The sequence below is a fragment of the Siphateles boraxobius genome, unplaced genomic scaffold, assembly GCF_051911475.1.
Source record: "Siphateles boraxobius isolate OS27281-9 unplaced genomic scaffold, OSU_SipBor_1 31, whole genome shotgun sequence".
Lineage (NCBI taxonomy): Eukaryota > Metazoa > Chordata > Actinopteri > Cypriniformes > Leuciscidae > Siphateles > Siphateles boraxobius.
The window spans coordinates 11811298-11955476 of NW_027508931.1; the positions used below are offsets into that span (position 1 = coordinate 11811298).

Consider the following 144179-nt stretch of genomic DNA (forward strand, 5'->3'; position numbering starts at 1 on the left):
TTTTTTCTCTCAAACCCAAAGAGCAAAACTCCTTTTGGATAAACCAATATACAGTATATGCTGCCACTTGGTAATATTATAAGAAAACATGGAATTAATCTTCACTGTTATGCTGATGACACTCAATTATATATTTCATCACGACCAAATGAAAACACTAACTCATCTAAATTGACAGAGTGTCTCAAAGATATAAAATACTGGATGACATGTAATTTCCTGCTCTGCTATTAAATTCAGATAAAACGGAGGTATTACATATTGGTCCAAAAAACTACCCACAAAACCTTGTACAATACAATTTTAATTTAGAAGGATGTCCTGTTACTTTATCCACTACAGTAAAAGACCTGGGTGTTATACTAGACCCCAACTTGTCTTTCGAAAATCATATTTCATATGTTACAAGAACAGCCTTTTTCCACCTTAGAAACATTGCTAAGCTATACGTAACATTGCTATTTTTTAAATTTATTATTATTTATTTATTTAACAAAGCCCCTCATTACATTTATTGCTACATCAGGAGCAGTTGTTGGAGGTAATATATTACAGACCTAACAAGTTACAAAAATAATAATTGTTTATTGAGGATGCTATCTGTTTCTGATGCAGAAAAGTTAGTACATGACCTCGAGACTAGATTACTGTAATGCTTTATTAGCTGGCTGTCCTGCATCCTCAATAAACAAGTTACAGTTAGCTCAAAATGCAGCTGCTAGAGTTCTTACTAGGTCAAGTAAATATGATCATATAACACCAATTTTATCATCTCTACACTGGTACCTATTAAGTTCCGTATCAATTACAAAGTATTACTACTGACCTATAAAGCCCTAAATGGTTTAGCTCATGTGTATTTAATGGACCTTCTATCGCCCTACAATCCATCACGTTCTTTAAGATCACTAAAATCGAGGCTTCTGGTCATTCCTAGGATATCTAAGTCCACTAAAGGAGGGAGGGCGTTCTCGCATTTAGCTCCTAAACTCTGGAACAGCCTTCCTGATATTGTTTGAGGCTCAGACTCGCTGTCCCAGTTTAAATCTAGATTAAAGACGCATCTCTTTAGCCAAGCATTCACATAATGCTTAACTTTTATACCACTGTTGAATCCCATCATCGAATGCATTAATATTATGAACAGCAGCTATGCTAATTATCTCCCATCCATGGGCGGATCTACAGGGGCGCACGGGGGGGGGGGGGGGCAGGTGCCCCCGGGTGCCCCCCCACTCTAGAGCCTTGCCCCCCTAACTTTGATGATCCAAAAACTATACTTGTAAAAACAACCCGCCACTATGTCCACAAGCTTCTCAACAGTGAACTAAACAATATATTTATCAAAAGTGAACAATTTAATTTTTAATTTTAAATGTATTATTAGCCCCTCCCCCTCAAATACTTATAGGCCTACGTCCCTGATTCAAACGTGCAGAGGAGCGGCGTTCGCTCAGTCTGGCTGACTGGCTCACACACACAGCGAGTCTGCTGCGGTGCGGTGGCCCTGCAAACCGACTGGAGAGACTGAGCTGCCCCTGAGCCTCTGAAGGTGAAGTGAGTTTCCCCAGGTGTAGTTTAAACACATAACTTAAAGTTACATTTGTAATTATTGTATTGTATGCTAAAGACGATTCAGCATCAGCAAAAACAGCGAGTCACGTTAGCCAAAATCAGCGGTAAAATCGCTCCCCCGTGATTTGTAAGAGCACTCTTCCTTTTGATTAGCCTAATTTTAATTTTAGTAAAGACAACAGCTTAATAAAAAATTTAAAATATTGTTTCCACAACGTTTGATGTTCGCGGTTACGCCGACGTTACGTTACAACACAATACAGTGCCAGTTAGGAGATCGATCATTTGATTAGCTAATCAGTCCTATAAATCCAATTCCTCTCAGATATCACAGCAATAAGGCCAGGTTACAACTGGGAAAATAACAAATACAATAGGATTAAGTAGTCTAAACATAACTGGTGTGTGCATGTGATAAATCTTTCTGATTTTATATTTGTTATATTGGCTACTTATTAGCTACATGGCCCTTGCCCGATAGGCATTCTACTGACTAAATGTAACTTGTCAACTTATTCTACTAAACTGAACCCCAACACCTAACCTAACAGTCCACTAACACTCTAGTAATTCTGTAATGGAGTTAGTGATCTTAAGTGGACCATCGAAATAAAATTATGTTCTTTTGGTCTTTCTATTCATCACAGAATCCTGAAAAATATGAATCACGGTTTCAACAAAAACATTAAGTAGCACAACAATTTTCAACATTGATACTAATAAGAAATGTTTCTTTAGCACCAAAGCAGCATATTAGAATGATTTCTGAAGGATCATGTGAAACTGAAGAATGGTGTAATTTTAATATACAGTATATTTTAATTTGCAATAATACTTCACAATATTAATATATTTACTGTATTTTGATCAAATAAATGCAGGCTTGGTGAGCATTTAAAAAAATTTATCCAGATGACCGTCTGAGAAATCTTGCTGTTCTTAGTATTGAGAAACAGCGTGCAAAAGCACTAGATTTAGATACGTTTGTGAAACGTTTTGCTGCAAAGCACAACAACCATCGCCTTAAGCTCTCCTGAAAAAGATGGGTGATCATGGGTCATTTGTGGACTGTAATTATAAGTTTTTAATTATAATAAGAACTTGAGTATTGTCAAGTTATCAGGGTCTTTCTTTGCCTCAATGTCTGCCCAAACTTGAAAAAAGGCTTCAATCAACTCAGAAGGTGCATGGGATAACTCAAACCATCTGGTTCTTTGTCACAGAAGCAATTTATTGAAAATCTCTCATCAATGACTGGATCTTCTTTTTGTAGTTGTCTCAATGATAATTCCAGATGGTTAGCTTAATAACCTACACAGAAACAGATATGTGATATGAGTCACTACAAAGTACTACAAAAGTACAAACAATCACAGTTTACACAGCAACTTAACAGCAATGTAAATAAAAGCTTGTAATGCAGTTAGAAAGTAAAATGCTAAACTACTAGCATTAAACACCTTTCAAACATACACAAAATATGTAGTCATTAATGTGCTCACAACCAATAGGCTGCACTCATTTTGATCTTAAATCTCTTTACTCTATAACAATGATGAATTTATACTTTTATTCTTTTTTTTTTCTTTTCTCAAATTCAACTAACACCTCCCACTTGAGCTCCTGGTCAACTGACCCAAGGAGGTCACACACACTTCTTGGCTGAAATGTCTTTACTGTTCTTCAATGGGAATCAGAACCACCAAACATCTCACAACCTTATGCAGAATCGTAGGTGGGATCTTGTCACAATGCTTTTTTGTTGGTTTGACATTCTTGGCTGTTTCTGCTTGGTTTGGTTTAACAATCGAGACAGGATAGCTGGGGAATACTCTGACCATTACATCTCTTACGGTTCCTTTCTTGTCTGCATTTATATTGACGACTCTGGCCATCTTGTACTGACCTCTTAGCGCATTCTGGTCAGCCACCCATACCACATCTCCCACAGCAACATTCCGCTCTTTAGTATGCCACTTGTTTCTTACAAAGAGGTTAGGACCTGCCAGCTGACACCAACTTCTCCAGAATTTGTTGACTTCTTCCTGGATGATTCTTAGCCTTCTGTATGGATAGCCTTGAAACTCAACTTCCTTGATCCCCTTTTTTTCCAGTACGACCCAGGAGAAGAGAGTTTGGACTCACGTATTCCACACAGTCTTCCCGACTTTGTGTCCTGGCATCAATAGGTCTTTCATTGACCAAATTGCTTGCCGTGTAAAGAAAAGTTTGAAATTCCCCCCATGACATAACTTTATTACAGCCTAGATTCAGTAGGGCCCACTTAACTAAACGGACAGCCGCTTCTGCTGAACCATTCCGGTGAGGGGAATCTGCCGGGCAAATTTTCCAAGACCACTCCGTGCCTTTGTTGGCTGCTTCAATTCCTAACTTTACTCTGTCTTGTCGCTCTAGGAACTTGTGAAGATCCTCAAGAACAGGCTTGGCCCCGATGAAATTTGATCCTGAGTCTGACCACAGTTTCCTTGGATGTCCCCTTAAAGCTTTAAATCTTTGGTATGCCAGCAGAAATCCTTCTGTTGATTGATCACTGACAATATCAGTATGGATAGCCCTTGATGCCAGACAACTCCCCAAATATTGAGTCCTACCCTCTTCTTTACATCATCTTACACCAGATAAGGTCCAAACAAATCCAGGGTTGTGAACTCAAATGGTGCAGCTGGTTCTGACTGCTGTGGTGGAAGGTCTCCCATAATCTGTTGGCATTGCTTCGACCTTGCCTTCTTGCAGGTCACACAGCAGTCTACGGATTTCTTAGCTAGTCTGCGGCCTTTTATAATCCAAGCTTTTCTTCTCATTCTCAACAAAGTTCCAGCCACTCCTTCATGGTTTACTTGATGAGCTTCCTGAGCCAGAAGTGTAGATACATATGCATTATATGGTAAGATTGGAACTGCAGCCTTATCTTCATTGAAGATTTGAATTCTTCCTCCACAAACAAACAGTCCAGAATTTTCATCCTTGTACACTGCCAACCTACTGAGGGTAGTATCAGGAAAAATCACATTCTCTTGGGCTGCTATAAATAGATCTCCAAGAGCATCCTCCTGTTCTCTTACTGTCAAGATAGCTTCATTGACTCTTTCCTCCAAAGACTTTACCTCCCACTTTGATGAACCCAAGGTCTTAGTTCTTATCTTCAGCCACTTCTTCACAGCTCGACGCACCCAAGCAGTAACTCTGATCAGTCTGGACAATTTGCTGAATTTTTCAACATCAAGTAACTTACTTGCTACTATGCCATCAGATATCCTTCCTGATGGAGCAATCTTAGCCTTTTCCTTCTGACTTGCAGAAGTGCCTGAATCTGCAATGAGGTCATTTTCTCCTTCCTCATGAACGCCCACTTTAATTTTCTCCTGGAGGACGGAGCCTTGCTTTTTCTTAGCCAGACTTCTGGTTAGTACTGCAGAGAATGCTTTCCTCTGAAGTCTGTTAACAGCCTCTGTTGCAGCAGTTGCAATCTCAGCAGCTGACTTAATTGGCCAATCCTCCACTGGCCACTTCAAGAACACAGGCCCTCTCTGCCACGCAGAATCTTGTTTTAGGCTTTCTGGACTACCTCCCCTTGTGATAATATCCGCAATGTTTAAGTCACCTGGGATCCACCACCGATCCTTAACTAGCGTTGTTCTCTGGATCTCTCCAATCCTATTGGCAAAGAAGGACTGGTAGCCATAGCTAGCCCGTTGAATAGCTACCAACACTGTTTGGCTGTCCACCAAATGGAACCATTGGTTAATTTCATCTTGGCAATTTTTCTCAATATATATATTTTTAAGTCTTGCTGCATAAACTGCACCACACATTTCAGCCTTGACTGCTTCCCCTTTTTGATCCAAAGGAGTCAATTTGGCCTTGGACTCATTTAGACTCACTTCAATACCCTGGTCTGGTCTGTTTCTCACCTGAAATATGTTACAGCTCCATAGGTCTTATCGCTTCCATCAGAGAACGTTATTCCCAACGGTTTTCCTTTCCAGCCTCCAGGTGTTATGCCTCTGGGAAACGTTACCTTGATTAGCTGAACATACTCCTCAAACACTTCAATGGCTTCTTCTCTGAGGTTTTCTGACAGTGGTTTATCCCATGTATCTTTGGTCAACTTTCCACGTCCTGCCTCCTGAAATGCCTTTCGTACAAGGATGGCCCCTTTTTGCTTAACCGGTGTGACCAGGCCAATCGGATCATACAGTCCTGCCACCTGACTCAGTAGCATTCTTCTGGTCAGAGGATTAGGAGTCTTAGCCCTGACCTCCTCTTTGAGGAGGTTTTGTCCTATCCTCATTTTCTTCTTTCGCTTGGAAAAGTTAATTGATGTCATGATGTAAAGTGTATCCTCTTCTGCCAGATACCCAACTCCAAGGGCCTTGATGTCTTTATCCCTCAGCTGGTTTGGAAGTTTTAGAATTCTGTCTTCTTCTGTTGACTCTACTGACTCACCATAACCAGGCTTCCAACTTTCTTCTGACCGAATCCAGTGCTTCAAGAAAAACCCTCCAGCTCTTAGGATCTCCTCAATGCCTTTGGTTATTTTGTCCAGCTGTTTCCGATCATTGTGGGAAGTTAGAATATCATCTACATAACTATCCTCTTCGATGACTTTGCGCTCTTCATGTAGATGAGAAAACTTAGTCAGTTTTGCAGTTTCACGCATGGCCAACTGTGCAATGCACCCTGCTGGTCGATCACCGATGTTAACTCTGGTGATTGCATATTCTCCTATTTTTTCGCTCTGATTATCTCTCCACAGAAACCTATGTAGATGCATTTCTTTTTCCTCCAGCCATACAGAGTTATACATCTTCCTGATATCTCCAAGGACAGCGTACACTCCTCTCCTAAACCTCAGAAGTACAGCTCTGATCGGATTAAGAAAATCTGGGCCTTTCAGAAGAAGATCATTCATACTCACTCCTCTAAATTTCTGACTGCTATTCCATACCAAGCGCACTGGAGTCGTAACTGAGTGAGGATTTGGTGCAATCAGGTGACTCACATACCATACTGGTCCATTCCAGGAATTAATTGTATCTTCAGTGAGCTTGATTGCTGCCCCGCGTTCCACCATTTCATGAATTTGAGCTGTATAAGCGACTTTCCACTCTGGCTCCCTCTTGAGCTGCTTTTCTGTTCTCAAAAATGTTGCCTCTACTCCACTTCTATTATTGGGAAGGGAAGCTGGATTTTCAGTCCAGGGATATTTTGTGTGCCAATGAGGAGACTTGCTGTGAGCATCATTTTCTACATAGGTAAGACACCCTTTTATAATTTCGAGTTCTCTCTCCTCTGCCAATGTCATCTCCTTACTTGGCTGACAGTTCCCACAGCGACAAGCTCCACACATCGGTTCACAAGCTGCCCCTATGCTGTCCCACTTCCACCATTCCAAGAACTCACTGTTGCTAGCAGCTGCAATGTTTGTCTCAGCTCTGGTTTCTTGAGGTAGTTGGACTGACTTAGACATCACTTGCATTTCAATTCCTCCCACTTCCTCTTCATATTTTGCTGCGGCTGTTCTCATGGAGCGAGCAAAATGTGTTTTGGACTCATATGCAGATAGGTTAATCTCTTCAAATAAGTCTGGATGAGCTCCACCTACTGTTTTCCCCAAAGGACTGTCCCATAAGACAAGATCCCCCACAATCTTCACTCTTTGTGCGGCTAATCTCCCTTCTCGATGGCTAATAAGAAGTTCAATCTCTTTAGGTCTTCCCAACTCTTCAAGCTTGACTTCCGGAAAGAATCTCTGCAATTGCTTAGGTTTTATGACCTTGTGCACTTTAGCAATTTCATCCAAGCCGTAACAAAGAAGCTAATGTGCTCTTTGTCCTCATCAGTCTTTATTCTGACTCGAAGCAGATATCGCTTGGTTTTCACCTTGATGGCCATTCCAGCAACTCCATGCACTATGAGTGTGACATCTTCGCTCCTTAACCTCAAGCGTTCTGCAGCCTTGTGGGTTATATAGTTGGTATCTGATGCAAGATCTACCAAAGTTCCAACCCTCTGCCCCGCATTGGCGGTCACTTCCATGAGCATCATGATGACAGCTATTTCTTGTACCCCACTTTCCTTTAGAAGGCCAACTTGGGTTTTTCCAGTGCAAGTCACTGTTGCAGCTTTGTTGGTGAAGGCATTTTTGCACCGCTCAGCAAGCTCTGGGGAAAGTTCAGCTAAAAGTTCCTCCTGCTCCGCTGTAAGCACATTTACCTTCCTGCTATCCTTTAAAACCCTTTTCTCAAACGCCACTCGTGGATTCTCTTCTTGGACAGATGAAATAATGATGATCTGGGGCATTTTCTTTTCTGCAATCTCTATTTTTACAAAAGAATGTGTCTCTACAGTCTGCGTCGCCTTCATGACATCCAAGGCACTTCTTACATGCTCCAATCTTCTTCAGAGCAGCTTTCTTTTCAGCTAGCTTTAGCTCCTTAAACTTTTTACAGAAGAAAATTGTCCTTATGAGTTACAGCTCCACACACAGTACACCTACCATCAGAATCTTTCTTCGTGGATCTTGTAAATGCATACTTCCTTTCAAATCTATTTTCAGATTTATTTACCTTTTCGATGACTCTGAGCTGTTCAAGTTTCTCAAGAACATCTTCCTGTCTTCTTAAAAACTCCAACAGGAGGTCAAAGTGATTTTCTGGAGTCACACCATTGTTAGGGTCAATCATGAAGAAAAGCCAGTCTCTTTTTACAAATTCAGGCAGTTTACTCTCAATAGACTTGATTACGAGAGGATTCTTAATTGCACCAATGTTCCCCAGATCTGTCAGGTCAGATAGAGCTTTTTAAACAGTCTGGATCAAGTCTATTACTTTTCTGGGTTGATTGCCCTTCACACTCGGAATTCTTTCCAGTTCTTCAATAATTTCCATGGCAATTGTTACCTTGTTGCCAAATCGATTTTCCAGCACTCGAAACACATCCTCTCCGTTGCTGTAACCTGACAGCCTTAGGTCCTTAACGCTTCTGTCATCCAAACTGTCCAGGAGCTGGATTTTCTTGACCTCTACCAATCCAGTTGGTTCACCTTGTTTTTGCAAACTTTCCCAGTCCTTCTTCCAGCGGAAGAAATCTCTTTTCATACCACCAAATCTAGGCAAACTAGTTGGTCTTATCCTCACAACTGGTGTAATTGGCACTGTTTGGAGACCTGTGTTTGAGTCTATAGGACCTGCAAATTGAGAACTTCTTTCAGCATTACGTGCAGTAATAAACTCACTGTTTCTTGAAACAAGTCCATTATTCTGTACTTTTAACTGCTTTACTCTGCTCTCAAATTCCTTCTCTCCTGTAGGAATCCATCGCTCCCAGCTGGATAGTGTTTTGATTGCTCTACTCACAAGCTTTTCCAAGTGAATTAAATGAACTTCATATCCTTCACAATTGACACCAGCAACAGGTATTGAAGCAGAATGATCACAAGCTTTCTCAGCTTCTTGGACTGCAACAGTCAACTCCTCTTGGCCATACCTCTGCCACAAGTTAATTTGGACTATTTTTCGCACCTCTTCTAGCTTTGTCTCACAATCATCAACAGTCTTCTCAATATCTGCTACCTGCTGCATTTCAAGCTTCACTTCCTCGTCACTCTTTGCTTTAGCTTCTAGCTCTGCCAGCAATCCCATGTTATAGTCATCTTTTGCATCAAAAAGTGCTCTTGCACTAGAAGAGAGTTTCTGTAATTCCTTCCGGAGTTCAGATTCAATAATTTGGCTTGACTCTCGAATGAGAAGGTTGGCTTGCTTTGTAACACATCTTTGCAGTGGTTCTCTCTCTTTTAAGTTGGTCCACTGTTTTTCCTAAAGCTTCTTCTGCCATCTTATTTTCAAGTCACAATGATACGTCTTCTTAAACACCTCAATTTACTGAGGACTTGTTTTGACAATGTTGATTCCTTTGCACCACCTTTACTTTCTGGATCATCAGAAGCCTTTAATCTTCTTATCCACAAGCATGGTTATTAAGTGTTAAGTTATCAGGGTCTTTCTTTGCCTCAATGTCTGCCCAAACTTGAAAAAAGGCTTCAATCAACTCAGAAGGTGCATGGAATAACTCACACCATCTGGTTCTTTGTCACAGAAGCAATTTATTGAAAATCTCTCATCAATGACTAGATCTTCTTTTTGTACTTGTCTCAATTATAATTCCAGATGGTTAGCTTAATAACCTATACAGAAACAGATATGTGATATGAGTCACTACAAAGTACTACAAAAGTACAAACAATCACAGTTTACACAGCAACTTAACAGCAATGTAAATAAAAAGCTTGTAATGCAGTTAGAAGTTAAATGCTAAACTACTAGCATTAAACACCTTTCAAACATACACAAAATATGTAGTCATTAAAGAAAAATAAGTCTTTGTCCTACCAGTAGCATCTCAAAGTTGATGAAAACATTGTGGCTTTTCCCAACAGGTCTTTCTCCTTTGGTTTTTTAATCACCAAAACCCACCAACTTTGGTAGGAGAAGCACATTTACTGCAAACAAAGATCTCTCTTCCTCCTAGTAATCACACACCTGGTTATGTGTGGCATGTGGAGTTTCAATGACCAATCAGCTACCTTGCCTCTCCCAGGTTGCACCATGTGCTCACAACCAATATGCTGCACTCATTTTGATCTTAAATCTCTTTACTCTTTAACAATGATGAATTTATACTTTTATTCTTTTTTTCTTTTCTTTTTTTTCACTCAAATACAATTTAACAAGTATTGTCTGCTGTTTTATACTTGTAGTCCACTGCATCTTGGACACAATTATTGTACTTTTTGTTTTGACGCTAGTCCCGAGGTAAATAGCGTTCGTCAGCTCCAGTTTGTATCCAGCCTCTCACAGAGACTTCAGATGCCCCAACACCTGCGATGAGATGACTAAACGCCTGTGAAGAGACGACTCGACGCCTCTGAAAAGACGACTCAACGCCGGCGATATGTTATGCCCTAAATTACTACATGATTAACTAACTGTATTTTTTCTATCTACATTTCTGAAATGCACTTTCTGTAAATCTGCTTTGAAACTATATGTATTGTGAAAAGCGCTATACAAATAAATTTGAATTGAATTGAATAAACCAGAAAGAGCTTTATAGCCAAGTATGTTTGAGCAAACAAGGAATGTTTTGGTGACAGAAGAAACTGTATATATACATATATATATACGTTTATTTTTATATACTGTATATATGTATAAAAACATATATATATCAAAATAAACACACACACTGTTTGTACAGGTGTGCAGAGTGATTTTTTGAGCCCTTTTTCTCCCACTGGATGTATCATTTTTGGAAGTTGGGCAGAGGAGCATCAATGATCCTCTCACCAGTCCGAACTGTCCTCTCTAGTCTTCTGATGTCTGATTTTGTAGCGGAGGCAAAACAGACAGTTATTGAAGTGCAGAGGACAGACTCAATGACTGCCGAGTAGAAATGCATCAGTAGCACCTGGGGCAAGTTGAACTTCCCTCAGCTGGTGAAGGAAGCACTACCTCAGCTTTTTCACAGTGGAGTCGATGTGATTGTCCCACTTCAGGTCCTGAGAGATGGTAGAGTCCAGGAACCTGAATGACTCCACTGATGATGGGGAGTGGGGGAGTGCTGGCGACTTAATACAGACATTGAGTACAGAACTTCAGTTTGTCACAATCTTGCTTTATTTCAGTTTTTAAAAATGTATTTAAAAGGTACTTATTTATGAGGTAGTGATGACAGTTAAAAAATTGAATACACTTTTATGAATACGCTTCACAAAAGAGAGTTAAAGAAATGTTTCCAGCAACATTACTACAACAAATCAAGTGGTATACGAAGCAATGATCACTATATTGTCAAATTTATTAATTTATGGCACACATACTGTACATGGTAGATAATCATTCAAAGCATACAACAACATATTTGATTCAACTGAAAAGAGCGATCAAAACATACATTTGAAAAAAATATTTTTGATTCAGAACCATAAAAATCAGCAACTTTCCCTTTTCTCTTTCAGCAAATGTTTCCTTGGCACCTTATAGCAAACATATGCTCTACTCAAATCAACAGGTATAAAAGTGCACAAAAACAGCACTGTATAACAATTTAACTAGGCTGGTTTGACCCATTATAAGGTTGATATTTGCGGCTCCTCATTAGAACATAAATCTACCCTTATACAGTCGCAGAGATAATGAGTTTTCCCTTCTTCAATGTCTCTCCAACAGTACCAAGAGATTTGAGGCATATCTTGATGAAGTCTTTTCAATGTTCAAAAAGTGCTTTGCAAGAGGCAGTGGCAGCCGCAGCCGGTGGGACAGACCTCTTGAGAACGGAACCAGTCCATCATGTGGCTGGTGTGTCCTCCGTGGCCACAGCTCAGGCAGAAGTTGGAGGATCCGCGTACGGCCACGTGACAGATGGCGCACTGGAAGGTGAAGCGCTTGCAGACTGCGCACTGGGTGCCGCGGGCCTGACTGCGACAGTGGCAGCAGTAAACGCCAAACTCTATGTATGAGAGCAAAAAAAATGAGAGAAATGTGAGAGTTACACATTTGTTTAAGAGTTAAACGTTGCCTGACATCCCAGAAATTTGAGACAAAATGCTCTGGGTTTGATTATCAGAAAATAGTCTCGTCAATTTGTTTCTGGTCAGTAAGATTTTCTGATGTTTTTTAAAGAAGTTTCATGCTCATCTGAGGCTGCATTTATATGATAAAAATACAGTAACTAATACAGTGAAATATTATTATTTAAAAGTAACTATTTTCTATTCTAAAATGTAATTTATTCAGGTGATGGAAAAGCTGATTTTTCATTGTCACATGATCTTTCAGAAATCATTCATATATACTCAATAAACATTTCTTATTATTATCAACATTGAAAACAGTTGTGCTGCTCAATGTTTTTGTGGAAACTGATATTTTTTTAGGATTCTTTGATTAATTGAAAGTGGTTATAACATTATAAATGTCTTTACTGTCACTTTTGATCAATTTAATGCATCCTTGCTGAATAAAAGTATTTCTTTCTTTCAAAGAACTAAAATCTTCCTGATCACAAATACTTGAACAGTGAATGTTGTCTGTGCAAATTAATAACTAATATTTGAACTGTCATGCCTGTGCAAAACTAGTAAACATGGTAACTTGAATACCAGAAAGTATGGAAGCCTGTTTCGGCCACGGAATAAAGAATAAAAAAGGTAATTGCAATTTTTTTTATCTCACAATTCTGACTTTATAACTCACAATTTCAACTGAGAAAAAAAAACAGAATTGGGATTTTGACTTTTTATTCTTGCATTTCTGACTTCAGAGAAAAATCAGAGTTCACTTGCAATTGCAAGTCAGGCCTATATGGTTCAAAATGTGAGATATAAAGTTGCAATTCTGAGAAAAAAAGTCAGAATGGTGAGATATAACTGAGAAAAAAAAGAATTGTGAGATATAAAGTCACAATAGGCTTTATGCCAAAAGTTAGATGTCCAAACAGGAAAACGGGTCTCATTGCATCCGCTTGTTGGAGAAAATGTGTTAACGGCAGAACTGACAGTAAAATCTATGGACTTTTAAGGTAATCAGCTAAACTAGCAAGTTCTTTTTATTGTTACCATTTTAGTCGATTTAAATGTCTAAATATTGAAATATTAATCTGCATATGCGATGGATATCGGTTTATGCTCATCTTTGCTCGCTTCTTTGAAGCAATCTTGATTAAAACAGCTCTAAAATACAGAAGTTGGGTGCACTTAAACCCAATTAACTTTCTAATTTTTAAGATTTTCCTTGGTTACAGAAGTTACCAGTCTGATTACTGAAATGTTCTTTTCATGTATTCTTTAATGTCTGTATTTGTTATCTGAATGCAGCAACAGTGCTTGCTTATTTAGTCTGGCTCCCAGAAATGAAATAGGGACTTGTTTTGTGTTTGAGAAAGGTCTTCAGAGTGTTAAAACATATAGGGGTCATTGAAGTCTATATTCAATGACCATTTCTTTGTTAAAGCCTTACTTTCCAGTTAGACTAAAGTGTCCTCTCCTAGAGAGAAAGAACGCATTATCTTGATGTTTTGAGAATACTCTCCTGTTTATAGTTAGAGCCTGGCCAAATCCAACCTTGGAAAAGCTGTGTGTCGGTGTGTGTGTTAGTATTTTTGGTTACAGTTTAAGGAACCACTGGCATTATTGGAGATCGACTGAGTTGTTGTTTGGGACAGGCTGACCCAAATCTGCGACCTGAAAGGTCACGACGTGCCTAACTTCAGGGTCCGTGTGTCAGCTGCATAATCGTTGGAGATATGCTTCAGTCTATCTGTATATGTGTGGAAAATTACTATGTTTATCTATTTCTTAGCCAATGAGAATCATTCAACCTGAAGCAAGAATGTAGACCTTGGTGAAGGGTATATTTGCTGTGAGTCTTGAAGCTGACGTCTGCTGATGAAACTACCAACTATCTTCAGTGTAACTTTTCTTCAATTTATTATAATTCTGACTCCGGGTCTTCATTCATCATATCTAGTCTTTGACTGTAAAACCCCTTACAGTACTATATGACCCAGAAGCTGTTTTAAACCATTCCTTTAACTTACCTATGCCTTTGTGTGGCTCTGGAGGACAGGAAACAAATTTGAGCACCTCTGCCCTCTTGTCCTTCATGCCCCAACGGTGCAGGATCTCACCGTAACACTTCTTGAAATCGTCAAACTGCCAGGAGTTGGAGGGGTCTAATAATCTGTGGATCAGAAGGAACTCTTTAAAGTTGCATTTTGAACGTGTGAAGCCAATAATGTGAAGTGTGTCAAAGTGTCATTGGTCGAACAGGACGTTTACCTTTTGTTCATGTCGTGTTGCTCTTTTTCTCGTTCTCGGGGGTCCGTGTGTATCTGGTTTGAATAGCGATAGTCATCTGGGGACGACTCTCCCCAGGGAGGAGCATGTTCTGATTCACGTCCAACTGAAAAAATAAAACATAAAAAACTCACAATAACGATCAGAAGTATATGTACATGTTTGCTCTAAATAATTAAGATTCAGAACTAAAACATGTGATGCTGTATGATTAAATTATTTTGGTACAATTCATTTGAATTATTCAAAGTCAAAAAAATTAGTTGAAGGCACAAACGTAACTAGAGAAAAAAAAAACATAAACAACTGATCTGGATTTCGATACAATTGAAAATAGTTCAGAAATTGAGTTTTGTATGATACATATGAATGTGTAACAGACTGGACATTAATATGGCCATTAATTATGTAAGCAATATTACAGTTATTTATAGGAACTTGGTAATAAAATAGTATTAATAGATTACATAATATTATTATTATATTAAAATACTTATACTACAAATAATAATTATTATAATAATAACAATTATCATTATTATTTAAATCAGAGAACGACAACAATTCTACTACAACAACTACTACTACTAATAGTAATAATCCATCAAGTTCTTATTGTTTTTTGATGACACACCTAGTAATAATAATTATTGTTATTATTAATACTAATAATAGTCATCAAAAATGCATTATCAATTCCGTTAATTGTGCACCAGATAATTACATTTATTTTAATTATTACTGCAATTATCATTATCATGATCATCATTATAATATTAGTTAATAAGGTTGATGATAATAACAGTAATAACTAATATATATACACATACATAATATATTAATTATTACTGTTATTATCATCATCCTTATTAACTAATATATATATATATATATTAGTTAATAAGGATGATGATAATAACATTAATAATTAATATATATATATATATGATTATTTTGAATAATTACTTAATTTAATAACATTGTACATTGATAAATGTTAACCAACATTTAGTTACATGACTGAAGCGATTTTTCTTGTATCATAAACTTTTCATTCAATCAATAAGCATCAAACCAAGCAACAGCCAACTCTGAATATTTAAACGCACAGTTGTGTGACAAAACAAGAGAAAAAAATTCTGTGATATGGAACTACCCATGATCTAGATTCTGCTTCTTCCATAAACACAGAACATGTAAAAATGTAACCTCTATGAATAAACCCATGATCTCTCACCCATGTTCCACGGAGTGTTTGCAGAGTCCGAGATACTTGAACACGATCCGGAAGTCACAGAACTGGAGGTGATACTGGGCTAAAGTAGCATTAATATTACAAATTCAAAGGAATTATCAAAGATGCGCTTCACATAGGCTACATCACGCTGAAAACAACCTCTTTGTTATACAAGAATATTAAATTAAATATTTCACACATTTTAGAAAGAAATAAACAACTCATCCTAATTTTAACTGAAAGACACAATTACTGTGTAACCTTCTCTCAAAAGTCAAATTAGTACAGAATTCCTGCATTGATAAATTCGGTTTACAAACGTACATAGCGGGAGTGGTAAGCCGTGAAGATCGCTGGTCGTGGTTGCTGATGTCCGTATAGAGTGAAATATTCCTGAGGACTGCCATGACCTCTGAACACACTACACAACATGGCCAGACTCTGAACATCACTCATTTGACTGTAGTGTTCAAGCCTGTGGAGAGAGACAAAGTCAAAGCTCATGTGAAATCAAGGACACATTTATAAATTATAGCTCTATATAAGGCATAAATGCTGGTGTCACCAGTTTACAAGCTGAACCTCACAATGTCTCCAGCAGGTGTCGCCCAAATGGATGTTTGGCCCAGGGAGTTCCAGCATCAGGGTCAGGGTCAGGACTAAGGTCAACATTTGTGGCTGCTGAGGCAAGTGCCCATACCTTAAAGAAGACAGACCATGGAAATTAATCTGTAAAGATGGCCTGTACAGAAATCATGTTTACACACACTGTAGGTCAAAAGTTGGGAATAATTAAGATTTATTTTTACAACGTTTTTGAAAGCCTCTTGTTTTCATGTTTTTAAGCTTCTGTTTCATCCTGCTCATTTTCGGACACATTGCAATTATTGTTATAACACTTTATAGATATTGTTTCTTCCTTCGGTATGTTGCAACACACTTATTGTATATATATATGTATATATATATTTTTTTCGAAATAAAGAAATCGAAAGAAGTCTCTAATGCTCACCAAGGCTGCATTTATTTGATAAAAAATATTATTACTATATAAAAATATTTGTTTTCTATTTGATGTCATTTATTCCTGTGTTTTAGCATTATTCAACTAGTCTTCAGTGTCACATGATCCTTTAGAAATCATTCTAATATGCTGATTTGCTGCTGATGAAACATTTATTATTATCTGTTGTGCTGCTTAATATTTTTGTGAAAATCATGATACATTAATTTCAGGATTCATTGATGAATAGAAGATACAAAAGAACAGCATTTATTTAAATTTTTTGTAACATTATTAATGTCTTTACTGTCACTTTTAATGTCATTGCTGAATACAAATATAAAACTTTTAAATGGTAGTGTAAACAAAAATCTTACGTGTTTAACACTGGTTTTATTAAGAAATGTTTCTTGAATAGCAAATCACAGGAATAAATTACATTTTATAATTTATTTACATAGAAACCAGTTATATATTTTAAATTGCAATAATATTTGATAAAATGATTGTATCTTTTAATAAAATGTGTATGTTTATTGTATTAAAAAAAAGAGCTATGAACTTTCAGAAACATTAAAAAGCATAATTATTCTAAACATTTGACAGTTAGTGTATATCACATACCTTTGCTAAATCCCTGCGGCCCACTGCTAAGGCTGCCGCCCCATTCTTCTGGCACGTGTCCTGTATGTCATTAACATTTAGCCTAAAGGGAAAAAAATAAAAAGGCCACGGATCAAGACGACATTTGAGCAAAAGAATGTCACGGTATTGTCAGTTGATGCTGTTCCTAACAAGAGAGTTATCATCTGAATATGATTGTCCTGGAATGCTTTGCTATCTAAGAAAACAGAACATACACGTATGTCTCCCCGAGGGCTTTGTGCACAGGAAGCAGACATGAGATTTCCTGGATGATGACTTTGCCAGACAGTTTGATGGGTCTGCTGCTGTAGTCTCCTCCCTCTCGCTTGCCTTTCCAGCGGCGGGATTTCTGAACACCGATGATGACGACAAACAACACCATCAATCACTGCCTATTATTATGAAATGCTTTAGATTAACTGAAGAAATACAAAAATTTAAGTTTTAAATATGCCGGGTGGACGGGTAAGAGAAAATCCCATTGAAAAAAAATTATAAATCATTATATATATATATAAATTATTATTTATGTATGTTATGTTATAATTAGAATTAATATAATAAATTAAATATATTTTTTTATAATTATTCATGCGTTAAACATACTAAAGAAAAATATTTTAAAAAACTGTAAAGATCAACATAGCAGTTAGATTTGAAATTTGAAATATCAGTAGGGTTATTTGCCCTAGATAAATGGAGAATATATACCAGACGTAAATATTTAGTAGCAGTCATGAAATTAAATTATTTAATTACACTTTTAAGCATTAAAATAAAACATTGAGGCCCGGTTTCACATACAGGGTTTAGATTAAACCACGATTAGGCCTTAGTTCAATTAGGACATTAAAGTAGCATTTATAAATGTGCTTTTGAAAAAAACATTGTTTTTTGATGTTCATATTGAGAGAAAACAATGACATTGATGTATTTAAAGATATATCAGTACATGATACATGCTAAATAATGCATTTTAGTCTGGGACTAGGCTTAAGCCTTATCTGTGAAACCAGGTGCAAATGTGTTTATTTAGTTAGTTAGTTAGTTAGTAACTTAAAGTAATCCCTGACAATTCAATGTTTTTTTCTCCCTTTTTGGCTGTAAAATTGCTGCTGTTTTTGTTACAAACTGATTGTTTTCAGTGTCACATGCAGCATCAAAACAGGGAAAGAGTAAAAAAGGGCATGATCTTTCATTTTTATGATCTGTAACACCAAATTAGTAATGTTTTTTTTTCAAAGCAGAAAATAGAGCGCAAAATCTGTGAAGTGCCATACATGAAATGCATGACAGCAAAAAAGCCATTTTGCATTAGAGCAAGCAGTAGATGAGAGAGAGAATAAAAGTGGGAGGGAGGGGCGGTTGTCAATACCGGACAGTCATGAATAGTCTGCACAGACCAGCGGCGGGGAGTGGACAGAGGGGGCTTCTGATTGGATAAAACAGACCACAGCAACATGAGTGAGGGATACATGCCACCAAAACTCAACAAGAGAGAGACAGCACAGAAAACAACGATGACAGTGAACTGTGAAAATGGTGCTTTTAAACCGATGGATCAAGCGGGTGGAAGGAGGGGATGTGAAAAGCAAGAATACTCAGAACTTTAAAAAAGAAGAAGAAGAAAGACATGTTATGGAGTTAAATAGTCAGGTTATGGTCAGGGTTTGAAATGAACTTTTTCACTCACCAGCCAATTTGGCTACTAAATTTTCAAGTTACAGGCCATTCAGAACTTCTACTAGCCAAAAATAGAAAAGAAAAGCAAAGAAATTAACCATATTAACTATGTCACAGCTTATATATATAACAAGGTGAAAAAATATAATAAAATTTGGATTTCATACATTAATTTCTTACTCAAACAAAATACTGTCACCCTTCCATCTCCTCTTTCATCCTCATCACTAAAAATGTGTTTTAGGTGGACAGATCAATACAGTACGATGCAACATCAAAAACATGTAGAATGTTGGAAAAAAATTCTTTTCTGTTAACCAAATGCTTTTTCAATGTAAACGAACAAGCGCGCCATTATTTGTTGCGTAGTGATGGGCATGTTCAAGTAAGCCAGATATATGAGAATCATGTCATGATGACTCACGAGTTCTGCGCAGATTTGGCTACACAAACTTCCCCAGCAAAGTGAGTAAACATAGTAACACGCCAAATTGGGTAGTAGTGATTTTTTACCCGGATCTGGCGGGTTGGCGGGTGTTAATTTCAAACCCTGGTTATGGTAGTGAAAATATCCAAAGCAAAACATATTTTACAAATACTGTGTACAAATTTCTTCAGACATGCAAACATACATCCATTTCACTTTTAGTAGACTTCATGAAATGAAACAAAAATAAAATAAAATATAAAATAAATAAACTGCCATTGCTAACCATAAAAACCTTAACCACCTGATCAAAGCTGCTGAAAAAGTGAGCCTTTTTGAGCTAAAACAAAATTTACAAGACGAGCTAATTTCAGTCCTGTGAGACGGGTCTCACCCGTTCTTTGTAGTAGAAGGATGATATAGACACTTGATCTTTGTCTGTGCGTGTTGGGCTCCCGCTGTACAGCCTCAGGGTGGTCTGAGACTCCGTTCGCATTTTCATGGGCGTCAGCACCCCGCTGTGATACGCCGAGAGAGCCGACAGTGACCTGCACATAAACAAAGACTTCCTCTTATGATCATAGTCATTTACACATGCTAACCTGTCTTCCATTGCAATCAAATAATAATATAGCATCATGTTTCAGACAAAACAAGCAAACGGGATTGAATATTCACCTGGGAGTAGGTTCAGTCTGAGGGGCCATACGATGCATAGTCATTGGCCGTGTGAAATAAACCAAGGAACCTAATGGGAAAATGAAGTTGTAATTTACGTTTAATTTACATGATAATATATATATATATATATATATATATATAATAGGAAAAGGAAAAAGGAAAAGGTCTGTTGTTTTTGCAACCCACCTGTCCCACAGAAGCGAGCCCCCGAGGTCCGGGGAAAAGGGATGTTGGAGTCCTGGTATGAGCCGTAGGTGTTGCTTACTCGAGGAAAAGCAGGAAGAGCAGGAGTCACCGGGTTTGTGAGCACGTAGGGATTTGTACCATCCTCCTGAACGGATTGGAGACACAGGAGAAACAGCGATTAAAAAAATCTATCATGATCTTGCTGGTGATCACGGGAACAATTTGGAAATTATGAGTTTAGAAGTTCACTCACCATGACTCCATCTGACTCTAAGCAGGATACCAGCTGTCTAACGCACGGCTCTAAGCAGTTCTGGTTTCTCTTCACCTTCTGAAGTGAAGTATCAGTCAGGATCTATAAAAGAGTTGCTGCTTCAACATGACATTGTTCAAAACATTGACTAAAAGCTAAGACAAGCTTGATGGGTGTCAGTTTCAACCTTCTGTATCTTGGTCTTCATGGAAGACGAGATATTTGTCGGAGAGACAAATTGGAAAGAAGGAGCTGCATTGTTGGGATACTGGGCGGGGAACTTTACAACGAGACGGACTCGGTTGGCTCCACAGTCGGCCGACACAACGCAACTGCGGTTGACGGCATCCATCTACAAGAACAATAATGTTAATTTCTTATCTATTTATATATAACTGTTATGATTGCATCCTATTTATCATAATTCTGCAACATGACTAACCAAATACCAGAGAGTTACAGTGACTGACCTCCACATTGACATTGCGAATCTGTAAGTTGACTAGAGAAAACTCCTGCTGCAGAGTCTGAGGCAAACCTGGTACATCATTCTTACCACTGGATGACAGGCCGGACTGAGGGCCGTCAAACTGATCTGTCAACAGACACCAATTTACATTTTTTAAAACTAGGATCTGACTGGAACATCCACCATTTTCACATCATGCACATGTGCATCTTTTAGATTTTATTCTACACAATACCGTTTAAAAGTTCAGCGTTGATACGATTTTTTTTTCTGCTTTAGACTTTTATGCTTAGTAAGGCAGCATTTATTTGATCAAAATACAGTATAAACAGTATATTTTGTAATATTCTTTTACAATTTAAAATAACAATTTTTTTCCTGTGATGTAAATCTGAAATTTCAGCATCATTACTCCAGTCTTCAGTGTCACATGATCCTTCAGAAATCATTCTAATATGCTGATTTGCAGCTCAAGAAACATTTCTTATTATCATCAATGTTTAAAACAGTTGTGCGGTTTAACATTTTTGTGTAAAAAATCGTGATACATTTTCTTCAGGATTCTTAGATGAATAGAAAGCTCAAAAGCACTGAATTTATTTCAAATAGAAATAATGATATTATAAATGTATTTACTAATACTTTTGATAAATTTAAAAAATCAATATTTTTATTTTAAAAAACAAACGAATGGTAGTGTACATTAAGTCTATCAAGAATATAATAGATATAAGTAACCAGACCGGCAAAGAAACATTCAAATCTTATACAAAATTCAATTCTCTTCTCATTTTAGTCATAAAAATCCACAGAATCAGATCCCCAATCTACTTTCTGTGAAGATTTTTATTTGTCTATTTTATTTCTTTATTATAATTCTTGTTTATTCTATTCTATTCTATTCAATTCAGCCACATAACACAACAAAATAGAATATAATTGATGTAAATAACCAGAATAAAATGTATATGTTAAATATAAAATGGTAAAACGGCCAGACAGACCGTGTTCACAATTACATTTATGTCTTCAGGATATTTTTGAAAATAATTATGAATGGAACCAAAATAATTATATAAATGAGCCATAATGCATCAAATCAATGTCAGAGCAAATTTTTTTTTTCACCTTGTGAGTTGTCAGCTGTGAATCCTGGACTCACTGGAGGTTCGGAGTCTTGGGACCTCAGAGTTTTCTCCGTCTCTGTGGTGAGAGTCAAGCCCTCCATCAACTCGTCCATGATGTCGTTTGCACAGCACAGCTACAGAACGCATGACACCATCAGTCTCAAACATAAAGCCACCAGCCCTAGCGAAAGGATTGACTTCATGAGCATCACCTTCTGGAGTTGAGGATCTACTCTCCATATCCTCAGGGTTTGATCTCTGGACCATGTGACCAGCTGGCAGTCTTTGCAACCTAAAATACAGAATGGATAGTGCAAGACAATGATACTTGTCCATTCCTAAAGTCAAAGTCATTAGCAGAAATGTCACCATCTACTGGTTGCTCCTCTCACCTTCTTTCTGCGGCCTCCACTGAAACTCAAGCACAACATCATCATGGCCCACGAACGCGTGAACAGGACTATTCAGTTCCAACGTGCTCCACAGCAGGAGGCTGTTCTCTCGCCGGAGCTGAGGAACCATCACTGTAACCAGTCCGTTAGAGAAGGGCTGAATGGGAGGAATAAAAGAGGATGCAGTGAGTACTTTACAGCATGAAAATACATCTTTACTGGAATTATACATTACATTTCAATGGTGCGATAATAAGAGAAAAAAGTTCACTATCAATCAAAACCTTTTTTACTAAAGGTACTTTATACCATCTGCCAGAAGGAAGTAACTGAAATGCGCTATGCAGGGGATTTCCTTTTTACTGCCACCATGTAAAGATTCGTAAGCGATCTTTGTTTTTCCCTAATTATTTTACTAGCCAAATATATAATCCTTAAGAGTCTGTTTTACTCTTAACAGAGAGAGTTGAACCAGGCTATAATGTTAAAAGTGAACACAGATTCAACTAATGATTTATATACTACTATTAGAATGTCCTTTTCAATATCAAAACTCTTTTCTTAACAATGCTAGATGTTGGTAAGCCTTCTTAAAAACACTATCTGCATGCTTATCAAATGTAAACTTGTGATCAATTTCTGTACCTAAATATTTAAAAGTTTCTACTTGCTCAACTTCCTTTCCTTTATTTGATAAAGTCTCAAAAGATATACCTGCATTATTGGGGCCACAGCACATTTCTTTAGTGCTCTGGGCCCAATTTAAAAATTAAAAAGAGACTTTAAAAAGTATTTTATGGTCACCAAGGCTGCATTATTTGATAAAAAATACAGCAATATTGTGAAATATTATTACAATTTAAAATAACTGTTTTTATTTTTTATTTATTCCTGTGATGGAATAAATTATAATTACTCCAGTCTTCAGTGTCACATGTTCTTTCAGATATCATTCTAATATGCTTACTTCCTGCTCAATTATTATTGATGTTTAATTATAATTAATGGTTCTTATTATTATCAATGTTTGTTTCATTTTTTTCAGGATTCTTGAATGAATAGAAAGCTCAACAGAACAGAATTAATTTGAAATAGAAAACTTTTGTAACATTATAAATGTCTTTACTGTCACTTTTAATCAATTTAATGCATCCTTGCTGCATACATTTTTTTTATTTTTTTACTCAAACTTTTGAATGGTAGCTTATCACAGTTTCCACAAAAATAAGCAGCACAACGTTTTTCGACACAGATAATAATAAGAAATGTTTCTTGAGCAGTAAATCAGCATATTAGAATGATTTGTGAAGGATCATGTGACACTGAAGACTGGAGTAATGATGCTGAAAATTCAGCTTTGCACCACAGGAATAAATTACATATGAAAATATATATAAAAAAGCAAACAATTATTTTAAATTGTAATAAGATTTCACAATATTACTGTTTCTACCATATATTTGATCAAATAAATGCAGTCTTTGCGAGTATAAGAGACTTTTTTCAAAAACATTGCAAAATCTTAATTATTCACTAATTATAACTTTTAACCGGTACTGTAATTGTCACAACATTAACAAATTTGGTTAAAAATTGCGACAAGAAATGTTTTTACTCGACAATTTAAATAGATAAAAACATTTAAAAAAATGATTGGTAATGTACCGTGTATCTGGCCTTCCACACTGGCACCTGACATGACAAGATATCAAGGTACTTCCGGGGTTGTCTGTAATCCCAGAACTTTAGGGGTAAATCAGAATAGACACAGAATCAGCTATAAGTTAATCTGCAGCAAACACAATAGAATGTGAACAATATGATCAATAATTGTGATAATAATCACCCGAACAGAGTTGTCCTGACTGGAAGTAGCCAGGATGTACTCGTTATCAGGGTGCCAGTCCAGACCATGAATCTTTGACAGGTGTGCGGCTACGTACTCCACTGCAGTGTTGGGTTTCTGAAACACACAACAATCAGTCAAAAACAATATCTGCAACAGATAAGCTTCTTTCTTTTTTTTTAATACAGCTATTTGGGCAGGATGTAGGAACAATGAGATTAGAGTTTACCATTCAAAACTTTGGGATAGGGAATTTTTATATATTTTGAAAGAAGATTCTTATGCTCACCAAAGCTGCATTTATTTAAAAGAACAAAAAAACAAAACAGTACTATTTGAATATATTTTAAAATTTAATTTATTTGTGATGACAAAGCTGAATTTTCAGCATCATTACTCCAGTGTTTAGTCTTACATGATCCTTCAGAAATCATTCTAATATGCTGATTTACTGCTAAAGATACATTTCTCATTATTAAGTTAAAAACCGTTGTGCTTATTAATATTTTTTGGAAACTGTGATACTTTTATTTTCAGGATTCGTCTATGAATAGAAAGATCAAAACAACAGCATTTTTTTTTATATAGGAGTTTTTGGTAAACATTTGTAACAAATTCCTGTCCCCGAACTTCTAAATGGTAAGTAAACAGATTGGCAGTCAAACAAAGATCTGATTGATAAACGACACCAATAATGATGACCGAATGACATAATCACCCTCTTGTCCCAGATTCTAACATCACCATCATGACTTGATGCCAAACAATAGTGATTCCGTCTGTTCCACTTCACCTGAGAGGCTCCGGCTAAAACATAGAGAAAGAGCGAGAAAATGAAAAGTCAAAAGAACAAATAAAAGTATTGACTAATAAATTATATCTGGACCCATTGAGTCTTTGCACTTACCCACGGCAGAAAGGGCCACGGTTGGTTTTCGTGTGTCCCTAGAAATCAAGAAAGAAAAGCGTAAAACATGGAATGTTCCACAAACTCTTCATCATGTGTTCTTTCTCCTCGCTCACCTTGTGTCCCATATGTAAATGTATGTGTCCACAGAACTCGTGACAAGCAACTCCGGATCAAACCACGACCAGTCTAAATCACTGAAACAGTGCAAAAAGTCTTGGTTTAAACATAAAACCACATAAAAAAAACATATATTCATGTATTATTTGTTATTAGAATGTATTATATACATACTCAAGTGAGATCAACTCTCAATAAACACTGTTTAAAAGCAGATTTACAGATTCATGATGATTACTGTTTATAGATATAGTATAGTTTACATTTGGCAAGGATATAAAGATAAGGTATGCACTTTTTTTGATCATGCATTGTCTCGTCATTGTTTGAATAAGTAGCATTTCAGCACAACGTGATCTGTGTTACCTTATAACACGTGTATGGCCTTGCAAAGACGTATGTGCTTCACCGGATCCATCACGCCAAATGTACAGGTCAACTCGCTGATTACTCTTTGCGAAGATAAGGAAAACGTATATTTACAATATAAAAAAAAATCATTAAATAAATACTCAGTAGACATGTGAAACAATAAATATGACGAATGATCATTATGACACTGTCATTAATCGGAAATAGATAATAACTACTTTACGTACAGATGCAGCAAATAAATGGGCCTCGGTTTTGTGCGGATTCCACTGAACTGTCCCAACGTCCCATTTGCTCTGGCGGCTGATTTTGCGTGGAGCTTCGGACGGCGTCTCCAGATTTACAACATATAAGAATCGCCTCCTATTCGAAAAAATCACACGTGAAAAAGGTAAATACGGTGTGGTATAACAATGCATATAGAAAGGCATTTACAAACTTAAAAATAGATATATGAGAAGAATGGAAACTCATTTCAGCCACATAAGAAAAAAAATAGGCTTGTGTAAATTATAATTATGCCATAAAAAGTCATAATTATGAGATAAAAATATAAAATAATGACATAGGTCATAATTATGAGAAAAATTATGACATACTAAGTCACTATGAGATAAAAGTCAAAATAATGAGATTTTAGTAGAAATTGTGCATACTAAGTCATAATTAAGAGATTAAAATGTTAAAATTATGAGATAAAAAGTTGTCATAATTTTAACTTTTTGTTACAACAATTACGACTTTTTAAGTCGTAATTTTGACTTTTGATGTCATAATTTCAATTTATTATCTCATAATTATCATTTTTTAAAAGCATTGTATTTTTTCTTATGTGGTGGAAATGGGCTTCCATAGAAAATTATGTTTGCCCGTTTCTGCCACATAAGAAAAAAATGCTAGTGTAAATTATAATGATAAAATAAAGTCATAATTATGACAAAGTCATTATTATGAGATTAAAAGTCAAAATTATGACTTACATTTTATAATTATGACATAGTCATATACTTTTTGTGTAATGATTATCACTTAGAATGTCATAATTTTGACTTTTTGTCATAATTACTATTTTTTAAGTAATAATTTCTACTTTTTATGTCATCATTTTGACTTTTTATATTATAATTATGATTTATATTTTTCTTTTTTTTGAAAAAACCGGCATCCATTGAAAAGGGATGTAGATGCAGCATATAAAACTATGCTACTGCTGATGTGAAGTGTGCGTTCATAATTCCACATGACAATGTGACATTAGCCAAAGCTGTACACACCCTGATAGAACAGCATGCTGGCCGAGACAGTCCACCGACATTGCAGTAGCCTTAAAACAGAAAAGTCTGTCATTACAACACATAAACTGCAAAAAAAAAAAAAAAAAAAAAGAAAGAAAAAAAAGCTGCATAGATTTTGTATATTTTTTTCTTTTTACCCCTCTTTTTTAAATGTATTCTATTGTTATTGTCTAGTGTAATTGCAGTGTTTGTAGCAATTGTAAACATAATGAAAAAAACATGCTTACATTGCAAACTGTTTGTACTATCTTTAAAATAAATGACACTTAGTTTAATAGTTTATAACAAATGTTAATTCTAATGACATTCAGACATGTTATGTGTAATTTATTTATCCAAATACTCTGTATGACAATAATGCACTGTGTAATTCTCAATATATGTAACTTATGTTGGATCTCTATAAAATGACTAAACACCTGCTGGGAACTCATTACTACTACTAGTGAGAAATAAAGTCTTTTTTGACAAGACGTTTATTGTAAAATTGCAATTAATAATAATAATAATAATAATAATAATAACTGAAAGTACAATGTTTACCATAATAAGTTCGTAAGAGCATCACACCTTAATAAACAAAGAATGTCATTCAGAAACATTTAAATACGTCGCTCGGGATTGACATGACAGCTGTGCATGTTTATTGCTCTAATGCTTACGAAAACTACACTTCTAACGCACCTAATGCTTGCGTGCAGGTGTAGTGACTGTTTACCTGTGCATCTCGAAACTCCACCACCACATTCTCGCTACTCCAGCGGGCCGCCATCTTCACCCACCAGAACGTCAACAAATTACGTAAAACTAACGGGACAATAGTGTCTTCTCGCGAGAGTTCATGTCCGAAGCTACGCACGCTTCTCCCCCATAGTGTCAAGATGGAGGCGATCATGGTGGAGCATGTTGTGGCAGATACTGGCGCTTTTATTAAAAGGGCTTCTCTGCACGTGAGTTATTTTTGATGAAGTTGACTTCTCTTTTTAACTATTTTAATACTGCTGTCCAGAAATGTAATTTCGACACAGGATAAATGACGAAAATGATATGTGCGTGCTGGTGCAGTAACGTTTGTGTAAGTTAAGTTACTAGAATTTAGAATAAAAAAATTCTAGGCACGATTGTAACACACTAACAGTAAATATCATGGTAATGCCACGCTTCTCCACAGTGTTCCATAGTAGTAGTGTATTTTAAAATGTTTTGGTAGTACAATTTGCCATGGCGCATCAATAAATTCAATCATTCAGCACCATGGAGAATGCTGACCGTCTGACACCTCCCGGTTGGACAACTAATTCATACATAAAGTTTAAGTGATACATAAATGTATTCATATATTATGTTTATATATTACTGTGTGTGTGTGTGTGTGTGTGTGTGTGTGCGCGCGCGCGCGCGCGCTGTGTATTATGCATACCAGACTCAAAATGAAAGCAGGCATTTTATCCGTTGGCGTTGTCATATTTTTGTTTGTGTTTTATTTCGTTTTAGGAAATTGGAAGGAACATTTATACCTCGAAGGATGTTGTTGATGAAATTCGGGATAAACCAACTAAAAGGAGCTTGGCTTTTTTGCCATACAAGCTCAATTTCAAAGAACCATTTCCAGAGTACATAAGATTTGGTAATAACAACTTTTACTATTGTTGATGCATATTACTTAAAAAGTCTTAATTTGGGTGCTGGAAGTGTGTTATTGTGGTGACTTATGCATATTAGCTTTTGTTTACTTATTATATCACAGTGACAGAATTTGCTAAAAAGACAGGAGACTATCCCAGTCTTTCAGCAACAGACATCAAAGTCTTGGCTCTGACTTATCAACTGGAAACTGAGAATGTAGGAACTGACCATTTGAAGAAAGAACCTGAGAAAAAGGTACTGATGTTTAATTCAGATTTTAATTCACATTTGTTCTGGTTTAAAGGGTTAGTTCACCCAAAACTGAAAATTCTGTCAGTATTTACTCACCCTCATGTTGTTCCAACCCCGTAAGACCTTCGTTCATCTTCGGAACACGAATTAAGATATTTTTGATGAAATCTGAGAGCTGGATCACTCCGCCATAGGCTTCTTCAGGGATTGAAACTTGCTAGCCCCGAAAAGTTATTAAAGACCTTGTTAAAATAGTCAAAGTGACTACAGTGGCTCAATCTTAAGTTTATCAAGCGACGAGAATACTTTTTGTGCGCAAAAACATCACACATCACACGTAGGCTCACTATTGGCCAACGCTGATTATGTCGGTGATGCGTGTGACGTACAACAACAGAAGGTTACGCTTTTACATTAGTGAACTCACTCGAGGCCTACAGAGAAGGAAATTAATAGTTGATATAAAGTTGTCACTTTTGTTGTTTTTTTGCACACAAAAAGTATTCTCGTCGCTTGATAAACTTAAGATTGAGCCACTTTAGTCATTTGGACTATTTTAACGATGTCTTTAATAACTTTTCGGGGCCTGCAAGTTCAATCCCTGAAGAAACCTATGGAGGAGTGATCCAGCTCTCAGATTTCATCAATAATATCTTAATTCGTGTTCAGAAGATGAACGAAGGTCTTACGGGGTTGGAACAACATGAGGGTGAGTAAATACTGACAGAATTTTCATTTTTGGGTGAACTATCCCTTTAAGACACTGTTTTATTCGTGTTTCAGGTCGAAATTTGCAGTACACAAAGACATCCAGAGACTCCTGTTGGCATTGCTGGTTTTCATTTACCATCAAAAGTAAGCCATTATTTGCAAATGCAATCTATATTTGAATAATGTTATCGAAAAGAATTTCCCAGGCTTATTCCATTTTGATTTAGATACAGGGTCATAAAACCCTAAAACACATTTTTTTGAGATGTTAACATATGTACAGGTGGTTGCATATAAATGAAAACAACGATAGCACTCATTGTGTTTATTATTATGGGAAATTTTTTTATTTTTTCATCTTTCTGAGCTATTTCGTTCTTCCGGTTTAAAAAGCAAAGTTGATCCAATGTCATGAAAAGTTAGATGTGGCGTAGCTGGAGAGTACACTAGTGTCATCGGTTTCTGAACTTTTCTCTGCATTATTCATGAGAATGAACTCTTTTAATCCAATCACTGTGCTGTATTATGAATGAGATCACATTAAAGCAGAGAATTAAAATGTCATGTCATTCAAAAGATAGTTTCAGCGCTGTTCGTTCACCACTGCTCTGCCTGTTCAACTTTGCGTTGTTCAACTTTGCGGACCGGAGCGTTTGTATAGACGTTTTTCATATACTGTAGTGCTCCAAACATGAACCTGCATCGTGTATGCGCACGTACAGTTGTGGTCAGAATTTATGGCACCCATGGTAAATATGATCAAAAATGGCTGTAAAAAACAAATCTGCATCGTTTATCCTTTTGATCTTTCGTTCAAAATTTTTTCAAAAATCTAACCTTTCATTGAAGTAAAAGAATTGAAAGTGGGGGGGAAATCACATTATGAAATAAATGCTTTTCTCCAAAACACGCTGGCCATAATTATTAGCACCCTTTTATTAAATACTTTTTGCAACCTACTTTTTCCAAGATAACAGCTCTGAGTTTTCTCCTAAAATGCCTGATGAATTTGGAGAACAACTGACAAGAGATCAGAGACCATTCCTCCATACAGAATCTCTCCAGATCCTGTAGATTCCCAGATCCATGTTGATGCTTCTCTTCAGTTCACCGCACTCATCAGGTCAGGGAACTGGGACAGTTATGGCAGAAACTTTATTTTGTGCTCCGTAACAAATTTTTGTGTTGATTTTGATGTTTGTTTTAGACCTTTGTCCTGATAGAAGATCCAACCACAGCCCATTATAAGATTTCTAGCAGAGGCCGTCCGGTTTTGATTCTTTATCTGTTGGTATTTGCTAGAATCCATAATACCATGTATCTGAACAAGATCTCCAGGACCTCCAGCAAAAAAATAGGCCCACAACATATAATATCCAGCGGTATATTTAACCGTTGGCATGGGGTACTTTTTATCCCTGTTTGCACCAACACATCTGGTGGGTTTGCAATAAGCCCTTTTTTGTTTCATCTGACCATAGAATCCAGTCCCTTTTGAAGTTCCAGTCATGTCAGACAACTGAATATGCTGGAGTTTATTTTTGGAGGAGCGAGGGGGATTTTTCTTGAAAACCTCCTAAAGAACATGTGGTGATGTAGGGGTTGTTTGATATATTCTTTTAGGCTTTCTGACCCCCAAGACTCAAGTAATCTCTGCAATTCTCCATCTGTGATCCTTGAAGAGTCTTTGGTCACTCAAACTTTCCTCTTCACCGTACATTAAGATATTATAGACACAGGGCCTCATCCAAGCAGATTTGTAACATCTTTAGTTGATTGGAACTTCTTAATTATTGCCCTGATGGTCAAATGGGGATTTTCAATTCTTTAGCTATTTTCTTTGGTTTTATTCATTGTGATGGATGCTTGAGGGAATTTGGCCTTTATGTTTCCTCATATTTAAACTCCTGTGAAACAAGAAGTCATAGCTAGACAATTTTATGTTCCTAGTCACCCTTATGTGCTAAAAAGAAAGGTAAATATTAGTGGAATATACTTCAGAGATATTTTACTCGTAATAAATTCTAGGGGTGCCAATAATTGTGGCCAACGTGTTTGAGAAAAACATTTCATAATGTGCCCCCCCCCCCCCCCCCCCCCCCAGTTTCATTTCTTTTACTTTAATGAAAGGTTCGATTTTTGCTAATTTTTTAATGAAAGATCAAAAGGATTAAAAAAATGCAGATTTATATTTACAGCCATTTTTGATCATATTTACCAGGGGTGCCAATAATTCTGACCATAACTGTATTTCATCTTATGTTTTCTTTATATGAAATATACATATGTGCAAAAAAGGAAACTGATACAGTGGCATCAGCGCAATGACACAATGAATTATTCTGATACACAAAATACAATGTAAATCAAAAATTTTAAAAAGAATGGATGAAAAAGGAACTGCCTTTATTCTTTCTTTTCTAATCTGATGTGTGATTTGTAGTGCTTGTAAACTTAATGTAAATATTTATTTGAAATAAAAAACTTAATGCTCTAACTTGTTTTTCATATAGACCAGTAACTCTGTAGTTATAATGCTGATTTGTTGATATTTCTAAAAAAATATATAGTTTATCAAAACGTATTTGATTTGTTCATGATAGTTGTTTAGTAGTCTCTAATGATAATATTTTTGTGAGCTTGTTGCCATAGGGTTATATTTTTAAAATGGGTTGCCCCAATTCTTGTTTTTTTCTTTGCTCATATTTGAATATTCGTTTGTCTGTAATGTGTGTTGCAGATCTGTGCTTTATTGGTTGTTGTCTCCACTCTTCCCACCCTTTAAACTCCCGCTTTTCCACAGCTTTACGCGCCCATTTCCAAAAATATTTTCAGATATTTTTGATGAAATCTGAGAGGTTTCTGAACCAGCCATAGGCAGCAACATCATTGCAACTTTCAAGGCCCAGAAAGTTAGTTAAGACTTCGTTGAAATAGTCCATATGACTAAAGCTCTTCAAACTTAATGTTATGAAGTGACGAGAATACTTTTTGAGCGCAATAAAATCAAACAAAAATAATGACTTCATTCAACAATCTCTTCTCCTACATGGTAGTCTGCTACGTTGATCACATGGTTTAACGGCTCATCACTAAAGGTGCTCTAAGCGATGACACGTGTTTTTTAAGCCAAAACATTTTTTGTCACATACAGCAAACATCTCCTCACCATCCGCTAGCCGCCTGTCCCCTGAACACACTGTAAAAAACGCTGTCTCTGCAGACACCCCAGGCTCCAAACGGCAACAAAACCAAACTGGGCTAACCCGCACCACGAAACATAACAAACTGTTCCAGCCAATAACCGACAAGAAGGATTTAGGGGGTTAGTGCGCGGATGAGGAGTAGGGAGGGTCTAGCTAGCCTCCGTTTTGTTTGACAATACTTCAAACTTCAACAAGAAGTGACGTCACCCAACATCGCTTAGAGCACCTTTGAGAGCCGGCTCATTATTGGCCGACGCTGTTCACGTGAGCACCACAACGCATGCGTGTAATGCTGACGCAGGAGCTAACCTATAATGAGCCGGCGTTCAGACGTAGAACCCGGAAGCGATGCACTTCATAACATTAAGGTTGAACCACTGAAATGACATTGACTATTTTAACGACATCTTTACTACCTTTTCTGGGCCTTGATTGTTGCAATGACGTTGCTGCCTATGGCTGATTCAGAAACCTGAACTGACCCTTAAAGTGAACCGGTAAAATGCCTCACTGGTTGTACAATGTGTGTATTAATAATGCAGATCAACCTAAAGTTGGGGGTGCCTAGCCACCTATAAATTTAAGCTTTTTTTCCCAAAAAGTCATCAGGTAAACCAGGAACAGTTGTCCAAAGATCACCTACTACTAATGAGCCACGAGACCCTGATAGTTCACAATTCAACAGCTTTCATTTTTGGAGGAATCCTCTGCCCAGCATTGAGGCTGATCTACTGGAAATGCTGGTGAGGAAACAGACAACATCTAAACCACTGCCACAATCACATTAGACAAGTAAATATTTTGAACTTAAGTATTTTCCTCCTTTCTTTCCTTCTCCGAAGGCGGCTGACGCAATCACAGTTACAAACAAACTAGAGTCTGTTGATCTGTCCGCTGACAGTCGCGCAGCTGAATCTGAAGAACAGGATGGGACTAAAGGAGACCAACACGAGGAAGAAGGAGAACAAAGCAATGATGATGATTATGATGCGGAGGAGGAGGAAGACGACGAGGATGGTGGCGGTTGGATTACTCCCAGCAACATAAAGCGAGTTCAGATGGATGCTGGTAACTGGGTACCCTCAGCAGACGTCAAAGTGGGCTGCATGACCACTGACTTTGCCATGCAGGTACTTTTGGTCATTCATTAGACATATTGGAAATAATCATTTAAAACCTTTTCCCAACCATGGGCCTTGTTTACATCAGCTGAAAAAATTATGAATTATGAAAACAAGCATTCTTTACAAAAAGGTTCCATTTGTTAACATTAACTACTATAGTTGGAACATAATCTAACGATGAAAACACTTCTGCAGCATTTATTAATCTTAGTTTTTAATCTTAGATAATGATCATTTCAACATTTAACACTGTTAAAAGCAAAAGTTGTACCTGTTTATAATTTTTTTTAAATTAAAAAAGGGAAATTACCCCATGATTTACTCACCCTCAAGTCATCCTAGGTGTATATGACATTCTTCTTTCAGACGAATACACTCAGAGTTATATTAAAAAATGTCGTGGCTCTTCCAAGCTTTATAATAGCAGTGAATGGCTATTAATTGAATAAGTCCATCAAAGTGCATCCATCCATGATAAAAGTGCTCCATGTGTCTCTTGGGGGTTAATAAAGGCCTTCTGAAGTGAAGCGATGTGTTCGTGTGAGAAAAATATCCATATTTAAAACTTTATCAACTAAAATAACTAGCTTCCGGCAGACGGCCTTACGCAAGTCGACGTACGCCAAAAGAGTAACACTTGACGAAGTATGACGTAGGAGTAGCGTAAGCTTTGACGCCTCTCGCGGTTCAAACAAACAGAGCTAGGCAACAAATTCAAGCTCCTCTGACATTTCTCTTTAAAAATTCTAGGTTTAGACTTCTAATTCGTGACTGGTGTTTTGTTTTGCTCTATACTCTGCGCTTCCGCGTTCGTCATGACGTTGTGCGTCAAGGTCAAAGGTTACTCTTTTGCTGTAAATCGACGCGTACGCCGTCTGCTGGAAGCTAGTTATTTTAGTCATTAAAGTTTTATATATGGATATTTTTCTTACACGAACAAACAGACCGCTTCACTTTAGAAAGCCTTTATTAACACCCCTGGAGCTGTGTGGAGCACTTTCATTGTTATAAAAGGTTTAAAAGTTATTTGATGTATAGCTACATTTATTATTTAATAGTAGAAATGGTAAGATGTTATTTTACATTGTCCCTGTTACATGTAGTTACTAAAGTAATAAAAGTTATACTGCTAAACCTATACCAAACCTTAATCTTAACCCTATAGTAAGTACACATACCCCCGGTTTTGACACAGCTAGTCCCATACTAAAATGCATGTTTGAGTTATTTTAACTGAAATAAACTTGCACTGACATATTTGTCAGTGCTATTGTTTTGTCTCAAGATGCACACTAATTGAACTAAGGCCTAATCCTGAATTAATGTCCTGTCTGTGAAACCGGGCCATAGTTAATTAATATTAATTGAATGTATAATTACACTGTAATACGGACACCTTAAAAAAATTTAACAATAGAAAGTTATTCAATCTATTTTATACAAGTTATGTCTATTATTTTGTCAAAAAATCATCTTGTTTTCCTTACAGAATGTTCTGATTCAGATTGGACTGCATGTGCTGTCTGTTAATGGCATGCTCATTAAAAACACCAGGAATTACATTTTGCGCTGTCATGCCTGCTTCAAGTGAGTAATGGATTCACCTTGGAAAATAACCATTTGTACCAGCAATAATTACACATTTATAATAATATATGATGTGTGTAACATGGATACTGTAATTACATATTTAATTTAATTTTTTAGGACAACAACAAATATGAACAAATCTTTCTGTCCAAATTGTGGGCACGACACATTGAAGAAGGTTGCTGTCACAGTGAATGAGGACACCACCATGCAGATGCATTTTTCCAGGAATCCCAAAGTGCTGAATCCAAAGGGGAAGAGAGTGAGTAATGTTTTGATAATAAATTCAATGTTGTATGTAAGCTAGATGCATTAGAAATCATGTTAATTTGGTTCATCGTTTACAAACCAAAGCAAAGACATTTGTATTATTATTAGTATCATATAAATTAATGTTAGTCACATGTACGTTTGGTTTGTTTCTTCTCCGGTCCTCTGCAGCACTCTTTGCCTTTGCCTCAAGGAGGAAAACACGCCAGCAACCCACATCTGGTGGAAGACCAGCGTTTCCCCCAGCAGAGGTTGTCTAAAAAAGCTCGGCAGAAGACTGATGCGTTTGATCCAGATTACCTGGCCGGCAGCTCCCCGTTCTCTGAGCATGATGTCTACAGCAAGTCAGCAAGCTTACAACTGCGGGACACCCAGACCGGAGGAGGAAGACGACGGACAAATCCGAATGCAGCACGCAAAAAATTTGTTAAGAAGTGATTGTGTTCTCACACTACCTGCAGAATCTGGACTGAAAGCCTGAAACATCGAATTCAGAAAAAATTAATTAAAATGTTTTATATTGATTTATCTGATCTTAATAGGTTGGATGTAACTCTACACCCTTGCTTCATTTAGTATAAGTGGATCATGAATATGCAAATTAGTCTCCGCCTCCACTCACTCACACCAGCTCAGAATACCTGATCCACTCTGTCAACTTTACTGTTGTAAATGCTGCACAATGGCAAGAGGAATATTGGCTTAATTCACCCATATATGTTTGAACCAGTAACTGATTAGAAAGAAGTGGAATAGTGAATTTTGCTTGACTTTATCAAACAGCTAATAATGTGTTGATAATGTTACACAAACCACAAACTTTGTTCCTAATGTTACACAAAACTATGTTCTTGTTCGCCATTTCAGAGTCAGACTAAAAATCGAAATCCTTAGAAACGCTTTGAACAACTTCGAACGTCAGTGGAGAAAGGCATATAGTTTATCATAATATACATTACATACATAATTCACCCGCTATATTGCTAAATCTACCTGGGATAACCTGGCTTCTCTTGAGATTCGCCTGCTTTGCGGCAGTTAATGATATGCTAAAGCCGCCCCTACGTTGACGTGATTGGTTACAAGGTAGTTTGTGATGTAAGAAACACCTGTGATTTCAAATGGTGTTTTTGAGACTCTTTGGTTCACTGCAGTTTTAAGGAGAAAATGCTCAGCAATGGTGTTAACATGAATTTGCACATGGTTTGTCTTAAAGCATATTAAAAACACATAAACTACGTTAAGAACCTGATTTTCACCACAGGGGGACTTTAAATTTTACTCTGGTACAGAATATTTTTCATATTGTACCTTCAAACCAGTTGAAATTGTGGGTAACACTTTACAATAAGGTTCCATCTGTTAACATTAGTTAGCTATATTAATTAACATGAACTAACAATGAACATAAATAGTAGTTTAAACATTTCAATTGTAATTTAAACATTTACGAACACATTTTTAAAATCCAGTTGTAGTTGTTAATGTGAACACAAACAAAACGGTTCATATTAATGTTAACAAAGATCAATACTTAAAATATATTGAGAATTGTTAGTGTTAGCTAATGGATTAACTAATGTTAATAAACAAGACCTTATTGTAATGTGTTACCAAATTGTGATATGGAAATCTTATTTTTGTGCTGAATTTTAGGCCTGGTTTCACAGACAGGGCCAGGATTAGGCCTTAGTTCAATTAGGACATTGTTATTTTTTATAAACATGCCTTAGAAATAAACATTACTTGTATGCATCTTGAGAAAAAACAATGAGACTGATATATTTTAAGGCATGTCAATGCAAGTTGCTTTCAGTTAAAACAACTCAAACATACATTTAAGTCTGGGACTAGGTTTAAACCTTGTCTGTGAAACCGGCCTTTAATAACTTTTCTGATCTAGATTTAAAAAAAAGTCCAGTTCTTTGCAAAGAAAAACAGCAATTCAATGCAAACTGCTGTTTTATAGTCTTTTCATTTGGTGGGGTGAAAAAAAAATTCATGTACTTGCCTTCACTTCACTGAATATCAAAATATCTTTTTATTTTAATAAACCTCCCCCCTAAACACCCTGGTAATCAAAAAACATACAAAAGAGGTTAACCGAGTAAATTACAAGCACATACAGAAGACCCAAAATGTTTTTGAACACTTAAGTTAAACTTAATGTTACATCAGTAGGCAAATAGTGCACAAGCTTCTCACAGAACTATATATATATGCGTGTGTTTTTTTGCAATGACGTTTAGTCAACTAATCACACATGGTTTTTAGTGGGTGTGTGAAGTCTCAAATTATCAAATTCAAACAGGTGTCTTAGCAGAAAGCAGAGAATGTTCCACGTACCACAAATAAACAAAATTAAACCATTCATTTTGTCTTCATTTTGAATGGCATTTCATGTCAAATGTTTTGCTTAAAGTGCTTGCGCTATAATTTTTTTCAAATAAAACCATCCAAACAAAAATCATTTATTACAATGCAATGACATTCAACTTAAGTGTCAAAATACTTTTCGGGACCACTGTTAAGTAATTTATTTTGAGGACATATTTCCTCAATTTAAATATAGTCAATTACATAATATATATTAAATTATTACCTTCACCAAGATAAAGTTGTCCATAAAATTGCAAACCAGACCCTAGTGTAAGTATGTCCAGATGGTTATTTGCTATCAAAACCAAGCTTAATTTTTTTGGACACCAAACACTCATCACACACTATACAGCAATTGTTGCTTTTTATACCGACAACATCTCCTCAACATTACTAACTGTTGTAGATGAATCATCTAGTAAGTCCTGTACATCAAAGGTCAGTTCGGGCTCTGGGGTCGGGTCGTTTTGCTCTGTAGTGACCGCTTCAGCAGAAGTGTTCTCTTTTTGAGAAAGACGAGAATCAGATGCTGACACAGGCTTTTCTTGTTCTAAAAAGACAGGCCTTTCGTCTTGAGGAGTTCCGGGTTTGACTGCAGTCGAGGGATCGGATTCGGCTGTGGTCAGGCTGCTCAGATCAGTGCAGAGATCCAGGACAGCGGTCACAGGCTCCTTCTGGGGCAGAACAAACTCCAGCGGCTCCAGAACCGTGTTCACGCTGATGCAGCCTAGACTGCCATACTTATAAACCTGGGTTGGAGGGACACCTACAATACAAATACAAAATACATTTTTAAGTCAACATCATGTTTTCTTTTTGTAATGTGAGAAAAATATTGGCTGGTGCTTCATTTTATCCAGTGGATATTTACCTAGAATGAGTGAAAGCTGGGCTGGAGGAAAGAGAACTTGAAGACATCGGTTCAAGAAAGGCACCATGTCCTCAGCAAATGCACTGCAGAACTGAACGAATAACTCCCGTTCACGGCTACTGAAGGCAGATTCCTCGGCTCTGTGGAAAACCAGGATCAGCTTGGTCACCTAATAAGAAACGAATAATGCTGTTAGATCATATTTACCTCAAAACAGGAGAATAGATGTACAAGAAACCCAAGCAAATATGTCTAAACTTTTTTCCTTTCATTTGAATTCAGTCAATCTACACTACTGTGTTGGGGTTTGTCTAAGTTTTTTTTTTTTTATTAATTAAAGGGATAGTTCACCCAAAAATGAAAATTCTGTCAGTATTTAATCACCCTCAAGTTGTTCCAACCCTGTAAGACCTTCGTTCATCTTCGGAACACGAATTAAGATATTTTTGATGAAATCTGAGAGCTGGATCACTCCTCCATAGGCTTCTTCAGGGATTGAAACTTGCTAGCCACGAAAAGTCATTAAAGACATCGTTAAAATAGTCCAAGTGACTACAGTGGCTCAATCTTAAGTTTATCAAGCGACGAGAATACTTTTTGTGCGCAAAAAACAAACAAAAATAACGACTTTATTTAAACTATTAATTTCCTTCTCTGTGGGCCTCGAGTGAGTTCACTAGTATAAAAGCGTAGAGCTTCTGTTGTTGTACGTCACACGAATCACACACATGAACAGCGTCGGCCAATAGTGAGCCTACGTGTGATGTAGCTCTACGCAATCATACTACGCTAACTGAATAGAGGCCAACAGAGAAGGAAATGAATAGTTGAAATAAAGTCGTTATTTTTGTTTGTTTTTGCGCAAAAAAAAAATATTATTTTTGCTTGATAAACTTAAGATTGAGCCACTGTAGTCACTTGGACTATTTTAACGATGTCTTTAATGACTTTTCGGGGTTGGCAAGTTTCAATCCCTGAAGAAGCCTATGGAGGAGTGATCCAGCTCTCAGATTTCATCAAAAATATCTTAATTCGTGTTCCGAAGATGAACGAAGGTCTTACGGGGTTGGAACAACATGAGGGTGAGTAAATACTGACAGAATTTCATTTTTGGGTGAACTATCCCTTTAATACTCCTATTCAGCAAAGATGCATTAAAATGATCAAAAGTCATTGATTGTTACCTACTTGTACACTTTTTATTCCCACTGTTGTGCACCTTTTTCACTGTACAGTGTAATGAGGCATGTTTGTATTGTCTATACTCAGTGTATATTTTATGTGGTTTGTTGTAAGTGTGTGTCGTAGTGACTGTAGCCCAAGACAAATTTCCCCCCTGGGGGACATTAAAGTATATTTTATCTTTATCTTTTAAAAGCATTCATAAAGTAACAAAAAATATATATTTCAAGTAAATATTTCAAAGAATTCTGAAAAATAATCAAAAGAATTAAGCAGCATGACTGTTTTCAACATTGATAAAAAACATTTCTTGCGCAGCAAATCACCATATTATAATTTTTTCTGAAGGATCATGTGACACTGAAGACTGGAGTAATGATGCTGAATATGATCACAGGAATAATTACATTTTAAAATAAAAATGTATCAATTTCAAATAGAAAGAATCCATTTTAAATTGTGATGATATTTCACAAGATTACCATCTACACTGTATTTTTGCTCAAATAAATTCAGCCTTGGTGAGCAGAAGAGACTTCTATATTTAAAAAGCTTATTGTAGTAGTATAATAATTAACATCCCAAATTTCCCTGTGTACCTTGATAAGGGCTTCCTCAACGCATCTGCTAACTTCCTGTGCGAGTCCAATAGGGCAGCACAGTCTTAAATCATTGAAGGTTGTCAGGACGTTATTGAGGAAGCAGGCCAGAGGTGGGTAATCTAGCAAGGCCATGGGGGGCTGAAGAGTGCCCGGCTGGGTGCTCGGGATCGCTGGTGGAATGGTGCTTCCAAGTATCGACGGGTAAGAAATCAGCGTGTACGAGTTCATATCCTCTTGGAACTTAGCCACCGCTTCCAGAATAGCTTTCCGGAACGTGTCCATGGCAACCTGCTGAAATATGGGAGCGAGTTGGCCACGGAAATCCGCCCCGACTCGGCTAAAGGAAAGGCCGAAGTACATGCACTGGCCAAGTAGAGAATCCAAGCGGCTTCCCACCCCACGCTGGAGGTCCTGATCGAGGGTCTCCAAAAACTGCGCCGCCTGCTGCACCACCCAGCCGTGAAAGATGGCGCTCTCATTCAAAGCCTGATCTCCGGGCAGAAGCAACGGATCCTCGTCGGAGAAGATGGCGCGATACTGGGTGATAATATCGAAGAGATGCACGCGGCAGGTTTCGATGGTCTTTGTAATGTGGAAATACGGGTCTTCACCTGGGATTGCGGTGAGAATGGATCGCAGCCAACTCCCGCGGGCTTGCAGGAATTTGACGCGCAGCTCGGCTTCGGTAAAAACATCCATTCTGCGCAAGTAGCCGATCACACGCAGGCAAACCGGGAGCTGTGAATTGCTCCGCAGCTGTTGAAGAAGTTGGTTCAGCATGAGTTGAGCTGACAATCGAACCTCGTGCACAATTCCCTAAAAGAAGACGAACAGGAATATTATTTAATATAAATATTTATGTTGTTTTCGTACTCAACCAGGTGAAAGCCGTACGTGTTAGTACTTTCAAAGCAGGCAGAAACGCTTAGAAAAATAACAGCACAACAGTATACTGTATTTTCAGGAATTTAAGTCACGTTTTTTTAGCATCTGAATCTTGCTGCGACTTGTATCAAAAACGACTTTTCTAATGCAATTAAAGTCATCATTAAAGGTGCACTGTGTAATTTTAGCAGCATCTAGTGGTGAGATTGCGAATTGTCTCATCTGAGACAGCAGAGAGTAGCCAGTTCAGCAATGAGGTTTCTTTACAAAGATAAATTAAGAAATTAGGTATACTTAATTATTAAGTAAAACGATATCTTATTGCAAATATTATTTTTACTTGTTCATCATTGTGTCAGTGTTTTGTTCGCTGATTTTAGCTAGCTTCTGTGCACGAAGAACAACATAGTGACAAAACGCATTTTCCGTTTAGGGCTACTATAGAAACATGTTGGTGCATTTCAATGTAAGGGGACCTGCGGTGTATGTAGATAGAAATGCCTCATTCTAATGTAATAAAAACATAACGGTTCATTAAGCAGGTCTTTATACACCACTGAAAACATAGTTATGTATAATATGATTTTGCATTTCTGTCAACAGATCCTCCTAAATTTTACACAATGCACCTTTAAATTAAAATTGACAATTCTTATTTTTAATGGAATATTGCGTTATTTATTATGAATAATTTATCCGTGTACATCATTATCATTGTTTTTTTTTTATTATTCATATGCCTCTTAATCTTTAATCAAAATAACCTCCCCTCCCTCTTGCTGTGACATCTCTTCTCTGATGACGCATTTACTGGCACAAAGGCGGGACAACCGAGCCTGGTAATACCAAACTCTGCTACTTCGCTTTGCTTCATAGACAGAGTCTGGAATGGCATCATCGAAAAGTGTTTTCTTTATCGTGGGGGGGCTTGTCTGAAGTATAAAATCATTGGTTACCCGTAAGCCAATCACATAACGTTTGGTTGTGACGCGTGTTATTCGCCAGCTCAGCCGCATCGAACTTCCACTGTAAACACATGTATGATACGAAAACCTAACCATCGAGCGAAATACCGGAGTGAACATGGCTGACCGAGTTTTGCTGCCTCCTTAACCTGATCCTCCATGAGTGCAACCAAGGGGGACACAATCACAACTATCGCCTTGCCGGCCTTTGGCCTCCCCAGTTTTTCGCTGACGATCGATAATATTTGATAAATTAAACTTATACCAAAACCTGTCGGGAGTAGGGCCACGACATCACCTCCAATCAAAATGTTTACCAAACACTCTTCTTGTTCGGCCTTCAGTTTGGAAATTCCAGGAATATTCTCCACAACAGAGCGAAAAACTGAGAGACATGCCGATGTCTCAGACTAAGGACAGAAGCGAAATAAAATTGAGCGGAAGTACGAAGTCTGACGTAGTCAGGCTAAGGACAACCTGTCACTCACATGAGATCGACCAATAGCAAACCACATCCATCTAATGAGCCAATCAATTCCCAATAAACAAAATCAAGTTCTGCCCTACATTTTTTTCTTGTTCGAGAAGGCGTTTCACTCAGATATACCTCACAATAAAGGATAAAAGACTTTAGCAACTTCTGTTTCATTCTGACTTAAACTTCAAGCACGCAAAACATGTCTAAAGCACACACATTTAGATTTGTGCAGAATGAGAGACGAAGTGAGCCCAAGTTTATTTGTATAGCATTTGTATATTCCCAAATGCTGGTAGTTTCAGTTTCACTTTAAATAAATTTGTTCAGGCTTTGCGTTTATAATAGATGTTGTTTATGATGAATTCAACTATAATTTATGTTCGTTTTACTGTTCAGAATACCATTAAATTGAAAGGATTTGTTGTGGAACGAGCAGAACTAAAATACATGATAGTGTTTATAATGTTTGCTTAATTAAAGGGTATTTTACATAATTACTGAATGTAATAATTATAATAATGTGTCTCATACACCAATGCGACTTATCTGCGTTTCTTTTTCTCACAACAATGCAATTTTGACATGTTGCGACTTATTGTCAGGTGCGACTTATTTTCCAGAAAATATAGTGAAGAACAAAACATCTTCAATTAATGGTGCAGTACAGTATCACATGTACCTGAATGACAGGAAGCGATGAATGCTTTTTCTCCAGTCTCTTCACATAAGCAGCCAGCTCCAGCGCCTCCTCGTAGTATCCGTTACGAACGCAGGTGTCCATCAGCTGAGGGATCTCCAAAATTTCCAAGATCTCAGTGTGTCGATTCAGTGTCAGGCTGTTCATACGCCTGCTGATGCTGATCTCCTCAGCCTCCTTAATAAAATCTCTGCAAATAAATAAGAGAAAACAGAAACCAGTTACAGCAAGCATTTCTATTTTACAGTGCACTCTAATGTGTTTTCCTCGTTGCTGTTGTATTGCAATGTTTTCTCATGGGACTAATATAAAAATAATATAAATATCAAATGATAACTTCAGTTAAGTTATTGATGTACAATTATTTAATGCTTAACGTGCATGTAAACTACCGTTCACAATAAGTTTTATACAGCAAGGATGCATTAATTTGATCAAAAATGCACTGTTCTTTTGAACTTTCTATTCATCAAAGAATCCTGGGGGGGAAAAATATTGTTTCAACAAAAATATAAAGCAGAACAACTGAATTCAACATTGATAATATTAAGAAATGTTGAGACGGAAATCAGCATATTAGAATGATTTCTGAAGGATCATGTGGCACTGAAGACTGGAGTAATGATGCTGAAAATTCAGATTTACCATCACAGTAATAAATTACATTTTAAAATACACTAAATAGCTAAACAGTTTTTTTTATAATATTTCACAATGCTACTGTTTTTATTTTTGATCAAATGCTGTCTTGGTGAGCATAAGAGACTTCTTAAAAATATATTAAAATCTTACGACAGAAAAATGGGGCGAAACTAGAAGAAAACAAAACTAGAGGTATTTCGCATCTCATGGAAAGAGCACAATTGCATACAGAGAGGCTTTAAAAACTGCTATATCTGCTTATTTTTCAACCCAATTAGAAGAAAATAAACAAAACCCTAGGTATTCATTTGAAACAGTGGCTAAACTAACAAAAAATAAAGTTTCAAGACCAGACATTTCCAAGCAACACAGTAGTAATGACTTTATGAACTTTTTTACTTACAAGATTGATAATATCAGGGAGAAAAATTATAACTATGTAACTGTCTACTACAGTATCGCATCAGGCAGTGCAGTGTAGTCTCACTGATGAAAAAATCTATTCATTCATTGCTATAGGAGAGGGTGAATTTTATAAACTCATTAAATCCTCTAAATCGACAACATGTATGTTAGACCCTATTCCGACTAAACTATTGAAAGAGATGCTTCCACAGGTCATAGATCCTCTTCTTAATATCATTAATTCATCTTTGTCATTAGGACACGTACCAAAAACTTTAAAAAAAACGCAACTTGATCCTACAGAATTAGTCAATTACAGGCCGACCTCGAATCTACCTTTTCTGTCAAAGATAATAGAAAAGGCAGTATCTTCACAACTATGTTCCTTTTTAGAAAAAAAATGGTATCTGGTAGGATTTTCAATCAGGATTTAGACCGTACCATAGTACTGGACAGCTCTCATTAGAGTCACAAATGATTTGCTCTCATCATCCGATCGTGGTTGAATCTCTCTATTAGTGCTACTCGATCTTAGTGCTGCATTTGACACTATCGACCACAACATTATTTTAAATAGACTCGAAAATGATGTTGGCATTAGCAGAATTGCACTAGCATGGTTTAAACCATACTTATCTGACCGTTATCAGTTTGTAGCAGTAAATTAAGAGATGTCTTATCGGTCAAAATTTCAGTATGGTGTACCGCAAGGCTCAGTACTAGGACCGCTGCTGTTCACTCTATACCTGCTACCCTTAGGAGATATCATTAGGAAGCATGGCATTAGTTTTCACTGTTACGCTGATGATACTCATCTCTACATTTCTTCACGCCCTGACGAAACTTACCAATCCACAAAATTGACGGAATGCAAAGCTGATATAAAAAACTGGATGACTAGTAATTTCCTACTACTTAATTCTGAAAAAACAGAGATTCTAATAATTGGACAAAAAACTTCCCCACGTAATAACCTAGAATACAGTCTAACACTTCATGGCTGCTTAGTCAAGTCTTCGGGTGCTTCTCAATATCCCTCCTCGTCTCCTCGCTCCTCTGTCCTCCATCCTATGACCCGGAAACCAATCAAGCACAGCCATCTTGAAGGACATCTCAATTATCTAATTGCACCACGAGGAGTCGAGGATCGAGGATGCTTTCAGAGGAGTTATGAGCGAGGATACACAGGTGTATCCTATGCGGAAGTGTTTTATTGACTAAACGTGGCGCACGTATACATTCTCCTCCCCCTTCACATCGGTCACAATAATTTGAATTTATACTTTACCCTAGCAGTTTATATAAACCACACATCTCACATATTTCAACAGGGTATCTTGCTTTATTATTATTCATTATGAATTTCTTAAATAAAGAAACTTCAACAACATAAGGGCAGCTCCTTTGAGCGCTGCTGATGACGCTATGAAGTGACGCTCGAGTGATCAAGTATTCCAATGTATAAAAAAAGCTTTCATTCAATTCCTCCGTCCTCATTTTTTTCCTTGAGTCCTTCCCTCACAACCTACAGGGGGAGGAGCTGAGGTGCTAGGAAAGGAAGCGAGGGAAGGAAACGAGGATGCACAAATAAGAAATGAGAAGCACCCTTCGTCGTCGGTTAGGAACAAGGGGGTAATCCATCAGCCGGACACTGAAGCCTCGCGGGAGCCGCCATTGTAGCAGAACTTCACCTGCTGTTAGCATTCCATTGACTCCCATTCATTTTGGCATCACTTTGACAGCGAATAACTTTACATCTGAGGCGCCCAAAGACTTCATTTGTCCATTATTTATTTCTAAAGAAACACGACAATGTATAAAAGGCTCCATTACTTTGTATCTTACATTATGGCCCCGTAAAAGCCGTTTTTGTTAAAAACAGGCTAACGATTGCGTCATAAACACGCGACTTTATGTCGCACAATAGAGACATTACCGTATAGACAGGAGGAAAAGCTCCCAGGCAATCTTTAACTGTCTATGAGGCAATCGGGGGACATAGAGGCATAAAGTCAATGGAGAAGCCCATAGATAGAGAGTCCATAAAAGCAACGGGACAACATTTTTCAACGTTTTTGAAGAATTAGGTGATTCAGATTTGACTTGCCACAGCTACTATAAGATGTACAACTGTCAGACTGTCGTCACGCTCAGTTTGAGCCTGTGCAGTCGCTAAGCCATCAGACAGGAAGTGCAATAATCGGGCTTCAGTCTTCTCCGTTGAAATCAATGGGGTCGCTGTGTCCATTTCTTTTACTGTCTATGGTTAGGAACCTGGGTGTGCTCTTTGATACCAATCTTTCATTTGAAAGTCAAGTGTCTATAGGGATGGGTACCGAAACCCCGGTATTAAACGGGCCCCGGTACTGAATTTTGAAAGACCGCGGTATCGATAAGCTCGGACGTTATCGGTTATACTGTCGGTAGCTACTGGAAAAATTAAGAAAATACACGTAGGCCTACTATTCATTATTGCTATAAAGCCGTAATCTTGAACATGTTTATCTCACCAGCCATTTCTATTTACAATAATATTAAACCATTTGTCTGTGATGCAATTTTGCTATTCGCAGTCCAGAAGAGAGAGAGAGAGCGATCTCTCACACGGAGCCACAGCGCGCACAACACGACAGCCCTGCTTAATGAGTGACAATGAGGACAGAACTAAACATTTAAACGTGGTAACACTTTAGATCTGGGATATTATTCTAATTTTATTTTAGATTTTGGCTTTCAAAGATTATAAAAAGAAGATATTTGAGATGAAACCATTACAAACTAGAAGCATTCTGCTAGCGCAACTTCCTTCCCTTCACAACGATGCGGTCATTTCTTGCTAAAACCTAAACGTACCGTCAGAATCAGCATGGTCGCTGGTTGTTTTAAAATGCAGTCTCCACTGTTGCTAAATTGCGGACGCGTTTAATCATTAAAAGAGCTATTAAAAGCACAAAAATCTGCGCAAGAGACGCTGTTCACAAGGCGACGCGCGCTCCGAAATGGACTGCAACCAGACAAGAAAAGAATAGGCTCCTTAACTTTGGGCTTCATGTGGGCATCTAAACTATCAAATATACATAAAAATATAAAAATGACCAGCTCTGAAATTCTCTGTAACACAGTTTATTCACTTAAACCCAGTTTATGTCTTACTATTTGATGCACACTCTGTCTTTAAGGGGCAGCGTCTAATAAACCTGCTGACGATTGAGCCATTAATGCGAATAAACAACAAAAGGCAGAGAAAATCTCTCACAGCTCTTGAATGAATAACTTAAACTTTAATAACCATTAATCTATCTATGATAAACTATGCAGTGCTATTTTACATTTGATTACTAAATTAGATTTCTTTTCAGACAAAAACACTTACCTGAAAAGTAATTTTAGTAGACCTTCCTGAAATTAAAGCACTGTGTATATAATGTGTATCTTTGTTTAATTGTATTCTTTTTTTGAACATGTGTTTGTACTTGTTTTTGCTTATCGTATCCTATCTCATGTATATAAAACAAAAAAGCCTGCACACTGCAGCATAAAAAATAGGTATTTTTTTCGTTTTGTTAAAGCATTGCTTTTTCTTTTGCTATAGATATTTTACATTTCAAAATATAAAGCAAATTTTAATCATTACCCGAATGTAAAAAATAAAATAAAAAAAAAGAACCGATAAGAATACCGTTAAAGTACCGGATCGATAAGCAGTATCGGTAAGAGTAGTAATACTGTTAAAACATTAACGATACCCATCCCTACCTGTCTAGTATCTGTAAATCCGGATTTTTTCATCTTAAAAACATATCTAAATAAAATTACGTCATATGCTCTCAATTAAAAATGCAGAACAATTAGTTCATGCGTTCATGAGATCAAGGCTAGATTATTGTAATGCTCTACTGGCATTATGTATTAAACGTTGCCCTCCACGTTTAATACATAAACTACAGCTGGTCCAAAATGCAGCTGCTAGAGTTCTTACCAGAACCTGGTATCCCTATAGCTCCCTATTAAACATTGTATACATTTTAAAATATTGCTGATTACTTTCAAAGCACTAAAGGATTTAGCTCCCCGGTACTTGAGCGAGCTCTTAACGTATTATAGTCCATCACGTCTATTGCGATCTCAAAATTCTGACCAGTTGATAATACCTACCTAGAATATCAAAATTGACTGCTGGCGGTAGATCCTTTTCCTATTTAGCACCAAAACTTTGGAGCAAACTTCCTAACATTGTCCGGGAAGCAGCAGACACAGTCTGTCAGTTCAAATCTAGACTAAAAACACATCTCTTTGGCTTAACATACACGTAACACATTATAGACGACTTATATAATTCAATGTTAGGCTGCATAGTTTAGGTCAGCCGGAAACGGGAACACTTCCCATAAATCCTGATGTACTTGGTACATCATAAGGATGGCATCTACGCTAATATTAGTCTCTTTGTTTATCCCGAGGTTTACCGCAGTCCGCCGGATTCAGGCCATATCCAGATCTGATGAAGGACCATCACATGGACACGACGACAACGCATCCCTGAAGTGCCAGCCTCATCAGCCCTGCGAAGGCCTCATGGACACCTAAACAAACTCGTCCAGATACCTGCGTGATGAATCCGACCCCCAACCAGATGGAACTGGATAAATATTGTGAAAGTTCTGATCCAATTGACTTCTAACCTATAATGCTTTCTGTCTAACATATCTGTATGTCTGTCAATCATCCTTCCTGACAGTGAGAGTAAAGTACAAACCTGCATCTCTCAGTAAAGCTGGGCAGTTTGTGCAAGAGTTTCGAGAGACAGTTCTCCACAGTGCTGAAGTCAGTGTAGATGTGCTGTGTGCAGTCCGCGGTCCTGATGAATGTCTTGTAGTTGGTGAAGGCCAGCTCACGGGTCTGCTGCAGGATCTGAGCCCGCTCTTCAGACAGACGCTCCGGCTCCCGGGTTAACTCATCCACACCGCACGAGCACAACTGCGACAGATACGCCGCAAAGTCGGGATTCTCTCTCCAGTTCTCAGAAAAGCTGTCTTTAAAGACCGAGACCAGGATACTCTCATCCTCCACGTCTACGGTAGCCATGATGGGATGTGTTGTGTTGATTCAAAACTCAACAAAAAACTTTATTTAAAAAACATGACGTCACAAGTGTGCGACGGACAGAACCCACGTGGCTTTTTCGTAGTGTCCGTAGGATCTGCCGTTCTTTAGCTTCTTTAAGAAAAACGAATTATTCACTTCATCATGCGTCCTTTAACAGACGAAGAGACAAAAACAATGTTTGAGAAACTTTCTAAATAGTAAGTGACATGTTTCGTTAAGATTAATTTAGAGCAGGGATCTATTAACAAAAGTGTACCCAGGTTGTGTGATCCTGTGTAAAATAAAAACACACATGGTACAATATTCTACACATTAAGATGTATCGTTTATTTACTTAATCATATATATTAGGAAATATCGTTGTTGTGAAGATTTTATTTGATGAATGTATTGTTTATGTTGTGTTGATTTTTTGCTGTTATTTGTAATATGTTTTGCAGTGTTGCTATTATTCACATTGATATGATGTAACTTACATGCTATTTTAATATTATTTACTGCTTTTATTTTATTAATATCATTATTTTTGAAATGTTGTCTATGCTGCACTATAGAGCCCAAAACTATTTTAAATTAGACTTGAAGTCTTTTTTTATTATGCCAATTAAATTAAGTATTCACAATTTAATTTGTGTTTCTAGCATTGGGGAGAACATCAAACTTCTTATTGATCGGCCTGACGGGACGTACTGTTTCAGACTTCACAATGATCGAGTATATTATATGAGGTAAGGTTGTCAATGTCTACTAGAGATGTGAATTTCTGTCAAAAATGGCATTCGAAAATCGAGGAGCAAAAGTCGATTATCGTTCGAAAGTCGAAAAAAAACCGCACACTCACAATGAAAGAAAGGGAGGCCGATTTCATCTTTAATACAAACTGTTTATTAATTGAACAAGTGACATGTTTTCGTCGTTTTTTAACATAGTTGACATAGAAAAAACAAAACAATAAGCACGACAGTCCGTTTTGCATCGCCAAACCAGATGCTCGTTAGATAAAAAAATAATGTCATATGTTATAATGATTTTATGCGGACCTGCCTTGTTACTGCAATAGCCTACTTTTTAAACAAATTAGTTTCAATCAAAACTATTCGTGTGATGCCACTGCGCAATACACACACATTACCGCGGGATGGCGGGTGTTCATTTCATAAACTGTGGACAATGGTAGCTTATTTAATGTAGCCTATAAATTAACATGTTCAAAAAACGGATAATGTCATCATACTTGTAGCAGTGCTATCATCGCGTAATAATCAGTTTGGTTGTAAAATGTATTATTGAATGAAATGAACTCGAATGTATCGTCCTGTGGAATCATTCATTCACAGACATCATACGAAGATGTTTCAACTAGGTCTTCATTATCGCTGGCAAAAATATGATGCATTTACAGATTTGCTTTCACTAGACTAAACTGTAGGCCCACGGCCACTTCATCCGACGCTCTTGATGTTCTTAAATCTTCCTGTTACGACTCCGAGTGTGAATTGAAGGCGCATCAGAGGATTCAGTGCGTGCAGGAAACTGAACAGACCATTCAAACTGATTCGCGAACCGATTTAGACAGATCTGTTTGATGAAGTCTTTGAACAGAATCGACTCAAAAGAGTGATTCATTTCTGAATTGAGAATCGCTCATGCCCATAAAAAAAGATACAGCGCGCTTGGAATAAACTATGCATTTAACAGTATGTATTGCATTAAAATAAAGTAACGAGAGGAACGTCGCCCCAACGTAAGGAAGTAAATGTAGCCTACTTTGTAGACGGTTACTTACTACCATAGACAGTAAAAGGTTACTACCCACATCTGTTGGGCGCAGAGTTAACGGTCACGGTGCTCTTCTTCTGTTGTTTGTTTACACTATATAAAACACTGGTATCCTATCGCGCAGTAGGGGGTTTCATTCATGTTAGTGACACCTTGTGTCACTGACAGGAAAATACCCTGCTGCGTGATCTGTGACAGTTGGCGCGCCATCAATTATGACACATTGGAATTGAGCGAAAATATAACGATATTCGAAAAAGTAATTTTATGATCGAATTTCGATCGCAGTTCGACTATTCGAAGATCGCGACTCATCCCTAATGTCTACTTTCTGTTAAATGTGATCGCCATAAAAATGTCATAGTGAATTTTCCTATTCCTTTTTAAAGCTGCAGTAGGGAGTTTTGAGAAAATGTTGACTTAGCCTGAAAATTTGAACAAGCACAACTTACAGGTCCAACCCCCTTGCTCTCTGCTGCGCTAGTAAGCAGGACCACCGATGACGGCGGATTATAAACAGTTATGGAACATTCACTAATAGGGACGAAACATCAACAATATGCTTTACATTGTCTATGGCCTGCCCATACTTTGACTACAAACTTGGTCCTCAAATCATTATGTATTTTGCAATACATGTAACTTAATAAGGTTGCACTCTTTCTATAAGTTATAGCTACTAAGATAACGTTCAAGGAATAGTTCACGTTAAAAAAAAACTTTTGCTGATAATTTACTCACCCCCATGTCATCCAAGATGTCCATGTCTTTCTTTCTTCAGTCGAAAAGAAATTAAGTTTTTTGATGAAAACATTCCAGGCCTTTTCTCCATAATGGACTTCAATAGGACACAAACGTTTCGAGGACCAAATGACAGTTTCAGCGCAGCTTCAAAGGGTTTTAAACGATACCAGACGATGAATAAGGGTCTTATCTAGTGAAACGATCGGTCATTTCAAAAATAAATAAAAAACTTTTAAGTTTTCTAAGCACAAATTCTCGCCTTGCTCTGTTCTGTGATGCACGTTCGTGATCCTGTTCGAACTCGTTCATCCAAATGAACAAATCTTTTTTCGAGTCATTCGTTCGTTGAATGAACGAAATGACTCCGAAAAAGACTCGTTCAAAATGAACAAATCTTTTTACGAGTCATTTCGTTTGTTGAATTTACGAAATGACTCGAAAAAAGATTTGTTCATTTGGATGAACGAGTTTGAACAGGAGAGTCACGAATGACGGTACGCGCTCGCGCTGTGCAAGAGAGGGGTGAGCAGCGCATACACGAGCGTGATTGACACTGCTAAGACATTCCTCCTGGCTCTGATTGGTTGTTTCTGACCGAGACCGGTGTATTTCTGCAAATGGCAGTAGGACCACAGGGAGGAGCCAGAGGAGCTTGATTTTTTTCACAGATTATCTGTCTCATATTCTACTTTCAGGACATAATGACAGTTTTAACAAATATTTGTTTACAAAAGCTACCTACTGGAGCTTTAAAAAGACAGTTTGCTTTGGGCAAGACCAGTAATCATTATTTTGGTGCCAAAACAAGTGTTTATAATGCATGTGGCTGCAATAATTTTATGTCATCAACCTTTAAGTGTACACTATTCAGTTACAACTCACTTGAGCTGAATAGTGTCACTTTGTTTTCGTAGAGCTGCTTTATAGCAGAATTTGAATTTCTCATATTTTATGAAGTTTGCTATTTTCCCGTTTATTACTGTGAAGCTGCCTTGAAACAATCTGTATTGTATGAAGCGCTACATAAGTTGACTTGATGAATAAAAACCAACAAAGTCTAGTTTTACTTTCATGGGGTCTTTAGCAATAATGTAAATATGAATGTGATTGAGTAGTAATCTTTATTGACATCTTCTCCATTCTAGTGAAAAAATCCTGAAGTTGGCTACAAATATCTCCCGAGATAAACTGGTATCAGTTGGCACGTGTTTTGGAAAGTTCACGAAGACGCAGAAGTTCCGTCTGCACATCACAGCTCTCGATTTCCTCGCTCCATATGCTAAGGTAAATATTCATTCTGATTATGTATTTTGTAACATTACATTAGGGACCTTTCGGTATTTATGGAAGGGGCCACCGGAGGAAAATAAGGGAGGGTCATGTCGTTTTTTTCTTTGGTGAGGGGAGGGTCATAAAACTTTTTTTTAGTCTAGGGGGAGGGTCACTCAACTTTTGTATTTATGAAAACATCTAAATTTTAAAGTGGCTTTTTCGGTGCATATTTTCAATGTAGCTCCATGTAGCTCCCTCAGTCCCCCCCTCTCCATCGCTAGCAGATGGGTCTGACCCAGCAAAAATCGCACCATCCCCCAACCCATTAATGCACAACACCTGACCCCACCCCAACAATCACAGTAGGCTCTTGTGAACGCGCTTTATTTCAAAATGGATCACAACATTCTGAGGACGAAAGTACGGACCGCTAGCTGGAAGCACAAAAACATAACTTCAGTGAAGTGTATATAGCGTTTTATTTTTATATTGTTCATACATTTCTTTCTTGAATGCTACTGTTATACATCTATAGCTGGAAAAAAAATAATAAAGCAGTTTGTTTATAGTTGTTTAAGCAGTTTATATGTTGTTTATCTTTTTTCTTATTTTTAATAACAAAGATAAAATATAATTTTAAATATTTTGGATTTTTATCTTCGCCCACTTTGGCCTAAATGTCTGCCATTCTTCTTTATTATATATTTTGTAACCAATACGTTTTGTTTTTGAAGCTGGAATGTAGCTGACTAGCTCAAAGGTTTCACGTTGCCTAGCAACAATTCTTTTAAAGCTTCAAACCAACAGCAGAAACGCTAGGAACATAAACCATGTCAAATGTAGACAAATACCTGGTCGAATTTCTGGCAACTTCCAAATTTCTGACCCAACTCGGTCTCTGGGACTTGAAGGTGGTGTACTGGTGTGCATCCACAGTAGCTGCAGACATTGCAGGCACCTACCCCTCTGCACACCACGTTTATCCTTCATTTCCTTTTTTCTTGAACGGTATGGGGAGTAAAATAATTGCCTGAGCCTCGCGCTGTGGGTTTCGAGTGGTGACACTGCGCACGACCCTCGGGTGAGTCGCGAGAATTAAAAAAAAAAGGTTTGCCAGTGATTTTTTAAAACTGTTTTTAAATCCGTTTTAATATGAATATTATTGATGATATTAACTTTGAATAGAATTACACTGAAAAATCTTTCAAATACATGCAAAATAAATACTCCACGTGTCACATGACCCCCGTACAATCAATCAGTGGTCGCTCTAGAAAAAGTTTCAAAACTATTGAGAGGGCACGGCACTGGGCACTAGCAGCAAAGCGCGAATGTGATTTCTGGCGCCAATACGTAGGCAACTCTTCAAATATCCTTTCGGTCCCGGTGATTTGAAATTGTGCAAACGAGATGAGAAGGAATGAGTAAACGTTATGCAAACTCCCAAATTGACGCTCGTGTCTCCAAATGCAGTTTTGGATAATGTTAGGCTTCGGCAGCTTTTAAAGGTAATACCTATGCTAAAATATACAATGACTGAGCAAATGTGTTGAATTTGTTATACCCACTGTGCTTTGTTGAATGGTCTCAATGTTGTTATATTTCATGTGAATACAAACGTTAGATGAGTAGTATGCAGGAAGTGTTGCTTATTGTGTTTCCACAACAATGTGAGTATTATAATCTACTGAAATGGCCACCATAAACGTGGAGTGTAATGTAACGTACGCAGAGGTTTGTCATAGTTGTAAACAAACAATGGCTTCTGAACATCTTTACCAAGCGCAAACCAGTACAGAAATCAAAAAATTATCGGGGAGGGTCATGCATTTTTTCACAATCATTTTGGAGGGTCATAGAAAAATTTATTGCTGGCTAAGGGAGGGTCAAGTCTTTTTTGACAACAAATCTCAAAACTCCTCCGGTGGCCCCTTAAATAAAAAACGAACAGTCCCTTACTACTTACTACAACATTACATTATTAATAACGCTGTTATTATCCTCGGTATTACTATGGAGTTGCTTTGAAGCTTCATATAAGCACTAATGTTATTTTAGTTTTTTAATATTTTGAATTAGCTATTATTTTTATATGATTAATTATCATGTTAATTTTTGTTTAATTTGTAGAAATTTTGTTATGTGCTTTTGTCATGTTATCAGTTTTTTTTAAAACTGCTATTTAGTTTTATTTTAGTTTTAGGGTAGGGTGTTTACACAACAACTACTAAAAATAGAATTTTTTTTCCTTTGCGTTTTTCGCAAACAGACGTCAACGTTGTCAAGATGATCCGTTCATACTGATTCACGAAAACAACTTAAACTGCTGTATTATGCATATCAGGCCAGTAGTTGGTGATGTCACTTTGTTAAGAAACACTACGCGTCTATAGACTGAACACATAAGCATGTGTATGACGATTTTGTAGTTTACACATAGATGATAACGGTATTGTTTTCAAAAACTTGCACTTTGAAACCTATTTTCAAAAGTTTGCGTTTTCAGGCCCCCAAACCCGCGTAAATGTTTTCATGTAAATAAACAGCCAAAACGCATAAAAAGTTTTACATTTTTAGTTGAAAGTGGTGTTGTGTAAACAGCTCCGTAGTTTTAAGTTTTATTTATTTCCAGGTCAAGTCAAGTCACCTTCATTTATATAGCGCTTTTAACAATATAGGTTGTTTCAAAGCAGCTTTACAGTGATAATAGGAAATTAAAGTAACGGAGATTATTTTGGCTTTACTGCAGCTCTAGAATAAAGTTATTGTCCAGCTAAAGTTAGTTTTGATTGATTCACTTCCGTCGCAATGATCATTATTTATTAACTTAGGGGCCGCTAACACACCACTCTAACAGAAAACCCTTAATTCGATCCGGCCGCTCATTTGCACAAAACAGTGCCTGGTGGTTCAAGAACACACACCATGAAACAGGTTCCAAGGTACAAGCCTTGAAAAATGTATAATACAGAATTCTTTATCGCTTCCGCGTAACCACGTGAACCGGAATTATCCCGACAACGTTTTATCAGTACAGAGGTAAAGGGAAGGGAAGGAGGACATCACAGGGGAGAGACTAGTTGACACTTCAGGACTGGGTTGTCGTCGTGTCCAGGCGCAGGTCCTTCATCAGATCTGGATACGGCCTGGATCCGGCGGACTGCAGTTAAAAAGAGAGACTATTATTAGCAAAGACGCCATCCTTCTTATGATGTAACGAGTACATTGGGATTTATGGGAAGTGTTCCCGGTTCTGCCTGACCTAATCTATGCAGCCTAACATTGAATTATATAAGTCTATAATGTGTTATGTGTATGCTAGGTCATAGAGATGTGTTTTTAGTCTAGCTTTGAACTGACAGACTGTGTCTGCTTCCCGGACAATATTAGGAAGACTGTTCCAAAGTTTTGGTGCAAAATAGGAAAAGGATCTACCGCCAGCAGTCAATTTTGATATTCTAGGTATTATTAACTGGCCGGAATTTTGAGATCGCAATAGACGTGAAGGGCTATAATGCGTTAAGACCTCGCTCAAGTACTGGGGAGCTAAACCATTTAGTGCTTTGTAAGTAATCAGCAATATTTTAAAATGTATACAATGTTTAATAGGGAGCCAATGCAGTGTTGACAGAACCGGACTAATATGGTCATACTTCCTGGTTCTGGTAAGAACTCTAGCTGTTGCGTTTTGGACCAGCTGTAGTTTGTTTATTAAGCGTGCAGGGTAACCACCCATAATAGCAAATATTATTACAACAATCTAGCCTTGATGTCATAAACGCATGCACTAACTGTTCCACATCTGTCATTGAGAGCATATGACGTAATTTAGATATATTTTTAAGATGGAAAAATGCGGTTTTCTATTCAAGACTAGACACGTGATTCCGTTCATTTTGTGGATTGGTAAGTTTCGTTAGGTTTGGAAGAAATATAGAGCTGAGTATCATCAGCATAACAATGAAAACTAATGCCATGCTTCCTAATGATATCTCCTGAGGGTAGCATGTACCCAGGTAATAATTTTAGTGCTTCAACTCAAACCTTTTTAAATTTATTACCAAGGCAACATTTCTAATTTTCTCTTTACAATAAGTTTCAATTTGTTAGCATTATTTAACTACAAATAGTTAACATGAACTAACAATGGACAATGCTTCCACAATCTATAGCATTTATTAAAGGGATAGTTCACCCAAAAATCATTTACTCACACTCAAGTTGTCAAGGGAGAATGAGTTTCTCTCTTCTGTTGAACACAAATGAAGATATTTTAAATAATGTTGGTAACAAGACAGTTGACGGCACCCATTGACTTCTATAGTAGGGAAAAAAATACTATGTAATCAAATGGGTGCCAACTGTCTGGTTACAAACATTCTTTAAAATATCTTCTTTTGTATTGAACAGAAGAAAGAAACTCATTCAGGTTTTGGAACAACTTTATTGTAAAGTGTTACCATGTTTTTCAACGGATATTTATATATTTTATTTTATTTCAGCTTTATTTAAATTAACAGCAATGTTTTATAGTTTGTTAACGATAATAATCCTGGTTCATATACAAGTACACAGTATGTCTCGGTTCATAATGTAATCTGCTTCATGTATGCCTCTGTAGTTTAAGGTGTGGGTGAAGCCTGGATCAGAGCAGTCATTCCTGTATGGAAATCACATCATGAAATCCGGTCTGGGGAGAATCACAGAAAACACATCGCAGTACCAAGGAGTGGTGGTATATTCAATGTCTGATGTACCGCTGGTGAGACATTTTTGTTTGAAAATCCTCAAGATGAAACAACTGTTGTCAGGTTAAGAAAAGTATGCAGTGACCTTTGTATGCACTTACTGTCTTGATCTCATTTCAGGGCTTTGGAGTCGCAGCGAAGACCACACAGGAGTGTCGGAAGGTCGACCCCATGTCCATTGTGGTTTTCCATCAGGCTGATATTGGAGAGTACATCAGAAGTGAAGACACACTGACATAAGAGCATATAATAACAGCAGTACTCATGGACAGTTCATTACATTCTGGCTATTGGATGCCACAAGTTTGGCAAACTTTTACAACTTCAATCAAATCAACAATGTTGGACAGTCTTTTGCACAGCTTTCAATGTGTAAACAAATTGTATGTGATTTTCATTGACCATTTATGAATTATTTTCTTCTGATTTAATAAAACAGGATACAAAACCAAACCAAGTTACAACAAACATATATTAAGAATAATTTAGTTCAAAGCAACATTGACACTGAAATTAGACTTGCTACCCTTTTGATCAATACATATTTTTCAGATGTTTTTATTACTGCAAAAATATTTTTAAAGAGATTTCTTGCCAATGAAATATTGATAATGAAGCTGAGCTATTATCAAGGGTTTTCTATGACAGTGGAAACAGATTAAAGTAGTGCAAATCAGCAAATGGAAGAACACAAATGTTTTTCTTTAGAAAACCCATATATTGTGACACCCTGACAGTTATCTTTTTTCAAAGAAATTAAAACTTATTCAGCAAGAATTGATCAAAAGTGGCATTAAAGTCTAACATTGTTACATAAAAATTCTAACAAATGCTGTGCTTTTGAACTCTTCATCGAAGTCATGAAAAGAATATATCACGGTTTTATTAAAAATATTAATCAGCATAATTTGTCAACATTGATAATAATAAATGTTTTTTGAGCAGCAAATAAGCATATTAGAATGCTTTCTGAAGGATCATGTGACTGAAGACTGGAGGATTATGCTGACAATTAAGCTTAAATTCACATAGAAATGTTATTTTAAATTATAATCATATTTTACAATATTAATATTTACTGTATTGATCAAATAAATCAAGCCTTGGTGAGCAAAAACATTGAAAAAAAAATCACTGAAATTCGCACTTTAGACTTTACTAGCTTTTAAATCTAATGACTTTATTATGTAAAAGAACTTTACATAAGAAAGAACATAACTTTATGACAGTTGAAAGTATCAGAACAATATTTGTTTACACCATTTATTACAGACATAATTTCTTAATCTTTGCTTTGTGGCCGTAAACCCGGTTTCCAACGTTCCAAGTTCACACAGTTAAAATGAGCTCGAAGATTTGAGACATTTTGGGCTATAATGACCCGTTTCAGTGAAATCTGCAGCACTAAAAAGATCTCATGTGGGGAAAAGGTGAAAGTTGGAGACAAAATTTCTAGAATTTGTTGATGGTAACTTAGTTTAATGACCAATAAATTTCCAAAGTTCTGACAACATATGCAATAGTTTAATCCCTAATGCTATCTGAGTTTATGAAGGTAATTAAAGAGCAAACATCCCTCAACTTTTACAGTCAAGTAATATCTAGAATTACAAGTCTAAGCATGTTTAAAAAATAGAGTTGAGGTCAGGCAAATACTGTTGCAGTAATAATTATAGTACAGAATGTAAAACGAATTATTCTAATGCAAAGAAAATAACTTTCCCTTTTCTACCCAATTTAAACAAGGTATAAAAAGCATGTGATACATTCTTAGTGATGTGCTGATAAAAGGCAAGTCTTCTCATATCAATTTCAAAACATGATCTTCAGGGCTTGCATATAGTAAATATTCCCTTTACAGAAAATTAATAACTATTAGACTTTGTTTAAAATAAATGACACAAAGCCATTCAGTCCACTTTGAGTTCCACTGCATGAACCGTCTGATGGTTCAGTTATCTGGGAATGTGTAAAAGGAGGTTTCATTCTCATGAAATTCATTCCATAAATGCATCAAATTGGCACACAAAACTCTACTTTTTGTAACAAATAAAACGCTGGAATTACACTGTAATGGCAAAAGGTAAAATATAGAGCAAGTCTTATTCGTTTTGTTGTATTTTTTGATCTAGAAATCATGGATATGAAATAATCAATTGTCAGACTGGCTCAATTTTCCATATCCCTTTCTTCTATAGTCATTTGTGATAAAATACAGTTGGCCTCATATTCTACACTGGACTTTTTGAATGCCTGCGAACCAGATACAAAGCATCATCACATATTCAAATCAATGCTTGAGAAGAGCCAGTATTGTAAACATAATATCCAAGACTGTTAACACATATATGCATCTCTTCTGCTTGGTAAATATGGAGTGGTTTTCAAAGTCTCTTAAAAATCTATCTAAACCCATCTTAACTGGCCTTTTAGTGCTGTGATATAATTCTCATGTACTGCCGTTATTTTTTATATATATATATTTTAAATAAAAGCAATACATTTTCTAATAATACAGTAGGGCAGATCTCACAAAGGTAGTCAAGAACACATCCAGGACATATTTCCCTTTAAAATCCAAAGAAAAAAATAGGAAATGATATATTACATGAAGAAAATGAAGTCTATGTTTAGGATCATAAGGATTTATGACATTACTCTCATTATAGAGCAAGGCAATAAAACTAAAATCAGCTTAAATGAACAGGAGTACAATAAAAACTAATATGATGTAAATAATAGAATTAATTATTTAGTTAGAGATAAAAAAAAGTGTATTACATCAATAATTTATGGGGAAGGGCCTAAAGTAGATATGACTGTCTTTATGCAAAATATAATTTCTTGTTTTCATCTTTTCATTTGAGTGTCAAATATGACACGAAGATGATCTTGACAGATTTTGCGAGATTCCCCTGAAAATCAAAGGCTTGTGCCGACCGTGCCAAAAAAGTTCCAGCTTCGTGTGATAAAAATATTTCCCAAAAGGAAAACTTAGTGGTCACCATGAAACTATTCTCTAAGCTAAAGGTAAAAGCTTAAGAGTGAAGAATACAATGAAACCATGAAGCAACAAGTATAAAACACAAAGTGATAGTCAGCCTCTGTGAATTGTGCAGCATATTTGTTTGTAGTCTCACTACAATGTCACCTCAACCCATTTTACTGCCGAGTGTTATATTTGTAATCTACACGTTAATTAGAGTTCCTGGCTCATACGCAACGGAGGGCATTTAATTATGTGTGCCATAATGTGATTTGTCTTTATTTATCTCACAGAGCAGCCTAAAGTCAATGTAAGAATTATATATTGTCACATCGACCATTCAAGTTCTTTGTGGGATTGGCATTTATTTCAAGACTACGGTAAAAGGCTATTATTATCTCTACAATACATGGAGACAAGACGATTTTAAAATGACTTCTTCGTTTAGGTTATTGTGTTTAAGGTGACTAAACCAGCCGCAAGGACTTAACACCTAAGACCGTAAATCTCAGGAAACGGAAATGTCCTGCTCATATTCCGCACTAACATCAATAGGAGAAAAAAAAAAATCTATAAATAATACTTTACATTAAAAAAATTAAAGCCTATTTTATCTGCCATTTATTTGAGCATTTTGACATTTTCTTTATAATTGATATATTGTTATTAATGTAGTATGAAAAAAAATCTCATTTTCATTATTATAATGAATTACATTAACACCAGCATAAATTAAATTCAGTACAACAAATAATATTATGATATATAAATACTTTGCATTTTAAATAATAGATCATCTATTTTCCAAATTACAATAATGCAAATGAGATTTCTTTTCTTTTGACGTAAAAAACTGTAACGGCCTTCTTTATCTTCATGAAAAAATAGTACATTATAATTTCTTCTTTTTTCCTTTCGATTTTGGGGTGATATGAACACGGACATTTCTTGACAGCTTTTGTGAAATTCGTTTGGTTTACGATCTAACCATTGCATGTTAGCCATTATTTTTGTCACACGGTAGCTCTACTTAAAATCACAAGATGTAGTTTCTTCAGGCTGGATAACGTATACTGACAACCATCGACTGTTCCGTAAATTTCCAAACAACAAAAATAGTCCACGTAAAAAGCAAATCAAAAACCCATAAGTGTGAATGTTCATGAAGAAAATATGAGCATAACAAGTATGATCTGCCTAACGAGGTAATAATGTGTGGACACAGACAGGCTGTATCGAGACGTAGCCTCATTGTTCCAGGGGCGACATCAGTTATTTGACAAGTTTTCACCGTAGTACCTCCAAACCTGCATCAGCATTAAAGAAGGACTCCTATGTCCTATGTGAGGGGGGGTAATAGGCATGAAGGCAGATGGACATGCCTTCATAGACAGCATTCTTCACTCAAACTGAGAACTCGGCCCCGCCCTTCCGGGCACGAACCATCAGCAGGCGCTGGAGGCGCAGTCCAGCGAAAGGGTTGAACCAGAGCAGAGAGGGCGGGCCACCGAAAACAGCCTTCATCCCCTCCCATCGCACCCGCCGCTCCCACGTGGGCTTTTCGTTCTTCAGCCGCTCTATTTCCTGTGTGCGTCAAATGAGAAATGTAAACATAGGGCCAATACCGTCAGCACATTATTACAAAATACAAATACAGTGAATTTGATTTGTGATTTGAGAAATAATGTTGGATTACATGAAAAAATCTTACTTTCACTGCTTTGTTACAATTTTTTTTGTACCGTATTGGTCAAAAGTTTGGAAACATTAAGGTTTTTTTTTTTTTAATGTTTTTGAAAGTAGTCTCTTAATGCTGCATTTATTTGATCAAAAACACAGTAAAAACAGTAATACTATTTGAAATATTATTACAATTGAAATGAACTGAATTCTGTTTTAATATATTTTAAAATGTAATTTATTCCTGTGATGCAAAGCTTAATACTCAGCATCATTACTCGTCTCACATGATCCTTCAGAAATCATTCTAATATGCTGATTTGCAAGAAACATTTCTTATTATTATTAATGTTAAACACAGTTGTGTTGCCTAATATTTTTGTGGAAACTTTATCAATTTTTATTAATTTCATAAATGTTTTTACTGCCTTTTTCTGTTGATCAATTTAATGTGCATTTGCTAAATAAAAGTATTAATTTCGTTTTTTTTCTTCTTAAAAAAAAAAAATTAAACTTAACCTAAACTTTTTAATGGCAGTGTATCATGATTTCCCCCCCCCCCCCCAAAAAAAAAAAACTACTTTCAAAAACATAAAAAACCCTTAATGTTTCTTTGACCGGTAGTGTGTGTGTGTATGTATATATATACATATACATATACATATATATATATATATATATATATATATATATATATATATATATATATATATATATATATATATGTGTGCATGTGTGCTTACATTTATGTATGTATATGTATGAAGACAAGCATGCATATATATATATATATATACACACACATTTAAATAAATGCAATAACAGTGTAATAAGCAGGTGTATTTGTTTTATTCCCAATAATTACAATAAATTGCAATAAAAAAGATATCAAATTTGGCAAATTTGGCAGTAACTGGGTAAGAGGACTTCAGGAGGTTTGTGTGAGTCTACTTACCGTCTCATCATTACAGATGGAGTGAATTTGAGTGCCGAACATGACAGCAGTGAAGGTGAGAAACAGCAGCGCTTCCAGACACAGGAAAATCAGCAGCAAGACCGCCACAGGTGGGGAGAAATCACTACACTCTACAGAACAGAGAAGAAAAACACAGATGAGATGATGCTGTCAAAACTAATGCTGGAAATATGCTTTGTATGAGAAATAAAAGAACAGTAGGACAGATTGCAAAAACATGACTTTATATAACATAATATCATCTGTCCTCCAGTAATGGAGTGCAAATCTAAAATGTGTATTACCCACCATTCCACTGGACTCTGACACAGGTGAAGAAATGGAAACCGCTGAGACACAGTGCATGCAATGAAATGGAGGCTATGTACATCTGAGGAGAAAGAAAAACACAATTAAAGTCAAATATTATTCAAAATGTAACCGGTATTTTCACATTTGGATTCTCTGCTGTAATGATATCTCATGCGTAATACAGCGCAGTGACTGGATTAAATGAGTCTATTCTCATGAATAATATGGAGAAACTGATGATATAGATGTCTATTCTCCAGCCACAGCAGCAAATCACCACTCTGAATGAACACACACACTCATATATATATATATATATATATATATATATATATATATATATATATATATATATATATATAACTTTTCGTTATGTTGGTTTAACTTTCTAAAGTTTTTCTTTTTTAAACTGGAAGAATGAAATAGCTCCGAAAAAAAAAACACTTTTCTTTTAAAGGAGACCAATTATGCAAAATTCACTTTTGCATGGTGCTTGGACATAAATGTGTGATGGCAGTGTGTGTACACAACCACCCTGCAGTGATAAAAACCCACCCACTCCTTTTTTTTTAATTCCCATAAATCATAAGCAGTGTCTCCCAACGACCTGTTCGGACACTGACACTGGACAGACACTGCCGTTCTAACATAGAACCGCCCTGATCGAGGTCACAGCGAGTTGATAGTTGTACACATCCGCCATTGCAGCACTGACGAGAATGTCTCCCAAGCGTTATCGGTGTTGTGTAGCTGGATGTATTAATCCACATTATAGCTCTATTTATTTACTGGAGCGATAGGCCTAACGTTACTGATCAAGGCAGTAATGAAAGTGAGAGCGCACACAATTATTACAGTTCATAGGAGTTGTTTTACGGAAATACCGTTTACCAGTTTATTACGTACCTCCTGAAAAGGTGTGTATAATATTTGTTTAAAGTTAGTTGTAACGAGTGTTTTTTGTACTTCGCTGTGTATGTTGATAATAATGAAAGGGAGAGGGAGAGAGTTTATGGATAATACTTTAATGCGGACTTCTTATTCAGTGTTTATTCAGCTCTTTTACAGTGATTTTCTAGAGTGAAACTGACGGTTCATCTTTTTTGTGATGTACAATAAACTTCATTGAACTTTTTCAGTATATTTTTACAACATTCGGACGCGGTCCGTTACAACAGGCTTGTACTAATAGTGGATAAAAGAAAGATGGAAAAACAAGTTATAACCGTAATTAAACTAGACTATATCTGTTCAATCTCCATACCGCATATATTATCCGGCTCTGTGGGCATTTTTGTCCGACTCCGGGTCGAAATGAACACAACTGAGAGTTTATGTTTTGATATTATCATTCCGTGAGATGAAAAGTTGTCCTGACACACGTCCTGCGAGCTCGTGAGGCTCCGCCCTCTGGGCCGGCAGCAGCTGCTCATTTGCATTTAAAGGGATACACACTAAAACGGTGCGTTTTTCTGAGCCTCAAAAAGTGACTATTTAAACATGCTGTAAAAAATTATCTGTTGGGTATTTTGAGCTAAAACTTCACATAAACACTCTAGGGACATCAGAGACTTATTTTACATCTTGTGAAAAGGGGCCTAATAGGTCCCCTTTAATAATAATGATAAGGAGTGCTATTGCTGTTTTCATTGATGTGCAGCAGGTTTCATGAATTTAAATGTTGCTTTAAAATGCTGGTTACTTAAGATAACAGGGCAATAACACAATATACTGTGTAAAATTAACTTACAATAATAATAAAAACAAATTAAATAATGTATTAGTAGTAATAATCACATTTCTTTCCACCAATACTAGTTAATAAGCCTATCCCCATTGGATTTTTTTTCAGTTGTCAAGCAAAGTAACAGTTAAAGATCAATTGATAAACAAATAATTGTAGCATTGATAAAGAACTCAGACAATTTTGTGGTCACAGCTCACGCAATCAGATGTTTTCAATTGGATGATTTTGTCAGCAATTCTACCATAAAAAAACTGTAAAAGAAACCACAGCAGTCTTAGACACACTTACAGTGAAGAGGACAAAGAATCGCTGATTGTTTTCGCCCACACAGTTGTTGACCCAAGGACAGTGGTGATCCATCTTCCTGATGCATCTCTTACAGATACTAACAAACAGAACAAGGTGAAGAGCACAGACCAGTTTTAAAAGAAGAAACTTGGCTTTACTTGGCTCTAAATAAAAATTACTTGATTAAAAAGAGATACATAATGTAAAATAGAATTAAAAAAAAAAAACTTTGATGACAGATCCCTCCCAGTCCACAATACACTATTAGATATAAAAATAAAAATAAAACTTTTATTCATCAAGGACGCATTAAATTGATCAAAAATGTATAATGTTACAAATTATTTCGGTTTCAAATAAATGCTGTTCTTTTCTATACAAAAGAAAATGGCTTGTTCAGTATAAGTTAGGGCTTGGTTAAAAATATTGTTTCCCCTGTTTTAATCGTTTCTTATTTTAAAGAGCCGATATCGATTCTTAAATCACAAGAATTGATCTTTCAGACGGTTTTCAGTTGATGAATGCACAAAAATTTGTAGCGTAGAAAAGAGCATCTCTTCCGTTTCACTACTACTTACAGCACAAAATAATGTCATTAGGTATGTTGAAAGAGGCAGTACAACTTCGCAAAATCCACATCATGCCTCATGTAATTATAACCGTGTTTCCACCTCTGAAAGACGTCAATCAAACGGCTTGTAGACAATGAAAATATGTTACTTTTACGTTAGAAAAGCCATTCAATATCCAGCTAGAAAACTGAACTCTAGAGAGGAGCATTTTGTTAAATAATTGCACAATATTGCATATTCATTGTATTTTTACTTCACAGATTTATTCAAAAATACATTAATTATTGAAGAACATGTGATGTTTTGTATGATAGCTACCATATAAAATGTTTATATATAAAAAACAGTAGAGTAGAAACATAATTATGTAATTGAAAATGTATTATAATATTATAAAAACTTCATTATTTGTAATTTAAAATGCAAGTAGCATATAAATCTGTTAATTTTAACTTATGATATTATAGTGATTTACCAACAGGGGTTCCCTGTATATTCAGTTTACAGCTTTAGTTGAGATATTTTTTCCTTGAGGAATTTTCTCCTGTACTGTACCTGATAGGCCCCAACTAATCGATACTGAATCGAAATTTAATCGAATGGAGAATCTGTCAATGACTAGCCCTAATATAAAAGTTATGACATCAAAACTGTGACCATGCAAAGATATGACAACCCACATTTACATATCAGGGCCTATTCTGTATTTAGCAGCATCATTCCAAGTAGAGCCCGACCGATATGGATTTTTGGGGGCCGATGCCGATACCGATTAAAAAAAAGCCTGATACCGATATATCGGCCGATATTATTTATGTGTACAGTAGCAATATTATTTATGTGTATTATAGTACAGTACCAGTCAAAAGTTTGGACACACTTTCCTATTGGTGTGTACAAACGTTTGATGGGTACTGTATATAGAATACACAGTATTTAAACAGAATAAATATATAAACGTTTTGCAATGATCACTCAAATGTGGTGATCAAACACTTGTGTGAAAAAGATATGTAATGGAGGCAGGGGGAATGATAGAATGAGAATGATACATTTGAGCTGTAACCAAACTAGTTTGCATTGCATGTTATATTATATTATATTATATTATATTCTAAATACTGTTGCATAATCTTCACTAACGACTTTGTCTTTTAATTTAGTCACGTTATATAAAACAACTTGTATCAATAAATATATCAAAAGTGTCACTGACATTATCTTCTATTTTTTATTCTTAATTATCTCTAACAGTGGAGGAAGAACTCAGATCTTTTTACTAAAGGAAAATGTATAATTTCATAATGAAAACGTTTTTAATTACATAATGTACAGACTTTTATACTATTTTAAATTAGTAAGCAAAATGTACTAAACCTGAAACTAGGCTACTCTTAATGCAAAATGGCCCTATATAAAGTGTTATAATTATATAAATTATTGGAATATTGCTTGATGTTGTAACGTAGCGTTATAGGCAGAATGAGCTTTAGCACTGTGTCTACACTCCGGACGCGGCCGTTATTGCTCGCGTGAGTCGCAACAGCTGTTTACCCGAGACGCGGAAAAGCACCCGTTACAGAGCAGAATGGGCCATCCGTTTACTGTCGGAGATTTGTCGCTTGCACCACGCATTTTAATCAATGTTTAATCAATCAATTGCCTGGATTTAATAAATAAGAAGTAGGCTAAATATAGCAGACAATATAATCAGGACTTCTCAGCTGCGCGCTTGCAATAGTCACAAGCTCACACAATACGTGACAGAGGCTGGCAGCAAAGAAATCAATTCAGTGAATTACACAGCGCAAATCAAAAGTAATAGTCTACTACCCACTGGATGAAGAAGGGTTGGCTCTCAATAGAACATATAATATTCATTTAATTTTATTTAATTTTATTTTTCGTGTTCGCATTTATGAGGAAAAAACGGACGTGACAAGCTCCGAAAGCGGCACTAAAGTGCTTTAAAACTTTCACATAGACCTCGAACAGAAAGCACAAAGCCTTTCAACAAAGTCAATTTCGTTTTGTATTCATTATATCTTTATTTTAATCAATGTTTCATCAACCAAATGCCTGGACTTAATAAATAAGAATTAAATATAACAGACAATAGATAATCTCGAAACGGAGGCGCCGGCGAGTGAACTGCAACTCGTCTCATAAATGAACCGAAACTCAGCGTATAGACCTGAGAAATATATCTATTGAAATGTCTACTTTTAAGCAGAACAAATCAAAACAAAAGACAAACTGCTCTCTGCTTATGTAATCCTTCTGAAATGTAAATTTCTCTCTGGCGCGTTCAAAGATCGCGAGTCCGCATCCTCAACTTCATCTTTGCAGCCCACAATGACTGAAAACACTTGTTATTAATAAACAATTAAAATGTCTCCTTGCTATATTTGATGTATTCATATCATTGCTTTTGCCAGTTCATTGTGACAGCGTTTAGGTGCTTTATTGGCAGCGCCACCCTTACATGAATCACCGAACGCCGCATTTTTTTTTAAAGGGTAACTAAACACTAAAACAACTTTTTTTAGTTAATTATCTGTAAGAATGGAGCTTCATAAATGCTGTTCATTGATTCGAGTACATTTTTTGACATTTGGGTATAAAGTGTTTTAATTTTCAAATATACGGTGTAAAAACGTCTGAGTGCTGCCCTCTTCAGGTTAAACGGAAAGCTCCTGCAGTAGGGGTACTCTCTGACGTAGAATACTCTCTGACATCACTCTGACACGCCCTTGGTGCGAGCTCACCACGCCCTTGGCAGCCCCTGGTATAAAAGCATCTGGGTCCGTCAAAACTACTGTAGCGAGTCAGGGGTTGGAATTACAAGTATTGAAAACGATCAGGATAGATACTGTATATATTAGTATCTAGTTAGCATAGCATTTATATAGTTATTTAGATTATTTTGTGTAGCCTAGGTAGTTAATCTCGCCTATCGCTCCAGTGTGCAATTTTACGTGGGATTGCACACTGCATTTTACGTGGGATTGCTTCTCCAACGCAATGGAGGTGGAAATGGGCTTCTCCACACAGCTCGCGCTGCCAAACACTGCTCTTCATACCTCTACCTGCATGAATTCCACCACCACAGCGGCGTCATGATGTGAGTGAGCATATATTTATTTTATATTATTATTTTATTTTATTTTTTTCACATAGCAGCAAAATATAATGAACGTAATAGTAATAATAATCCTGGAAAAAATTACCTCAAAATGACTGAATATAAGAATAATCGGATGCCGATCGCGACGTGGGAGTCAAGACCGCAGTTTGAGCTGGTGTCCACAGACATTTCACCCTCCTCCACTTCAAGTGAAGGTGGGGGAGAAAAGTTCTCGGCTTCAAATGACCGCTCTGTTGCAAAGCTACTTGCGTCACTCCATTTTAGCTAGTTTGACAGCATCTGTCACTGCGGGACTCAGGTGCACGCCCCCCCCCACCCCCGCTCAGCCCTGCCCTCGGTTCGTCGCCTCTATCTCCGCTGGGCTCTGCCCACTTTTCCAGCATTTTTCAAATATTGCCAGAGGGTGGAGTCAGGCTTTGACCAGGGGTTTAGTTACCCTTTAATATTCATTTATCGGCCATTATAAATGCCGATACCGATAGTTATGAAAAAGCCTAATATCGGCTCGCCGATATATCGGCCGGGCTCTAATTCCAAGTGCAAAAAGCATCAGCCAATCACCACACAAGTCATTTACATACAACTACAAAAAGGTACAATAGCAAAATGTTAGCAAAAAGTGTTAAAAAGAGTGTGTAAAAAGGACACAAATTAACTGTTTTTAGTGCAAGAAACCTGGTCTGACGGGGGGGGGGGGGGTGGCTGTGCTACAAATGTGTAGAATGTGGCCACATACAGATAGCAAAATAAAAAAAAGAATCTCATTTATCTGATGTTGGTCTTACCTGCAGTGGTGTGCTCTCTCTGGTTTAATGCTGCAGCATTTTGGACACTTGTAGATGACCTCACCTGGCTTCAGCTGCAGACTCTCCATGTATTCTTTAGTGGCGTTACCTTTGGGAACAGCTCCCTGATAAACACAATACACTTCCCATCAATAACATCCATCACAAAAAGTTCATTACCGCATTTAATTAAAATGATGGTCCTTTCTTACTGGATCTGACAGCATGGTTCGCAGGTGCGATGTCAGCGCTAACACAGCCAGAGAGTTAAATGCCACGCCGTTGATGAGAAAGTACCAGAAGCTTTTGGAGGGGAGCAACATGACAAAGTTCACCACAAATTGGGCATACATAACCAGAAACCAGGTCATGAAGGCGCACACCATCCCGCAGCTGTCCTGGATGAACCAGACGCGGCCGGCCGCCACCACTTCCTCCTCCCCTCCGCTGAGCAGGGGCTGGTGCTGGTCCACATCCCTCAACCGGTGTCCTGAAGACTGCATTCTCTCCTGCAGAGAGAGAGAGAGAGAGAGGGGTGAGCCAGACATAACACTGATTCACACGCTATATTCTATAGTGGTACTGTGGAGATAAAAGAGAAGTATAATACACAACATGAGCATTGCACAAGCAACACCAAGGTAATGGGTTTGATACCCAGGGAAAGCATGACCTGATATAACACTCGGGATGCACCGATACCAGTATCGGGCCCAAAACTGTGGTCGTGTACTCATACTTGTTCTCATTATATTGCTCCAATACCAACAACAGATACCACTAAACATGTACAGTACAGTGCTTATGACAAAGAAACACCGACAACAGAGCAAACAGAGAGCAGAATGGATATATCAGGGAACGATATATGAAGTAAATGTATCGAATTAATAGAATGTTGAACAAATTAAATATTAAAGCCTATACAGCTGGTGTGCACAAGCTTCCCTTTTAACAGACATCGTTGGAAGTTTTGTAGTTCGGTCGGATATGTCAGTAGCAAATACCGCAGAGAGAGAGAGAGAGAGAGAGAGAGAGACAGATTGCATGAGAGTTGTTGCATGCTGATTGTTCACTCAGCACACATGCGTCAATCGTATATGCAAGTAAAAACATTATGTACGAGTGATTCCCTATATTATTACTGGACAAGAAGTTTACGGTGTACACATCCAAAGTTATGTTAAAAAACTGTATTTAATCCATGCATTTGGTCTTAAAGGGACAGAAGCTTATAAACCTGCTGCTGTGCTTTTAATGTTAATAAAACAACAACAAAGGACAAAGATATCCCTCACTGCTCTTGACTGAAAGACTTTCGTAAATGTATTAAAGATTAATCTATATTTAATTCATACAGAGTTATTTTACATTTGATTACTTTATTCAAATTCAGTACCTGAAATCTACTGTTAGAACTACCTAAAAACCTGAAAAGCAAGTTTATTTTGTGTGTATCTTTGTTCTATTGAATTTATTTGTGCAATTTGAAATTTATTTATTTATTTTATTACTGACTGTTTTACTTGTCTTAATAATGTTTTAAATTTACATTAATTAGGCTAGTAGTTTTCGCTGTAATATTAAAATTGTAATAACGAATTGTGATTACACGAAACCTGTCCATAGAAATTAAACACGAACAGAAAAACTAATGCTCAAAAGTTTTTTGTTTTTTTTAAAGAAATCAATACTTTTATTCAGCAAGGATGCATTAAATTGATCAAAAAGTGACAGTAAAAGCATGTATAACGGTTCAAAATTTACATTTCAAATAAATGTTCTTTTTGTTCTGTTCTTTTGTATTTTCTATTCATCAAAGAATCCTGAAATTATCCTATTAGAATGATTTCTGAAGGATCATGTGACACTGAAGACTGGAGCAATGATGCTGAAAATTCAGCTTTGCATCACAGGAATAAATTACATTAAGAAACAATTAAATTGTAATGATATTTCTCAATATTACTGTTTTTACTGTATTTCTGATCAAATAAATACAGCCTTGGTGAGCAGAAAAACTTACCAATGCCAATCAAGCATGAGCTTCTTTCTAAATAATATAATAACCCACTAAATATTTTAAATTCCCCAAATCCAACAGCAAGATCAGACACAAAGTGAAAGTGAAAACCTAAGAAACCTCATTTTCGTAGTGTTTTGTCATTTAAATTTCAGTGTGTAAAAGGCTCGGGAGTGTGCAAGCTTAAAAAAAAAGGCTCTCTTATAGAGCTGGGGCTGTTAACCACTTTCAACCCTAGTATCACTGCCAATCTAACGTCTTTTGTTAAAGAAAAATGGCAAGGGTTTCAGCCTTGGACATGGGCTGAAACTTAGCATCTAATTTACATAAATACTTTTGAGATGCAAATTGCTTACAAAAACAAAAGGCCAAACAGCCTAAAAGAGAGATGTGTATGGTCAGCGCCAAAAACTGACAAGGACAATGTACACTCAAGTACAAAAGGGACTGAAAAACATATTGCATGAAGTGATCAGATATTCTTTACAGTAGATGCTCATCTGCATGTATTCGTTTCTCTGACAGTGCGGGATAAGTTACAAAAGTTTATTAGGGTGAGGGGGTTGTTCAAGTGATGCTTTTCTTAGCAAGTACAAATTTCTTAGCAAGTACTCACCACACAGAGCGTCCCTCACAATGACATCCTCTGGAACCCTGTTGGGCTTGAACTCAAAGGCATCTACAGTCTGGAACCTGTAGAGGACACACACACATACAGAAAATCATGCTAAAGTGAAAATGCTCACAGCAAGAAAGTAAAGTCAGTCAGTCAGTAAGCGAGGCAATACAGACAGAGCTGTGTGTTTATGTGTGGTCATAATACTTCACACATGATTAGCCATCATTCGCATCATCTCTAATAATCATTTAAATACATTGTTAAACAAAAGCTCCAAATTTGTATCTGAACCCCATTCTTAATATAACACACAGGTTCAACTATATGCCATTTTTACTATGGATTATATATATTTAACAAACGATTAATTGCGATTAATCACATCCGAAATAAAAGTTTGTTTAGTCTCATTTATATTTTTAAGAATTTTTATTATATATATATATATATATATATATATATATATATACATACACACACACATACACACACATGCATGTGTGTTTATTTATATATACAAAATAACTATACACAGTACACACACACATATATCACATATATCATGTACACACAAACTTTTATTTTGGATGCGATTTATCGTGATTAATCATATATTCATATATATACACAGTCAAAAATTCTACAATTAAGTCAGAATAAGAAATCAAAGATCTATGGGCCAGAAACAAAATCAAAGCAGACTTAAAAATAAAACATGTTGGTTCTTGATTACAAAAGCAGGTTCAGTTAAAAATTACGCCCAACTGAATTTTACAGCCAAGTGTCTCATAACTATATTCACCAGTTTATTGCTGATATTTTCTATTAATATACTAATTTTTATTTTGACCATTTCTTGGAAATCTCTTACTATGGATAAATCGATTTAAGTTTAGATTTTAAATAACTACATAGTAAAGTTAAACATAACAAAACTACATTTTTAATAACTTTTTTTTAACACTTTTAGTGTTTCATGTGAGAAAGGTCATACAAGGATGAGTAAATGATGACATCTTTTTCACGTATACTGTCCCTTACTTCAAGTTCATGTGAAATGATGAAAAACTAGGCTAAGTTTCACTTTCATCGCCTTTGACATTTACTGCTGTGGTTGATGTTTAAATTGATAAAACCCACCATTTTCCCCCGTACAGCTGCAACTGAATACAAATATGCACTTCACTTTCAGTCATTAATAAATATACACAATCGTACAAACTCTCTCTTATTCACACAGAAACAATGAAAGTGTCAGTGGCCTTTTATGAGGAAATGGGTTTTGATTTCAGATATTAGTGTCGGGCAGCTGACAATGATAAAAAGACAAATTCAGTGTGCATATACTGTAAATTGTGTTGTGGTTGGTGTTGTTATTTTATAAACCAGTATAGCAACCATCATAACAACAAATCTCTCTTTCAGTCTAATCCCCCGTCACACCCTTGATCTAATATGTCGTTTGATTTGTATATTTTCCACATGCTTTTATCATAACTAACATATTAGCTTTATAAGTCTTGAATTTTTCGGACAGTCTCATTAAATCATTTAAAACCGACTGATAAATCGCTGCCACACAAACATCATCATGATTTATTTTCTTTAACAAAATAAAGAGTGTTTTCTTTCACTTACCACCTCCAAAATGAGATTTCATTCACCAGCTGTGATTCTCAGATGAGCGATGAGCACATATAAATAGATCATTTCATTTCTAAGGCTGTTTAAAGGGTTTCATGGGTGAGAAATGAGGATGAGGGTCATATACACTTCCGGGGTTCAGTGCGATTATTTCTGCTGCTTCTGCTGTCTTATGAGTGACAGGCCTCACTTCTGACCCCTACCGGCGGATACGAAGAGCTGCGGCTATCAGGGCCTCAAAGGAGGTCTCAGGTGCTCTCTGCTCACTTTCTGTCACAGGGGCAATTCAAGTATTCATTTTTAAGAGAAGGGCCTCAAAGGGGACAAGTGTGCAGAGAGACAAATGTTTTGTAATCTGGATTAAATGAAGACAAGGACACACACACACACACACACAGAGAGAGAGAGAGAGAGAGAGAGAGAGAGAGAGAGAGAGAGAGAGAGAGAGAGAGAGAGAGAGAGAGAGAGAGAGAGAGGGGGAGAGAGATAGGAACACAGGGGACACAATAGGAACAAAAGCAATTGGTCAGAAGGCCAGCAATATTAAAAGTAATATATATATATATATATATATATATATATATATATATATATATATATATATATATATATATATATATATATATATATAGTTGGTCCTGTGACAAAATGTTTATGTTCCCCCAAATGAAAAATACTTTTTTTTTCATACAATATTTTTACAAATTTTAATCATGTTTAAATTTTTGAATACACACGTTTAATAAAATTAACTTTCGACACAGTAGCTATTCACAATTTCCCCACTCATTTTTCAGTAGGCCTACTCTAAAACTTATGCCAATTCTCAAGAAGACCTATGGGTGATTTGCCTTGATTCAGCACTGGGAGGCGCCACAGAACTCCATCTCATAAACCCATGCCAACCTAGCAAATTTGTTGCTAGATTTAGCAGCTTTTCAGACTACCCCGAGAACCTTTTTTTTCAAGAAGCAACGACCTACTATTACAATTTATTTGCCGAACTTTTGAAAATTTGCTGTCTCAAACACACACACACACACACACACACACACACACACACACACACACACACACACACACACACACACACACACACACACACATTTTCCCTCTAAATGATACGAAAATAATTTTCTCTGTCAAACACTCACAATTCTGTCAGTCAAAACCAAGACACATGGCCTGTCTCCAAAAGTGCACTGTGAGGGACGTCAGCAGTAGATATCAAGGCACAGGGGCAGCAAACATGTTGGCTGACTGCAGCGATCGACGAGACAAACGTAAGTTTTGACAAATCATTGAAACAAATTAACTGCATTTAAGAGTACAATTCTTTGGTTAAGAAGTCACAATTTAAAAAAGGTGACTTAGGATTTTTTTTTATATTACTTTTACAAATAAAAATATGTGATCGTAAAAAACACTTGTAAACTTTATTTAATCATTTAAAGTTTACATTATGTATTACTTCAAGGTGGCCAGTTAGGCAATCTCAGACAAGCATGCAATAGGTTGGTTTCACGTGACGTCACGCTGCTGCATCGCGAGAGCGCGAAAATTCAGATGGAGGGCAGGAAGTGAAATAGCTGAGGATCAGCCATCAATGTTTTGTGTAGTTTACGGCTGCTCCAATCGTTCTAATCGAGAAAAGGGAAAGGGTTTTTATAGAGTACCAAAGATTGTCATTCATAAAGGTGAGAAATGTAAAAAGCTGACAGAACAACGCCGTAAAAAAGTGAATTTTCAACGTAACGTTACGTCTGCGGTTTGGGAGGAGCAGAGTCTGTAAATGCCGTGTCTGCAGCGACGGTATGTTAGCTAGCCAACGTGTTTTTTGTGTCTGTGTTTATATAGCATTAGGTTGTCGTTCAGGGGATCAGTGGGAATGGGAAATTAAATGATCAAGGTAAATTAGACTACGGAGATTACGGACTCTTCGCAACGGTTTCCTCCATAGACGTATTCTCCATGTTTACTTCCTGCCCTCCATCTGAAATCGCCCCGCCTTCCTGCGTCATCATAATCGTCATCATAATCACGTGACTGAAACCCAGCTATTGACCCTTTGCTAAGCCACGCTCGAAAACCGCCACTGGCCAATCGTGTCTTAGGAGCACGGGAGGTCTGGCAAGCTTACCAGCGAGGGAAACATGCTGAAGCGTTGTGTGTATGGATTGTGCAAATCTGATACCCGGTATCCTAAAAGTTTGGACGAGGGAGTGGAATTTTCCGTCCCGAAAATCTAAAAGCCAAGGGGAGAAATTATGGGCGTGGATCAAGCAGTTTGGGAGACCCCATTCACAACTAAATGTTGACAGGATTAACAAAAAAACATATTGCTTGGAAATAATGACGGTTCTTTGTTCATAATGCATATTTTAACGTAAAATAAGACGATTAAAGACAAGACAGAGGCTCACTGACATACTTTTAAAATAGATCAGCATTTTTATTTTGTTAATCGACGGCCTACCCCTGACCGGTGTTAGTGTTATTCCACAAGATTTATGGATAAGTAGTTTTTATTTATAATTATTAGACTATTTTCACATTTCACTTTCTCTGTTGTACACGAACATAGCTGTTCCTCAATTTGTGTGTTTCCCATTTGAATGGTCAGCGTATGAGGCGGCTGCTGCTTGCGCTGGGACTATAGGCTTTAGCTTCAATGTTTATGGAATTATTCTCTAATCGGTTGCATATTATGTCGTAGATATATCCCTCGAATGCATACTGCAGTCCCTTTTGTCTTGATCTCTCAGATATTTCACATGTTCGCCAAAAATTATCTCATTGGGAATGTCTGACACCGGTGCAGACACACTGTAATAGACGTACCAGGCACGAAAGCTTGTCAGGTGTAGCAACAGTAACTAGGGAGGGTGGGGCTTAGCAAAGGGTCAATAGCAAGCTAGCTTTGAAAGCATTAGATCTAGCCCTCCCTTCAGAGCGTCTCCAAAGCCACGCCTCCTTTAAAACACGAACACAACTCGGAACTCACACAGCAGCGTCACGAGATAAGAGACAGCGTTAAATTACCTCATGTCTCAAAGCACATAACATTACAACAATAATGAGTGTAAACAACTTACAGAGCTATTGTTGTACCACCTGACTGCTGCAGTTTAATTTCAGTGTTGATAGTGCTGACATAGAAATGCATAAATCCGAGTCTGAGGACGTGAACAGATCCAGGTAGAACATCACAGGTTGCCATCTTGGTTGTAATTATGGTTATGACATGGCGTGAACACAGCATAAGCTTGTTGTTTTGGTTCAGGAGGAACTGTAAAAGGCGGCTGCTGTTTCTTTGTGGTGTTTGGTACCACTCAATCTTATGGAACTAGCATTAGCGTGTGATTTCTGTGCGAGTATTGTCCAGGGAGGCATGCAAATACATAGGTTGACAGGCAGGTAGAACATCGGGCCGAATGCAATGATTGGACGAAAATTATTTGGTCCTATGACTTCCACAATAGTTATATACGTTTTGACATTTAGACCACTTCTATTATTGATGCTATCAGGGCTTGAAGAGAGTTTCAACCAGTAGCCCTATAACAAAAAGTGTTTATAAAACAAATTGCCTACCCTACCTTTAATTTGAGTAATGCCATTATTCTACATAACGATGCAGTTTTACGTCAATATGTAATGACGTCATCACGCAATTTAATAATTTAACAACTTTTAGCAACAAATTAACCTGCCTCTAGCAACTTCCTAAATTAGTTCGGAACAGTGCATATACCTTCCCTTCCCGTCCAGTTTTGTAAAAGAAACAATACAGTTATTTGTCGAAGTGAAAAGTCACTGTGCGGATAAAAATATTAATTTTAAAATGTAATTTAAATAATGACTTCTCTGACTCTTTCGAGGATAACTCGAAGGCTGTCTTATCGCAGTGAATCTCATCAAAATGTCCTTTTAATGTTGCTGGGTATGATTATATTGATAATAATGCTTCTCTGGCTTCATTATCTTTCCTCTTCATGTGCTTTATTATCTTTTGGAAGTCTACGTTTAAAGCTTCATTAGGTTAATCACTAGTGTTCTTAAATAAAGTTAAATTAAACCATTTTACTGGTTTCCTGTTCCACCCCTAAATTGTGAGGCCCAGCAGTTGTTCTCTGTCGCACCAATTCCGCCAGTCTGCTGAACACTAAATAAATAAATAAAAATAAATGACAATGCACTGGCAGAACCCTAAAGCAGATTAAAGGCTGAAGCGTGCAAACAGGAGCTCTTTCCATTTCCCAGACTGCATCTCTGCTCAAGCTGTGTTTGACAGCCCGGGCAGTGTTTGTATGAGCAACAGCTGAGCTTAACACATGATCCACAGTGCATTTCAAATCAGAGCAAAGCCCATCCAGCTCATAGACATGCGTTAACAGACATGCTCCAACTAAAACACACCATGATATGATCATGATATATTAGCAATATCACTCACATATTTATATAGATATAAAATGAATCTTATGAAACCTGACCAGAACATGCAAGTCATAATACATAAGTATTATTATTTAATACATATTAAATTATATTATATTATATATTATTATTGTAATATAAAACAATAGCATGTGGCTGGAGAGAACACACACAACGAAGGAATAAAAGAAAAAGAGTCTTTAAGTCAAACAGAACACTCTGGAGATTACCACACATACATCGACAATAACGGACAAAGGAACTGAGAAAACAGGGCTTATATAACAGGAACGTAATCAGGTTGAAACAGAAATGGTGTGAACTAATTATCTAATGATCAGGGACACAGGTAAACTAAAACAGATCAAGCAAAACCAAAACGTCGCTTCCTCACGTCGTAATGAGTCCACCTGAAGAGGAAGGGAGCTCTGGAGGAAAGTGTGGAGCTGGTGATGGGCAGGGAAGAGAAGGAGTCGGTGGAGATAGACACCATGGTGGTAAGAGCCAGGGTGGAGCTTTGGCAGAATGCTCAGGCAAAACCCAGAGACCAACTGATTGAGGCGGAACCAGGGTGTGTGGAGTATCCGGTTGAGCAGAGAGGCCGAACACCAGAGCGACATCCACGGCCTGGAAGTCCAAGGTGGAGCTGCTGGCTTGCCGGACTGAGGCGGAGACCGGGTCTCGGCAGATCGGGATGACGGCGGAGGGAGTGACCATCGTAGAGTCGAGGAAGCACAGAGCCGGGGCGGAGCCGTCGGGCTGGCAGGCCGAGGTAGAGACATGGGCCTGGGGACTTGAGGTGCAGCCGGGAAGCCCTAGGTGGAGATGACAAGACACATGGAGCTAGCTAGCTGGACAACACCAGCGGTTCCAACGGATCCAGGCGACTCAACATAACCAGCGGCAGGTTTGGACCAGGCATTTGGGCTGGAACACTGGAGGATCCAGTTCACCGGGCTGAACCGGCATGGAAGGTGAAGACTCGGGAGGAAACTCGATTCGCGGACCACAGATCTATAAGGCAGAGGTCCGCTCCTGGCTCTGGGGTGGACTGAGCAGTGCACATAGACTCCATGGCTCTGATGGTAGCCTGCTCTGGTTCTAGGACAAACACTGTGGCTGCCTCAGGATTGCAGGCCGTGATGAAAAGGCCGCCATTCCGGAGCATCCAGCTAAAATAGCTCCTCTCGAGGAGTAGGAGACTCAGCACATGGTGAGCCCATAATTTTTTCTTATAAATATACTCAGTTTGAATGTCCATTATTCTGTAACGTGCAGGTGGCTGGAGATAACGCACACGACCATGGCCGCGGTAACTGGCGGTGCTGGTGCTGCAGCACCCCCTGACAACTGATTACATGACTTTAAATAACTTTTTGTTTTTCAACGTTTTTTAAGAACACATCTGCCAGTGCGTTGTCATTTATTTCTACCTTTATAAAATTACTCTAAATATTATTTCGTTTTTATATGTTGTCGAATATGTTTTTATGACTCTAAAACAAATTAATATATCAAAAGGCAAAAGCCGATCTTGCATGGTGTGAGTGATGTTACACTGGTTGTGGACCAGCATCTCAGAACTCATTTGACACTCATTTAATGCATGTTCTGACATCGGTGAAAAAATTAAATATAGATGTCTTGATTAAAGCATTCTTTGGCATTAATCAGACAGTGTTTTTCCATTCCACTCTGCGACTTTTCCATTGTTTTTCAGTGTGAACGCAATAGGCGTGCTTAACTGTTGCGCTAGCATCTCGCGCATGACACGGCGTTATCAAAATGCAGCACTCAAGTTAAAATGAGTTCAACTAAAACGCGCCTCGAGGCCTTGCGTTTTTCCCCCGTTCCACTGCCCGCGTTTGGCGCCTTACGTTTTCGCTTTGAAAGATTACATTTTATGTGAACCAGCACTAATTCCTGAGCGTCTATCTTAAGGTAAGATGCAGATATTTGTGCTGTGTTTTTAAAATGTATCATGAGTTCTGTGCATTCTCACATAACTCTGTCCTCATTCATTTGTATGTTCATCTTTTTGTTTGGGCTGTTTAATATTAGGATTTTGTTTAAAGGTGTTCTAAGCGATGTCACACGTTTTTTAGGCCAATTTTTTTTTTGTTTCATAGTCTGCAGCAAACATCTCCTCACTATCCGCTGGCTGTCTATCCCCTGTACACACTGTAAAAAACGCGGTCTCTGCAGACACCCCAGGCTCCAAAAACGGCAACAAAAACAAACTGGGCTCACCTGCACGAAACATAACAAACTGTTCCAGCCAATAACCGACAAGAAGGATTTGGGGGTGGGGTTTAGGGGGTTAGTGCGCAGATGAGGAGGAAGGAGGGTCTAGCTAGCCTCCGTTTTGTTTGACAATACTTCGTACGTCAACAAGAAGTGACGTCATCCAACATCGCTTAGAGCATCTTTAAAATACTCTACCAGCACCACCCCGCAATATCAAACCACGCCCCATTAATCCCCGCCCCCAGCACCCCCTGATAAAATATGTTCCCAGCCACGGCTATGCACATGACGAAGGAATAGTAGCAAAAGAGTCTTAAGTCAAACAGAACACTCAGGAACTTACCAAATATATCAACAATAACGGACAAAGGAACTGAGGAAACATAGGAATGTACAGGTCCTTCTCAAAAAATTAGCATATTGTGATAAAGTTCATTATTTTCCTTAATGTAATGATAAAAATTTAACTTTCATTTATTTTAGATTCATTGCACACCAACTGAAATATTTCAGGTCTTTTATTGTTTTAATACTTATGATTTTGGCATACAGCTCATGAAAACCCAAAATTCCTATCTCAAAAAATTAGCATATTTCATCCGACCAATAAAATAAGTGTTTTTAATACAAAAAAAAGTCAACCTTCAAATAATTATGTTCAGTTATGCACTCAATACTTGTTCGGGAATCCTTTTGCAGAAATGACTGCTTCAATGCGGCGTGGCATGGAGGCAATCAGCCTCTGGCACTGCTGAGGTGTTATGGAGGCCCAGGATGCTTCGATAGAGGCCATAAGCTCATCCAGAGTGTTGGGTCTTGCGTCTCTCAACTTTCTCTTCACAATATCCCACAGATTCTCTATGGGGTTCAGGTCAGGAGAGTTGGCAGGCCAATTGAGCACAGTAATACCATGGTCAGTAAACCATTTACCAGTGGTTTTGGCACTGTGAGCAGGTACCAGGTCGTGCTGAAAAATGAAATCAGATGGAAGCATGAAGTGCTCCAAAATCTCCTGATAGCTAGCTGCATTGACCCTGCCCTTGATAAAACACAGTGGACCAACACCAGCAGCTGACATGGCACCCCAGACCATCACTGACTGTGGGTACTTGACACTGGACTTCAGGCATTTTGGCATTTCCTTCTCCCCAGTCTTCCTCCAGACTCTGGCACCTTGATTTCCGAATGACATGCAAAATTGGCTTTCATCCGAAAAAAGTACTTTGGACCACTGAGCAACAGTCCAGTGCTGCTTCTCTGTAGCCCAGGTCAGGCGCTTCTGCCGCTGTTTCTGGTTCAAAAGTGGCTTGACCTGGGGAATGCGGCACCTGCAGCCCATTTCCTGCACACGCCTGTGCACGGTGGCTCTGGATGTTTCTACTCCAGACTCAGTCCAGTGCTTCCGCAGGTCCCCCAAGGTCTGGAATCGGTCCTTCTTCACAATCTTCCTCAGGGTCCGGTCACCTCTTCTCGTTGTGCAGCGTTTTGCCACACTTTTTCCTTCCCACAGACTTCCCACTGAGGTGCCTTGATACAGCACTCTGGGAACAGCCTATTTGTTCAGAAATTTCTTTCTGTGTCTTACCCTCTTGCTTGAGGATGTCAATGATGGCCTTCTGGACAGCAGTCAGGTCGACAGTCTTACCTATGATTGCTGTTTTGAGTAATGAAACAGGCTGGGAGTTTTTAAAAGCCTCAGGAATCTTTTGCAGGTGTTTAGAGTTAATTAGTTGATTCAGATGATTAGGTTAATAGCTCGTTTAGAGACCCTTTTCATGATATGCTAATTTTTTGAGATAGGAATTTTGGGTTTTCATGAGCTGTATGCCAAAATCATAAGTAATAAAACAATAAAAGACCTGAAATATTTCACTTGGTGTGCAATGAATCTAAAATATATGAAAGTTTAATTTTTATCATTACATTAATGAAAATAATGAACTTTATCACAATATGCTAATTTTTTGAGAAAGACCTGTATATAACAGGAACAAAATCAGGCTGAAACAGAACACATGCAAACTAAACAGAGCAAACAAAACCAAAACAGAATAAATTTAAATTGTAAAGTATTTATACATTATGGTAGTATGTTGTACCACCTTTCAAACTAATTTTAATTTTTAAAAAAACTATAAAAATAAAGTAATTAAAACACTCCAAAAAAAAAAAAAATATATATATATATATATACTATGTGTGTGTGTGTGTGTGTGTGTGTGTGTTTGTGTGTGTGTGTGTGTGTGTGTGTGTGTGTGTGTGTGAAATATCTAATATCACAAAGATTTAATTTACTATGGTAAAATCTTACAAAGTGTGAAATTAACGCCATGTCATAATTCTATGCATCTTGTTCTTTTGTTTTATGCTGCTCGTAGTATGCAAAGTGCATTGAAGTGAAAATTATTTTGTCACCAGCCCAAACTGAACCAACAGTCAGCAGGCAGAGTGTTTTGCTTATAATGACTCAGATACACCAGGCGTGGCAGGTGGCAGTGCTGTAACAGTCTGCACAAAACATCTTTGACTAAACCTGAATTATTAAACATCCCACTAATGCCACAAGCCCCTCCGCACGAAAAAACAGAGTTTTAGAAGATAGACTCAGAGCTAATTATTTTTTAAAAGCTTTTATAAACCTTTCAAATATGGCCTCTGTGGACAAATTTAATTCTCTGTGCACATAACTGAGCTTTCATGCAGCAACAAAAGTGCACAAGGATTATGATCCCGGCCCTGAAGTTTTCCCCTGCAATTTCTTTCATGCCATGAGATTCTTGCCATTTTTGCTGCGAATAATTTCAGTGACAGTACTTGAGTAATTTGACACTTACATCATGTTTCCCTCTGAATTAATATTTCAGTTTTTGTTATGGTCTCTCAAACTGCCAAGCTGCAATTATGTACACTGATGTGGTTTAGTTTTCTTATTGTAAATCAACAGCAAAGATTGCGTGCTTCAAAGGCCCACGCGATTTTCCTCCAAGTTCACACTACAGTGACTTAACACGGCTTTGACTGTCGGAAAGAAGTCTGCTGTGGAGTTCGTATCAGTTTGACCTTAGCAAAAGTGAACAGCGAGGGCACATATCAGCTGCAAATGGGGTGACCACGAGCACCCTTATAAAACCTAAAATGAAAAATCAAAATTAAAGTTTTTTGGCATTTAGTATGAATATGTTAGCCTTAAAGTTATCTATAAGCTTGTGTGAAACAAAACCATGACAAAATTCATATTTAGAAGAGATAAGCATTCTAAACCTACAGTCTACCACTTCTGCCAATATGTATCAACGATTTTGATCATTCTGCACTTCAGTTTCTTATTAGATTTTCTGTCCAATCAAATGCTCTCTAGAATCTGAAGCGTCCTGCCTCACACTATAAATAGACGCTGAAGCTGCAGCTGAAATCAGTCACTTGGTTACAGAATTACTATTTTCTATATGGTGAATGGCCCATATAGGGAATAGGGAACGATTCAGATGGTGTAAATATGCTTTCCATTGGGGCGAATTAGTTTGCATTAGCAAACCACCACAGCTTGCACACAGTCTGCTCGGGTCCAGAAACATGATGGCACAGAGCGGATCATACACACAAGTCGGCCAGACCACAAAGCGTATCGGACCCATTTGAATTCTACACAAAATGCTGTATTTTAAAGCAACAGAGTGGTGCAGGTATGATATCACTTTGTAGCCCAACCGGCAGTTAGCATCACACTGGTTCCCTTGACAAAAACCCAATAAGATTTTTCCATAGGCTATCCCCCCCCCCCCCCCCCCCCTGTTATTGGCAGCTAAGGAGAAATTTATTCTTAAGAATGTTTAGTGAATCCGGCCCTCAGGTCATGCTTTACTACCGATCTGCCATCCCCGGTGTTGTGATTCAATGCTATTGCAGCCATGTACACCTTCAAGGTGGAGGCAGAAAAGTGCCTCTCAAGCACTTAAGCACTAAGCACCTAAGGACTAACCCAATATCACATCTCTGTAGGTCTTCCCCTTGGCAAGAACACAAAGCAACAAATAGGCACCACTCCAAAGAATACAGTCGCCTAGTTGAGGGGGCTCTAGCCTAAGTGATTGTGTCTAACCCATCTAGAGAGGTTCCAAAGGTCTGGGCGCAGGTGCCAGATTGTGCCCTGCCACTGAGAAAGTAGGTCCTTCCTCAGGGGGATTAGCCAGGCAGGGGCCACTGCCATCAGCGTGAGCTCTGAAAACCAGGTTTGGTTAGGCCAATAAGTTACGACCATAAGGAACTGTTCTGGACCAGCTGTGTGCAAGTGCCGAGGGTGCCTCGGTCAGGGAATACCACAGAGGACAATGTGAGGATTCTTGGGAGGTGAACAGATCTATCTGTCCCTGGCCAAATCGACTCCAGATCAGCTGGACTGTCTGGGGATGGAGTCTCCACTCTCCTCAGAGAACAAGCAAGAGTTAGCCACGCTTCCAAACTCTGTACCAGCGGTACTAAAACAACTATGTCCGGTACACCCATGGCAAGGTTACCACCAACAGGGTTTTACTATTGTGAAACAAGGTCCATCATGCCGGGAGATCACTTATCCCTTGATGTTCGTAAAATGTGCTGAAGTGCTTACTTTGTTCCAGGGGTCCACTGTGGAAGAGGGCGCTGACGGTTGAGGAAGCTGGGCCTTTTCATGTCTCGTCAAGCTTACCTGACCCTGAAAGCAGACCTGGTGCAGCAGAACGCGAGGAGGCGAAGTGTTCGTGTCTATCCTGGCTCTGCTGCCAATGTTTAATGCCTGGCCATCTTGATAACGAGAGCGATGAGCACCGTGTGTGTGTGTGTGTGTGTGTGTGTGTGTTTTTGTGTGTGTGTGTGTGTGTGTGTGTGTGTGTGTGTGACCCAGGGAAAGCGGAAATTGCTCTTTTGCTGACTGTGTGGTAGCTGTCTGCCTGGTGGCGTATGGCCAAAGGAAATTAATGCTCTCCTCCCGTCCCTCCACCAGAGGCTCGCCCCCAATCCTAGGGCGAGTGGGTCAGCGTCCTTTCCTCCTTCCCTGGGTTGCCCGTCCCATGTCTGCTGTAAAGCATTGTTTTATTGCCTCTGTCTGCTTTCTAACTGTCAAGAACTGCTGTGCAAAATCCTTGACAGTGTCGCCAAACAGACCACCTTGGGAGATGGGACTTTCTCAGTATCTCACATCCCCGTCAGGTTAAAACACAAGTGGTGATCCTGGATCACTAATGTGGACATTGCTCGACCCAGAGCATGGATTGCCATAGCGTCAGGGTGGAGATGGCCTGGACAGTGATGTTGTAAGCCCTCGCCATGAGCTACGTGCTGCACTTACATGCCCTGAAAGGGAGTGGCAGCATTTTGAGGGAATAAATACAGACCTCGTGCCCGGAGGTAGAAGGACCAGGGCGCGGACTGCAACTGAGTGACTCTGGGTCTTTTGTAAAAGAACGAGAGCACTAAGCGCAGCTTGCTGGCCATATTCTTACGAATGTTTTCAAATGTTTCAAAATGTTCAGAGAACATTCAAAAGTAACATTCTCATAATGTTTGCAAAATTATAAAGTGTCCCCTCAATGTTCATATAATCAAAATAAGTAACTAATTATAAAAAAAAATTCTTAGAACATATTTTTGTTAGCTGGGTTAACAGATATTACAGGTGCTGGTCATATAATTAGAATATCATCAAAAAGTTGATTTATTTCAAGAATTCAACTTAACAGGTGAAACTAATATATTATATAGACTCATTACATTCAAAGTGAGATATTTCAAGACTTTATTTGTTATAATTTTGATGATTATGGCTTACAGCTTACGAAACCCACAAAATCAAAATCCCAGAAAATTAGAATATTACATCACACAGTAATTACACAGGAATACCTTGATCATTGAACCAGGTTTTGGTTCTTTTGGCAGTGTGGGCAGGGGCAAATCCTGCTGGAAAATGAAGCAGGAAGTGCTCTGGAAATGTCCTGGTAGGCGGCTGTGTTGAGGGGACAGCGCAGTGGACCAACTCCAGCCGATGACATGGCTCCCCAAACCAACACAGCCTGTGGAAACTTCACACTGGACTTCAAGCATCTTGGATTGTGTGCCTCTCCGTTCTTCCTCCAGACTCTGGGACCTTGGTTTCCAAATGAGATGCAAAATTTTCTCTCATCAGAAAAGAGGACTTTGGTCCACTGTGCTTTATTAAATCCAGAGTCAATGCAGCCGTCTACCAGGACATTTTCAGAGAACTTCATGCTTCCTTCATTTTCCAGCAGGATTTGCACCTGTATATGTATTTAATATTTGATAAACCTTCATTTTATGGAACAGAACAATTCCAAAGTCTAAGCTATCTTTAATGACTAAATTATTCCATTCAGATGTGAAAATCATTGTTCTCTCTATATGACAAGTGGGAAAATAGAAGGACTTGATGATGTCAACTGAAAAGTAATGGCTGCATCCAAAAGCTTAAAAATGCTGTCTTCGGAGGATTCCAAGGGAAGAAGACATCAAGGCACATCCGAATCCAATGTTAGCTTCTCTACCTGTCTCCTGAGACACCTTCATCAGATTGCTTTTTGAAGGCATTCGATATCCCACAATACTGTGTGTTCCATTCTTTGACAGTTGAGCTAAAAAATTAAGATGGTGTCTGAAAGTTGCAGTTGGTGGTCAGTTTGTATGTAAAAATAGATGTTTTTGACCAACGTTTTCCACTTTTGATTTAATTTCTAGCGAGAAAGTATTGTAGTAATTGATATTAGTATGATTTTATTTCGATAGTCCACTTTAGACATTCTACCTACTATAAGTAACTTTGCAGAATACATGTCAACTAACTGTCATTATAGTATTAGTAGACTGTCTGCTTAATATTTCCTAACATTTTATTTTATTGGTCCCCATAACAGACATTCTACTGACTATAATTAAACAGTTATTCTGCCTCAGAAGTCTGTCCAAAATCAGTTTATGCACAAACGCTGCCTGCAAGGTAATTGCCTGCCTGCCTAAGTTTTCAGATGCAGCCACTTTTTCCTTTGGAAAAACATGTACTGATGAATCATGCACAATCATATAACAATATGTTATATAGAACATTTTAATTTCTTGCTGATTTAATTAATATTAAGATGAGCACTTTTTCTACAAGCTTAACAATCCTTTAGATGTGTTTTCTAAGTATAGGTTGGTCTCAATCTTTTGTCATGTGTTTGGAATGACACAGGATAAAACCATATCAGTTTGTTGCAAGAGGAGCGATGGATGGATGGTATGGAATGAGGGAGGAGTCTTTTCACTCTCACCTCAAGTTCTCGGCTATTTCCGGGTGAAGATGAGATTGGATTAGTGCTAAAACTGGCACTGGCAGATGCTTCGTCTCCCATCCAGATGATCCTTTTAGTGGAGAGTAATGGTTCATAATGCAACTGCAGACATCAAGGTCATCTGCATGTGAGAGGCTATCTGCAGATTTATGTAAAAGAAAACATTTCTTTAGACTGAATTATATTTGAAGATAAAGAGGGTATGTGTAATAAAGTGTATGTGCAAACAGACAGGAAAGGTTAACAATAGATTAAAACAGCAAACAAGATTTACCTTCGGTTTAATAGCCATAATGAGACTAGTCATTAAAACACCCAGAAACGACAATAGATAGATTACCGGTTACACCAGGTCAGATATTGCGTGTACTGCGCCAGGAACTACACAGTCTGTGAATCTGTGGATTTGGGCATCAATAATTCAGTAAAGAAGACAAGCACTCCTTTTACCGCTCTTTTCGTGTTGCTGGTGTGCTGTTTTATTTTTTCTTCATATCCTGCTGATAAAACACGCATTTCTTTTTAATGCACATCGAAAAACTAAAAAAAAAAGATCTTTAAATATTCAATGCAGCTTTTGTGGATATCTAGACAAAGAAACACTGAACGAACATTACTGTTTAGAATCATGCTATTTTTACTATAAGTTAGTATACTGTGCATATTAATTTTGCATATTAATAATCCATATGACAAATGAATACGAAATAATATCATTTAATATCGCTTTTTTGCTCGAGTGTTAAAAAAACGTTAAAAAACAAAACGTTTATTTCCGTTTTTAATTTTTATTTCTAAGATGTTTGTTGCAATGCATTTTTATATATTTAAATAATACATATATTTAAATATCTTTTTTATTTTTTTTAAATATATATTAGAGATTATTTAATGCATACTATGTACTCTACTAGTATGTGCAGTACTCTAGTATTGCATTCAAGATTTTATGCTTCTTTTTTTAACCATTTGAAAATGCTTTTGATGTATAACAAGCTTCTATGTATAGGCTACTTGGTTGTGTATCTTTATATTTACAAGTACAGAATGCAAATTCATGTATTTGCTGGTTGTAGACATCCTCCTGCCTCTGATAAAGCCCTTTTAAAAACTGATCTGAAGAAGCCATTCCATATGGTCAGTGAGCTCAGAAGAAGATTGAGGAAAAGGCTACTTCCATTAAAAGGGGCATTAGAGAGCATTATAGTGTTAATCCAGGGGCCTTTAGTAACCTGGTAATCTGGATTACATCATGTGCAGATCATCCTGTGGTTTGGGCTGGTGACCTTTCAGCCAAAGACCAACTTTATACTGCATTAGCGTCCTCTAGTTACCCCAGCCCCACTTTTCTGTACCATTTCCATATCTGATCTAATGTGCAGCTGCTAGAGCAAACATGAACAACTGTACTCCTTCCTCTGCTCTGTGTTTCTCATTAATATGTAAGCTTTTGCAAATGTTTAAGTGCCTTAAGGGGCCAGTAAACACACTTATTTCACTTCTTTGGCTCAGTGAAAAATGTGCCTTCCTTTCCATAGTTAATTTACTGGAAGTTCTTAACATGGTTGCTGATCAGGTAAAAAAACTAAAATAATAATTAACCCTTAAATGCATGAATGTTTCGCCAATCATTATTCCATATTTGGGTCTTTAGCAACCCGGATCTAACACGGATGGATCTCTACATGTCGTGATGATATAAAACTCTCCTGATATTAGATTAACAATTACAGGAGAATAAAATAAAGCATAATTTGTTACCTTTTGGAGCCTGGAAGGGTTCAGTTTTAGCAGATGTTTTACAGTATCATCACTGTCCTCCTCAGAGCTCATTTCCCAGAACATTCAACATCTGGCTCATATTAGCGATCTCAAACATATTCTCAAAACTATAATTTTCAACATCTTCAAAATCAATATTTTGATCGCTGACAGCTTCTTCTCGAGATCCACCATCAAGAGAAACTTTTGAAAAACTAAATTTACCTTACTGCGCATGCATAAAACCTCACAAAAGCTCACTGAGATGATACAGACGGAAAGATAAATAATATTTATTGCGCAATTCTTCTGACAGGATCATTTTATTCAGCAAAATATCTCATTTTTTAATAATAATAATAATAATAATAATAATAAAAAAATTATAAAATTATAAATTTGTTAGATTGTTTATAATGAATTGATTGTGAAATACTTAGAAGGTTGATGTCTAACTTTAAAAAATGAATGAGGATGAGGGTATGAATGATGTCTTGGTCACTAAAGATTAAGACTAAGAGCTAAAGGGATAGTCCCAAAAGTTACAATTATGTCATTATCACTCATATGTCGTCCCAAACCCATGTTGTCACGGTTAAGGGTGCTTCATTGGCTTCCCTGTTTGTGTTGTCCTGTCATCTTCTGCAGCTCGTGATTAGCACTGATTTTGCAGTGCGGGTGTGTTCAGATTGCCCTGATTGGCCGGCTAAATGCCCTCTCCTGTCGCTTGTTCCCTTTTTCCCTTATATTCTCTGCTGTGTCTGGCCCTTGTTGTCAGTAGATTTGTGTGTGCATCGTCTCTTGCTGTTGGACCTTTGCTGTGTTTTTTGTGTCTACTCTTGTCTGCTGCTGTGCCCAGGACGCCTAGATGACAAGTTATACAGATGGTCGTGCGCTTGCTGTCCTCTGTCTCGTCTCGCTCCCCGTCCCATTGGGCATGCATCTGAAGTGTTTTCCACAGCAGTGTGTCCGCAGGTGTCTGTACGGACGGCTCTGGAGCCCTCACACATCCTTTGTTGTCTGTGTGTGTAACTACACTATTGTTTATTCCCTAGAGTATCTAATAAACTGTTGCACGGACCCTCTGCGTTTGAGTCCTCTCTTTACTGCTTTTACAGGAAAGCATCTGCAAGCTTGTGGACTGATTTCAACTCTCCATGACTAAGAGCTTCCTTTTGTGGATGTATTTCAGGTCACCTCTCCATCCACTGCATGGAAAAGAGCCATTAAGCATCAAGCAACATTTTGTCTGAGCATGAGTGGTTGTGTGTCAGTTTTCTGCAAGATTCCCTCAGTGGCTTTGGGGCATCAAATCCGCTCAAAGCACAAAGTAATATGGAATTTGTGAAGGTATTTATGAAAACAACTAATTAAGACAACATCTGGTGGTGCTGCCAGCACCAGATGTCATGATTAGGTTGGTATCGGATAAGGTACCATGAAATGAAATAGACTTTATTATCCCCCAAGGGAAATCTGAATTGGACTGCACACATACATCTAAAAATCAGTAGATAGATAGATAGATAGATAGATAGATAGATAGATAGATAGATAGATAGATAGATAGATAGATAGATAGATTATGGCAAAATACATTTAAGCTTTCGCTAAGAATAAAAATGTATGTATAAAACTATAGACCTAGCTAAGAACAACATTGCAAAAAAAGATTAGCTTGATTCATGAAGAATCAAGTAATAAAAAAGCTGTGTAAATAAGCATTTAGGTAAATGTTTTGACTATATAAGTTATTTTTATTTGTGAAATATTATAACAATTTAAAAGAACTGTAGTCTATTTTAATATTATTTCAAATGTAATTTGAGACCAATGCAAAGCTGAATTTTCAGCATCATTACTCCAGTCTTCAGTGCAACGTGATCCTTCAGAAATCATTGTAATATGCTGATTTGTTGCTCAAGAAACATTTATGACTATTATCAATGTTGAAAGCAAAAGCTTAATATTTTTGTGAAGATCGCGATACATTTTATTTTTTAGGATTATTTGACAAGAATAGAATAGAATAATAATAGAAAGTTCAGAAGAGCAGCATTTATTTGAAATATAAATATTTTATAACATTATACGTCATTACTCTTTACTTACCTTTGGTCAACTAACAATACAAAACTAACTGAAAGTCAATTAAAGTGAAACTAAAGATGAATGAGTCCAGATATCTGTAACAACCAGAGAGCTTCCATTTTAATTGCACTATAATAAGAATACTAAACTATTAAATTAACCATGACATTATATATATATAAATTAAAATGTCCTGTTTATATTTTTCCTGTGCATTGGCCCTATTTAACAAAAAAAAAACAAAAAAACACTGATTATTGATTATTAGTATACTGTATTCTAATCACCCAAATGAAGTCTCTTGAGGTGGGCACACTGGTAGGGTGGCACAGCTGGCAGATGTGACTGGGAGACTGACTCAGCCAGTGGCCTGCAGTGACGTGCTGTTTTTCACCCTATGGGGGAGCAGTTAGAAAGGCATATCCTATTCTGCATGCACACACCAGGTTAATATTGAGGTTTTTTCCTCTATGTGGAGGAAACCCTGCGGGTCTCCCTGCAGGTGAAGTCTTAGACACATCATGGCTCTTATTGTACAGCAAAACAATATGTGACTCCCAATCCCATTAGAAACATGTTAAAACACTGTATCAGTTATCAATCAAAACAAGACAGATGCAGTCTGTGAGTATACAAATGTTTAATTTTTATTTGGCAATGGCTTTTTATTTAGAGCATCTCCCAGTGAGATAATTGTGGAGACGGTCCCGCTGGAGTAAACCTGGGGTGAGGCGTCTTTCTCAAAGACACAATAGTGATAACAGCAGCAAAGCTATAGCTGAACGTTGCCTTAGACTGGGATCCTGCTCACAACATTTGTGATGTAAGCAAAGATTCTTAACTGTTACACAGACACTGTGTGGATTTGTATCTGGATATGTGCAGAGGAAAGGGTAAACTGAGAACAAAAATCAATATTTCCTCCTTATTAATGCATGACTAATCCTTCATTCAAATATATTTGGCATTCTCATCTCCACATGGTCTCTCATTCAATCTAGAAAAAATATTGCAGAGCAGCTCTCCTCAATTATTTCTCTCTTATGATCTTATTGAACATTGTGTGTGTGAGAAAAAAGAGTTATAAAATAAACCATAATATTTACAGAAACAGTGGAAATGAATGGACGGACGGACGGATAGATAGATAGATAGATAGATAGATTCATGCAAAATCCATTTGTGAACTCCATATCATTTGTCAATGCACAATCAATACATCACAAAGCAATACATCTTATAGCTACATCTGGCTCTGGCATCATTTTATTCCAACAAGTGGCTGTCTGTTGATGAGAGGCACAATTTGGCATAAGATGTTTTGAAATGAGATGCTATTGAAGGTAGCACATGGTTGAGTGGTTGCCAATGGTGATTAAGTGAAAGTGACCCATATAGAAAACAATGCCTATAGCTATATTTAACTGAAAAATCATGCAACGCTAGACATGCTTAATTTGTAAAACAGACTGGTTTCATCTCAAATAATATTTCTAGTTTTAGTGAACTTAATATTTTTCCAATTCAGTTTTTCCAATTCAAAGAACCCTAAATTAACATGAGAAGTTTATAAAATCTGGAATGAAAGACTGGGAATGAAGAATGTGGAAAATAGTCAAGAAAACTAAACTGTTTTGTGCAAGAAATCTTTATTAAACTTGTATCTGAACTTGAAGGACAAAATAAAAATAAGTATGAAATGTATACTATGTATGCATTTTTAAGGTTAAAAATAACACCATAGCACATTCACAACTTATATGATATGGGTAACTGATTTACATGAGATATATATTACAGCACTATACAGTAAATGATAATAACTATTTGAATTGCATAATTTGCATTAGTTTTTATTTTTAATGTCATGTAAGGTGGTACTACGGTATATAATAAATATTTAATAGCTAAAACAGTGCCTCTTAAACCTTGAATGACAATGTGACAAGAAGACTAGAAAGTAAAAAAAAAAAAAAAAAAAAGGAAAATTGGATTGCTTAACATTCAAAAGTTGCTTGTTCTCCAGAGCTAGTGCCTGTTGTTGCTTTTAATGCCTCGTCAAAAACTCCTAATTGTTTGCAACATGTAAAATAAGAATTTACATGTTTGATTAAAGTCCAAATGTAAGCCTTTGTGAGCTTTGCTGAACAAAATAAACCATATAATCCACTCAGAATCAACACTTAGTAGGGATAAAGTTGTCGGGTGTTCCAAAACCACTTGAGATAAATCTAACCAGAAAAGGATCAACTATATTTTGCTATGCACTTTTCAGCCATGCCATCACTGTTAAATGTTTATGAATAGGCCTATCAGCTCTTATATTGGACTGCTAGTGCTTTTTTCAGATGTAGCACTGCACCATGTTCTTCAAACATTTACTGTGGAAATGCATCATGTAAAGCACCAAACAGATGCTCATAACATGTTTTGTTTTCCAAACTGCATCACATATATCCATAGACTGTAAAAAAAAAAAAATATATATATATATATATATATATATATAGCCTATATATAGGCCTACCCTGTAACAATGTCAAAAATATTCTTAGTTTCTATCTTATTTTTTGATAACACATTTTATAGCAAAGCTGTTAGTAGCCTATTTATAAAGAAACACATTTCCAAATAGTGTTCATAAATACTTTTGAGAGACCTTAAAAAATGGAATGAAATGGTATCGGCCAACCAATCACGACAGGTTTGGCTGATCTCCCAGGATGTGAGTGACTGGTTATTTCACTGGCTAGCGTTTACTCGTAGCCTATTTAAACTCGTATCACCGTGGACGGGCGAAAAACGGACTGCTGTCTTCTGAAAATCTGGGCATCATCACCATCCCTATCATCATCATTGACAAAAACATTACACGCGAACAACTCCGCGCGTCAAGTCGCGTTAAGAAAGCTCGGGCGTTTGTTTACATTCCGCCTTCGGAGAATCCGTTTACATTGCTCTCTCTCGGAATGCCTTTGTGACGTCATGGAGGTAGACGTTCTCTTTGGAGTTTTAAAATGAACACCTGTTATGTTTAAAATGGCATGCTCTTTGCGCAAAAAGAAAAAGATAGGCGACGTTTTAAATTCATGCGGACATAGCCTACTGAAGCATTCTAATCTCCGGCAGCACAACTAAAGCCGTTTAGGGATCCATTTAGTGATAAGCCCGACTGTTGCTGTCTGCATCAAGAGGGAACATGGATGGTGAGGAATTTGCAATGACGAGAGCGATGATGATGATGATGAGTGCACTCGTATGGCTGCTCTGCTCCCGTGGAAACTAGAAGACTCTATCATCCAGCGTGTTATTAATATTTTCTTTAGGATTTTTTCCAGTGAGAAACGTATCCATATCCCCGCGCAAACATGGGCAAAGATGAATGCAAGACCATGTTGGACGCTCTGAACAAAGTAACAGCTTGCTACAGGCATCTTGTTATCGCTTTGGGGAGCACATCCGACTCCCAAAACCTGCGCGAGGAACTTAAAAAGACCCGAAAGAAAGCCCAAGAGCTGGCAGTGGCCAACAGGACTAAACTGACGGCTCTTCTGAAGGACAAAAGCATCAGCAAAGATGATCGTGCAGAATACGAGCGCCTCTGGGTGCTCTTCACCAGCAGCATGGATCTCCTGGAGGTGGACATGAAGCGATCCTTAGAGATCGGGCAGGATTTCCCTCTCAAAGTGCCAACGAGACACCTTATCCAAACGGGAATGACCGGCAGCACCACCACCGTGGCTGCTCGAGCCATGAGTGTCCAAAATATGAAGTACGAAGCCGATGCAAACATCGACACGGTGGACCTCAAAGAACTGGAGACGGAGATCGCTCAGGTGGACCAGATGATGGAGGAGATGGAGATGAAGGTCCAGGTGGCGCCGTGGGCAGTCGAGGCGAAACAGGAGGCGGGAGCCGAGTTGAAATCCACCGTCAGTGTTGGGAATTCATCAGTTGGTGTCATCTCGATCTGCGAGGAGGAACCCAAAGAAACGGTGGAAGGAGAAACTGGGATGATGAAAGTATTAGCGGGGATCATTTTCACTGCTGTTTTACTCATAGCTGGAATTCTGGGGTACCTGGTGATTAATTTATAATGTAGCCTATAGTTTGGCATGTAGCCTATATCTGGATGACAGTGGCTCGAGGGCTTTAGATTTTTTTTTTATGCAGGAAGCAACACGTTGCTATAGTAGGCCTGTCAATTTGCGGAAGCAGTTTTTGTTGCTCTTGATGTGGAGATACTCAGATCACCTGGCCCTGGGTAGCCTATTAGTAAAATGCATCAGTGTTTAAAGGGAATAGCCAAAAGGAATAAAAACTCCTCCAGTGGTCCGTCATGACTGCTTCCTCAACCGCTGAAGGTAAAAAAACAGTACAATCAAAAAAGAGTAGCCTACAATCAGAAGTGGTAATGCTTCAGAAAAGGTTTTACTTAAGGTACTTTTAAGCTAAAATTTGAATTTAAAATATATTGTCAATCTTTTGGTTTATCAGTAACTGGCCGTTTCATTGATCTGCAAAGACCTACAACTTAAGATTACAACTTTTGTGACCCTCTGACCGAGCATCAGTGGGTTGTGCATATTTAACAGGTATTTGTTTTCACAGTTTAAATAAGTAGGTGACATATTTAAGGTTGCTCATTGTGTTTCTGACCTCCCCGGGATACTTGTTAAGGGATAGTTCATCCAAAAATAAAAATTCTGTCATCATTTACTCACCCTCAAGTTGTTCCAAACCTGTATACATTTCTTTCTTTTGCTGTACACAAAGGAATATATTTTCACGAATATTTGTAATCAAACAGTTGTGGGCCACCACATACATACCACATACGCATCTCCCCCCTAAAATGAGAATTTTAATTTTTTTGGGTGAACCATCCCTTTAGTCTCTTTGCAAGCTATTGGTCAATGTCTCTGAAAAAGGCTCATCACTGACTGCTTGCACTCTTGAAAAATGGGCCTTAGGCATGTTCTGAAAAACACTCTATGATAGTTGATTTGTACATATGACCTGTACTCATGTTAAATTAGTGTACATAAAATATATTTATTATAATAAAGGAAGTAAATAATGCTTTTTTGTTAAGCTTGTGCTTTGTTCATGAAGCAATTTATGTTGAAAACTTTGCATAATGAGGATTAAGTTATCATGTCTTATTCCACACTGCCTTTTGGTACTTTAAATAGTAGCCTATCTTTAAAAATGCACTTGGTTTTCTTTATCCTTATTTAAGCATATTGACTGATCAGTCTGGTGTCTTTCAAGCACATTTTAGTGCTGATTTTTCTTATGCAATCAGATTCTTGAGTGAAGTTTATTTGGTCATTTGTTATTTTTAAATTCTGATCCCCTTAGTTTATTTTCAGACTTCAGGAGTATTAAGTATGGTTGGCAGAGAGTTCTTGCTAAACTAATTAAAAAGGTATTTATAGAAGATTTTAAAATCCTATTTACTGTACTGTTCGTTGTAGGCCTGGCACAGACTAGACTGTATTTTTTTACTATTAATGTGATCAGCTGTAAGTCCTCTTTAAACCGAAGGAATGTTTGTATACTGAGCTGTACAGAATACTTCCTTTACTGCCTAATGGCAATATTGTGTCTGAAATGGTAAGAGGATATATTTCCTTTTCATTAATCTATTCCTTATATAAATTGTCTGTTAAGTTCATGAAAAATATGGGTTTTAATAGTCTTTATCGAAACATTTTCCATAATGATGAACCTCACAGCCTGTTCATTTCATCATCATCATCATCTTCTTCTTCTTCTTCTTCTTCTTCTTCTAATACAGCATAACCAGCTTTTACCCAAGTTTGATCGATTAATTAGTCTCCCGCTGTGCCATGTGACTCAGGAACCCATAATGATTGGAAAAACTGCTTGTTAAGTGGCGCCCTAGAATGGAGCGTCAGGTAAGAAAATCAATGCCATTTAAAGGCCAAGTTACATATCCAGCTGCTATCTAACATTCATTAGGAAAGACTGAGAGTGAATGTAAACTGCAGCAATGCATGTCAACATATGGCTGATTTATAAGGTGCCCATTCATTTCTTTATTTATTAAATTAGTAAAACTCTGTGTTTAGTCAACTATAAGCAGCAAAATAAACATCCATTTTTGTAGTTTTTGAGAACATTGAAATAGCTATTTTTTATATTGAGTGCACATCGAGATCACAATTAGCTGCATGCAAACTTCCATCGATAAATTCCTAATGCATCATACAGTTTAGGTCAATTTATCTATTACATTGAAGCAATAAGGTGTGTTTTTATTGTTTACTTTTTATTTGTTATATAATTTACATATACACATCAAGTTCTTATTTATTAAAGGAATTATTACTTTTTATGCTGGCTTGCTTTTGCAAATGACTGTTTTTCCTGTTGCCACCAAGCTTGTGCAAAATTCAGAATTTCAGAATTGGCCTCCATTCAATTCATGAATTGTAATTTGAATTGAATTGACTCCGCCCCACAGGAAGTTGAATTTGAATTTGAATCGGAATGACAGGAAATGGAATTAAATTCATGGCAATTCAAAGAAATTCCACACAGTCACACATAGGGTGACCACCACCAAACAAACCAAACGTGGGACGATGTGGGACATGTTACCAACACTAAAACATAACCTGAAACTGTTATATAATGTTCATTTAACTTAATATAAACATTTGTATTCTTCATTTCAGCTGATAAAAATACTTTGTTATTTAGTCCCTTCCAGACAACACAATTACATCACAATGTAACATAACATTGTTTTACTTCCATTTAAATTTAACATCACTGAGCAAGGCAGAAGGCATCATGCAGATCACTATTTTTGAAACAGTTCTGACTAAATCCAACTAAAATCCAACGAAATAAATAATGAACAAATAAAATATAAAACAACATGAAATTAGTTTATTGATAGCCTTATATATTAAGAATATATTACACCAAACACTTTCATATTTTTAGAAAGGATTTGAATTAAAACAACTACAGCAGGCAATAAGTTGATAAATTCTGTTAAATTAAAATTTTAATTTACCGAATTATCCATTTGTTTTCTGACAGGGAACACAGGAACGAATCACCGCTCAACATTTTGATTGACAACCCACTATTGACCGTTTTTACTCCTTTCTTTTCAACCATTGGATATGATTTTAAAAACGGCTGTTGTATTTGTACTTCTGACGAAGCGCTGTTAAATATAGGTGAAAAACTACGGCGCAAAAATAATAAATAAAATGCTTTCTTAAAAAGACAAAAGAACGCATGCACATTTTCTTAATATGATAATTAAAAACAAACAGACTGATAAAAATGCGGGACATTTTCTCAATATGTGACGTGGGGGACAAGGGGTGAAAACGCTGTGCGGTACAACACAAAGCGTGACGGGTCACACAACAGAAAGAATATGTTGAATCTCACATTCAGCGTTAGGAAGGTTACTTTGGAAATGTAATTGCTTACTGTTATAAGTTACCCATTATAAATGTGGTTTGGGTTATTTTATTTGGATTACTTTATCAATGTAAATCAATTTCCTTTTAATTTGATTAGTAACTAATTAAATTACACATTTTACCTCAGTAATACAACTAAATACAATTACATTCATTTTGTAATTCAATAACATAATTTCATTACAGTTAACTAACTCCTCAACCCTGCATACATTTTATTCTATATATTATATATATATAGCCTAACCCTATATAACAAATGTCCAACCAAAATTGTTTTTTTTTTCTTCTGAAGATTTACTAAAGTAATTCTGGGAGTCATGTTCTATCATGTTCTGAGTCATGTTCTATCATGTTCTACAAAATTACAATTACAATAAATCAGACTTAATTATTTGTTCTGTGACTAGAGCTTTTAACAATCATTGATGGGGGAAAATATTTCCTGTTAATGTAATCTGTACAAGTCGTTCAAACTAATATCATTTATAGAAAATGTAATGCAATCATATCTGACATATACTGTAAAGCTTCATTGTTAAACACTTCACTTAAAATATCTATATGAATTTCTTAGAATTTGTTTTGAATTGCAATTCTGCTTCCTTTAATTCAAATTCGAATTGTAATTCTAGATCCTGTTTTTGACATCAATTCAAATTCAATTCAAACTCAAGAATTGAATTGGAATTTAGGAGTCATTCTGCGTCATCTTTTATGTTAGAAGTTGGTGTTGCAATAGCCTCTGCACTCAAAAGCATTATAAATCTGTCCTGCCACCTAGTGGACAAATACAAAATAGTGCACTCTCCTAAATACTCTCCTTACAGGGACTTTCTGTATTGGGCTAAACATTTGATAGAATTAGTGAATGTGAACATTTCCTTAAAGGGTTAGTTCCCCCAAAAATGAAAATGATGTCATTAATGACTCACCCTCATGTCGCTCCAAGCCCGTAAGACCTCCGTTCATCTTCGGAACACAGCTTAAGATATTTTAGATTCAGTCCGAGAGCTTTTTGTCCCTCCATTGAAAATGTATGAACGGTATACTGTCCTTGTCCAGAAAGGAAATAAAGACATCATCAAAGTAGTCCATGTGACATCAGTGGGTTAGTTAGAATGTTTTGAAGCATCGAAAATACATTTTGGTCCAAAAATAACAAAAACTATGACTTTATTCAGCATTGTATTGTCTTCCGGTTCTGTTGGGGATCCGCGTTCACGAGTCCGCAGTGATGACGTAAGACGCTGCTGACGTGTATCTGGTGCGTCCGTGTATTCGGGTTCAAATAAATATGGCTGGGCAAAAACTATGCAAGTCTTCCTCTGTGTGGAAATCCTTAGACATGTTTGTGAAGATTGTTTTGTTTCCAGCGTGCGTCTCCCTCAGACTGTAAACGAAGCTCGGGCGCACCAGACACACGTCAGCTCGTCTTACGTCAGCAGCGTCACTGAACGCGGATCCACAACAGAACCGGAAGACAATACAATGCTGAATAAAGTCCTAGTTTTTGTTATTTTTGGACCAAAATGTATTTTCGATGCTTCAAAACATTCTAACTAACCCACTGATGTCACATGGACTACTTTGATGATGTCTTTATTGCCTTTCTGGACAAGGACAGAAAATGAACTAATAGTTATAACTAAATAACTAATAGCTATCACCGAAAGGAAAAAAAGATTTGTTTAGTCTCTGATATAGTTGATGTTTGTTTGCTTGTTTGTTTATTTGTCTTTGTAGATGTGCATGTTTGAACAGAATTTTGCACAGAAATTCGGATCAAATATTCCTCTTTGTGTGTGTGTATGTGTCCTGGTAAACCCTACATTATGGGTACAAAATGTTCCTACAAAAATGGCAATATCCAAAACCCTTGTTCCTGTGGAGCAATTTTTTGGGTCCCCTTAGGTGAACAGCTTATAAAAATGATGTTATTTGAAAATGTAAAAATGCAGAAAGTTTTCTGTGATGGGTAGGTTTTGGGGTAGGGTTAGTGTAAGAGGATCAGTTTGTACAGTTTAAAAAACATAATTTCTATGGAAAGTCCCCATAAAACATGAAAACACAATGTGTGTGTATGTTTGTTTAAAAAACAGCCGTTTCCTCATGCCAGTCTAGTACAATCTATTTACCTACCCCTGAGCGGAATGTGAAAACAAAAAGAACAAGTTGGTCCCTTTATTTGTGTGTCATGAATCCTTTTATTTTCTAAGTAAGCAGTTATTTACAGCAATAAACTGCAGTGTGGACCAAACTTTTTGTTTGCCAAAGGTTTGGGTCAAATATCAAAGGATATAGGCCTAATAGTGACCTCATATTTTGCTTCTTTTTGATGATTGAACTAGCAACCCTATAGTTAATAGCCCTTAACTTTACCACCATACTCCCAGTACTTTTAGAGGTATTTGAAAGTGCTTTAAAAGCTGCATTATTTGATCAAAAATACAGTAAATTTATTAATATTGTAAAAAGGAAAGTTCAAAAGTACAGCATTCATTTGAAATAGAAAACTTTTGGACATTAAAAATGTCTTTACTTTCACTTTTTACAATTATAATTAATACAATTACTAATTTCTTGAAAAAATCTTTACTTTACTAGAATCTTTAAATCTCTAAACTTTTGAACAGTAGTGTAAACTGCCTTCCGAGAAATCGCATGGTTTAAATGTGAAACTCACACTCGTCATAGCAAAAATACCTCTTCAGAGCTCTTTCATTTATTGTTTTAGTGCCAAATGTTGAAGTGGTTTCAATTGTTCTGAAAAATAACTTTGAAGAGATCTTTGATGCCAGAAATAATTAGACTTTATTTTCGAACGCCGTTCCGCTCTAACGCTCTGGCCCTCCGGCCCACTGGCCCTTCGGCCTTCTAGCGCTCCCGAGTATTTTTGGGTACAGAGTTATATACATACTTCTTCTTCCATAGAAGGTAAGACACCCTATAGATAGTTTTGGGCTAATATCTTATATAGAATTGACATTCAGGGTATTTTTACAGAAGGTCTTGCAGCTTTCAAAGTCAACTAGACAGGGTCCTATATTAGAGAAAATAACTCATACAAGAAATAATTGTGTATTCTTATATAGCTAAATTAGTTTCTAAATAATAAAATCTTCAACAATGTCTAGTGTGTGACAGCAAAGTTCCCTTTTCTTTGCTCTATTTCAGTTTCTCACGCCAGCACTTCTCTTCTCAATTAGCTGAAATAAGATATAAATCCATTTAGACAATACCTATTTGCTTTCTCAAATGTCACCTGCTTGACTAAGATTTCACCTGCTGATGCATTTACAACAGTTGGAAACAGAATTGGATTAAGCTTAAAATCATTTAATATATTAAAGGAACTAGATGACTTTTGTCTTTTGCTTTGCGTGAATGATGCAGCGCAATGCTGATGAAACTGTGCAATGAAATGAAAGATCATCAGTAACATCATGTAAAGCCTGCACCCAGAACTTCAGACCAGACAAACTGACAAAAATGATCAGGCACAGATAAGAATGAGATCACAATCTTTTATTTTTAGTCCAACATGATTATGGACAGTCATTACGACCTGGAAACCATTTTTATATTAGCCAATTTAAAAAAGTTCTGTATTTTACATAAGATGAAATGCTGCTTGCATACTGTAATTAAATCATTTAGTTTACATTTCTATTCATTGCCTTATATAAGACAAGAGTATTTCACAAGTAGAATGCAATTGTGACATGACTCATTACCAGTATCATCAACTACTATAAGTGACAGTTCTTTTCAGTATCTGACATTGAATGACTGACATCACTTATGAATGTTTAGGTTTGCAAAGCTTTTTTCATGAACACTAACAGAACAGAACAGAAATATAATAGTTTCAGCTAAAGATTCCACCTTGATGGAATATAATTAAAATGACTGCCAGTGTGGGGTAACACTTTACTTCAATAGTAGCTATACATTCTACTAACTATATAAGTAACTACAATTCGAGTAACTCTCATTAGAGTATTAGTAGACTGTCTGTTCAATATCTGCTAAAACTCTATTTTGATGCTCCCCAACAGAAATTCTACTATTACTTTTGTTCCTCAACTCCCAGACAAAAACATAGTGTTCGTGTACATAGTGTACGTCTGGTACATGTGGATTCAACGCGTACCAAACGTGAACCGTATTCTGGGTCGACACTATATTACTGTCTGGGCTTATTCATGTGGCTGCAAAGTTAGATAGTAGAATGTCTAAAATGGTCTTAAAGCGTTATCACATTATCACTTCCTGCACTGATAGTCAATCTGACCGTAGCTGGTGACTTGTTTTTGTTATGCTATATGTAAATATTGTTGAATAGATTGCACAGATTCTTTTTGATGGTGCTTTGCACCTGAATATGAGAGTAAATGGAATGCCTGCCAATAGACTGTTCTTTCCACACATACGTTTAAAATATTTGTGTCATTTGTACTTTCATTTTGAGGACTCATGGTCAGGTGTTGTAGTTTTGTCATGGAGACATGGCACATAAACATAGAGTAACAATTGTTGATTGATTGATTAATGACACTGCAGTGTTGTGACGACAATCTCAAATTTCCCTGTCACGCCATCACCCTGGATGCTGTTTTGGCCTTCTCAACTTATTGTTATTCTGCAACTTCAGTGTAACATCAGCACTCCAACCCAAACTACCACCTTAATTACAGCTTTCTTTGTAAGCAAGTGAACAGGAATATTCATTACAGCCAAAAACTGTCCATAAAAGAAAATGTATACAATTTTATTTGTGTTTCAAGGACATTTCAAACTAAATGTTTTGGAAGTGTTTCTAGTGGGAACATATTGATAAGGGTTCATTTTAAAAGCTGCTGTTAAAATTAGTATGCTTATTAAATAGTGTTCTTTTGAATATTTTTATGGTCCATTTGACATTGATTTTGATTCACTTGTTGCTGTGAAAGCAGTTCAACGTTCATGTGATTAATGATTCACTAATTTGCATTTATGAACCACCATTGATTAAGATAATGCATGTATTTTTAATGCATATGCAATCTAATTCTAATGCATAATAATGCAATATTTTGTAATGCTGAATTGTATTTTGTTCACAGAAATAGCCTTTGGTGAACATGAAAAAAGACAACAAAAAAACAAAAACAATACAGGAGGTATGTTTATTTATTTCTCTTTGTGGATGTGCATTATTTGAACTCTTTTTAAATCAATCAGATATTCATTTTTTATCATTAGCAATCCAAAGGGTGCAAGAAAAAGATACCAAAACTGTGAAATAGGTTATGAAAAATAACCCTAACAACCATTTATGGATTATAAAACAATATTTAAAAGTGATCAAACAGAAACAAATCTTTCAAAACCATAATCCTCCCAGAGAGAGCAAAGAGTAAATAATTTTGTAGTATTTGAGGCCGATCCATTAAATCTCATTTGATTGAAGAGGTTGATATTTGACCTCTGTTCTCTTGGTTTTGTAAATGAGAACCCCACACATCATGCCAACAGCTGCCAGGAGACATCCGGCAATGAAAACCATATTCAGGTTTAAGACCGTGGAGGACACTGTGGAAAACACACAAAGTGTCGGTTAATAAAATCAAAAGTAATTCACAAATGATCGTAAAAGACTCTATTGTGATTTCAGCCAGCACAACACTTAATGCATCTTTAAAATAGTATCATATTCTATGAAAATATTATTCTATGTTAACTTCTGAGGTTTTACCTTCACCCTCAATGCTCCTTTTCAGCCTCAGGGGCCCCTGGGAGACAAAGTGACTGCCGGTCTGGATGGGAGCCTCTCTTTTGCGATGGTGGTGGGATGGTGGAGCGATTGTGCTGTTGGTGCAACCCTGAGAGCAGCGGGTGTTGGGATTGTTCGCCTCACACAGAATCACAGAACAGCTGATGAACACCTAGAGAAAAAGAAAGAGATGATGTCACAGCTCTCTATAATACTTCATTCTGATCAGTCAGAAGCAGCATCATGTTTTTGTATGTTGTCTGCTATCATTGTAGTCTAATTAATAAAAAAAAAAAAGTTTTTACCTGATCATGCATTCCAATAAACTGGAAGGCCTGCAGGCCAAAGCGGACCATTGGTTGGTGGCTTGTGTAGAATTCTACAGTTTCATCCATGATGCACCTGAAAAAATAAAATTGATGAAGATCCATTGTGAGTTAATTTCACTGTTAACCAGAGCTAATTTGTGTCTGCAGCTCATGGTTGATTGTTCTTACCCATTTTGGATGATTGTGTAGGACGCTTGGGAGTTGGGGTCATTGTATGGTGTCGCTACACATGATTCGACGAAAAGCTCTGTATTGTTGATTGAAGACTGTGATTCAATCTCCATGTAAATCATCTCTCCAAGGTCATACTCTGCTGGATATGACATCACATCTATTTCTTGGTAGTAATTTGCTGTTTGAAAGAGCCCGAAGCGGTAGGTGAGGGTTCCAAAGCCTCTCTCGGTTATGGTGGTTGTGTGTCTCCGGGCAGTGAACTCCATTGAGATGTTGTTTTTCTTCTCAAAACGACATGAGAACTCAATCTCTACCTCGTGTTTTCTGGTAATTATGCTATTTGGGTCATCAGTTGAGAAAATTTCATTCTTGAAAATGATGTACTGATCATCCTCCTGAAATAAAAAAGTGGATTATGAGATATAAACTGCACTTAAAATGTTTCTCCCTAAAATTTCATTTTTGTCATCATTTGTGCATACCAGTGTCATTCTAACCTGTGAAATGCTAAAAGAGATCATTGAATGTTCAAGCTTCTGTTTTCCATACAATCAAAGTGAATGGTAACTTGCTAAGCACAAAAAAAAAAAAAAAACACCACAAAAGAAGTCCACTGGACAGCAATTCGAACAAATTTTATGAGGTGGCTTATTCGTACAAATTCATACGACCTCACTCGTAATTTTTTTGCTAAATCGTACATATTTTACGTGTTGCCCAATTCGTGTAAATTCGTACACAGGACCGACACCTGACCCCACCCCTAAACCTACCCATCACGTGGGTTTAGACAAATCGTACGAATGAGGTCGTACAAGTTTGTATGAATTAGCTACCTTTTACTCACTTGTACGAATTTGTACGAATTGGTTACAAGATAGCATTGACTTTTTGTGCCTTTTTTGAGCCTTGTAGTATAACTCACCATCTACTATCATTGTTTAGAAAAGACAAGTTCTACCTAATTTCTCCTTGGTTGTTTCATGGAAGATACAAAACAAAATGGGTTCGGAAGGACATGAGGATGAGGAAATGATGACAACCATGTCATTTTTGCTAAACTGTTCCTTGAGCCCACAACAAAATTTTTACCTCAATCATGGTACCACAAGCATTGAGGGAAAAGTTTGCCAACACATGAGTGCCATTTGAGTCCAAAGTGCAGGCAGGATCGTTGAGTCGCAGATAGTCTTTGTGGAGCCCGACAGAGTGCAGCTGCTCAATTTCGATCACTATGTTGGTCCCAGTGCAAATCACATTTGCATCCACTGTAAATGCAATTAATCGTTCAGAATTATTTACCAAAACTACACAGTGTTTGTGCCACTACACATAGTTGTCTCAAGTAAAAAAGTGATACTAACCAGTCTGGTGTCCAACAGTGACAATGACACATCTCATTTCAGATTGATAAACGCTGCTTCTGTAAATAAATAATTAGCAATATTGATCAAACTCAGTTCATGTGATAGGTTCCTAGATCCTAGATTTCGAATAAGATGAATAGTTTGCCCACCCGCTTGTGCTCTCAGCAATGAAACACACAGGGAAATGATCTCCAAGGTCACTCCTCATTGGTGTCCATCTGATGGCGTACTCTCCATTGCTCAAAGCATGCTTAGTTATGTTCAGAGGACCACTGATAATGACATCAGAAACCCTGGGAATGAAAAAAAAGCATGTTATACACCCATCTAATAATCTTTATCATTGCTTGTATTAGGTCTAATTCACACATGAGCCCTCACGTTGAATAAGCTGCTGTAGCCTTAACCCGAATTTCCAGTTCACGGAGTGGTGTCGCTTGGATTTCTTCTCCGTTGCGTGGAGTTGGCGACACAAAGTGAGGTATGTAATGTCCCTCAGTGCAGGAAGGAGCAGGTGAATCAACTGCAATGATTCAAAATCAGAAATCACAGATGAGATGACACTATAAGAAGGATCTTTTGTTCTTGTTAAGCTAATCGTTGAGAAAACCTTACCGAGAACACTGAATTGCAGAGGGATCTTGCTGAAAGGTTCATAAGAACGCTGATGTGAAGCTACAGAAGTCATGTACTGTTGAGGTGAGCTTGTTGTGGTTGTGTATGTGGTCTGCAGCCACCACCACCACTGGGATGCTGTAGGTGGAGTGGTCAATTGTTGCTGTTGCCACCACCACCATGGCGTAGTTGTAGGTGGAGCGGTGGTCCATGGTTGCTGTTGCTGTTGCTGTTGCCACCACCCCCACCATGAAGTAGTAGTTGTAGGTGGAGCGGTGGTCGATTGTTGCTGTTGCCACCACCCCCACCATGAAGCAGAAGTTGTAGTTTGTTGCTGTTGCCACCATGGTACATTTGTGGTACTTTGTTGGTAATACCATGGGTATCCTGTTGAGCCTATTGACCTACTGTGTCTTCCATTTAGAGAGCATCTGTAAGAGCTGGAGCCATCAGTATAGGCCAGAGTGGTGTGTTTCCTTGGGAAGTCCTCCAAAATCATCTCAAATCCATAGACGCCTGTATTGTAGGCATAGCTGTAGTCTAGTGTACAGGCACCCTAATAAAGAATTAAGATGTTCATTATAGTGACTGTTCATTTCGTTTTATTTCTAGAACATTCTACTACAGCGTTTCTTCCAATGGCTCTCTTTCTATGTAGCATTAGTCCTATTCATTGTAGTGAATCAGTTCGTCCTAAACAGACACAATCTGCGTCCAAAATCCCATAATGAATAGTAGGTAGCTTACTTCTTGACTTACTTCTTTTTTTGTATCAGAACGTTTTTTTTTCCACTTCCAGTATATTTAGTATAAATGGATCACACAGATTGGCCTATAACCCTATTTCTGACCTTGCCACTGGTTCATATTGGAATATACATCGATATATGTCAATATACATCAAGTTATTACAGCAAAGTTATTTTCTGTTTCTTACTTGATTTACGTTGAAACCATTTGGCTGGTCACATCTGTCACATTCAACTTGTTGCTGAATTCCATATCTGCATCTGACCTGGTCACCATCTGGATCGTAGGCCATCATATGGTATGTACGAGGACAGTTTTGGGGAACACTAATGAAAAAAAATATAAATACATCAATCAGATTTTCTGTTACTAATTTAGAAAAAAGATCCAGCGTCTTTTTTGCATTCACATTACGTCTATTAATCTTGTTCATGGAAAACTACATTCAATAAAAATAAGGTTTACCGTAGAAGTTGGGAAATAGTTGTGACAGGTGATCGGTTGGGTTGATTAGTATCAGCTCTTATGCCTAGATCTACGTGTGTCCTGAGGAACCAAGAACCAAGACCGTTCACTGTGGGCACCCAGCAGCATGAGTAGTCCCTGCGATGGAATGATGAATTGAAGAATATGATGAATGGACAGTTCAATATTTCAGTTGTTGTCAAATGATTTAAAACTGATTGAATTACTTACTGCAGGTCAAAGGGTGTGTTTCCATAGATGTTTCTTGTGACAACAGATTCCGTTTGGCACCAGCTGTTGGTATAACCACTTCTGCCATTCGAGCTCCTATCGATTTGACCTTGTTCATTTGTGTATTCATTGCCACAATTCCCGGAGGCGCAGGTCCACCAACCATAATCACACCAGTCATAGGTTCGCTTGATTCGAAACTCAACCTGTTGGCAGAACACTAGTAGAGTTTAGAACACTTGTAGAGTTTTTTTTCTGTATTGATGCATTTCTTTTTTATATTTAGGTGGGATATAGACCAGTCAGAAAAACTCTTCACCAATAAATATTATCACATGATTTTAACAAGTTCTCACCATTTTTAAAAAATATTATGTTTCTACACCATCTTATTTATTTCCATGATTGCTTCTCTCCATCTTTTCACGTTGATGCTCTTCAATACATTTATTTAATTTAATTTAACTTAATTAAATTGTTTTATTTAATTTTATTTATCTTACCCATGTATTTTCTATTTAGGAAGAAAGAGTGATAAGTTAGCTATGCATATGTGCGAATGACCAAAATGAGTGTGGAATTCATAAATATGATTAGTAACTATTGAAAAATATTGAAGATTTACTAGGATGCATGACGACACAATATTTATCCCTGGGCTATCTTTAAGTTAAAAAAAATAATAAAAATAAAACAATAATTAAATCATTACTTTTTTTTTAAAATCCTAAAAGACATTACAACTACTTAAAAAATTATAAATAAAAAGAAATATCATATAATTTGATACTTCCACACTTTCATAGTTTTTTTCCATGCAAATAATAAATAAATTCTTACCCTCATGCTCCCATCTGCATTGGCTCCTTTAGGGCTGAAAGTCATTGAGCCTCCATAATGGTGTTCTGCTAAAGCAATGGACACCAGAAGCAGAAGATTCAACAACAGCGCTGAGAACATCATTGTACCTTGTGGTCTCATTGTACCCGAGACCTTACTCTACCTGTGAAGTGCACCACGGCACCTGCTTTTATACATCTCAGGTGAGCTGGAATTCAGGGATGGGTTCAAAAGTGTTGCACTAAATCACACACACACACAAAACTAGAGGGTAGTTACTGCTTCTTCTGTGAAGTCACATGGTTAAAATCTGAAACTAGACACTGATCTGACCTTACTTGCTAAAGCACACACCTTTTCATCCACATACAAAGTATGCCATTGTCGTGAGTGTCCATTAGGGGCAAGCTGGTGACTAACTAATGAAACTAATGACTAATGAAAAATGACTTGCTGCTTTCTATATGTTATTTGCACAGCTTCAGTGCCAAATATAGTATAACATATCTCACATTTTCATTACAGTTAAAAAATTGCAAATAATGGATATCTCTGCAGCTCAGTGAATATTTTTAGCTCTATTGTAATTTTTCATGGATGCCAGCACTCCTCCATAACAATGACCTGACTTAAGTCTGACTTAAGATTTAAATCCATTTAGACAATACCAGTTTGCTCTCTCAAATGCCACATGCCTTACCCACAGCAGTGAAAGAGCAAATCTCAAACAAACAAAGTTTATTTCAGACTTTGAAATGAGCTTGTTGATGACTTAGAAAAGTTGGAATTATAGAACTGCAATACACTCAAAATCATATATCAAATGCGCTGCTTGAGGGAATTTATTTTTTATTTTTTGCATGATGGATGTGTCAGTTACGAAACAGGAAATGTTTTTTTTGTTCACAGAAAATGTAAATACAATCAGTTTGAGAATCGAGAATTACAGGTTGGACTGGTAAAAGATTCTTTCACTATCAATTACACAGATTTAAAGAATAATCGAAACCTGAAATGACCAGAAAAATAAAACAAAAGTGAAATTCTGGATCAGCCAAATTTCCACGTGCATCTTAAAAAGCGGATGTTTTGGAAAGTCCTTCGGCAAGTTTTTGTGCCATCTAGTGGTTCAGAGGAAAATAAGAGGCCTTTTACCCTGGTGCGCCCCATTGTACCCCTTCACATATTTCATGACAATTAATACTCATTTTATAGAGACTAACATCACCATTAGTTTTTTCCTCACATCAGTCTAAAATTGTGCAGTCAGATTTAGCCTTGCCTAAATGACACATAAAACCAAAACAATCTATGGTTGGTCATTATACAATATACGTGTAATGTGTGGTAGCAAGCAATTCCCCCTAAATCACTGAAAATAAAACTGTTACGGTCCTGTCTTTTGTCATGAGGCTGGATATAAGCTCACAAAGAGTACAATGAAATAATCGTTAGTTCAATAATTCAGGAGATGGGGTAAACACGAGGAATAAATCCACTGTACAGATAAGACTGCACAAGGAATGAACAAAACCGGGATTATACAGGAACTAACAGGAACCAATGAGACAGGAACCAATGATATAATTAATAAACAATGCATCTATAGTAGATGACTAATCAAACAGAACTAGACAAACTGAAACACAATTAAACATAACATAACTATGACACTGTTAGGGGATTTACAGTCAAGGACCCAGAACCAAATATGATGAATGAAGACCCGGAGTCAGAATTATAATAAATTGAAGAAAAGTTACACTGAAGATAGTTTCCAGTTTCATCAGCTGACATCAGTTTCAAGACTCACAAGGAGTTCGTAGGCCGCCCCACTTACAGTTACAAAGATCACAGCAAATACCCTTCACCAAGGTCTACATCCTTGCTTCAGGTTGAATGATTCTTATTGTCTAAGAAATAGATAAACATATTAATTTTCCACACATATACAGATAGACTGAAGCATATCTCCATCGATTATGCAGCTGACACACGGACCCTGAAGTTAGGCACGTCGTGACCTTTCAGGTCGCAGATTTGGGTCAGCCTGTCCCAAACAACAACTCAGTCGATCTCCAATAATGCCAGTGGTTCCTTAAACTGTAACCAAAAATACTAACACACACACACCGACACACAGCTTTTCAAAGGTTGGATTTGGCCAGGCTCTAACTATAAACAGGAGAGTATTCTCAAAACATCAAGATAATGCGTAACCACTATAAAACTAAACCAATCTCTGTTACCTTAAAGTATATGTTTATCTCTGTAAAGCTGCTTTGAAACAATCTACATTGTTAAAAGCGCTGTATAAATGAGGATGACTTGACTTGACTTGACTAATCACACTGGTAAATTCTAGAACAAAGTAAAATCTATCAAGCCTAGAGAAGTCATTCAACTCATTTGATATTTAGAAGGAAAAATATTGATTAATACCCTGATTATAATCACACATTAGATATACATTGAAGCAGTAGTGGATTCCAGAATTTACCTCTTTAACGCACAAGCAATTCTTTGCAATTCAATGATAATTGAGAGAAGGACAAATAAATGTTCCGGAAAAGCCTGTTGTTGTCACTTTCATGACAATAATCTAAACACACTTACTGCATATTTTAAAAACGCACTTTGTAATAATGTCTACTTTTACTTTTTAAGTTTTAGGCCTACTTAAACATACATTTTAAATAATTATGATTTGATAGTGTTTTAAATGAGTACACATTTTGATGTATGGACTATATACCAAAGAAAACAATAATTTTAATGGAAAACATGGAAAATAGTTGATTTTAATTTCAACTCAAGTGTGTTGTCCAAAATTAATCTGTTAATGTATTTTAAATGTCTATAATATATACTGTATGCATTAATGCACTTGAAATGTATTTTGAAATGTATTTTTCCTCTAACCTGTTACTGTATACATTTGCTTATACAGTAGCCAATACTCCATTAACTTATTTTTGCCATTTTTATCTGCAAGTGTCAGTGCCTGGTGTTATTATTTAGTCTCTCCCAAAAGAGCCCCCTTCCTTTCGATTCCTCCTCCTCAATTTATTCACTAGAAACTGCGCCGTATCGCAAAATGCAAACAAATATCAAGCTTCTCTCTCTCTTATGAAAGTAAAATAATGCCAAATGTTTTTGAAACAAAAAAGCCTGTTGAATTGCACTACTTGAAAAATAGGCATTGCATTAACCCTGCTTGCATTTTGATGTTCTGAAATTCAACATGGTTTGAATATTTTAGCTGTGAATATTTCAATTCAAAACATTTCAAACAGATTTTCATTATTACAAATTAAATAATCCATATTCACCTTTCAGTGAATATGGATTATTTACTTTATTTCACTTCCAAAATATTCAAACTGTTCAAAAATACAACCTATAATATTCAACAGGCAATTTTCGGTCCATTTTATTTCACTTTGCAAATTCGCTTCCACAAATTCAGTGGTTCAAATTCGACAGTAAATTCAACGTTGACATCACAGACTTTAAAAAAATATGGAGGTAGTGTCCATGAATTCACCCTTAGGTTTCTGAAGAGCGTTTTTGAAGCCTAAAGTGGGTGGATTCGGCCGTCGCCATCTTGGCAGCGCGTCACCGCGCGTCACTCCCGGATAAACGAAAATGGGCAAAAAAGCGGGTTTTGGGTGGAGTTGAGCTGCCTGGATGCTGAAACTACACCCGCCTAGCTCACCTCGACGTGATCGAGTTTGCTCAAAGAAATAACAAAGTCGCTCATTGTAGGCTATGTATAACGGCTAGCTAGATGTTTGTTTTGATACAATAAATTGTAAACTGATACTTTGACTGCCTGTTGCTATGGTTACTCACAGCTGATGTAGCCAGCGCATTTATTTATTCATTTTGAATGGTAAACAGTTTCACCAGAACTCCTTTACTAGGTGTCCTCTATCACTTTTTAATGGACACCCTGCAGCCAATCGGAATCGAGTATTCACCCAGACCATGGTATAAATGGTTTAAATGTATGGAGAATAAGAATGTGACGTCATGCGTTTCACTCCGTGTTGCATTTTAGGAAGGTGCCGCCATCTTGGAAGGATACGCTATACGTTGCCATGGTTACTTCGATAGAAATTGTCATGAAGACTGTGAGAAATAGCGGCAGAGAGTATGGAAGTAAAATAATGCCAAATGTTTTTGAAACAAAAAAGCCTGTTGAATTGTACTACTTAAAAAAAATATGCATTGCATTAACCATGCTTGTATTTTAACGCATTGTATTTTTAGGGCTTGCATTTTTATGGGCTGAAATTTGGCATGATTGAATATTTAAGCTGTTAATATTTCAATTCAAAACATTTCAAACACATTTTCATTATTACAAATTAAATAATCCATATTCACCTTTCATATTTCATCAATAATCAATCAATAATCCTCTGCTGCGCGGTTCACGCCTCGCCGTCGTCCAATGGAAACCTCGTCGGGCATTAACCCTTACATAATCAATGTTATAACCACCAGTAATATTCAACATATCACCCATTTAATGTTTTTAATTTGAACTTAATCTGTCAAACATTTGAAATCAATTACATATAATATGCAATAAGTTTGTCAAAAACATTACACTAAAGTGTATTGTTAACTGACATTAAAGTATCTTAGTTCACATTAATCGCGTGTCAGTACATTGAGCAGTGCACCTTAACTATATTTTAAAGACACTAGAAGCAATTATGAAAGAACATATAAAGCTGTAATAAAGTTCCACTTAAACTGTTCCAAAAAAATCACTCTTAATTTCAATTTATTGCATTTTATTTGAACTTAATCTGTGATACATTTAAAATCAATTACATATAATATGTGTCAGGCTGTGGTGCAGGCAGAAGAAGATGAGGAGTCCAAAGTTCTAATGTAAAGCGTTTACTCACAATATAACTCAAATAGGTACAGACAGGCAGAAGGTTTACACACACTAAGTACAACAGAGATCGGACATTGAACCAGGGAACACACAGGTCAGGGAAACAGATCAGGGAAAGAGACACAGCTGACAAGACTAACGAGGTAACAGGTGAGACAGATGAATTAATGAGGGTTGCCATGGAAACAAATGGGAGAGAGATTAGCCCATTACTCCTCATTATTATGATCAATGATATATTTGAAAAAGTTCCTGAAGACATTGGAAGATGGCGGTAATGCTCTTTTTAAGAATGCGAGCCGCCAATAAGCCCAAAGAAGAAGAAGAAGACATTGGAAGGTCTATGTTTGTTTGTAGATGACAGGGCGTTGTGGAAGAGAGGAATGAATATAGATTATGTAGTCAGGAAGACACAGGAAGCAATTGATAAAGTGGTGGAGTGGGACATGATTGGGGATTTAGATTTTCTGTAGAAAAGACTCTGTCTGTCTTTTTTAGGAAAAGAGATGAGGAAGGAGTACAGCTAAGAAGGAATGTAGAGATTTAGAGAGGGCTGGAACTTTTACATTTTTAGGAGTTAGTTTGGATTCACGATTGACATTTCCAGATCATATCAGGAAAATGGAGGAAAAGGGGAAAAAAGTAATGAATGTGATAAGATGTCTGATGGGAAGAGAATAGAAGATCATTATGGAAGCGTAGTAATTGGATCGGCAGCTAATGCCGAGTTCAGACTGCACGATTTTAGCCCCGATTTTGGCTCGCCGACAGGTTTTGAGAAATCGCAGACAAATGCCCGAAATAACAGGCAAATCGGTGCTCGTTCACGCGAGTAACAATCACGCAGTGTGAATGAGCAAAAACTCGATCTCAGAGAATCGATGAGTCGCCGACGCCCGTCAGATATTTGGCATGCTAAATATCTGGACCTGTCGGCGATTCACAATCCTGCTGTGTGAAAAGAGTTCTGACTGAAAACTACATCGGAGATGACCGACAGCCAATGAGAGAGCAAGATACAGGACAGCAGGGTGTTCAGGGAGGAGTTATAGACCAGAATATCAGTATTTTAATAAATAGGCCTAAACATTTGCATGACCAGCAGCAATAGCAGGACATTTGCAAAATTATTTAGTTACCCCCAACTCTCTTTGCAAAACACAGTCCTTACTCCCCTCGTCTTTCCAACCATTTCCTCCTGCATAAACTGTTTATTTTTCTCATTTTCGCTGCAAATCAGTGCACAGACAATTTGGATCCCAATCTTCTTGTTGGCTATCATTTTTAATAACAAATTCAGTGTCGCGCGAGAACTCCGGTCTCACGCACGCGTGATCTTCCGTTATTTCCTTATCACTTCTCGCGTTTGTTTGGTTGTGAAACGTAGTTTGCGGACCAGGGAGAAGTTGTCGGCGATTCTTTCTTTTGTAAAGTCATGCAGTGTGAAACCTCCTGTTGCCGATCCATCATCCAGTGTGAACACACCAGCAACTGAATGTTACCCCAGATAGTCACGCAGTGTGAAAACAACAGTCACACGATTATTTTGAAAATCGTGCAGTCTGAACTCGGCATAAGTCTGAGTTAAAAAGATAGATGCAGTCCAGGCTCAGGCTCTGAGAATTTGCTGTGGAGCTTTCAAAACAACACCTGTAGCAACCATACAGGTAGAAATGGGAGAATTACCACTACACTGTAAAAAGTGAACAGTTGGATCAACCCAAAAAAATTACTTCAATTGGTAACAATCTATCTTAAGTGATAGAAAATGATTTGCTACAGGCCGAATAATTAATTCGTTTTGAAAATACTACTATTTCTACAAAAATAAAATCATAATTTTCTACTAAAGAAAACCCTGAATTGTTTCCTGGATGAAACACCTCGAGCTAGGACGATGAAACATAAATAAAAATGTATTCGTTTATTTTATATGTTTTATTCATAGATATTTCTAGTTTGCGGGAGTCCCGCGAATCGTTTTAATCTCCCACAACTCGCACACAGAGTGACCCTTTTGGCGTTCCATATTAGACGTCATGGTCAGTGTTGGAGCTGCGTTCAAAGTGCGCGGCGGCGTGGCAGCGACGGAGCTGAGAAATATGGCGCTCGAAATGGTTCATTCTATGGCGCTCGCTATGTGTCATTTCTTTCCTAACCAAGCTTAATATGGAACGCCAAAAGGGTCAAATTTCGCCACTAACCAAACGCGTTTCATTCTCAAAACGCCGCTTTTTACGGCGTTTTGCGAAAGACGCAAATTACGGCGTTTACAAAGCAAAAGCGCCGTCATTTTCGGCATTTTTTATATCCAGCCAATGACGCTGTTTCTGACGCCGCAGGTCATCCATAGTGCACAGTCATTTGCGGCGCTTCTGTCTGACAAAGACGGCGTAAAAAGCGGCGTTTTGTATAATATTATAATCAGCCCCACCCTTTTCTTCAAAGTTCAGCCCATCTAATGAAGTAGATTGAAAGACATATGTAGTAGATTGTCGATCTGAATGGCGATCCTCTTAAGGCTTCTGTTTTTCTAATGTTGTTAGGACTGGTGTTTGGACTGTTATCGTGTCAGATTTTTATTTCTTCATTGGGCACGTGCAGGCCTATCCCCCTTTTTCCTTTATCATATGTGGGTATACACAGTATGATTGTAGACTCTCTTTACATTCATGTCTGTGAAATACATTAGATTACCAAGTAAATTTTATATATTTAGTAGGGCATTGGTCTGCGTGCATGGAGAGCAGTGTCATTTTGCTCTTAGTGACAGGGGTTCGACTCCAAGTACAAACTCCGACCGTATTTTTATCTCCGCTTTGTTTCTTTTGTATTGGTCTGTTGGTGTATGTCTTTTAAATTTCAGAAGACTACCCGATAGCTGACAACATTGAGTAGTAGGCTGTAGGCTACTTATTAAGGAAATGACAGCAGCAACTGTTTTAAGTCCGTGTACAGTGGCTGCTGTGGGTCCCTTTATTGCTGATTATAATGATTTAGATGGGCCAAGGTAGGCTATATGCTTCACGATATAGTCCATTTCGCTTTTTAAGATAATAAGACTATTTTAGCAGTTCACAGGATACACAAGGTAGAGCCTTCCTAAACGATTGAACTATTAAAACAAGAGATGACGCCAGCCCAAGCGAGGACCACCGCTTCTCTTGGCCATCATACAAGACTGTAATATATTTCACATATAAATTATTTATTATCACGCTGCCATTGCCTTCCAATAGACATTAATATTGTTAACAGTGAATAATATATTTTGTACTACCTTCTTCATTCTGATGTCGTATAATATGGGGGTGGTGATGGCGCAGTGGATAAGACACATGCCTTTGGTGTGAGAGACCCGGGTCGAATCCACTGTGAGACACCAATGTGTCCCTGAGCAAGACACTTAACCCCTAGTTGCTCCAGAGGCATGCGACCTCTGAAATATAGCAATTGTAAGTCGCTTTGGATAAAAGCGTCAGCTAAATGAATAAATGTTAAAAATGTTAAATGTTAATACAACGATTAAATAAGGTTTTTTTTTTTTTTTTTGTAACACTAAATTATTAATTTTCTGTAGAATCAGAATCAGAATTTCTGGCGTTATTTTTAGGAGACCATTGTGGAAAAAGGGGCCTAAAGATGGAAAATGTAATGAAATTTTTTTTGCCAAGACTTTATTCTGTAATTTTACGGAATTTTCCGTTAAATAAAACACAACACAATACAATGCCTCAGTAAAAATACACAGGAAAACTGTAAATATATTCTCGTATTATAATAGTATAATACATGCCCTATTTTTATGGACTGTAAATAATAAGTTGTGAGATGTCTGTATTTCCATAATCGCTAATGCTACATATTTTATTAGGTTTCTTTTAAATGTGTATTTTTAAAAATAATTATATTGTATTTTTCTAAAATAAAATCTTGTAAAAGTTTTTCTTTTTTTTCCTTTTTTTAAATAAATATATCTTGAAGCAGCGGGATCTGCGGACCAAGCCATACAAAAATAAAATATATTTATTAATAGACGGGGACCATTCATTGGTCTGGTTATAGGCAGACTAGTAAAATAGCCTAAAAAATCCATAACGGTTTTCTAACAGTCGGTTTTGTCCATTTTTGATTCATTATTTTAAACATTACAAATTAAAACGTTTTTAGTAGGCTATGTGTTTCAGACCATGAGAGCGAAAAGCCCGTTTCTTAAGATTCCACACACCGCTGGCTCAGGGCCGTCGCCAGAACATATAGAGGGTAGGCTATATGTAGCTACTCAGTTCGTTTTCATATGGGTGGGCAAGCATTTTTTATTATGATCTGAGAAACAGACATCTCACCAAAAAACATAAGATCCCGTATTATTACTGAAGTAGATAGTCCATCATACAAACTACACCACAACCATTGTGCATTAGCCTGCATGCTACATATTGCCTATAAACGAGGAACAAAGACGTTTCAATTCCTCCAACAACACAATGATAAAAACAATACATACAAAATAGCAATGAAATATGAAGCATACATCTGTAGATGGGCTGCACAATATATCATAATTATCGAAATATCGCAAATGTATTTCGCAATATGCATATCGCAATGGCTTGCAATAACTGGGGTCATGAGCAAACGACGAAGGGAAAATCACTCACTGCTCTTGGCTGAATAACTCTTGTAGCTTTAATAAGAATCAGTATAGGCCTATATTAACAGTCAAAACTAAGGTGTTTTTTTTTTTTTTTTACATTTGATTGTTCAGTTCTGTTGTTAAATAACCCGAATGTAGGATAACCTAAACCCCGTGGTTTGATGTTAAAATAGCACTACTTATAAAACACTGATGTTCACTTTATAGAAGTTGTGTTGTAGTGATGTTTTCTTGTCAGAAAATAACGTGAAACACGTACATGGGTAGAAAGGCTATAATTTTAAATATAGTTTAATGATAACATATTGCATTTTTCTTCAATATCGTGCAGCCCCAATCTGTAGCATATTGATGTGTAACAAAAACATTCACTGTACAGTAGGCTACTCACCATTGAAGGAGGCTATTCTCCAAGTGATAGTCATTTATAAATATAATAATGTTTCAAAGTTTCGTTTTGTGTAATAAAGCATATTCATTTTCTGACAGGCAGAGGGTGAACCAAGACGCGCTTTAAAAACAAGTTTCAAGTTACTTTTCACCGTGACTCTCCGCTCAATATCCGCTCTTTGCCAGTTTCACATTTAAGTTTAAATAATAGGCGATTGTTATTTTATTTCATTTATGTTGATTATGAATAGTGAACAGCATGAGTAAGAGCTACATCGGATGCGAAATATGACGGGAGACATGAAGTGGGTCAGACATGATTTTGACCACTTCATTAAGTTTTGTTTTGTCGAAAGACTTTCTTTAAAGTGAATTTCGTTTTATATAATTTTTTATCTTAATTCGAATCAATATTTAATCAACGAATGGATTGGATTTAATAAATAAGAAGCAAACCAAGAACATCGGGTTTGGATTAAAGTGAGTAACAAACGAACCATGTTTTCGCGGTGCATGTCTCAATTACAGTAAGCCTCTAGGAAGTTATGATATTTGTGGCTTTAAAGCAATATGCTGTATTGTATAAAGTGGTATAAATTAGGAGTGCTGAAATGCAGAAACATCCACATCAGCTTTTTAACTATTTTTTTATGGCTTGAACGAGACGTTCGTTATTTACAGACCATAAAAATAGGGCATGTATTATTCTATTATAATACGAGAATATATTTACAGTTTTCCTGTGTATTTTTACTGAGGCATTGTATTGTGTTGTGTTTTAGGGTTAACGGAAAATTCCGTAAAATTACTGAATAAAGTCTTGGCAAAAAAATTTCATTACATTTTCCATCTTTAGCCCCCTTTTTCCACAATGGTCTCCTAAAATTAACGCCAGAAATTCTGATTCTGATTCTACAGAAAATAAATAATTTAGTGTTACAAAAAAAAAACAACGTCATAAAATCGTTATATTATATGACATCAGAATGAACAAGGTAGTACAAAATATATTATTCACTGTTAACAATATTAATGTCTATTTGAAGGCAATGGCAGCGTGATAATAAATAATTTATATGTGAAATATATTACAGTCTTGTATGATGGCCAAGAGCAGCGGTGGTCCTCGCTTGGGCTGGCGTCATCTCTTGTCTTAATAGTTCAATTGTTTAGGAAGGCTCTACCTGTGTATCCTGTGAACTGCTAAAATAGTCTTATTATCTTAAAAAGTGAAATGGACTATATCGTGAAGCATGTAAAGTGCCTTGGATTACCTACCGAAAGAGACAGTCGTGTATTTTTACATTTTTACATGAGAGAAGGGGTACGTCGCACCACAGATGCGTGACATTAGGCTTGTTTGAGATGCACCTTGCCTCGCCTGAAATATAGGCGAGAGTAGGCGGCTGCAGTGAGGGGAGGATTGAAAAAAGCGCAGGCAAGCCGGACAGTTCTCTCTACTAGCAGTGGATCTGACACCTGCGAGATCAAAGATAGATCGCGGGATTCACGCTAGTGCACTGTGTTGCTAATAAACTGGATGTAATTTAAGTTCTGTTGCTTTTATATGAAAATAAATATGAAGAAGAAACCAAAAGTACTTGTTATTTAATTCCATTCAAAATATGTGACCCTGGATGACATAACCATGCCTTATGGGTCATTTTTTTTTTAATTGAGATGTATACATCACATGAAAGCTGAATAAATAAGCTTTCCATTGATGTATGGTTTGTTAGGATAGGACACTATTTGGCCGAGATACAGCTAATTAGTGATTTTCACTGCCCATTTTGTGCCCCCATATATTTCAAACCCACAAAGTTGTCCAAAGTTCAAAAACATCTCAAGGGACACTTCAACAGAGCAGTGCAACATGAAGGTATCATGTGACCTACAACGCGTTATCACAAGCGCAACAACTTAAAAGATACGAATGACACGTTTAATTCATCTATCTGTAAATATCTTGATGTTGATTAAACTTGCTCATTTTGTGGTATTGTTGAAGAAACAGCTGCCAATGTATTTTGTGAATACATTTAGGGTTGATTTAAAGGTACAATATGCAGGATTTTTTCGCCACCAGGGGTGCGAAATATTACAATAACAAAGGCGTATATTGATGACGTATATTCCACATTAAGATGAATTATGGATCTTGTCATTAAGCTGATGGATCTTTTATAGATGAGTGAGTACATTGATGTTTTTAACATGACTGTGGTATGAAGCAGGGCACAATTGCTACGTATACTAGCGCCACACGCAACGCGAGTCCCGAGGATATATAGGAATAAGGACATTTCAATCTACCGAACTACATGCAAGTGCTGAATTAATACTCACACAGGTCAGTTTATTAGACGAATTAAACTTGAGGTAACGCATCGCTGTTTCACTTGCTCTAACAGTTAGCCTACACTATCACATTAAACTGCATTTGAGTGTGTTGAATGTTGCTAGTTAGGTTGTTTGTTGGCTGTATGAAACTAACTAAGCTAGATCAACATTAGAATAACATACAGATCATATTCTAACATTTCATCAGGTTGAATAAATAACATTGATAGTTTTATGTTCATTTGCTCACCTGTCTAATAAAGTACATGCAACACTATCGTCTCTGTCAAGTCGAAGTTAGTCGCGGACGCGGAGCTCTCGGCATCTCGAAAGATGCTGCTCTTCGTTTTAGTCCTTTTTTTTGTCTCAAAGTCTGCTTGTCATGGTCCATAATGTTTGAACAAAACAACAACAGCGTGACATACCTGTCAAGTTTTGGATTTGAAAATAAGGGAAATTTTCCGGCGCCCACCGCGAACAGTCCCACCACCGCAACCAAGCTCCAGTCACGTTATCCCTTACATTTTAAGACAAGTGTTATAGCTTAAATGATAACACAAAAAGGTATATATGAAGGGCATTTATTTTAAAGGCTTATTTGCATATTTTCTGTTCATTTAACATTGCTTGTCTCTACATTTACATTTTATTTTCATTCCACACATTCTTTGAATTTCATATTGCTTTTCTTTTACAGTTTTTCTTTACATGTCACATAACTTTTCTTTACTCTTTTAGTTAGTTATTGTTCAAATTTGTTGCAGACTTTGCATTCTTTTTAGGCTGCAACCCCACTTTTGTAAAATCCTCAGAAATGGCATACCCAAACTGAAACAGATAGCCTACAGTTCATAAACACTTTGCACTAAAATCACAAGTATGATCTCATTTGAAAGCTGACACCTGGCAGTTTATTGTAAATGTAGAATTAATTATTGTCATAATGAAAAAATTGTTATTAATAGCTACAAAGTTTTGTAAAGTTATTAGAAATTTATTTTGTATGAAACATCTTCAAAGTTTCTGAGAATACAATAGTGGTCAAATACTGAAACTTGAGTGTTATATCTTTTTAATGATGTATAGTTTGTCAAGGTAATAACATTAAATCTGATAGTAACTTTGAAGTATTTAAACAAACAAAAAACGCTTCAGTGCGCCGGCGCACTGGCAACGGTTAACAGGTTTTAAGATGCTAAAGTCGCAGTTAAAAAACGCGTGACTGTCCCCTACCCTGCTCCTCTTCAGAAAAATAAATTCGCTGTCCCATTGATCGCGGTATTTACATGAGGGTTTTGGTTTTGTGGCAGGAGTGCCTTCCGTCTCTGTCGTAGCGTCCATCATCCGTCTGCGATTTTTTTTTTTTCCTGCGTTGTCACTCTGACCTCACTAACACACTAACCTCGCGACAACTGTACCTGTAATAGGCTACTGCAGTTGGCAGTTATCGCGTGACTAGTGACAGAGCTCAGATTGCGAATGTTTTTTGTTTTTTTTAATCCGCCCGGGCCATTATTATTTTTTAATAGCGCAGGTTAAAATACGGGAGATTTACGGGAAAATACTAATACAGGAGGACGGCGGGAAAGAAGGGTTAAATACGGGACTTTCCCGGCCAAAACGGGATACTTGACAGGTATGCAGCGTGAGCGTCCTGCTATGCTTAACGGGCATAACCCAGTTGTCCACGTCTGTCGCCATGGTTACTATGGCAGTGCGAGGTCAAACCTGGCGGAAACCGAGGTTAACGCGGATATGACGTCATTGACTGGCGACTCCTCACCCCTGCTCACACGTCCCCGTTTCCTTGCTTAAAATCGATTTACAAATAGTTGGAAATATTTGGGATATTGTAAGTAATCAACTAAACAAAATATATAACATTGGCCTAGTGGTTTTTGGATATTTTACTGCAAAATTCTTACATATTGTACCTTTAAGCTGTTATTTTAAACCCTATGTGACCCACATTTTTATCCTTAAAACGATATACTGTAATTATTTATTAAGAAACCCCAAGATCGTCATCTCTTGAATATGTTGTTAATTTCTTTATTTTATATCCAAAATTTTTCTCCTTTAAGTTTTCCTTTTTCTTGTTTAATTTAACTCTCGTTTCATCCCTCAGGCTTATAAATAACAACAAAAACTGCTTTTTTATGAAGTATAAAGAAATATTTAAAGATATTTAGCCTTGTCATTGTTCTTTTTTCCTGTGTATAAAATATCATATTATGATGGACACAAACCCATGATCTTTGTTTTTGTCAAAATGATTGTTCATTGTTAAAAGATACAACTATGGTATATTTCCCTGATCTTGTATGTAACTGTAAGTTCTGCAATACAAAATTATATGAGCGACAGGTGCACTAACACCTCTTAACATCAGTAACTCGAATGCCCTACCTAGAATGGTTTTCCACAGCATTTGTAATGTCTGCACAAAGGAGACAGGCAGCTGCTCGAAGATCTCACCTTTGGAGAAAACTGTTGATTTTATACTCGAAAAATGTAAGTAGCACTCCTTAAAAATTAATATTAGGCCTACCTCTATATTTAATTGCATTGCTAACAAAATAATAATAATAAATGCTGACCAATACTTAATTATATTACTTTTTTTCTACTAAAAATGTATTAATTTAATAAAACAAGCAAAATGTAATTTGTTTTGTCATATGACAGATATGCATGAATACACACTAGATAAATGCAGTAAAACATCTCAATTTTCAGTCAGGCAATAATTTAATATTAAATAATTATATTTGATATACTGACAACAATAAGAAACATGAATAAATTAGTAAAAGAACAAGTAAATGTAACCACAATAAACAAATGCATATACAAGTCAACAACACATGAAACAAAGCTTTATTAAAGCTACAAGCATGTATTTACAGGCGCTGAAACCCAAATCCTTCTGCCATCTCAACACAGCGGTTCCCATTCTGCAGCTTTATTCTGATAAGTCAGCTGACCAGCGGAGGTGAGCCGTGCCTGAGGTTGTTGTGCTTCACAATCTGAGGCGATAAGGGCAGGTGTAGTGATGGAGGTTCTCATCCATGGCACTATTTCCAGGATTCATCTCTGGGCTCCACATCTTCAGGGCTCACACCAGTCTGCAGACATTTCAGATCCTAGAAAAATGCACAAACATTATACAAAAGCAGTCATTTTAACAGCACAATGTAATTTGATTTCTGTATTAACAGTAACAAATGAAATGACCTTACTTTATATTTTAGTAAAATCCCTAAAACCTTTTTTTCCCAACAAATGCCGCCATCATCTTTCCTTGCAGGTCCTGCTCCACCACAAAAGATCTGCAGCAAATGCACAGAAATCAAGAATCAGAAAAGTGTTGTAATATCTCGGTTTGAAATTTCAATAATTAAAATAAACTACAACTTAATATTTAATAGATTTTGTCATCCATTCCTGTAGTATACTCACTCAAAGCCTTTGATGGCAGCATTCAGCTTCAAGAGTCATCCTCCACTGGATACACAAACATCTGTTCATCTGTCCCTGTAACATCCAGACAAGATTCACGTTACCTCTTTGATTTATGTGCTCAATACCACATTTACATGTTGAGGTTGTTGATGATGTGTTAACTCACATTTTATCCAACTTAAATGTTCCTCAATTTATCAACAGTACTAAGGGACAAATACAATAGATTAGTGTTGTCACGATACTAGAATTTCTAACTTCGATACGATACCTTGAAAAATATCGATATTCGATACCATTTTCGATACCACAGAGAAAAAAACTGCCACAATATTAAGGGGGTCTTTTTTTTATTTAAAGCTAAATATTACAAGTCTAGAACATGACAATGAGGTATATTTTACATGAACAAAAATGTCCTGAGTTCTATCTGTTAATATTTTTTCATTGGACCAGAGCTAACATGATCCGTTGTGTTTTTATTACCTACTGTTATCAAAGATTAAAATATACTGTAACAAGTGCATTGGTCATCGGTCATAAATGCTGGTTAATACATTAACTTAATTTGATGAACAGATTTGAACGCAAACGTGTGTGCATCACACGCGGAAACAATGCTCACTGGATCAGCATCTAGTCAAGTTACCTTTATTTATATATTGCTTTTAATAATACAGATTGTGTCGAAGCACTTAACTGTATCAAATTGGAGGATAGAGTGTCAGTAATGTATAATAATAAGGTTAAACATTCAATTTTCAGTTAAAGGCATTTCATTATTGAATTCAGAGATGCCATTGTCTAGCTCAGTTTAGTTTAATTAGTATATGTGTAATCAAATTGATGATAATCGCTAATGAAGGCAAATTGCAGAATTAAATAATAATTTTTGAATAAAGTTAAACAGACACAAGTTAATTTACATCTGACCACAGTTACAATATTTACTTGTCTACGATTCCTCAGTCAGATTATGTTAACTTTAAGAATTACAGTGAAAAAACGAAACACAGACTCATATCAACAACAATACTAGGCCATCTTGGTTAATGTTTCAGAAAAGTTAAAATGAGAAGAGTTACAGTGTTTTAGGATGTTTTTAGCAGTGGTGCAGGTCTGTCCAAAAAACAAACACCCCTGATGCTGAGCATATGCTGCTAAATGGTACCCCTGGAGCCAATTCCTTAAGTCTGTTTTCATCTATAAAATAATTTTACAAAATGAGTGATGAGAGGGTTATTGATAGTCAAACAATCTTTTGGGTGCCCGCAGCCCGCTCGCAGTGTGAAGCGCGTGTCCGCGCTATTCTCCGACATGCCCGCTCGCGGTGTGTAGCGCGTGTCCTGTCCACGCCATTCTCCGACTCCGACATGCCCGCTCGCGGTGTTCTTTAGCAATCAACCAAAGCCGGTCGCGGTGACGCCGCACTCGCCATCTTTCCATTCACTTTTGCTATTTAACCAGAGCGAATGAGACGAGTGCGTCACGTGTGGGGTTTGTCAACGCGCCTTTGGAGAGAAGTGAAAGTGACTGCTCGGCTAGTATTGGTGTATCGATACTTCGGGAAATTAGTATTGGTACCGTTCAGATATTTCAGTATCGATATTTATCGAAATATCGATATTTTTGACAACACTACAATAGATAACTTATGTTTAGTTACTTTATAGATTTGTTTATTTACTTTTGTCTAATGTAAACCGTGTTGACCACAGTGAATTATCCTACATAGCCTAATAGCACACATACATGTACATCACTCAGATGTCTATTTCATGTTGTGATGTGCTCATCAGCAATACTTATAGAATAATTTTCTTTCAGATGTAAATAGATATTTAAAATTAGCGTCTGTAACGTTATATGGTTATGCAAATCCACTTTAGAGACGTAACGTTACATATGCTAACTGGAACAGATTCGTAACATCTTTAGTTGATTGGAACTTCTTAATTATTGCCCTGATGGTCAAAATGGGGATTTTCAATTCTTTAGCTATTTTCTTACACCCACTTTCTATTTTGTGATGCTCAACAATCTTTTGATGCACATTAGAACTATATTCTTTGGTTTTACTCATTGTGATGGATGATTAAGGGAATTTGGCCTTTGTGTTTCCTCATATTTAAACTCCTGTGAAACAAGAAGTCATTCTTGAAAAGTCAAGAAGACACAATTTCATGTTCCTAGTCACCCTGGTGTGCTAAAAAAAGGTAAATAATGGAAATATACTTTAGAAATTTTAAACCCGTAAAAAAATTCTAGGGGTGCCAAGTCCTCTGGACTAAACTAAATGACTATTTAAAGGGTTAGTTCACCCAAAAATGAAAATTAAGTCATTAATTACTCACCCCCATGCTGTACCAACCCCGTAAGACCTTCGTTCATCTTCGGAACACAAATGAAGATATTTTTGATTAAATCTGAGAGGTGGATCACTGCTACATAGGCTGCCAGAGGGAATGAAACTTGACGGCCCAGAAAGTCATTAAAGAACATGTTTAAATATTCCATGTGCCTACAGTGGCTCAACTATAAGTTTATCAAGCGACGAGACTACTTTTTTCCCGAAAAAACCCCCATAAATAACGACTTTATTCGACTACTCCTTTTCTTCCTTGTGGGCCTGAGACGAGAGTTCGAGAGATTTCCACGACGCATGCGCGAGAACTGAGAAGAGGACGTTCTTCTTCTAATACTTCTTGTTCAGTTCTCGCGCATGCGTCGTGGAAATCTCTTGAACTCTCGTCTCAGGCCCACAAGGAAGAAAAGGAGTAGTCGAATAAAGTCGTTATTTATGTTTTTTTTTCGGAAAAAAAGTATTCTCGTCGCTTGATAAACTTATAGTTGAGCCACTGTAGGCACATGGAATATTTAAACATGTTCTTTAATGACTTTCTGGGCCGTCAAGTTTCATTCCCTCTGGCAGCCTATGTAGCAGTGATCCACCTCTCAGATTTAATCAAAAATATCTTCATTTGTGTTCCGAAGATGAACGAAGGTCTTACGGGGTTGGTACAGCATTGGGGGTGAGTAATTAATGACTTAATTTTCATTTTTGGGTGAACTAACCCTTTAAAGCCATGACAGAGAAAGCAGATTTCTGTTAATCTGGTTTAAAGGGCCATTTTAGTTTAGGACTAGGCTTAATCTCTGTCCGGGAAACAGCCCCATAGTGTATTGTATACAAAGTTGTATGCCATTAATGTAATGTAATCTATATCTAATGTAATGTAATCTCTATACTGTTTACAAGCATAAAAAAATAACTATGGGCAAATTTTAATACAATCAGAGTTGCTATTTTATTTCATTTTCACAATTATTAACAACAACTTTAAAGATGAACACATAAATTCAGTAATTATAATAGTAACATAATATTCTGGAATGTGACATTCTGAGATTTACTTTTGATATCTTCGGTATATATTGATGGAATTTTACTTACACATGACCATACCGGTGAATATGAATATATCAAATATCAAACTATATGCGATATCTTTTTCAGGTGAAGGCAACAAGAAAATATTTTAATAGCCTATTATTTTCAGGAAATCTACAATGACAAAATATATGACTGGAAAATAGGATTGTAATCACAACATACGTTTTGGTAATAAAGATAGATCTAAGTGAACAATAGCCTTTGACTTAAATTCATATAACAATGAGGCAATAATAATGGGTTAAAATGAGGTATCAAAAGTAAGTAATCAAATTGTTTTAGTGAACAACAATATTAAAATACATTAAGAAATATATAAACAATAAATTTATCATGGATTATAACAAATGCCAGGAGAGGGCGCCGTGAGCCTGCCGATTGTTGTGAGCAAACTATTGTTTATCTAATGTTTAACTGCACTTGATCTGTAATGGTTGGCCACATCTATATGATAGAAATGCTAGAGCCATTAATTTCTTGAACAATAATGTGTGCATCAGAACATGCAAACTTATTAACTTATTAACTTAAACGAGAGTTTAAAGTTTTATTTTGAAAGCTCAAACATCAATTTGCATATTTAGAAATATATTTATGCAGTCTCCTGAGTTGTTGGCGTATGCTATAAAATTGATACAAATCAGTTCAACAGCACAAGTTTCGTCCACATTCCCAAATGCACGCTATTGTAGTAAAAAGAAAAAAATACTGTAGCATAGAATAAAATAATACCAGGACCATAAATGATTTTGCCACAAACTTAACTCTGTTGAACAGAACAGTATAAGAGAGATAAAGGGTAAGGGATCTATATGTTGTCCCAAACATGTATTTCTTTTTCTTTCTACTTTGGAACATACAAATTACATGAAGACTTATGGAAGACTTTTCCATGTATTGACTGATTGTCTCCTCTCCACCAATAAGCTGGTGTGTTGTGAGCGTTCTGGCGCACTATGGCTGCTGTCGCGTGAATGCTGCACATTGGTGGTGGTTGAGGAGAGTCCCCCTTCTATGTAAAGCGCTATTTAAATGTCAACGAATTATTATTATTATGTCCCTCAAAAATATGATTTTTGGGATTTCTTAAGATAAATGCAATGGCTCATTTCAGAGAAATTATGAAAACTCTTGAAACCATTAACATTTACAGAGCAACTCACATATTTATCTGTTTTCTTGTGTCTTTTCCAATGTTGCTGTTCTTTCTTCCTCACCTTGTTTCTGCCATACTTTTCACATGTTGTTTTATTAACTTCAAATCAATCCGAATTGCATTTCCACCACCTACTGGACGGAAAAAACGAAAAAGTAACAGAAAAAGAAAAGGAAACCTGAAGTAGCCTAATTGATGACCCCCAATTTTATTAATACTTAAATTAGGTGAAATCTTCATATTTTCTATGCGGAACATTTTAGTTCCTCAAATACACGGATATGAGATTATAATCTCATAACAAATTATCCACCTCCTCATTCCTTTTCACCATTCACACGCATGCATGGTGGAACCCAGAGCCATAGAGAGAAAGAGTTGCGACACTCTCATAGACCGCCATAGGAACTTTGTAATGCGGAAGTAACGTGTGTCGTGGTTCCAAACACTGATAGTTCCAGTATTGAAACCCATTCATTTTCAGTGTTTCCGAAGTACTCTCGCTGGTAAATTAATGAAATTACTGTATTTTTTAAAACTTTTACACACATTAGCCGACCTCTCGTGAATCTAGTCAGTAGCTATATTTTATGTAGCCAGTTAATGTTTATTGGAAGATAATAGGTTAATTGCAGCTATAGCTTACGTGACCCTAACGTTAGCTAACTTACGGTAACCTGATGTATATAATATATAATATTATTAATAATATATAATACACAATTAATATACTATGTGTATGGGTTAGGGTTAGTTATGTGTGATTGAAATATTTATATACATGTGTACTGTACACATTGACAATGCATTAATCATGGCCAAAATACACAGCAGCTATACCCAAAAATCGCATTGATGATATATATTGTGTTTTAAACAGTCAATCAAATGTCCTTCATCAATTAAAAAAGAAAACAAATGTCCAAAAACAAACTTGCCCAAACTACAAAAACAAAGACCAAACGTTATATAATATATTAATTAATAAAATAAGCTTCTTGACAAGTCTTTTTTCTTAAATGTATTTGAAAACGAAATAAAGCAATGCCAACGTACTCAGTAGGATACTCTGTCTATACACACGCCGCGGTTCAGCCGCGCGCGTCAAACGCGCGTGTCCTGCTTCTGCTCACCGTACGCACTGATCCTGCGCTGCTTACGCCTGCAGTGTGAAACCGGTGTCATACTGCAGGGAACCCTGCTCCTGGAGAGCTACTCCCGGCCTGCAGCTGAACCACAAATGATGATGTAGCCTAGGCCAAATATTTTCCCACCATCAAATATTAGCGATTCACATTTCACAAATTTATTTAATTATATAAAACTATACTGTCAGTACACAGTAGTTACACAAATGAATACCAATCAATGCATTTATTTCAATTCAAAGGGATAGAAACCTAATTATTTATATTAGGCATAAACGATTCCTTATCCTATGGCTCCCTCTACTGTGCAACGTTAATATCACAGTCTTCATCTTTCAGTTGAAATTGCTGATGGTTTAGAGCAGCGGTTATAACATACAGTTATAATAGATGTATGAATTTCTGATGCTCAGGAGGAGAACATCAAATTCTAAACCTGGGGTTCTGAACTGATTCAGAGTTCCTTGTGGACCTTGAGGACCAGAGCTGCCAACCCCTGGTTTAGAATTTGCTGTTCTCCTCCTGAGCATCAGAAATGAATACATCTATTATAATTGCCCCTCTTTTTGGTCTGAAGTTACCATGATGTAAGTATTCCTTTGTTGTATTTTTTTGTACTAGACGTTACTTTTTGTAAGCTGTTATTTGCCTAAACGGATAAACTGTATACATGAAACTAAGCCTGGTTGCTTAGAATAACTTGTTCTCCACTTCATTTAGGCCTACTGTTTAAGAAAATGTTGAATGACAAAGAAAATAAAGACGAGATCAGGAGAAAATAAGGAAGAAAGAAAAAATTGTGCATGGGCTCTTAGGGCTATAGCTGTTGAAATTCATCAGACTAAGTCAGATCCATTTGTGAACGGTTTATTCAGATTAAACAAGGTCGACAGGCAAGGGTCAGTACCAGCGAGAACAGTGGAGCAGGGCAGACAACAGCGTAAAGATAACCAGGCAGGAGATCAGGGCAGCAGGAAGATAACTTATGACGAGACGAGATCCAGGAAACAGGCAGGGGGTCAGTAGGCTAGTAGGCAGGCAGCAATCAATTGGAGACGAGATACAGCAGGGTCGTAAACACGGGCAGAATAACAGTCAGGAAAATGCTCGGAAATGCACACAGGGGTGAAACAAGACATAGCACTGAGCGAGCTGTGACCTGTGAGCGTGAGGGCTGGGGATGAGATGCAGCTGTGTGAATGATCATTGTCTACAGGTGGGGATGGAATCAGTGCAAGAGTGAAGCATGGTGGGAACTGTAGTTCGGGAACCAGTCAGTATTCGGGGGAGATCGACCGTCGTATGGCGCGTTTTACGTGCCAAAATCAAACATTCGACCGACCGACCGAGCGATTTATATAATATATACTATTATTAATAATAATCTTTGTGTATATATATATATATATATATATATATATATATATATATATATACATACACACACACACACAATTCATTTATTTAAATGGGTTAGGGCGGTGGCGGATCTAGAGATTTTTTCCTGGGGTGGCATGAGGTTTCAGGAGGGGGGCCATGGACATTATTCATAATTTAAAATGCTACGGTTTTCATTGAATGTGTTTTGTTCTCTACACTACATTACACGGAGTGGGAGTCAAATCAGAGAAGTAGCTGGGGTTTTGGATGGTGTGGGTCTTAATTTGTGAATTGTGGACCCTTTCTCTGTGCAATCACTATCAACAGTCTGTGTAGTCTATACTTAAATTGTACTTTGTGAAAAAGCAGTTCTTGGGGGGTTTGGGGTAGGGCTGGGTATTGTTAGGAATTTCACAATTCGATTTCGATTCTTGAGGCTTCGATTTGATTTCGATTCGATATTGATTTATTAGCTTCGATATCGATTCAATAATTTGTAAATACACAAGTAATTAAGGACCTGAGTATATATTTAAATAATGTGTGCAGTATTAGCAATGTTTAAGAACAAATTGACCCCAGCATGTTTCCTGTCATGGTTTATTTAGTAGAACAAACTGTACAATATTGTACATGTGTTGAATACAAACCACAACTGTAACAAACAGGTGCTTTATTAACACACCTCTAAAGTGCATGTAACTGTAATAGAAAGTATATTTCTTTCTTCCTATACATTCAAGTTATAAAAGAAATGTAAACAGAAACACAAAATGTGCATACTCATAAAAAAAAAAAGCGCTTCGTGAGGCACACGCGCGCACATTTGCGCGCACACACGCAAGGACTCTCGCTCTCTTCCTCTCTGTCGTGCAAGCGCTACGCGGTTTGGAGCTCGCGAGCTCTAGATTTCGGGAGATTTGAACTAATTTACGTACATCAGGGAGCCGCTATCAAAATGCGGGAGACTCATGGTGCGTTCTATTATTTATCCGTGTCGGACTTCCGACTAGGTAGACAGACGTTGCCTAGCAACACGCACCAACACACCCCCTTTCCTCGGATTTCCCAGCTCGGACGTCGGAAAACCGTGAGGACACACCCTGCGTTCTATTATTGTCAACGAACCGGCTCGGCCCTCGGATATGACGCCACTTCAACACTTCAAGTTCTGGTATGTTTTGCGCGTCCGAGTCGGAGAAAAAACATGGACGCCACCCAGAAAGCTGTTGCTATGGTAGCACTGGTCGAGTACCAAAACACAGACATTTGAACTTCTAAAATTTTCACTTTATTTAATGTTTTAGTTTATCTTCTGTTAGCAACGCTAGCCACATTAGTAACGTTAACACCCGTTTGAAACGAGGCTTCATTCAATATTGCTCTCACAACAAGACCGATTCCCATATCCACAGGCAGTGATACGGACGCAGTGAGGTATTGCAGTAATACGAGTGATTAAAATCGTCATTTAAACAACCAAAGCGGTCCAAAAACAATGAAAACAATTCATACAAGTAACACAGGGCACAGCCTTCTTGGATTCCGTATCGGAATTCTTGCTCGGTATCCTCACGGTTGTCCGACGTCCGAGCTGGGAAATCCCAGAAAAGGAGGCGTGTTGGTACGTGTTGCTGGGCAACGTCTGTCTACCTAGTCGGAACTCCGACACGGATAAATAATAGAACGCACCATGTTAGAGCAAGAATTCCGATACGGAATCCAAGATGGCTGCGGTCTGTGTGACTTGTACGAATTGTTTTCATTGTTTTTGGACCGCTTTGGTTGTTTAAATGACAATTTTAATCACCCGTATTACTGCAATACCTCACTGCGTCCGTATCACTGCCTGTGGATATGGGAATCGGTCTTGTTGTGAGAGCAACATTGAATGAAGCCTCGTTTCAAACGGGTGTTACTAACGTGGCTAGTGTTGCTAACAGAAGATAAACTAAAACATGAAATAAAGTGAAAATGGCTGCGTTTTGATAAGCGCCTGGTACTCGGCCAGTGCTACCATAGCAACAGCTTTCTGGGCGTGAAGTGTGGAAGTGGCGTCATATCCGAGGGCCGAGTCGGTTCGTTGACAATAATAGAACGCAGGGTCATTGTTGTCCTTATTATCATTTAGGGGGGCTTAGGAACATTTTGGGGTAGCTTCAGCCCCCCTAAAATAGGCCTAACAACGTCCCTGGTTGGCGGTGCAGGCTTGAACGGAGTGCAGCTACTGTCCGTCATCTTGTTGTTTTGGTAAAGCGCGTCTTGTACACTGCTTGTACAACGCTGAACGCTCTCACTAGAGTGTTGCCCACAGTGCCGCCACTGGCTGGTGGGCTGAATCGATTCATAGGATTTGATGAATCGATATTGAATTGAGAAACAAATAATTGCAATGCATTGATGAATCGATATTTTTACCCAGCCCTAGTTTGGGGGTATGCTCCCCAGGAGATTAAAAAAAAGACCACTCAAATGATGTCTTCTAGTGAGTTTTGAGGGAATATGGACAGATTTAGTCAGACACACACACACAGTTCGATCGTGCCCGCGCCTCTCTCTCTCACACAGACACACACAGTTGATCGCGCCCACGCCTCTCTCTCTCTCTCTCTCTCTCTCTCACACACACACACAGTTCGATCGCGCCCACGCCCCTCTCTCTCTCTCTCTCTCTCTCTCACACACACACACACACACAGTTCGATCGCACCCGCGCCTCTCTCTCTCTCTCTCACACACACACACACACACACACACACACACACACACACACACACACACACACACACACACACACACACACACAGATCGATCGCGCCCGCGCCTCTCTCTCTCTCTCTCTCTCTCACACACACACACACACACACACACACACACAGTTCGATCGCGCCCGTGCCTCTCTCGCGCGCACACACACACTCCGAACCGTGACGACCGTACCATTTCGGTTCAATACGAATACGTACCGTTCCCCTATTTGAAAGTAGTGGGCTACTTTTACTTGTTGTGATTGAGTAGAATTTCAGTCATGTAGGGCTAACTTAACTGCAAAATGCAGGGTCAACCAGAGAGAAAACGGTCACGTTGTTGATAACAGGTGTCCATGTGAGTCAAACGTGCAGTGCTTGTGCATCACCAGTTTATGACACCGCTTAGATATCTCAGTTTAATTTGGCATGTCGACCATGTTTCAAAATTGGATATTTATAGATTCTAGGAAAGTGGATGCATGCCAATTTTGTGACTGCAGTAGTTTAAACACACACAAAGAGCTAGACTCACGTTAGACCCTTATCTGACCTGACGATCATAGAAAAATTCGATGAGACAACAAAGTATTGCGGATGTAAATAACGTAACAATGTGGTTGTTGCAGGGTTAACTGTCTGATGGACTTTTTCGACTTGGTGTCTGTCAAATTTACCTCTAAACTCACTGCTTATCAGCCTGTCTTCTCCGAGGCACTGTCCAGGCTGCCCTTCTTCTTCTTCTTCTTCTTCTTCTTCTTCTTCTTCTTCTTCTTCTTCTTTTTATTTGGCGGTTAGCAACTATTTCTTGTGCATTACCGCCACCACAGGACTGGAGTAAGGCACGGGAGTTACTGGCTATTATATATTTAAAATAATAATAATAATAATAATAAAAGTAAAATAAATAAAAAAAAACAATCAAGTTATTCTTATATCCTTTTTAAAAGGCCTGTACTTTTCAAAAAAGAAAGTAAGAAATCAAAATTCTCCCTTGAACTTCCGTTCAATAGTGTTTTAGTTTCTAAAGACATTTTCTTTGCTTTCAACTCATTAACAAGCCTTTGCCTTGCCTCATTGTATTTATGACAGTACATTATTACATGCTCTACTGTTTCAGGTATATTACTCTGGCAATACTCACAATTTCCATCTCCATGCATTTTCATTAAAAACATTGTACTATTCAACTTTGTATGACCCAACCTGATCCTAGTCAGCACAATTTCTTCCTGTCTTGATCTGGTTATGTGTGTGTCTTTTCCCACTTTCCCTTGTATACTATATAGATGTCTTCCTGAGCACCCATTATCCCAGATATGTTGCCATTTTTTAATAGTTTTAGCCGTAACTATACTTTTTATCTCTGCTTTACTATACTTTACATCTATATCTATATTGCTTTTATCTGTTGCTCTCTTTGCATGCTCATCGGCCATTTCGTTACCTTCCACTCCTATATGGGCTGGAACCCATAAGAATGTCACCCTGCTTCGTGATGCTTGTATTCCATTTGCTAGCTGTAAAATTTCAATTAAAATATCTTCCCTTGAATCAGACCGATAATTCTGAATACTGAACATTGCTGAACTTGAATCAGAGGCAATCACTGCCTGCAGACAATTGTTAGACTCTAGCCACAAGAGTGCTAACCATATAGCAACCAGTTCAGCAGTATACACTGCTAGGTCATCATTTATCCTTTTTGACTTTATTATTCCCACCTCAGGGATTGCATAAGCTACCCCTACTCTCTTCTCAATGTTTTTAGATGCATCTGTAAAAACCTTTACACACTCTTTGTATTTTCCTGTTATATATTTGCTTACCCCATACTTATCCACTCCATCTTTCTTCCTTTCCTCCAATAGTCCTAAATCAACCTTCAATTCTTCTAACATCCAAGGAGGCACTACTGGATATGTCACTGTTGGGCTGATGTTCAGAGAACCAATTCCCATGTTATTCACCTTATCTTTTATAACCCACCCACAACTTTTAATTTTCATACTTTCTTTTTCCTGACATTCCCTTAATACTGTCTGAGACATGTGGTTATCTTTATGCCCCCTGATATTTGTCCAATATACCAATGCTAGCTGGTCCCTCCTCAAATGGAGTGGCATCTCACCCACCTCTACTTGAATTGCAGCTACTGGAGAGGTTTTTATTGCACCATTAATTATCCTCATTGCTTGATTTTGCATACCATCAAGTTTGTTTCAGCTTGTCTTGGAGGCAGATCCATATACTATACAGCCGTAGTCAAACACTGATCTCATTAGACCTGTATATATGGTTTTTAATGCTGACCTTGTTGCACCCCAATCTATCCCACATAAACACCTCATAACATTTAGTACCCTTTTACATTTATCTACCATCTTTTGGATGTGACATGCCCATGTCAACCTCTTATCAAACCAGACTCCCAGATATTTAAAGATCTCAACCCTCTCAAGCTCTTTATCTAACACCATTATTTTTAATTCTCGGCTAATTTTTTTCCTTGTAAAGAACATAACCTTTGTCTTCTCTATTGAGATTCTAAACCCCTATTTCACTCCCCATTGCTGAACTTCATTCACAGCATCTTGCATCTTATGCACAATAAACTCAATGTTCCTTCCCTTCTTCCACATTGCACCGTCATCCGCAAATAACGCTACTCCATCTAGGCCATGCAATTCTTTAAATATCTGGTCTATCATAATTACAAATAATAAAGGACTCACAATGCTTCCTTGAGGGGTTCCATTTTCTACTCTAAAACTCTCACTTAGTTCCTCATCAATTTTAACTCTCAATGTTCTTTCAGATAGGAAATCTCTGACCCATTGATACATCCGTCCCCTAACTCCCATCTGATTTAATTTAATTAATAGTCCTTCTGACCACATCATGTCAGATGCTTTCTCTATGTCAAAAAACACTGCCACTACAGTCTCTTTATTCACTTGAGCCTTTCTTATGGCTTCCTCCAGGCACACCACTGGGTCCATAGTACCCCTTCCCCTTCTGAATCCACTCTGGTAACATTGCAACCATCCTTTTGACTCTACCCAATACATCAGCCTATCATTTATCATTTTCTCCATTGTCTTACCCATCTGCGATGTCAAGGCTATAGGTCTATAACTGCTTGGACTATGAGGGTCTTTCCCCGGCTTCTTAATTGGTACAATGATAGACTCCTTCCACTCTTTAGGGATAATTCCCTCCATCCAAATCTTATTGTACAGCTTCAACAGGACATCCTTACCACTATCACTCAGATTCTCTAATATTGAGTAGCATATAGTGTCTTTTCCGTGAGCTGACTTTCCTAACTTCTTCAGTGCTCTATTCAATTCTCCTTTTGTGAACTTCTCATTCAAACTATCACTATCCCCATTCCCATTCTCAAACATTCTTTGATATTTAGACACAGTTTCTTCTCTCCCTTTTCTTTCTTCATAACTAAGGTTTTCTGAACTATGTACTTTGGCTAGTGTTTTTCCTATAACTTCTGCTTTCTCCTTACTAGAAGTTATACTGTCATCTCCATCAATTATCACAGGATATCCATATTCCCTACCATTTCCTTTCATTTTCCTAATCATCCCCCAAACCTTCTCTATTGGAGTAGTTCGACCTAAAGAATCACAAAACTTCCTCCAGTACTCCCTTTTTGCTTTCCTGACATTTTGCCTTTCCATTGCTTGCGCTCTCTTGTATTCTATCAAATGCTGGAAATTGTGTCCTCTTAAGTAATCTAAATGCCTTGTTCCTTTCTTTAACAGCTACCTTACACTCTCTTGACCACCATGGCACTATTTTATTCAAGCATTTAGGTTTTGATTTTGGAATAGTGACATCTGCTGCTGCTATTATTCTTGATCTAATTTCTCTAGTTAATACATCAATACTTTCACTACCATCAACACATGATAGCCATTCCTCACTTAGCTCTTTAAACTTATCCCAATCAGCTTTCTCTACAATCCACTTCTCTACTTTCACTTTTTTTCTCTTTCTCTATCTCCACACCTATGTGTACCTTTATAGGATAGTGATCACTACCCACTGTGTTTCCTCTTAACACCTCCCATTCACATTTGTCCGCCACATTTCTCGTGCCAAAGGTTAAGTCTATTGCTGACTCGCTGGGCTTCTCTTTAACATCTTCCACATACTTCTTAAACTCCTGACCATTCGCAATTAAGCTCCTGGCATTCCTTTGGAGTATTATTAACACCATTAAAAGGATCCAACCCATGACTGTGATTGTTGAGTTTCCTCAAGGGTTTCTCTAATATTTTCCCACTGTAACCCTTTTACATCCAAATACTTCTCAGCAGTTTTTACTATAATCTTAATCCTTTCAGTCCTGCTAGTCGTCTGGGCTGTGCAATGATTTCTGCCATGAAGAGCACAAAGCCTACTTTGCTCACTATCAATGTTTCTTCCTGAATCCTGTCACACTTTACACATCCGTCATTGTCTTTACTGTTGCTCACTGCATTTTGTGGTATCTTTGGTACTCTCCTGGCTGCTTCAGCATACGTGATTTCCTGATTCACTTTAACCTTCTGCACTTCTTGCATTCGCTTGTACACTTCACATCCACCATATGCAGCACTATGCTCTCCACCACAATTGCAACATTTTTTCCTTGCCCCTTCCTCACATTCATCATATTTGTGTTCACCTCCACATTTACTGCATCTTATTTTCCCTTTACATGCTGCTGCCACATGCCCATAACGTTGGCAGTTGAAACACCTCAAAGGGGGTGGTATGTACATCTTCACATCGTAGCTCATGTACCCTATAAAAACTTTCTCTGGAAGTCTTTCTTCTTCAAAGGTAAGCAGTACTGAGAGACTATCACATACTACACCATCTCTTTTTGTTTTTAATCTATTTGCTTCACTCACCTTAACATTTTTTATATTTGTACACATTCCTTCCATTGATTCCTTCTCAGGGATTCCTGTTATTACTCCTCTAATTCTTCTGTGATCTTTCACCCCTTTTATTTTCTGCCCATTTAATGCATTTGCCCTGACTGCCTTCTTTTGTTGAACCTCATCCTTACACTTTACCAATAATGATCCATTCCTCAATTTTTTCACACTATTTACATCCCCAATTTCCTTATGTATGGCTTTCGAAAGTTGTATTGGACTCCATACATCAAAAGTCGCTCCCTCCTGCACCAGTGAGATAAACACATTAAACTCTTTTCCCTTTTCCCTATCTTTTACCTCAGAATAAACATCTGATATTCCCAATGAGCTCTTTTTCTTCCGCTTATTTCCACTCACACCCGCGCTCTCTACCTCCATCATTTCCTACTCCGTCCTTCCTCCAGTCCCACCCCAGGCTGCCCTGCTGGCGAGACTGGTGAAATTTCGCGGGGGTCGCTGCCGTGCTTGTGATGGGTGAAACCATTGTGAGGGGGAGGGGATTCTAAATCGGCGATTTCTGTTTGAGAGGAGTTTGGTGCGGGCCTTCAACGTGCAGGCTATGAACCTAAATAATACTTAAAAAATATTATCTGATTTATAAATGGGGTGGCAACAGGGGTGGCAAGACTGTATCCCAGGGGTGGCAGCTGCCACCCTTTGCCACCCCGTAGATCCGCCCCTGGTTTTAGGTTAGATATCTAAATATATTCAGACAGGATAGCAGTGCGCGAACGGCTAGTTGATAACGTTCGCCGATGCCGATGCAGCTTGCTATGTGTTGGTGCTGTGGTATGTTCTACTAAGTAACGTAATTAGTGCTCAAAGAACAAACAAATGCCCACAGCGCTGTCTGTTTAGTAGATGCTTTTATTTTGAGAGCGGGATATAGGCTGCTATGCTGTTGTTACGTCAAGCTGCATGCTCCCCCCCCCATGCGTCCCCGTGTCGCTCAAGTGGCAAATATTAGGGATGGCTGACGCGAAACAGTCGTTCCGAAGCTTTGCGAGATCCCGAAGCGCAGATGTTCCTTGGCATTGAGAAACACTAGGTGTTTCTCAATGCCAAGGAAGTATCCTTGACATTGAGAAACGGCTACTGATTCGAAGCGTGATTCAAAACACCCATGTCACGTGACTATGGCCAAACGAAGCCTCGAAGTGTTTCACAAAATGTTTCATCAGGTGTGATCCGCCGAATCAGCGTTTGATTGACACGGTCGGAAACAGACCACACAATCGCACATCGAAATAAAACTGAAATCAACGCATATTGACCTCGTGGGTTTATGTGAGAGGAGTTTGATTTTGAGATAGCGGATTTTTGGTGATATAGTGACATTTATAGTCCGATTTGTTTAGTTATATTTAGGCTTACATTTAAATTTACACAACACATTGACTGATAGGCTAGAGACACAGAGTATACATATAGTGACACATTAATAGATACATAGATATAAATATATATAGACAGCTAGATTAATAGATAGATAGATAGATAGATAGATAGATAGATAGATAGATAGATAGATAGATAGATAGATAGATAGATACATAGATACATATATGGATAGATTAAAGATAGCCTACATATATAAATACATAGATTATAGATACATAATACATTTATAGATACATATCTAAATACATAGCTAGATTATAGATACATAGATTATAGATACATATCTAAATACATAGATTATAGATGTATATTATATATACATATCTAAATACATGGATAGATTGTAGATACATATATCTAATTACATAGATAGATTAGAGATACATATCTAGATAGATTTGGATAGATAGATAAAATGGAGGCTCCCCAGAAGAGATGCCGTACATCTGTGGTGTGGGAGCATTTCCATTTAGAAACCCCAAATAAAGTGAGATGTGTGTATTGTGATCGGCAGCTCGCCTACTGCAACAATACATCATCCATGATGCGCCATTTGAGGAGCATTCATCCTGCCATTTTGCAGGGTGCAGAGGATGGCATTCCCCCTGTACCTAGGCCTGCTACTGACACTGCTGGGCCATCTAAGCAAGGTATGCATAGATATATCCATCACCATCAACATCATCACCATCACCATCAACACCAGTAGAAACACAAGGCATTTTATGGGAACTTTTTGATACTCGTATCCATCAAAGCCAGATGATACACAATGCTACAGCTGATGCCACAGTGGAAGTGAAAAAATGCGTATTTGCCCAGAACTCATGATCCACTAATTTACTGGAAAGAGAGAGCAGTAATCTTTCCTCATTTGTATGTCCTAGCTAAAAAATATCTTTGCATGCCAGCAAC

The 144179-nt window shown here is 37.3% G+C and overlaps 7 protein-coding genes and 1 long non-coding RNA gene across 11 annotated transcripts; 3 read left to right on the top strand and 5 right to left on the bottom strand.

The window, feature by feature from the left end:
• Positions 1-11250: 11250 nt before the first annotated feature.
• Positions 11251-27929, bottom strand: wdr59 (WD repeat domain 59). Of its 2 annotated transcripts, XM_077193862.1 has the most exons (27): positions 27814-27929; positions 27075-27124; positions 26028-26163; positions 25795-25880; positions 25425-25505; positions 25309-25346; positions 25120-25208; positions 24402-24518; positions 24221-24298; positions 22556-22712; positions 22376-22455; positions 22165-22297; positions 21038-21162; positions 20755-20919; positions 20568-20669; positions 20315-20459; positions 20126-20195; positions 19842-19995; positions 18713-18769; positions 17553-17686; positions 17317-17398; positions 16277-16389; positions 16014-16164; positions 15690-15768; positions 14435-14558; positions 14194-14336; positions 11251-12105 (listed from the first exon to the last, which is right to left on the bottom strand). In XM_077193862.1, exons 1-27 carry the CDS (start codon positions 27865-27867, stop codon positions 11870-11872), a joined length of 2979 nt encoding a protein of 992 aa, XP_077049977.1. In that variant the 5' UTR covers positions 27868-27929; the 3' UTR covers positions 11251-11869. The 2 variants fall into 2 exon arrangements, with proteins under 2 accessions (XP_077049977.1, XP_077049978.1); XM_077193863.1 differs by lacking the exon at positions 18713-18769 and having other exon boundaries at positions 27814-27926.
• Positions 27910-38243, top strand: nob1 (NIN1 (RPN12) binding protein 1 homolog). Its single transcript, XM_077193877.1, has 9 exons — positions 27910-28045; positions 28590-28722; positions 28843-28976; positions 29757-29828; positions 33493-33633; positions 33733-34020; positions 35504-35601; positions 35722-35866; positions 36046-38243. The coding sequence occupies exons 1-9, from the start codon at positions 27977-27979 to the stop codon at positions 36310-36312; spliced, it is 1347 nt and encodes a 448-aa protein (XP_077049992.1). The 5' UTR covers positions 27910-27976; the 3' UTR covers positions 36313-38243.
• Positions 37892-50107, bottom strand: cog8 (component of oligomeric golgi complex 8). The gene is made up of 5 exons (XM_077193868.1): positions 49737-50107; positions 43916-44123; positions 40906-41724; positions 39125-39293; positions 37892-39019 (listed from the first exon to the last, which is right to left on the bottom strand). The coding sequence occupies exons 1-5, from the start codon at positions 50063-50065 to the stop codon at positions 38619-38621; spliced, it is 1926 nt and encodes a 641-aa protein (XP_077049983.1). The 5' UTR covers positions 50066-50107; the 3' UTR covers positions 37892-38618.
• Positions 50106-59578, top strand: nip7 (NIP7 nucleolar pre-rRNA processing protein). Its single transcript, XM_077193879.1, has 5 exons — positions 50106-50283; positions 50728-50814; positions 53755-53893; positions 58503-58643; positions 58750-59578. The coding sequence occupies exons 1-5, from the start codon at positions 50228-50230 to the stop codon at positions 58867-58869; spliced, it is 543 nt and encodes a 180-aa protein (XP_077049994.1). The 5' UTR covers positions 50106-50227; the 3' UTR covers positions 58870-59578.
• A 198-nt stretch (positions 59579-59776) lies between these two features.
• On the bottom strand, positions 59777-75539 carry zdhhc7 (zDHHC palmitoyltransferase 7). Its single transcript, XM_077193878.1, has 8 exons — positions 75383-75539; positions 73742-73818; positions 71315-71611; positions 71103-71227; positions 66598-66694; positions 64560-64641; positions 64251-64381; positions 59777-63199 (listed from the first exon to the last, which is right to left on the bottom strand). The coding sequence occupies exons 3-8, from the start codon at positions 71603-71605 to the stop codon at positions 63020-63022; spliced, it is 906 nt and encodes a 301-aa protein (XP_077049993.1). The 5' UTR covers positions 71606-71611; positions 73742-73818; positions 75383-75539; the 3' UTR covers positions 59777-63019.
• Positions 75540-95965: 20426 nt separating this feature from the next.
• On the top strand, positions 95966-98328 carry LOC143696930 (regulator of G-protein signaling 9-binding protein). Its single transcript, XM_077193841.1, has one exon. The coding sequence runs from the start codon at positions 96615-96617 to the stop codon at positions 97341-97343; it is 729 nt and encodes a 242-aa protein (XP_077049956.1). The 5' UTR covers positions 95966-96614; the 3' UTR covers positions 97344-98328.
• A 7553-nt stretch (positions 98329-105881) lies between these two features.
• LOC143696931 (uncharacterized) lies at positions 105882-111476 on the bottom strand. Of its 3 annotated transcripts, none has more exons than XM_077193843.1 (14): positions 111254-111425; positions 110414-110619; positions 110183-110320; positions 109905-110043; positions 109295-109523; positions 108968-109234; positions 108734-108875; positions 108502-108645; positions 108350-108408; positions 108078-108253; positions 106980-107380; positions 106788-106884; positions 106465-106654; positions 105882-106301 (listed from the first exon to the last, which is right to left on the bottom strand). In XM_077193843.1, the coding sequence occupies exons 1-14, from the start codon at positions 111392-111394 to the stop codon at positions 106159-106161; spliced, it is 2472 nt and encodes an 823-aa protein (XP_077049958.1). In that variant the 5' UTR covers positions 111395-111425; the 3' UTR covers positions 105882-106158. The 3 variants fall into 3 exon arrangements, with proteins under 3 accessions (XP_077049958.1, XP_077049959.1, XP_077049957.1); XM_077193844.1 differs by having other exon boundaries at positions 108968-109162; positions 109235-109523; XM_077193842.1 differs by having other exon boundaries at positions 108968-109523; positions 111254-111476.
• Positions 111477-126293: 14817 nt separating this feature from the next.
• Positions 126294-127208, bottom strand: LOC143697061 (uncharacterized). Its single transcript, XR_013186160.1, has 2 exons — positions 126804-127208; positions 126294-126707 (listed from the first exon to the last, which is right to left on the bottom strand). It is a non-coding gene; the product is annotated as an uncharacterized LOC143697061 (long non-coding RNA).
• Positions 127209-144179: the final 16971 nt, after the last annotated feature.

Excerpts from the sequence above, each read along its gene's own strand:
- wdr59 (XM_077193862.1), bottom strand. The coding sequence starts at position 27,867 with ATGGCGGCCCGCTGGAGTAGCGAGAATGTGGTGGTGGAGTTTCGAGAT. Across the intron at positions 20,460-20,567 it reads TAGAGTCAGATGGAGTCATG|GAGGATGGTACAAATCCCTA; the intron begins GTGAGTGAACTT and ends CAATCCGTTCAG. Across the intron at positions 12,106-14,193 it reads AGAGCCACACAAAGGCATAG|AGTTTGGCGTTTACTGCTGC; the intron begins GTAAGTTAAAGG and ends TCTCATACATAG.
- nob1 (XM_077193877.1), top strand. The coding sequence starts at position 27,977 with ATGGAGGCGATCATGGTGGAGCATGTTGTGGCAGATACTGGCGCTTTT. Across the intron at positions 29,829-33,492 it reads GTTTTCATTTACCATCAAAA|TCATCAGGTAAACCAGGAAC; the intron begins GTAAGCCATTAT and ends TTTCCCAAAAAG. Across the intron at positions 35,602-35,721 it reads CGCTGTCATGCCTGCTTCAA|GACAACAACAAATATGAACA; the intron begins GTGAGTAATGGA and ends TTAATTTTTTAG.
- cog8 (XM_077193868.1), bottom strand. The coding sequence starts at position 50,065 with ATGGCTACCGTAGACGTGGAGGATGAGAGTATCCTGGTCTCGGTCTTT. Across the intron at positions 44,124-49,736 it reads AGCTTTACTGAGAGATGCAG|AGATTTTATTAAGGAGGCTG; the intron begins GTTTGTACTTTA and ends ATTTATTTGCAG. Across the intron at positions 41,725-43,915 it reads CATCGCTTCCTGTCATTCAG|GGAATTGTGCACGAGGTTCG; the intron begins GTACATGTGATA and ends GTCTTCTTTTAG.
- nip7 (XM_077193879.1), top strand. The coding sequence starts at position 50,228 with ATGCGTCCTTTAACAGACGAAGAGACAAAAACAATGTTTGAGAAACTT. Across the intron at positions 53,894-58,502 it reads TCCTCGCTCCATATGCTAAG|TTTAAGGTGTGGGTGAAGCC; the intron begins GTAAATATTCAT and ends ATGCCTCTGTAG. Across the intron at positions 58,644-58,749 it reads CAATGTCTGATGTACCGCTG|GGCTTTGGAGTCGCAGCGAA; the intron begins GTGAGACATTTT and ends ATCTCATTTCAG.
- zdhhc7 (XM_077193878.1), bottom strand. The coding sequence starts at position 71,605 with ATGCAGTCTTCAGGACACCGGTTGAGGGATGTGGACCAGCACCAGCCC. Across the intron at positions 66,695-71,102 it reads GAGAGAGCACACCACTGCAG|TATCTGTAAGAGATGCATCA; the intron begins GTAAGACCAACA and ends TCTGTTTGTTAG. Across the intron at positions 64,642-66,597 it reads GATTCTTTGTCCTCTTCACT|ATGTACATAGCCTCCATTTC; the intron begins GTAAGTGTGTCT and ends CTTTCTCCTCAG.
- LOC143696930 (XM_077193841.1), top strand. The coding sequence starts at position 96,615 with ATGGGCAAAGATGAATGCAAGACCATGTTGGACGCTCTGAACAAAGTA.
- LOC143696931 (XM_077193842.1), bottom strand. The coding sequence starts at position 111,394 with ATGAGACCACAAGGTACAATGATGTTCTCAGCGCTGTTGTTGAATCTT. Across the intron at positions 108,254-108,349 it reads CACTGTTGGACACCAGACTG|TGGATGCAAATGTGATTTGC; the intron begins GTTAGTATCACT and ends TTGCATTTACAG. Across the intron at positions 106,655-106,787 it reads TTATTGGAATGCATGATCAG|GTGTTCATCAGCTGTTCTGT; the intron begins GTAAAAACTTTT and ends CTTTTTCTCTAG.